The following is a 136965-nucleotide window of genomic DNA, read 5'->3' as shown; positions in this document are numbered from 1 at the left end:
AGGAGGAAGCTAGAAAAAAATGTGTCTGTGATGACGATGATCTTCAAGGAGTCATCCCCCAGCCACCCAACTCGTTGTCATGAGGACAACGTGGTAGTGGCCGTGGATAGTGCCACAAATCAGGTGCTCCATTTCCAGAAGACCCAAGGCCTCCGACGTTTTTCTTTCCCTCTGGTATGTGTTTATCTGGGGTCTTTGAAGTGGGAAGGTGGCAGGCTTCAGCAGGAGATGAGTTAAGTCCTTGTAACTTCTCCACAGAGCTTGTTCCAGGGCAGTGGAGATGGAGTGGAGATTCGCTATGACTTACTTGATTGTCACATAAGCATCTGCTCTCCTCAGGTGAGCTCCTCAGGTCAAAGGCTGCATATCCACTGAGGAAAACTCTGAGGGTGTATTACCACCCCCTTAAGTGACAAGGTATATTTCTTCTCCCCCTCTCTCCTATCTGTTCTATAGCAAGGAGGTGTTGTCGTCTTGACCCCAATAGTTCATTGGCTGACTTTTTTGGGATTCTTGCCCATGTCCTGCTGTCACAGTGTCTGATACGTCTCTAGGAGGCTATGTTTGCTTCCAGAGAACAGTACTTAACATCATCCCCCTCTGACTTCTCCACACAGGTGGCTCAACTATTTACAGACAACTTCGACTACCAAACACGAGATGACTTTGTGCGAGGCCTGTTAGTGAATGAGGAGGTAATAAAAGGCTCCCAGTGCCTCTTTAGAAGAGGGCTGTAATATTATCTCACGCTGATAACTTTTGGTTTCCCACCCCCACCCCTCCAACCCCGCCTTTTTTCCTCTCTTTCTTCATTTGCTTTTTTATTTTAACCAACTTCAGGGACAGTAGACCCTGCTGACACACAGAAGATTCATTTTTCGTTTTTGTCAGATCCCCAATACCATCTGACCACCAGTGACATGTTAAAAAATCTCAAAATCAACAAATTGATTGCTAAAAACGTGACTACCCACCATTACACGTAATGTGAAATTTTGTTTTCCCTTGGGTAGGTGGGGAGACTTTTGGTCCCGTCTTATATTTTATTGAGCTGTAGGAGGAAGGAAAATAGCTGGAGGTGAGGGGGAAGCAGTACAGAAGAAAGTCTCAGGCCACTTGGCTGTGACGTTGAGAAGCAGTAGGGGATTTAAGGAAGTTAGAAGAGAATTATACTGGGGGATGTTCTTTCTCTCTTGCTTGCTTGGGTGACCTTTTTTTCTTCTCATTTAGATCTTAGGAAACCAGATCCACATGCATGTGACAACTAAGGAATATGGTGCCCGGGTCTCCAACCTACACATGTATGCTGCTGTCTGCGCAGATGTCATCCGCCGATGGGTCTACCCTCTCACCCCAGAGGCTAACTTCACTGACAGCACAACCCAGAGCTGCACTCACTCCCGACATAACATCTACCGAGGGCCTGAGGTCAGCCTGGGCCATGGCAGCATCCTGGAGGAAAACGTGCTCTTAGGTTCTGGCACTGTCATTGGCAGCAATTGCTCCATCACTAACAGTGTCATTGGCCCTGGCTGTCTAATTGGTGAGTATAGGTAGGGAGGTCAAGCTGGCCATCCTAGGAGCAGGAACTTGGGGGAACCCCATGAGTCCAGAAAAGGATACAGAGGTATAGTCCCTGAGAATAAGGAACTAGAGTGGCTGCCTTAATAAAGGAAGAAACAGGGATGTAAAAACAGTGATACTTTTAATTTGTGGTCTGTGAGCCTATTATTGGGTGACTCTTCTCATTCCAGGGTACCCTGTATTCACATTCAGGACCAACTGGATAATTAACATGCAATAACACCTGTTCAGTACATTGCAGTTTACAGAGGGGTTCTGTGTACTTTATTTCATTTAATCCTCATAAAAACCTTGTGAGGTATTATTTATAGATAAGTTTTATAGATAATTAAAAAGGCTAAAAGTGGTGGTCCCTCCAAGGGCTCATAAGAGGCAGTGCAGGTACTTGATTCTGATTATAAGTCTAGGGTTCTTTATACTCTTTAATAACTCACTTTGGTAATAAGAAAGTGATGCTTCTCATGGAACTGCCCCATTAAGAGAACAATAAGATTCTGACTTTAAAATGTACCAAAACAAAAGCAGTAGAATAATTTGGTTCTACTTTTAGACAGGAGTGTGATTCTAATAAGTTTCTTGAAAGGGATCTCCAGAAATCTTAAAGGTTCTCAGGTTCTTAAGTTCAGTATATAGTCAAATTGTTGTAAAACTGGTGGAGGGTAGTCAGGCTGAGCAATGTTCTGGTCTCTGGCCTGAGCTTAGAGAGGAAGAGGGGATTTATGGTAATTTGGGGATGGAGTGGTAGAGCTGGATGGGAGCTCTGCTGGTGTCAGTCAGCCCCATTCTCCACAAATGGTCTGAAAAGTGGTCTGGTCTGGAATTGGAGCTGTGGGTGACCAGGAGTCTTTCCTGTCCTGAGCCAGGTGATAATGTGGTGCTGGACCAGGCCTTCCTGTGGCAGGGGGTCCGAGTTGCTGCTGGAGCACAGATCCATCAGTCTCTGCTCTGTGACAATGCTGAGGTCAAGGAAAATGTTACACTGAAGCCTCACTGTGTCCTTACTTCCCAGGTAAGACCTGCTCCACATGGCACAGCTGAGTGGTGGTTATGCTGAGCCAGAAAGTGCCTTATGTCCACCAAATCCAGCCTGAATTGAAATTCCCAATCCAGTGTTTTCATTTGCTTTCTACTTGACTTAGGTAAAGTCACTTTCCTTTGCAGGGAGTACTTTTCCCACACATTAATGGATTTGTGCCACCCACTCCTTTTTTCTCCTCCAGGTGATAGTAGGCCCAGATATCATGCTGCCTGAGGGCTCGGTGATCTCTTTGCACCCTCCAGATGCAGAGGATGATGAGGATGATGGTCAGTTCAGTGATGATTCTGGGGCTGACCAAGAAAAGGAGAAAGTGAAGCTGAAAGGTGTGAGACTCAGCAGGTGTGGGGCATCTGTGTGTCTCTCTGCCCCATAGAAATACCAGTGTTTCCTCCTAAGGGGTTGGTGCTTCTCATGGGCCCTTGCTAAAGATCAGTGTCTTTTCCAGGTTACAATCCAGCAGAAGTCGGAGTTGCAGGCCAGGGCTACCTCTGGAAAGCTGCAGACATGAACATGGAGGAAGAGGAGGAACTACGGCAGAATCTATGGGGTAAGCTAGGCCTCATTCCTGCCACCCACCATCTAAATCAGGTTATTTTGAGGGAGTTTGAACACTTCAGAATCATACTGGCAGTGGTTTAGTCCCTAAGTTATGTCTAACTGTTACGGCCCAGTGGACTGTAGCCTGCCAGGCTTCTCTATCCATAGGATTCTGCAGGCAAAAATACTGGAGTGAGTTGCCATTTTCTTCTGCAGGGGATCAGAATCAGACTGCTTGTTCATTAATTTATTCATGCAGACAGAGCAGATATATTGCTCTCTGTCAGTGGCTCTTCCGTTTTCTTTTTTCTCACCCCTTCTGGATTCTCAGGACTCAGAATCAACATGGAAGAAGAGAGTGAAACTGAAAGTGAGCAAAGTATGGATTCTGAAGAGCTAGGCAGCCGGGCAGGCTCTCCACAGATGGATGACATCAAAGGTATGTGGCCAAGGGAGCAGTGTCTGGGACAGAAGAGAACATCCAGTTTGGTTGGGCATAAAGTGAGGACTGGATGACTTAACGCGTCCTGGAGCAATATTGGCCCATGAACTTATTCTTGCTTTGATTTTAGTGTTTCAGAATGAAGTCCTGGGAACCCTACAGCGGGGCAAGGAGGAGAACATTTCTTGTGACAATCTAGTCCTGGAGATAAATTCTCTCAAGTAAGAGCAGCCTCTCCCTATTCTCATCTTCTCGGGGTAATCCTAGGTGGTGGAGGTTCTCTCCTAATTCTTCCCCAGATAGGAACATGTTCCCTTGACATCGCGACTGGACAAGGCTGGTAGCATTTGAAACAGGGAGAACATTGTTCTAGCCTCAGCATAGACTTCTTCCTTCCAAAATCCTCCCTTTCCATGTTGCATCTGACTTCCTCTTCCCCAATGTCCTGCCAGAGTCATAGTCCTACAGTATGCTGAAAGGGCCAGTGAAGGCCCTGGTGTCACCCCAGTGTCCCCACAGGTATGCCTACAACATAAGCCTGAAGGAAGTGATGCAAGTATTGAGCCGTGTGGTCCTGGAGTTCCCACTGCAACAAATGGATTCCCCGCTAGACCCAAACCGCTACTGTGCCCTCTTGATTCCCGTAAGCAAAGATTGAGGCTGGGTACAAGGGGTTGAGTGGAGACAGGTATACATTTTGGGGGCTTGACTTTAAAGGAAATCAGGAGTAGAAGGTCTTATGGGGTATATGTTACTTGTAGTTCCTTTCTCCTTGCCCCTGGACACAGATTGGGTTCTAGAGCAGGTTTGGTTGTCCAGGGGAGTCAAATTAGTTTCAGTAACGAGTGGCCTTTGAGATTCCAGTATTCAGATGGTACTAGACCCCAAAGGCATACCCAGAATGGACTGGATTGTCATACTCCGACTGAAAATGATCTGACCCAGAATAAGGTGAACATTTAGACTGGGAACAGATATTTTGAAGCAGCCTGCAGCATCTGACCCTCTTCACCTTCCCTAGGAAATTTCTTTTTTCTCCAGTCCTTCCAGCAGCTCCCAGGTGCCTATGACATAGTTCCACAGAGCCTGTATAATCTCTTTTGTCTTTTTTAATTTTTAATTTTGTGACTTGCGGGATCTCAGTTCCCTCATCAGGGATTGAGCCCAGGTCATAGCAGCAAAAATACCAAATCCTACCACTAGACCACCAGGCAACCACCTCTTGTCTTGAAAGACCTATGTTATCATTATTGATTCTCTTTACTGTCCAGGTCTAGGTACATGCTCAGGAATATATTGCAGCTTCTCCTCTTTCCCACAGTTGCTCAAGGCCTGGAGCCCTGTCTTTAGGAACTACATAAAGCGCGCCGCTGATCATTTGGAATCTTTGGCAGCCATTGAGGACTTCTTTTTGGAGCATGAAGCTCTTAGCACTTCCATGGCCAAGGTGAATACCACCCCAAGCCATATAGTCTTGCATTTACTTTGAAACAGGCTTTGGTGACCTGCATGGAGACACAGTATAGACTGACATGAATCCATATGGAGTTTGGTTAATAGTGTCATCTACCTGTAGTGTTGTGCTCATTGCTGAGATAGTACAGCTTGGAGCCAAGCTAGTAAGGCAGCCATTTGGAGGTTGTCCTGGGAATGTGTGGAGCACTACAGTTACAGAAGTCAGACCTGTCCCAGTATCAGAGTGAACAGCTCACTCGTCTGTTTTGGAGGAGACTGCACAGTGTATAGGAGGCAGCTGAGGGCCTGGTAGGAAGGCACTAGATCGTGCTGCCTCTTCCTCTGTTATCCATTGTATCTTGAACCCTGCAAGGCCCCTGAGACCTCCTCTGCTGGCCTTCTGTAGGTACTGATGGCTTTCTACCAACTGGAGATCCTGGCTGAGGAAACAATTCTGAGCTGGTTCAGCCAAAGGGAGGTAACTGACAAAGGCCAGCAGTTGCGCAAGAATCAGCAGGTGAGTCAGGTTGCCTTCCTCTGACTGCAGTGGGTGTCTGGTTCCCTGGCTCCCGGCCCTAGACTCCAGGTGGCTGGTCCCTGAGCCTCTGGTTGTTTATCCACTAAGGAGAACAGGAAGGTTATGTGCGTCCCCCTCAGTAGCTCTCCACTCTGTTTCCTTACAGCTGCAAAGGTTCATCCAGTGGCTAAAAGAGGCAGAAGAGGAGTCATCTGAAGATGACTGAAGTCACACTGCCTGCTCCTGTGGGTGTTGTTGATTAACCTCAAGATTTCTGGGCCAGGACAAGTGAGACACTAGTTCAAAAGGATGAGTGACCACCATCTGAACTGAGACTGGAGCAGAGGCTGGAACTATAGTATTCTTCCCACCATCAGCAACCATGTGCCTCCCATCCTGACTGGGGAGTGGGGGTGAAGGAAGTTGGGCTAGATAACAGCTCTGCCTAAGGAGGAGCTAAGCAGGCCCTGCGGTTAGAGGAAGACCAGAGGAACAGCTTTGTGCTCTGGTTCCCCTCAGGGAATAGCAGAGAGCAGTTGGCCCTCTCTGCTGCTTGTATTTGTTAATATTAAAAAAACAGAGAGAGGGGTATATTTGGTTTCTCTCCAACTCTGATTGATCAGCCATTGATGTAGGTGACCAAAGAGTTCTGAACCTCTGATGTAGTAGTAGCTTTTTCTTAACCACCTGGTGGAGAGGGAGAAGAGGGGTGTTGTGTCCACTAGATGGTACTGTGGTGCCTCACTAGTTGACCATTGCCATGGTCATGATAGTGGAGGGGCTAGATTCTTTTCCAGCCTTTGTGGACCAATTTGTGGTCCTGGAGTGGTGTGCCCAAACCAAGTTCCATAGAGAGTCCTAGTCCAAACACTTTTCTTCAGAGGGCGATGATACCAAGCATATGTAAAGTCCATTAACCACCTGCCAGTCCATCACATGCTTTGTCCAGTTGATCCAGGTCCACTGTCAGGGAAACAGGGCTACTCTTCATCTTCAAAATAAGGGAATTTGTTCAAGGTCTCATGACTTTTGGGGGGTAAAGTTAAGGACTTGATCCTCGTCCAGAATTCTTTTTCCTTCACCATTTTCAGTGTCTCAGTGAAGGGAAATTCCCCCCAGATGCAAATACAACCTCAGGCCAGCAATGAATATTATTAAGAACAGAGGAAGAATCTGAGATGGGCTGTCCCCTCATATGTGTTATTTTAGTTAATCTTCACATCAGCCCTATGAAGTAGGTCTTATCCCCGTTTTCCGATGAGAGGAGTCTAAAGTTCATAGAGGTCCCATAAGTAGTAAGTGATAGAGCAAGGATTTGTTATTAGACTCTAGAACTGGAGTTTGTCAGGTTCCAATATTGTCTGCTTTAACTTGGACTGTGAGACATGCCCTTCTGTCTTATCTTGTTGAGTTCTTTGTTGCTTTCCTATAATCCTCACTCTGTTAACACTTAACTCTGGCAGATGTCTCTGGTAACAAGTGGCCCTCTTGGACATCGGATAAAATGGTTGCCTCTCTTCATTTCAATTGGGTAGAAGGAGTAAGCTGAGGAAGGGCATACTGAACTGTGTTCAGGAGTGTGAAGGGGCATTACTCAGTATTTCTGAAGAGGGAGAAACAGGGTGGCTGGGATTTGGCTTAATTTGCTTTTCTTATTCAGTAAATCTCAGTTTTTGGGTTCGATCCCTGGGTCGGGAAGATCCCCTGGAGAAGGAAATGGCAATCCACTCCAGTGTTCTTGCCTGGAGAATCCCACGGACAGAGGATCCTGGTGGGTTACAGTCCACAGGGTCGCAAAGAGTCGGACATGACTGAGCGACTTCACTTCACTTCTTTGTCAAATACAGGACCTAGTGACTAGAAAGCATGTGAAGGTTATAGATGGACCTCATAGGGGCAGTTAAGTACAATTAACTGTAGAGTACCTCTAATTTATACCTAGTGGGTGGCAGAGATCAGAAGTGGCCTGTAGAACTTTTTAGAAGGAAGATATTCCTTCTAGTTTGGGTGCTTAGGGAGAAGGCTTACAGGATTGTGACACCTGAGTGGCTTTAAAAAAAAAAAGTAGAAGAGAACATTATAAGCAAAGCAGTGGGTTTCCACTTGAGTATGGCAGATTGAACACATGAGGTTTTTACTCCCTCGAAAACCCCTTTCAGTGTCAACAGAGGAATTTTTCAAAAAAGGCACATGACTCTATGACAAGGAAAACAAGGTGACAGCAATGAATGAAAGACATCAACATTTTGGAAAAAAAGTAAATGGGAAGGTGAAGGTTGAGCTAGCAGAGCAGAATGAGATGGGCTCTACCTGCTGAGGTGATTGTTAACAAGAAGCAAATCAGTGTGCCCTTCTGAACCCAGAAGAGGCTCGGGAGGGGGTACGGATTGGGGCTGAGAACTGAGGTTGGGGGAGAGGGGAATCAGAGATGTGTATGAGAAAAAGCCCCCCAGGTCCTTTATCTGATCCAGCCGAGTGACTACCCCTACTTCTCTGCAAGAGATAGGAGCTTTAGTCTCTGGAGAAATGGTGGGGAGGCAATTTTCAAAGAACTACTTATAAAGGTTTCCTAAACCCAAAGGTCATGAATTTCTAGAACTGACAAGAGTCAGTGAGTGCCCAGCACAATGAACAAAAATAGCACCGTGAAATCTCAGAACCTCAGGGAAGGTATAAACCTTAAGAACCACTGGATTTAATAGGAGACATGGTGGGGATGAGAGTGAGGGGCTAGATTGAAAATGAGGGATAAAGTGAAAGTATATGAGTGTCAGGGCTCTGAATGTCACCACAACTGACATAGCCCCTAGGCCAAAACAATTGCAGACAAAAGACCTACAAATATATTTTTGTTTCAAAAAAAAATCCATCTTCCCCCCACTCATCACCCTACAGTGAAGCTGGTTATTTAATAAGCCCTGTACATGGACAGAATTTACAATTAGCCTTTTAGTATTTCACTCTTAAATGTGAATAGACCATTAAGGGCCACCAGACGCGACTGAAGCGACAGCAGCAGCAGACATTTGAGGAAACTTGCAATATGAAAGGTAGAGATCACAACAAACAGAAAATTGAAACTAAGGAATTCACAAAGTAGCTTTCTGAAAACTTTAGGGAGGAAAATGCTATAATTCTCAAAGCTCAGAGAAGATAATGTGTCTTTGAATAAATGCTATGAAAAGGAAAAGTTGGGAGAAGGAAATGGCAACCCACTCCAGTACTCTTGCCTGGAAAATCCCATGGACGGAGGAGCCTGGTAGGCTACAGTCCATGGGGTCACAAAGAGTCGGGCACGACTGAGTGACGACACCTTACACCTTAGAGCTAGGAAGGATTTTGGGATGATCTTGTTTATCCCCTGGGTTGCTGAAGGAAATATCTTCTGTTTTTCTATGCTGGAATCTCTGAAGAACGATATGAAACTTCGCATGTGAAATGTACTTTGTTATATAGCCCCTTCTAGTTAAGAAACTTTGTTTATACCTTATTGAAATCTCTGTTGAGAAGGTTCCAGCAGAAACTCATTTGTAGTTTCTTTATAGGAAGAAAACTAGTTTTGTCAAATGCCTGTTCTGTATTATTCTGGTTATAACACAGGGTAGGCTCAGTAATATGAAAGAGAAATAGGTTATTATTTGTAATTGTAATATTAGGTTGGTGCAAAAATATTTGTACTTTTGCATTGTTGAACTTTGCCTTTTATATTGGCATACATTGTTTAATAAATGTGATTATGTTATACATCAAAAAAAAAAAAAGAAAAGGAAAAGTTGGAGAACAAAAGAATTCTTAGAAATTAAAAAAATAGGTAAATGATTTTTTTCCTACTGGAAAACTGGAAGAGTACAAAACCAAGTAGGAGGGAGATTATACTACGTCCATCCTTATATACTTACTGAGTTTTTAATTGTGAATATTTTACCTGTACGATTAGATAGGGGAAAGTTTGGAAATACTTTTAAGAAATCTTGCAGAAAGGTGAAATCATTTAAAAATAAAGTGGATGATGAAGAAAAAGGGATCAATCCAGAAGGTCCAACATGTAGCAGGAGTTGCAGAAACAACAGGAAAAAATGGTAGTAATGTTACTAAATAATTCAAGAAAGTGTTGTTGAACTAGATGGGAAGTGCTCACCCAATGCCTCGCACAGTGAATAGCACCAAGGCATATCACCAAGAAATTTGAGAACCCCCAGGGATAAAGAGTACTTCCTAAAGACTTGCAAAGAGAGTTAAAACAAGTCCTGTACAAATGCTTAAGAAAAATTAAGAGATCAAACTGATCACTTAATAGCAACACTGGAAGCTAGAAGACAATGGAGTGACTCAGAATTCTGAAGGAAAATTATTAATACTTGCTCTCATCTTTTCAAGTTTCTCCCCAGTTAAAAATCTTTTTTCAAAACTTTATTGAAATATAGATGGTTTACAATGTGTTAATTTCAGGTGTACAGCAAAGTCATTCAGTTTTATACATATTAGTGTATATATACTTTTTCAGATTCTTTTCCATAATAGTTCACCCCAAATTTTTATTTCTCATGCTTTCAAGGGAAACTACCAAAGGATGTGTTTTAATACTGTTGAGGAGCAAATTATTGAGGAAACTGGAATCCAATACAGAGGAGAGGTAAAGAGAATTCAGAGAATGATGCAAAGAAGTCCAAGGATGAGAGCTGTTCACAGACTGAGACAGCCAGCAGTGCAGACCAGAGCAATGGAATTGAAGGGTCCAGAAAAGAAAGCCAATGGGTTATCTAGTACATTTAACTGAATGAGTAAAATATGAATTGAGAAGCTATTAGATTATGTGGAAAGACTTAATGATAAGTACACTATATAAAAAAGCAAACGCAAGAGCAAGGCAATGATTAATGCCAGAAAGAAAAGTTGGAACAGTCAAAATGTCAATACTAAGTACTATATTTTCTTAACCAAAATCCTAAGAAGTTAGGGGAGGTAGAGAAAAGGTAAATCCATCAAAATTGGAAATCAATAAACAATGTCTAGAATGCATAAATCAGGGCTTCCCTGGTGGTCCAGGGGTTAAGAATCCACCTGCCAATGCAGGGAACATGGATTCAGTCTCGGGCCCAGGAAGATCCCATATGCCTTGGAGCAACTAAGCCCAAGCGTCACAACTACTGAGCCCATGGGCCTCAACTATAGAAAGCCTGTGCACAGCCATGAAGACAGCACAGCCATAAATAAATAAAATTTTTGAAAGACACAGAATGTATAAATCAAGAAGTAATGTGAGCTTAAAAAATGTACACGGGTCAGGGTGAGGAGGGAAATGAAACAGGACTACTGTTAAACATTTTCTTGATGTTTGTCTATGCATGCATATTAGTTTGATAAAAATTTAAAGGGAAGGTGTGAAATGAAAATATATTCAGTGCATGAGCAGGGGCTGACAAGTAGGTTGAACAGATTTAAGTCAAAACTTTATAGACAGGATACAATGAAAAAAAGGCTGTAGAGGTAGGTAGAGGTTAGATTATGGAGAGCTTTGAATATCATGCTATGGATATTTGGAAAGTACTGCAAAATGTGGAGAGGTTTCTAAGCTGAAGAGGTATCTGAAAGGTCCTTAATCTTGAAATGCTTATTTGGCAACAATATACAAAATGGAGTGGGAGGAGCCCACACTTGTTACTGTGGCCTAAAAGGACCTATGTGGTCTGGTCCCAGCCTACCTGATACTCATCTACCACCATCATTGTAGTCACAATGACCTTCTTTTTGTTCTTCAAAATTGGCAAGTTTATTCTTGCCTTAGCCCTTATACTTGTCTGTACCTCTGCCTAGAATGCTCTTCCTTCAAGACCAGACTTTATAGATGCTTCCTCACTAGTTCTAGGTCTTCAGGCAAATGGAAGAGGCCTTCTCTGACTTCCCATATTACTCTTTCCCCTGTTACTATCACATCACTCTGTTTTACTCTTTTTCATAGCATTTGTCACTCTGAACTTATTTATTTACAAGCCTGTATGTTGCTACAGTCCATGGGGTTACAAAAAGTTAGACACCACTGAGCAACTGAACACTGTGCCTCCTTCCAAATGAGTGAAGAGCCTAAGAACAGCCTTATCGGCCTTGTTTTGCTCTTTCATGCAGTATGCCTTGCACATAGTAGGCACTCAGTATTTATTAAACAAGTTACCTAAAGCTTAGGCATGAGGAGATCTGTTAGAAACGATTATACTTAGCCCTGGCTTGAGACTTCATGTCCCAGTCAGGCAGGCATCTTCATACTTAACGCTCATTCTGCATTCAGTCCATTTATTAAATCACTACTTCACACTTAGGTACTGAGGTTACAAGAAGGAATCAGAACTCGATCTTGTTCTGTCCTTAAGCAGTTGTCAGGTAGACTCAATGACAGCAGCTATGCTTCTCAGCAGACCCTAAAAGGCCAGGTCGATGAGGCTCTATCCTCCAGAGATACTTGGTCAGAACCCCTTTTCTGGGAAGCAAAGCAACCCCTACATTAATGCCTCCCCAGCTGCAGAGGAGCAGCCGATCCCCTTGGGTCCAGAGCCCGGGCCTTGAAAAGTCCGGGAACCCGGCCATCCTGGAAAGATCTATCCATCCAAGCCCCTGGGGGCGTAGGCGACCGCCGCCACGCTCCCCCCGGTCCTGGGACCAGAGCGCAGGAGCCGAGCACCGCCTGGTGGGTGGGCGGGGTGTCCTTGGGTCCGGCGGAGAGCCTGGCCATCTGCCGCAAGGCCAGAGCGGCTCGGCGGCGGCCGGGGGCGGGGCCGCGCCGGGGCGGGGCGCGCCGGGGTCGGGGGCGGGGAGTGGACCGGGCCGCGGCCCAGCGCCGGGAGGGCCGCGGCCACCGGAAGAGTCGCCGAAGTCAGCCGAGCCGGGAGAGTGGGGAGCGGAAGCGGCGGCCGCGACCGCGGCAGGCGGCGCTGGGACCCGGGAGCGGCTGGAGAACAAGGGAGCTGGCGCCGCGGCCGGCCGCGGAGCTGGGCTGAGCCGCTGGGCCGCGCCGAGCGCCGCTGCCGCTGCCGCCGCCCGAGAGGCCCGGCCCGGCCTCCCGAGCAGGCAGCGCGGGGGCCGCCGGGCCCGAGGCCGGAGCCATGGGCGAGACCAAGATCATCTACCACCTGGACGGGCAGGAGACGCCGTACCTGGTGAAGCTGCCCCTGCCCGCCGAGCGCGTCACCTTGGCGGACTTTAAGGGCGTTCTGCAACGACCCAGCTATAAGTTCTTCTTCAAGTCTATGGACGACGATTTCGGGTGAGGATGGCTCCGCCTCGCCTCCAGGGGACCCCGGCCACTCCGCTTCTAGGGGCCCACTCGACCAGTTCCGACGCCACCCCACCCCCACCCCCCACGCCTTGCAACGCTGGCTTCTAGCCCTACTCTGGATTCTAGGGGCCACGCAGCCATTCGGCCCCCGTTGGCTTTTTCAGAGGCTGGACTTTCAGCCCCTCTAGGGGCTCCCCTTTCCCCTCTTGTTTGGGACCCTGGCCCCCTGGTTTAAAGGGGACGTTCAACTCCCTAAGAGCAGTCAGTTCCAGCTCAGTCAAGCTCCCTCACCTCCTCAGAAACCAGCGGCCCACACAGACAGACACACCCCCCATACCCATTCCAGAGTGCAGTCCCCAGCCCTCCTGCCAACGGAGCCACCTTTCTAGCAGAGACTCAGGGTGTTTGGCACTCGCCCTTCGCCTTCTCCATCTTTTCAGCTCCACAACTCCGAGCCATATTTGGAATATGGAGCATCTAGGGGCTATGCTGTGGGACCTTGAATTGGCTGAGGGTTGCTCAGGCTGTAAACTAAGGGCTGCAGCTCTGATGTTTACTTAGCTGTCTCCTCTGTCCCCTGTGGGCCGTTCGGGATGTTGTCAGGGAGCAGGGCGCCTCACCCCCGTGGAGGAGTCCCCGCGAGCCCAGGTGCAGATTCCCTCGCAGAACAGAGGCCTCTTTCCTCCAGATGGTGGCCAAGGAGGAGACCTTGGAAAAGGCCTCAGAGCCTGAATGAGAGGGCTAGAAAGGGTCTCTTGGTGTTCATCCCTCCCCCCTCCCGGGCAGTCTTCTTCCCCCAGCTGCTGGGCTTTGGACAGGCGGAGTTTGGAAGCAGTGACTTCCCCTTTAAGAGGGGATGGAATGTTGGAGAAGGAAGGTTCTGTAGCAGCTGGCCTGGGAGGGGGAGCCTGGCTGATCCCCTCATCCTCCCCTCCAACTCCCAGGGGACTGGGGAGGGGGAGGCCCTCACACTAGCCTGCCCCGCAGTAACTGGGCACTGGGCCTGAAGGCCTGCGGGGAAGGCCTTCCTGGGCCCTACAGGCCTAAAGGCTGCCTCTCCAGCTGTAGCCTGAGGCCTACAGTGCTCTTCAGAGCCGAGGCCCAGATCTGAGTAAGGGGAGACATTCTTCTCCCTGGTGTTCATCACTCTGGCTTCTCTCCAAGGCCCCTAGCCCTCCTGGCTCTGGGATGCTAGCACCTTCTCTGTCTTCTGCCTGGCATGTTTTCGTGTCACCTTTCCCCCTGGAACTCAGGGTTTGATGATCCCATGAGGTCATATGTGTGAAAGTGCTTTATAAGGTGGGAAGTACTATGCAGCTTCTAACTGTCCTTGATTCTGTTGCTGTTCCTGCCTTGGGGTGGAGTACTCCTAGTGTAGTAATGATTGCCTGGCTTCAGTCCAGAGACAAACACCCCCGATTGGAAGATGGTGAAGAAGGATCCATCTGCAAGGGGTGGGAGGCTGGGGGGACTTGGGGAGATGCCTTGGTCTGGTAAGGGAAGAGTGGAGTTAGAAGAGACCAAGATACTGCCTCAGGGTATGGGATAGGGGAAAATCATCTGGAGTCCAGTGGGGCCAGCCTGGGGCCAAGTGCCTTAAGGGACTAGGTTAGGCCTGTGTCTCTACCCTCTATTCATCCCAGAATCCACTAGTCCGAGCGCCCCCACCTCCTAAACCTAGACCTCTGTGGGCCACCTCCCACTGTCCTCAGGCTGCTGTCAAGCCAGGCCTAACTGAAGTCATAGAGGGCCCCCATTACAGCTACTCACTGTTGACTTAATATCTTTGAGTCCACTGTCAGTCCACTCACTCTTAGTTTGACCCAATCAATAATATGGAACCACAGGTCTGATTTTCTATTTATATTTCTTTCTAAACTATGTTTAAAAATATTTAACTCTTGAGTTAAACATTCATTCAGATACTCCTGAAACCATCTTGCATTAATCAGTGGTACTTGAACTTGAACCATCTTTTGTAAAATATTAGAGTAGGCCATTTTAGCAGTGTTGAGAACAATGGTAAAAATGAAGTAGAGGAGATTGATCTTGTTTATCCCCAGAAGGATTAATGATAAGGAGACCTGGTAGGGCTATCTTGTCACAGATAACTAATAGCTGATGAATGTATATATCTATATTTCATTTATTAAACTCTTTATGGTGCTTATAGTGTGTAGACACTGATCTAAATGACTTTCAAATCTTTACTCATTCAGATCCTCTTAACAGTCCTGTGGAACAGGTAGTAATATCTTCAGTTTATAGATGAGGAAACTAGAGCACAGAAAACTTCAGTAACTTCCTTATCCAAGGTCACGCAGCTAATAAGTGGCAGAGCTTATTAGGAACCTGGCTCCAAAGTCAAGGCATTAATCACACAACTGTAGGTATTATTATCACCATCACTTAACAAATGCATCCTCTCTGAGGGAGATGCTGAGCCTTGGCAAGCTGCGGAGGTGACAGGGCTGCCCCCTATCCTAGCCCCATGGTAAGGGGTCAGGCAGGGCCCTGTGACCCCTGCTGACAGATGGGGAAGTGGGTCAGGGAAGGAAGGCTGCTGTCTCCTCCAGCTCTCCAGGCTCATTCACCAGGTTCTGGTGTGCAAGGTCTGAGGACTCCCAACCCCCATCTGGTCTCCAGAAATATTTGTCAAGCTCAGGGTAGGCCCGGTCCTCTTAAATTATTTGAGATATAGAAATAAACATTAAACATTTTCAGCACTGAGGAGATGGTGGATGGGAGAACAAGCTACTAGAGGGGCCGTGAGCTGTGGGAGGAACAGCACGGGCCACTAAGCGTGTTGCTCCCGATGCCACATCCCACATTGGCCTGGCTCTGGGCCTTCTACCTGGGGTACTTCTCTTCCCTGATCTTCTCCAGGTCCAAATTCTTCCTTCTGGGTTGTGCTTTTGAAAGTTATGGCACTTACTCCTGTTTATCCTTACACCTACCCTGGTCGTAGCCAGGAGCCTACACTCAGTAATACTCAGCAGATGTCTGTCCGGGAAACACATCTGCTGCCCTTACAGCTCCGATCGCTTCCACTTGCAGCATATGCACATGAACTGTGTGCATTGGTCAGTTCCTCCAAGAACAGGGCAGGCTCCAGGTCTGATGCTTCTTGAGCACCATGCAATGGTGAGCACAAAACTTAAAGCCCACTGGGCTCTCAGCAAAGGCTTTTTACTTGATTGAACAATGAGTGATAGCAGATTTGTTTGGTCCCTGCCCTTAGAAACTTACACCTAGTTAGAAAGAGAGTATGGATCCTGCAAAAAATTGACAAAGTTAGTAACTAGTTTTTAGTGTATGTCTGGCCTATGTCAGGCATTTACAAATCTCACTTACCAGGATGAGAAAAGGCTTGGAAAAGTTAAGAAAATTCTCTGAGAGGAGGGCTAATAAGTGGCAGAATTGGAATTTGAACCCAGATTTGTCTGATTCCACTTGGTATGTATGTGTATGTGAGTGTATAAGTGCTGTGGAACCCTGAGCCATTCAGCTCCATGGTGGGAGGGGGAGGCCTGTCTGAAGTCCCTCAAGGCTGCTGAAGATCAGCTGATCATTGTGAGTCAGCAGAGCCTTGGTGACCTGTCGGTGACCCCCACAAAGAGAGGAAACATCTGTAGTGTGGAGCTGTGTGGTGGGGCCTCCAGGGGGAGGGGGTGGTGGGGACCCAACAGCAGTTTCCCACCACAGGGGTGCTGAGACCCTCTCCAGAGAAGGTCACAGTCCTTGCCCCATGGCCAACATACCTCCTTTCAATTTGAGCCCCAATTCCCATGGAGGCTACAAGCTTGGGGTCCCCTGCGATCAGACTGGCTAATGGGTCTGAGCTATGTCTGTGTCTCTGTTTTCTAGTCTGTTCTGTCTCCAGGCTTTCTGTGGTGCGCCTACGCAGGATGATTTGAGCTGCTTTCTTGGGGTCGCTGTGGGGTTGAGGAGTCAGAGGTGAATGGGAGGGAGGAGGGTATGCTCAGCCTTTGAACTTGGCTGTGAGTCCAGGAATGTGAGCATCACTAGGAGCCAAGCACGTCCCTAGCTCTGGGCAGGAGCTGCTTTAAGAACACGGGAGGACTGGGCTTCCCAGCCTCCTTCCTGTCTTCCCTCTGCTTGGAGCTCCAGGCACATGTCCTCCTCTTGCCCTGGATCACAGCTTTCTAGTTCTGAGCTCCTGAGATGTCTGATGCAGTCTGGCAGGGGGTGGAGGGGAGGGGGGTGTCAAGCTTTTCTGTTCCCTTTCCTGGCCCCAAACTATAGTTATAATCTGACTTCTTGCCTCACTGATGCACCAGGCCAAACTGCACACCTGAGACTGTATGCTACCTGCCTCGCCTATACCCCGCATCATTGTCTCCCACAACCCCACCCTCCACACAGACCCACATCACCTCCATCACTGTATGGGAAATAATGTGAAATACCCTGGGAAGAATATAGGCTTTGGAGTCAGATGAGCTTAGAGTGGAATTCCAGCCCTGACATCTAGCTCTGTAACCTTGAACAAGTTTCTGATTCTATTTCCTTATTAATAAAATCAAGATCATATTGTCTATACAGTGAGGCTGATGTGAAGATTATACATTCTAACTGTAGGGGGATAAGATGGTATAATAGGTAAGAATAAAGGCTTTGGAATCAGGCTGACCAGGATTCAAATTCTAGCTCTTCATTTATTAATTGTGTGACTGTAGGTGAATTTCTGAACCTGCTGAGCCTTGGCTTCCCCATCTGTATCTATTTTACAGCATTGCTGAGAATATTAAATGAAGTAATACTAGTAAACTGCTTAGCTCAGTGCTTGACCCATAGTACCTGCTCAGTAAATGAAGGGAGTTGTTACCAGTGTCATAGTGGCAGTGGGGGATGTTTGATAAATGCCTTCTCCCCTTCTCATTTCTAATTTCCTTCAATTCCTCATCCACACCTCCCAGAAGAATGTCAGGATTCCCAGCTGAGAAGAGGACAGTGATAAGGGTGTGTTTTTTCCTAGTTTAGGTTCAGAGGGAAAGATAAAATCTAGCACAGGAGAGCCATGTTGGGGGATGAGTACTGCTCTTGAGATTCTAGGGGTGACTGCGCTCAATGGGGACAGTGATTTATCAGGTGTAATTTGCAGTCACTCGGCCAGGAGAATGCCCCAGGAAGGCAGCTGGCCCGGGCATGGCTGGTGTCCTTCTGGTGGTGATAAAGATCTGTTCCTGGGTTACCGCCCCCGCTCCCATTTGAACAGGCTTATGCTGGTGGTTTGATTCCCAGTTCAGGGTAGAGGAGCCCCTAAGAGTTGGGGTTGTATTTCCCACCCCGGGAAGCTCAGTCTGACGCCCTCCTTTCCCTGCAGAGTGGTGAAGGAGGAGATCTCGGATGACAATGCCAAGCTGCCCTGCTTCAATGGCCGGGTCGTGTCCTGGGTAAGGAGCTCGCCTCAACCCTCTCTCCACCTGCATTCCTGCAGTGAGCTGGATGGAGGAAAGGCATTGCTGAGACCATGGTTTGATTCTTCAGTATCTGAATCTTCCTTGAGTTTTCTAACTGAACTCTCTCACTCCAGATCATGTTATAGCCTTGGTGAAAAGTGAGAGTGGTGGGAAGTGGGGAAAGGGACAGAAGTACACACTGGAGACAAAAAACGTCTCCTCTGTCCTTTGTGGCACTGGTCAGGTTTCCTTCTGTCACGTGCCGACCTCTACCTTGGACCTCTGACCCTTGTTCTCCGCTCCCATTCCATTTCGCCAGCCCATGCCTTTCAGCCTCCTCGTCGTCTCAGCTGACCTTGCACAGTCCCGTCTCTTCTCCCCCCATGGCCCCTGCTTCATTCTCCCCAAGTCTTCATGCCCTGCCAGAAGCCAGCTAGCCCCTTTTCCCTGGGGCCTCTGTGCCCCAGTACCCAAGCATCTTCTCCCCATCAGCTGGTGTCGGCTGAAGGCTCACACCCAGAACCAGCGCCCTTCTGTGCTGACAGCCCGGCAGAACTGCCACCGCCCATGGAGCGCACAGGAGGCATTGGCGACTCCCGGCCCCCATCCTTCCAGTGAGTGTGACCGGAGGGTGGGGAGAGCCCCTGGGGGGAGGGCTGCCTCAGCTCAGCTTGGCTAGGGGAGGGGGCCCCCAGCCTGCGCCCTCCCCCACCGAGTCCTCTCTTCCCTACAGCCCTCACGCTGGTGGGGGCAGCCAGGAGAACCTGGACAACGACACAGAGACAGACTCCTTAGTGTCTGCCCAGCGAGAGCGGCCACGCCGGAGGGATGGCCCAGAGCACAGTGCGTCCTCCCTGAACCCACACCTTCCCCACCCCCAGCATCTCTCCCTGCCCCTTCCACCCAGCTACCCAACTCTCTGCCTTCCTTCCTGAGCTCTGGATAGGCCTGGCCCCAGTACAGCCCCTGGCTCGTCCTTCTTGCCTCCTTCTCTCCTTCATCAAGCACTGTGAGCCCAGCTGCCTCCATCCCCTGCAGCAACCCGGCTGAATGGAACTGCCAAGGGGGAGCGGCGACGAGAGCCAGGGGGTTATGACAGCTCCTCCACCCTGATGAGCAGCGAGTTGGAAACCACCAGCTTCTTTGATTCAGATGAGGATGATTCCACCAGCAGGTGGGGCTTTGGTTTCCTGGGTACTGTGGGACAGGTGACCCGTAGGAGCCCTGACCCCTGAGGATGCTGGGCCTCTGGGCAGGATGTGGGCTTTGTGGTGGGGACCCGGGCCCTGCGATGCCTCTTTGGGATAGGGCTGGGCCAGCCTGGTGGGGAACGACTGTGGGCCCCACAGGTTCAGCAGCTCCACAGAGCAGAGCAGCGCCTCACGCCTGATGAGAAGACACAAGCGGCGGCGGCGGAAGCAGAAGGTTTCCCGGATTGAGCGGGTATGGGGCCAAGACGCTGGGGGGGGTGGAGCAGACGGAGCCCCCCTGCCCCCAGCAAGATGAGAGTTTGTGCTTCCTTCGATCCCTCCCCTTGGGTCAGGGTATAGCATCCTAGAGGGGAGGTGGTGCTGAGGGCTAGCCTTGAGGAAGAGCTCGGTGGGAGCAGTGAGTTCCTGCCACCCCTGCCTGCTGCTCAGGGCCTCTGTCTATTCCAGTCTTCATCCTTCAGCAGCATCACGGACTCCACCATGTCACTCAACATCATCACCGTCACTCTCAACATGGGTGAGTCTCGTGAAATGACACTTTCCAGCACCTGCTACGTGCCACACTGGGAGTGCAGAGAGATACATGATATGTTCCTTTCCCTCAAGGAGCTCTCTTTCATAAGCATAAACTGCTACATACACTGATCCATTCAGTATCTCATGATCAGAGCTATGACAAAGATAAGCACTATGGAAGCAGAGAATGGCACCCAGGAAGGCTTCCTAAACTGATTCTGATGCTTCCCCACTTTCCGATTTCCATCCCTTACATTCCTGGTCTCTGATTTCTGCCCTAGGTGTTCTTCTTTAGGAGGTAGCAGGATGTAGTGAAAAGAGCCCCAACTTTGGAATTTAAATCTGAGTTTGAACCCTAACTCTGCCACTTCATGGCTCAAATTCTCTGCACCTCATTTGTCTTCTCTGTAAAACAGGATTGAGTTCCTACCTCGTAGCCAACAAGGATTAAGTGAAAGTATATTTGAGTATGCAGAATACAGTGCCTGATTCAAGTTCAATAAATGTTAGTTCTTGTCCCTTTCTACCCTTTTCTAATGAAGGGCTTAGAATCTGGGTAGGAACGTTGTTCCTGTCTCAAGTTCTTATTACTCCCTGTAGAAAAGTATAACTTCTTGGGCATCTCCATTGTGGGCCAAAGCAACGAGCGTGGTGATGGAGGCATCTACATCGGCTCCATCATGAAGGGTGGGGCCGTGGCTGCTGATGGACGCATTGAGCCAGGAGACATGCTGTTACAGGTACCATTGCCCACCCTGGGTGGTGGTATGGATGGAGACGGGGAAATGTCCACACCCTCTGTATCCTGCTTCTTGGTATGGGGAAGACCCCCTAGCCCACCAAACTTAGCTTCCCTACCATCTCCCCAACACAGCTGCGTATTCCACTCCTGGTCCTTTTTCCCAGGTAAACGAGATCAACTTTGAGAACATGAGTAACGATGACGCGGTCCGAGTACTTCGGGAAATTGTACACAAACCAGGGTATGGATGGCATTGGGAAGGAGAGGGCAGGTATTTCTGGCTAACAGGGAAGGGGCTTGGTTTGGCCTCCACACATCCTGCCCTCACTAGGGACACCCTTGCTTTCAGGCCCATCACCTTGACTGTAGCCAAGTGCTGGGACCCAAGTCCACGTGGGTGCTTCACACTGCCCAGGAGTAAGTGGATGGGAGACTGGGCCCTAAAGCTGGTGCTTAGCATATGTGAGCCCGGTCTCTCCTTCCTTCTGTGTTACCCTGAACCTCACACCTACCCTACTGGGCCAGGCAGTGGGCAGGGCAGGTAGTCCCTGACTCCTCATCCTCCCCGCAGGTGAGCCCATCCGACCCATTGACCCCGCGGCCTGGGTCTCCCACACTGCAGCCATGACCGGCACCTTCCCTGCCTACGGCATGAGCCCCTCCCTGAGCACCATCACCTCCACCAGCTCCTCCATCACCAGCTCCATCCCTGACACAGAGCGTGAGTGTCCAACCCTGACCCCTGGGTCCAGCACATAGGACCAGCTAGAAGGGACTGCTGAAGGCCCACCTGGAGACTCTTGCTTGAGCATCCGAGGGAGCTGGAGAGGAGAGTCGGTCTGTTCCAGCCACCTCACTCTGCAGTTTCCCTCAGTGGACACTGACCCTCACCAAACCGTTTGCTTCTGAACCTGTACTGAGCACCCAGTAAGCCTCAGTTTCCTCTTGTAAAATGGGACTGATGATATGCACTTTACCAGGCTTCTAGGGTTTAATGAGAGGATACAAGTAAAACATCAAGCACAGTGTGTGGCATAAACTAAGCGCTCAGTAAATGACTGCCTTTCTATTATCACAGCATACATTGTACACTGGGCTAAGCACCTTCATTTATATTATTTAATTCTCTCTTTAAATATCCTTGTAAAATAGATACTAAAGTCCCTATTTTTACAGAAGGGGAAACTGAGTGTCCCAAATGTTGGTAATTTGCCTGACATTGGTCCGTGTTATTAGGCAGTAGAGCTGGAATGCAAACTCCTGTGTACTTGACTCCATAGCCCCTTTCTGCCTCACCATTCTACCTCCCACCCCCAGGCCTAGACGACTTCCACCTGTCCATCCACAGTGACATGGCTGCCATAGTAAAAGCCATGGCCTCCCCTGAATCCGGGCTAGAGGTCCGTGACCGAATGTGGCTCAAGATTACCATCCCCAACGCTTTCATCGGTGAGAGGGCCCCATGGTGGGATGAAGGATGGGGTGGAAAGTGGTGGGGCGGGGCAGGCCAGGACCCAAGAACTCCCTGGGGCCACCCCTTGGAGTTGGAATCAGCACCAGCCTCATGGCTCCTGTGAGGTCAGAAGAGCCCAGGTCTGGTGGGCCTCCCAATCAAGTGGCAGCCTTGCCCTCAGGCTCGGATGTGGTGGACTGGCTGTACCACAACGTGGAAGGCTTCACTGACCGGCGAGAGGCCCGCAAGTATGCCAGCAACCTGCTGAAAGCCGGCTTCATCCGCCACACTGTCAACAAGATCACCTTCTCCGAGCAGTGTTACTACATCTTCGGCGACCTCTGTGGCAGTACGTGCCTCCCCAGCCTCCTTGCCCCGTCTCCTGGTTGAAAGTGGGAGTGGCCTGGGTGGATGTGGCAGCAGACTCTAGGGAACCCAGATTAGGGGGCAGCAGAGCTGGGGGAGCCTCAAGACCTGACAGTTCTGTGTGGTAGAGGCAGAGCCCAGACCAGCTCTGAGGCAGAGCCCACACCAGTTCTTCTTCACTTCCCTGCCCAGCCCCCTTGGGGCTGGCGTTTTCTGAGTGCCTGCTCTGTGCCTGGCACCATGCTGGTTGTTTCTAAAGCATCATCTCACTCTCACTCAATCCTCACAACCTCCCTAAAGCCCTTGAGGATAATGATTCTGTTTTCAGATGAAGAAACTGAGATATAAGTTAAGTAGTCTACTCCAGGTTTCACAGCTGGAAGCAGAGAAGCGAGACCTTGAGTCTAGGTCTTTCTGGCTCCAGAGCCTTTGTTCTTCCCACCACATCAGGGCTGTCCTAGGTATACAGTGCTGCAGAAACATTGCCCCAACAAGGCCAGTCAGAGTTCCTAGCCTTGATTCCTGCTCACCCTCACAGCAGATTCCACTAAGACAGAAACGAGCTGGCCAGAGGCCTCAAGTCCCCAGCCTCCTCAGAAGCTATGCCTCACACTGAAGCTGGAAAATCTGTGACAGGGCCAGCCTGTAGAGGACTCTGCAAGCTGTATCAAGGGATCTGGACTTGATCGTGAGACAGTACAAAGCCAGTGAGGGTTCTTAAGCAGAAGTCTGCAGGGAAGCCCCATTCTCCAGAGCCAGTAGACAGCCCTTGGAGAAGGGAGTCCTCAAAACAGGACAGCAAGGCTCAGGATTGGGAGCTGAAGCCCAGCCTCAGAAGCCAGTTCTGCCTCTGCTTCAGCTTAGGTTCAAGGCACTAGAAAGGCTGTTCTTGTGGAGTACAAGTCCCTGCATGGAGGGGAGTGTCCCTGGGCCTCAGCAGCTCCAGCATGGCCCCATGGAGGAGGAGTAATAGATGCATAAGGCTTTGGAATTAGACAGTTCTGAGTTCAGATTTTAGCTCCACCCTTATTATGTGAACATGAGTAAGTGACATACCCACTCAGTGCCTCAATTTCTTGATCTGTAAGATGGAGTTAATAGTAAAACCTATCTCATAGGTTTGTTTTGAGAATGATATAAGCTTAATGTATATAATGCTTTTAGCGCCATGTTTGGCCCACAGTAATTGCTCTAAAAGAAAAAGCTTACCCATTTATCATATATTTAATTGATTCTAAGAAGAACATTTTTTCACACTTCAATATCGGAAATTGGAGTGCATCTTATAATCAGTGACTCCTTAGACTCAATCAAATATAATTATTATTATCATTATTTAGGAGAAGGCAGCCCTGGCCCCAAACCTTCAGAGGCACATAAAGCTTCTCAGGATAGGTGTGGCTTTTGCTCAGAGATACTGTGAGATACTGTCCATCCCAAGGGCATTCTGGTCTTCTACCCATGGACCAAGTCACCAGAAGCCGAGCTCAGGGAGATGCTGGCAGAACAGGCCTTTTCCTTTGTACTGGCCGAGGTCTACTCAGCTGGGAATATTGCAAGCTCAAAGGGAAGAGCTGGGGACTTGGGTAGCCCTGGAGCACACAGTCACTGCCCATGGGATGACAGCCTAGTGGCTGAAGTAGTCACCAAGTCAGCTGCCTGCTTCCTACCACCACCACCACTCATGCTAGCTTCTGGCCTTGACCATGGATGGTTTGGCTGGTAGACTTCATCGGCTGCCTCAGCACCCTCTCCTGACTCCTCCTCCCATAGAAGTTTGGGTCAGCTCCCTTAAGGGCTGGGATCAAAGGGCTCAGCCTGGATCCAACAACTGGCCCCTAGGGCAACTGCAGCTCTCAGAGCTCTGGAACCTGGTACAGATGGGGTGTGATCTTAGTCCTAAGTGAGTGAGGAGGGCAAAATTTCACCTAAATTTCCCCAAACTACTCCTTTCTTCTTACTAATGCCCTCATCTGGAAAGGTAAAGTTAGCAACTCTGAGCTTCTACAGTTCGGGTTGACCTCTTCTGGCTGGTCATTTAACCTCTCTGGACTTCACTGTCCTCTGGAAAAAAAAAAATGTGACTAAACATACCTTCCTCATAGGGTTGTGATAACACTTGCATGAGATGAAGTGCTTCGTATTGTGCCTGATGAAGGGCAGGTGTGCAACACCTGGTGGCTATCTGGTATTTCAGCCTCCCATACTCCGCTCCCTACCGTTTACCCTCTAAGCGAACTGAGGAGAAAATTGCCAAATAAGAATTTTGCCCCTTCTTCCAGCCCACTGAGGAAGCAGGAGAAACTGGGCATCTGACCATCTGAAGTGGTGACTCGGGACCTTCCAAGGGACGGTTTTCTCTGGGCCTGTCTCTGCAGGGTCTCCCTTCCTACCACCTCTGGAGGGTGGCAGAGGGGGTCTGAAGGAGTGAGCGATCTCTGGCCTATCCCTCTTCCCATTCTGGCAGCCACTGCTGTCGCTGTCTTCCCAAGCACATCCACCTGACCTAGGCTGGGGATCTCTCTGCTGACTAAGGGTGCGGAGGCATGGGACAGACCCGGCTCATGCGTCCTCGGCTTCCCTCCACAGACATGGCCAACCTCTCCCTCCACGATCACGACGGTTCCAGCGGCGCCTCCGATCAGGACACGCTGGCCCCTCTGCCGCACCCAGGGGCCGCCCCTTGGCCCATGGCTTTCCCTTACCAGTACCCGCCACCTCCACACCCCTACAATCCGCACCCAGGCTTCCCAGAGCTGGGGTACAGCTATGGCGGGGGCAGCGCCAGCAGTCAGCACAGTGAAGGTAATGAGGAGAGGGCCACGGGCGAGCCCCAGGCTTCCTCCACAAGCTCTGAGTGTCTCCCACCCCGTCCCTGCCTGTCCCCTGCAGGCAGCCGGAGCAGTGGCTCTAATCGTAGTGGCAGCGACCGACGGAAGGAGAAGGACCCTAAGGCCGGGGACTCGAAGTCGGGCGGCAGTGGCAGCGAATCGGACCACACGACCCGCAGCAGCCTGCGGGGGCCGCGGGAGCGGGCGCCCAGTGAGCGCTCGGGTCCTGCCGCCAGCGAGCATAGCCACCGCAGCCACCACTCGCTGGCCAGCAGCCTGCGCAGCCATCACACGCACCCAAGCTACGGCCCCCCTGGGGTGCCCCCTCTCTACGGGCCCCCCATGTTGATGATGCCCCCACCGCCCGCGGCCATGGGGCCCCCGGGAGCCCCTCCGGGCCGCGACCTGGCCTCCGTGCCCCCCGAACTGACCGCCAGCAGACAGTCCTTCCGCATGGCCATGGGAAACCCCAGTGAGTTCTTTGTGGATGTGATGTGAGCAGGGCCCCTCCCCCACTACCATCCTACCCCGCCCCAGGCTGGCTGCGTTCCTCTCTCCGTCCGTCTTTTTTATTTTGTCTGGTACCTGAAAGGGAAATAAATGGAACTAAATCCAGGCGCGCTAACTGCTCGCTGGGTGCAGCGAGGGTGGGGTGCACCCACTGATCGGCAATGCAGCCCTTAACCTGCCACCGGCCCCAGCTTGTCCCTCTGCCCACTAACTGCTGCGCAGGACTTCCCAGGATCGTTCATGTCCCTGGGACCCAAATGGCTAGTGCTGCTCCTTACCCTCCCCCAACCCCGTACACACATATTTCAAGAATTGACCCCAGAAGTGCCCTTGAAGACCTGCATACCCGTCATCCCTGCCTCCCCTCTCCCAGTTCCTTTTCACCATTCATTTAGCGGCATCATCCCTCTATTAATCTTACATGCATGATTCTTGACTTTTTCCCTTAATACTGACACCAAAAAAGACTTGCTTCATCTGCCCCTCCTCCTAACTGTCCCCACCTACTGCCTCAGCCCTGCACCCTAGAGCTGCAGTCCCCTCCAGTAACCATGCATACTAACCCTGCCTGCACGCAACCTTAGCAGACGCCCAGAGGGCCCCCTCAGTTGCTTGAGCTGCTAGCAGATCCCAGGGAACATCTCTGCTCTGCACCCAAACCTACACCCACCCCATGCCTGCCCCATGTGCTGGTTCCTTCAGACCCCTAACCCTGCTAATCAGCAGGCTCATCTCACCTCTGGGCTGAAACATTTCTTTTCTTTTCTTTTTTCCTCTCCCAATTTTTCCTGGGCCTGGAGCAGCCAAGAATTTCGGGCTGTTTGACTTTCTGTGAGTCCCCAACGAGAGGAGGCCCAGCCTCTGAGGAGACCAGGAACCTTGCTTCAGCAGCCCCTCAGGGCTTTCCAAGGATATTCAGCCCCCATACCCACACTTCAACAAACATGTCAAGTCACTAGACTTCTGAGAATCACCCCAGCCTCTCACCCACCTACGAGAGCCTCTGTTCCCCTTTCCCCAGAGAGTTCTCTGCTCTCTCATTCCCTCTCTCCCTTTTTCTCCCTCTCTGTCTGTCTGTCTCTCTTTCTTTCTCTCTCACACACACGTGCCTATGCAAGTTCACTTAAGCCTCAGGGCTGGTCCCTGACCAGAGGGCTGGACCCTCTCTCCCAGTCCTCTCCCAGGTTGTGGGGCTGGTCCCCTGACTTTTCTCTCTTCATAGCCCTCACACCTCCCACACATGTGCCCATCATCTTCCTATCCGAATAAAGCCCATAAGCTGGACTCAGCACAAGATACCCCAGGCAACTAACAGTGTTTTCACAGTCATCATGATAACTCAGAGCAAGGTTGGGCAGGAGGACTTCTGGGATTTCAGATAGAGTACCAGGTTTTGTGGGGTGATTTTTTTTCCTTAACCGTATTCTCCCATTTATACAAATCACAGCTTTCTCTATGAGCCTCTTCTATAAATTCTGGCTCACCTAGGCTTCCATATTTTTAGACCTGGGGTGTCAAGAGTAAGATGAAGTCCTAAGCTCCCAAGTTTTGGTGTAAACCAGGGTAGGGGTATTTTGGCATTCATTCATTTAACACATATTCCTGGGGAGGGGTGGGGTGGTGCCTAAGGGCTGTGTTAGAAGTGTAACTCAGTCTTGTCTTCCTTCTGGGAGCTCTAGGTTTGCTCCCAGCCCAGACCATGGTTGCCTCTAGCCACTACTATGGGGCTGCCTCCTGTACTTCTCTTCCTCCTCTGGTTTCGCCATCTCTGACTCTCTTGAGGATTCTTCCACTATTGCTCATGCCTTAAGGGTCCCTGTATTCCATCATTGGTCCACTTCTCTTTCCCCTCTATTTACTTCCAAAATAGAATCATCCATCCTGATGTCAACTGCCATTGATATGCTGGTGATTCCCCAATATATATCTCCATCCCTGACTGCCCTTTATCTTTAGATCGGTATTTTTATCACCTGCAGGATATCTCCTTGGACATGTCCAGATAGACTCAACTCTTTCCCTCCGTACCGTCAAGTATGTTCCTCCTGAATTCCAATCCTGGTTACATTCATCACTCTTAATAGGCTCACCAGCTAGAAACATTTATGGGCTTAAATTCCTTCCCATATTTTACTAGTCAGTATATCATATCCATTCCACTCCAAGTTTTCTTGAATTTGGTCCTTCCTCTCCCCTCTGCCTCTACTCTAGTTCACAGGAGCTTGGGATTTGGAGTCAGGTTATTCTGGGTTTGAATCCCAACTCTACTACTTTTTGGTTGTGTGATAAGAGAGTTATTTAATCTCTCTGAGCCTCAGTTTTCTCATATGTAAAATGATAATAATACCTACCTCACAGGGTTGTTGTGAGGATTTAAATTAGATATTGTACGAAAAGTGCCTAGCACAGTGCCTGGCACACAGTAGAATAGGTGCTCAATAAATGGTAGCTATTATTATTACTACTACTACTATTATTATTATCATTATTATTTACTCTAAATTGGTAGGGGGGTAGGGTAAATACTGAGACTTCCCTGGTGGTTCAGACAGTAAAGTGTCTGTCTACAATGCGGGAGACCCAGGTTCAATCCCTGGGTTGGGAAGATCTCCTGGAGAAGGAAATGGCAACCCACTCCAGTATTCTTGCCTGAAAAATCCCATGGACGGAGGAGACTATTAGGCTACAGTCTACGAGGTCGCAAAGAGTCGGACACGACTGAGTTCACTTTCACTTTCTTTAGGGTAGGTGTTGAGGACAAAGCTCCTAGAAAGGTAGGGGTAAGCCTTGAGTGCTGGTTCAAGAATTAGACGAGCCTGTATTCAGTCACTTCATGGCTTAAGACTGTGACCCTGATCTGTAGGAGGTCAGATTTTCATCCTGCCATATTCTGGTTTCTATCAGGAGAATTCTAGGAATAGTAGGATTTGCAACTAGATTTGCCCTTTCTTGCCCTTGCTTCCTCTCATGATGGGCTCAGCCGTGCCTAGGGAAGGCAACATGGTATGTCTCCCTACAGAAAGAGAAGAGCCAACAGATGTTCTTCAGGTCCTGCAAGAGCCAGGCAGACCTTTCATGTGCTAGTATTGGCTCTTTCTCTTAGCTTGAATGTGAAGATCATTTATCAAAGGAGGGATTTCAAATCCCATGTCCAGTTAAACTTAACTTGCCAACGGTTTTCTAAGCCACATATATGCCTGTCAGTAGAAGACACACAGGTCCTGACCTTGAGGACCTCACAGGCCCATAGGTATATAGTTGAGGTAGAACACAAACATATTTTGAAAAATTTTAGCTTTTCTTCTAAATATTTGATTCCTTACTCCCTGCCCCGTACCTTAAGTCTTGATTCCTGGGAAAAGGCTCATGTCTAGAACAAATATACAATGCAAAAAAGCTTGGGGAAATCAGAGGTCATGTTATAAAGCAGTTAACTCAGCACAAACACTTCTACTGCCAAGTCCTGTGCGTGTGTGTGTGTGTGTGTGTGTGTATAAAATGACAATCAGTCCTCGGACTCTGGAGACTGAAAGGCCTACAGCAATTCAAGGCTTAACAGATGGGCTTCAACAAATGGCAGTAATCCTCTGCTGCTGCTGCTAAGTCGCTTCAGTCATGTCCGACTCTATGCGACCCCATAGACTGGACTATGCAGCCCACCAGGCTCCGCCGTCCCTGAGATTCTCCAGGCAAGAACACTGGAGTGGGTTGCCATTTCCTTCTCCAATACATGAAAGTGAAAAGTGAAAGTGAAGTCGCTCAGTCGTGTCCAACTCTTAGCGACCCCAGGCTGAGGCTCTCTCAAACTCTGAAAGAGGAACAAGAAGGATTGCAGAAACTACAATTCCCAGAATGCTCAATGAGGAAAAGGAAGTGAGCATAGCAGCGTATTCTGGATTGTGTATTTCGGGTGGGGCCGAATAAAGCCCCTCCTACTTCTCCCCCAAGGCACGCCTAGCCCCTCCTTCGAGTCTTGAAGGCTGTCGGTAGTTGTAGTTCTACGAAATCTAGGGGTGCTTAAAACTGTAAGAGATAAGGCCGAGAGGCCTGTTGGGATTTGTAGTCTGCGCCGGCGGCGGGTGCGCACGCGCAGTTGAGGCCGGGGCGGGGCCGCAACACTGCAGTGAAAGCCGAGGCAGCGGGCAGGCGAGCAGGGGGCGGGCGGACATCTTGGGATCCGGAGAGTGGCCGGGCCGGCCGAGCAGAGGGCCGCGGACACCAGGTGAGCTCGGGATCTCGCCATACGGGGTGAGGGAGGACGCCCTTTGCCGTTCACTGCACTGCGCTACGCGGAAAGCAGCCCACACCCGGGAGTGGCCTCAGCCTTCAGATCAGAAAGGGAGCTGACGGCGGGGCGGGGGCGCCCGGGGCGCGGTTGCAGGACGGGCGCGGAGCGATGCCCTCCACCTGACCCGCCCGGAGCTTCGCTTGAGAGGGAGACCCTCTTGGAATCCTTCCAGACAGGGACTCCGCGCGGCGGTCCCCTCCCTGAGATCGTGACAATCTCCTAGCCCTCGGCGCCTCCTCCTCCCGGGGCAAGGACAATTCCCCCATCCCCTAGGACAGTGACATCTCCTTGTGCCGCCTCCTTGGACTGTGACAAGGTCCCCACTCTGCGGCACCCTCTCCTTGCAGTTGAGTGACAGCCCCCGCATGCCGTGGAACCATCTTTACCCGTGATGTCCTCCCCGGGGCGAAAAGCCCACCACCCGCTCATGCTTGTACACCTGCATACCACAGCAAGCTACGTCTCCCCAGCTTTCCCTTATTCACCACTGCTAGTCTCACCCTGCCTTGTTTTCCTCTTCAAAGCCTTGACCTTTGCCATACTGGAAACTCTTTTCTCCAGGTGCCCCCACCAGCTCTGTTGCTGCTGTGGGCTCACTTGAGTACACTGCCTGGCTGTTGCTGCCAGTCTATCCCTTAACTAAATATTCCTTTCCTGACCTGGGCACCATCTCTGCTTCTCTGATGCCCTGAGTTCCCTACCACCTGATCCCTGTGAACTTGCTTCTTTGCCCAGGGCTCTACCTCCATTTTGCGCTTTCTCTTCTGGTCTCTGGGACTGAGGAATGGGAAGTGTCCACCACTTTGAGAGACTTATTCTCTCATCCTGGGACACCTTGACTGCTATAATAATACACTTTATTTTCCAGTTTAGAAACTGAAAGTCTCCTAAACTGCCCCTCTTGTGAAATTAACACCAAGGCTAATCCAGGAAATATAGAACTAAACCCTTTTTCTCCTTGCAAACAATCTGAATTAGTTGGACCCAAATAATTTAGATAGTTCCAGGATTCTGCCCCTTGTTTTTAGGCATTCAGGTCAGAAATGAATTATGTTGCAGGTCTGGAATCAGAATTTCTACTGGACGGATCTCTTGATCTTATGAACCTGCTCTCCCCTTCCTCACAACACCCCTGTATTCTTATTTACTTGGGAGCTGAGGGGGAGCTTCTCTATTTCAAAGAGAGGTGGTCAGAAATAACTAATAAGCTGCTTGGGTCACTGAAGTGTAGTCTGTCAGGGCTGGGGCCTTTCTTCTCTGCTCTTTTGCTTGTTTATTTGACTGCCTGGGAGAGGTTGGAGCAGCACTCCTGGGTTTATGTCAGGGTCTTAGGGCTCTCTTCTCTCCTCCTTAATCCCTGCACACCCTTTCCTAGAATGTTTAGACTTTTGTGAATTAGAGAGTCAAAGTTTCAGGCCATGCTGCCTTCTCTGAAGGGTAGTGGAGGCTGAGAGTAGCGCTCCTAAAGTTTTGCCTGGGGGCCCCAGGCCTGAACCAGCTGGAGTAATTCCTACCGCCATTCCTGCAGCCGCAGGCAGGCCTTTGCAGTGACTCACCAGCTAGAGCCTGATTGAGAGTCTGCACAGGAAGGGGCCTTGCTGAGCTCAGCGCTGTGAAAGGGGGAGGGGGCTACTCTGGGCTCAGTCCCAGGAAAGGGAGGGTCAGAACGGGCTTAGAATCCTGGGCCTAAGTCCCTCTCCTTTTCTCCCAGTATGGGATAAACAGGAACTGGGGCCTGGTGAAAGGGAGGGGCTTGGCTGAGAGGACTGTAGGGTCACTTGCTGGAGGGTTGAATCAGGAAAAAGGCCCAGCCAGTGACCTGGACAGCCCCTTAGGGGACAGGGCTCAGATTCTGCCGCCTTCCCTTACACTGCCGCCATCTATCCTAGGTCTCTTCTCAGAGCGATGGGCTGCGAAGACTGAGCTGCCGCCATGATTGGAGGCTTATTCATCTATAATCACAAGGGGGAGGTGCTCATCTCCCGGGTCTACCGAGATGACATCGGGTGAGTGCCCTGGCTGAGCCAGCTGTGCCCCCACTCCCATCCCTCCTCTCCAGCATGCAGGGCCAGGTCTCTTTCTCCCAGAGGCTTGATCTGGACTGTTCCCCACCCCTTGCTGCATCCTGGATGCTCAGCTATTACAGCCTGGTTCCCATTAGGTCTGGTGGTATTGGCCAAGCAGCCAGTTGCTGGCCACTCAGTGGGACCTGTGAAATGGCAGGACCCTCACAGTTCTAGGAACTCCTAGCCTTGCTGCTTCCTGTTCCCTGTAGTGACAGACCTAGTTGCTGGAGATGAGTGCTTTTGCTTGAAGGGTTGATCCCTCCTCTGAGAAGGGAGATCTGTCTCTAGTGGGTGGAATTAGTGGTCATGCTGGCAGTACTAATCTAAGTCTTGCTCTCAAAAGCCCTTCTTGTGGTGAGAGCCTTCACTGGACTCTTCAGGCTGCCAAATCCTCTCCCACTCCCTTTCTCAGGAGTCAGGCTGCTGACTCAGCTGTTTTCAGTTCCTCTTGGCCACTCCAGGAAGAGAGGTGGTGAGCAAGCCTGAGGCATTCTCTGGGTCACCAAGGGATGGGCAGGGAGGCTGTGCTGCTTTTCTGGTCTATCAGAGTAGACCAGGAACAGCTCCTTGTCTGTGTCCTCAGACCTCTACCAGGAGACACAGCCTCAGTTATTCTGCCCCACCCTGCACACCACTGACCTTCCCTGACAGAGGGGACTTGTCCTAGCCTCAGGAGCTCTGATGAGATTAGGTTCCTCTGGTTCATGCTGCCCTGTTTTTCTTCCTGGAATTGCTTAGACTAGACAGTCAGAGATGGGCCTGCTACAGTGGCTCCCAGCTTCATGGCGAATGGGGATAGCCTGGCCTTTGTGCCTGTTTGTTGGCTGGTGGTGGGGCATGAGCTAGAGACATGGCAACGCCTGGCATGCCTGTACCCATCCACACCCCTCCTCCGGCCCTGGAGGGCCTGGCTGAGCCGACCAGGGCACACACTGTCTTGCATGCCTTGCTGTGCTCTCCACCCCTTGCCTGTGGCCCATCTGCTTCCGCCGCATGGTGTGTGCTGCCCACCCCAGTGTGTTGTGTCTCTAACCCTCTCTCTCGTTACTGTCACTCTCCTCTTCCCGGTGGCGTCATTTCTCTCATCCCATCTCATTGGCTGCTGTAGCAATAGGTAAGCGGCCTGTCAAGCTGCTGCCCAGGCACAGGTGGGTGGGGGCCCCTGCCCCCCCATCACTGTTCTCTTCATTCTTTTTTTCATCCCTGAACTTGCCCTGGAATTAGATCCTGGACAAGCATGGGTGACCCAGCTCTGTGACCCCTTGGCTTTTCCCTCAGTATATTAGAGCCTTCTCTGAAGGCATGCTGGCTTTGCTACCTTCTGGAGGACTCAGCCATCCCCGCTGGTGGAAAGACTGGAGAAGAAGCAGGGTCTCTCTCTTTTCTGGGCCTGGAGCTTACTGAGAAGCTATAGAGGTGGCAGCAGGGAAACTGCAGCCAGGCATGGGAGTCAGGAACGTATTTCTCTAAATCCGATAGACGTCACTTTATTATCTGCCCTACTGTCATTGCCACTTGACTTCCCTGTCTCTCGTGCCCAGATGTCAGCCTGGCTCTGGCCCTTCTCTCGGGCCCCTGCTGGGAGGAGTCTTAGAAAACTGGCCCGACAGTTAAGGCATCGGCTTTTGAGTATGTGTCAGGCTTTAGCAGAGAGGAGGGTGGCTATTTGTTAGCAGCTGTGGTTGATCCCCACGGAGTGAGGTGTGCCTGTACTGAGCAGCCTCTGTGTACTCTTTTCTCTCAGGAGGAATGCAGTGGACGCCTTTCGGGTCAATGTTATCCACGCCCGGCAGCAGGTGCGCAGCCCCGTCACTAACATTGCTCGCACCAGTTTCTTCCATGTTAAACGGTCCAACATCTGGCTGGCAGCTGTCACCAAGCAGAATGTCAATGCTGCCATGGTCTTCGAATTCCTCTATAAGATGTGTGACGTAATGGCTGCCTACTTTGGCAAGATCAGCGAAGAGAACATCAAGAACAATTTTGTGCTCATATATGAGCTGCTGGACGGTGAGGCTGGTGGGGCAGTGGGTCCCGGGTGGGAATAAGCTTGGTGGGGCCTGGCCTGGAGGTGGGAGTAGGTCTGAGGCTCGCTCCTGTGCTCTCTAAACTTTGTTTCCTGTATGGTCTTTTGAGCCAGGAGGAGGACAGTCCAAATCCAGACCTAAAGACTGATCTGAAGTGAATACAGAAATAGGCTAGCGAGTAGAGGTGGGGGAAGACCGAAAGGTCTTTTGGTGGCTGGTCCTCCTGCTGTTCAGTTAAGCACATTTCATTCTCTTAACCTTGTGGTTTGGGCCTTACTACACTGACTGTCCTACCAGCTTTTCATATCAAGAGCTGCCTCAGAACCTGGATGAGGATGTGATATTACAGGTTCCTCTGGATGCAGTTACCTCTGTAGGGTATGATTTAAGTGAACTGAGTCCTTCCACCTTCCCACATCAACTCTCTGTATTTTAAGGGCTTAGGGCTTCTGGACTTCTTACCCACTGGCCATGTGACTCTTCTGATTTTTTTTCTATTTGAAAAAAATGTGATGTTTTAACTGTTTTCCTATAAAGCATAAATTCTAGAGTAAATGCTACAAAGCTAGAAAAATCTTGCTGTAGATGATGCTACAGTGCCTTTTAGAGCTATGCTGGACAGATGTATCCAGGCCAGGAGGGATGGGAAGTAGGAGCCTTCAGCTTTTTCTAGGAGCTGATGAATCCCTTCCTTTTGCAGAAATCCTAGATTTTGGCTACCCACAGAACTCGGAGACAGGTGCATTGAAAACCTTCATCACCCAGCAGGGCATCAAGAGCCAGGTACTCAAACTGTCCAGGCTATAGACAGGGTGGAGCCCAGCTTCCCTTCATCCCAGCTGGCCCCCAAGCCTTTTCTGAGCTGACTCATGAGCCCATCCCTGATAGGAAGTGCTGGCCTGAGCCTTCTGCCATGACTGCAGGCCTGTTTTGCTCTGTGTGGCCTTCTCCCACCCCTGGAGCTTGCCAACTCAGCATCTCTGTTACTGGGAATACAGCTCAAGCAGTTTCTTTTTATGTTGCAGGGAGGGGGGTGTGGGCTGCTCTGGAGGCTTGATATTCCTCAGGAGGAGAGAGCCTGGGTCCCCTTCTGGGATCCAGGCTTCATAGCCTTCTTCTTCTTTTCTGCCTGCCTCTTCACATCTGCGCTCATCTGCTGCTTCCTGTGGGCACCGTGTTGGCTCTGTGTTCTCCAGCATCAGGTAAGCTGTTCCCTCAGCTTCCACCCTTGCAGCTTTGCTCAGTTTTCTCCAGGCCCTGCCCCATGGGGGAAGATGGGTCACATGGTGTGGACTAGAAGGGTGAGGGGATGAGGGTGGAGTAGGGATGGAGATAAGAGAATTAAGGGGACGAGGAGTGAGGCCTTGTTGTTTGTCTCTGCGCCCCACATAGACAAAAGAAGAGCAGTCTCAGATCACCAGCCAGGTGACCGGGCAGATTGGCTGGCGGCGGGAGGGCATCAAGTATCGCCGGAATGAGCTCTTCCTGGATGTGCTGGAGAGTGTGAACCTCCTCATGTCCCCGCAAGGTGAGGGCCCTCGCGTGATGAAGCTGGAGGGGAGCCAGGGCAGGATATTGGTCCTGACTCAGCTGCTTCTGGTTATCTGTCCATCACCAGGGCAGGTCCTGAGCGCCCATGTGTCAGGCCGGGTGGTGATGAAGAGCTATCTGAGTGGCATGCCTGAGTGCAAGTTTGGAATGAATGACAAGATCGTCATTGAGAAGCAAGGCAAAGGCACAGCTGATGAAACAAGCAAGAGGTGCCCAAAGCAGGGTAGCTGGTGGGAGAGGGTGGACCTTGGATGGCTGAGCAGAGCCTGGTGAATCACAGGTTCCTTCTAGATTACATGTCTGCAGTAATGCAAACTCTCACTTCCCAAGGGTGTGCTTGGCTGGTTGCTCTTAGTATCTGTGTTGAAGAGATGAGGGGGTTGTCCTCACCCTACTCAGAGTAAGCCCATTTTTTTTGGTCCCAAGGACCAAGATTCTTCTGTACATACTGATGGCCTCTGCCCAGTATGCCTGAAACTTTTGTGTTCCATACAGCAGAACTCTCAAAAGATAATGAGTTTGCAAAGCTTCCACTCATCCGTAACTCTAGGAAAGGGACCCCCAAAGTGAGAAAGCTGTATTCTGGCAGCTTTCCATATATTACAGTGCAAGCCTTGTCCAGGCTGTTGCAGCCTTTGTGGGTGGGTGGGACTCCCAGCCCGACTCACTGCTGCCATCCTCGTGTACCAACAATACCTTCTATCCCTGCTTGCAGCGGGAAGCAATCAATTGCCATTGATGACTGCACCTTCCACCAGTGTGTGCGACTCAGCAAGTTTGATTCTGAACGCAGCATCAGCTTTATCCCACCAGATGGAGAATTTGAACTCATGAGGTGCCAATGGGGTGTGAGGAGCAGGGGTTACTATTGGCAGAGAACAGGGAGAGGGGGGAGGACAGGCTCTGCTGTGCCAACCTAAAGCTGTCACACCCCTGAAGGTATCGCACCACCAAGGACATCATCCTTCCTTTTCGCGTGATCCCACTAGTTCGGGAAGTGGGACGCACCAAGCTGGAGGTCAAGGTGGTCATTAAGTCCAACTTCAAACCCTCACTACTGGCTCAGAAGATTGAGGTGAGGATAAGGGGTTTAGGGAGGAGGCAGCACTTGTCTCTAAGTATAAAGGCAGGTGACGTCAGGATTCAGTAGAGCTCCCTGACACGTGTGTCACTTCTAGGTGCGGATCCCAACCCCACTGAACACTAGTGGGGTGCAGGTAATCTGCATGAAGGGGAAGGCCAAGTATAAGGCCAGTGAGAACGCCATCGTGTGGAAGTGAGTCTTTCCTTCGTGAGAGCACAACAGGGCTCAAGAAGCCTTCGTGTACCCTCTTGTTAAGTGTCACCTTTTGTTCGAGCACGTGTGTGTATTGGGGGAGTGGGGGTGACTGCTTCTCCTGGAGCCCCTGGTTGTGTCCTCATCCCTTGTACCTCTGTGCAGTTGTGCACATGCCTGCACTGAGGTACATGCATGCATGCTTTTATCACGATTCTTTAACGTTTCCCCATTTGCCCTTGTACCTCTGTGAAGTAGAGAGCAAGGGATAGCTTGGCCATGTGTCTAAGCAGAAACTGCATGCAGCCCGCAGTGCTAAAGGAATAACAGACCCAAGGTTTCATAGCAAGAGGTTATCAGAGTCCTCACCACCTTGCCTTGCCCTGGCACCTCCCCTGAGCTTCTGGGTTCTTTTCCCCCCACAACCTCCTTAAAGGGGCAGTAACCCCCCTTGAAGTTTTCTTAGCTACCAGGGGCCCGTGCTGCCTGTTGACCCTGTGTTTCCAGGATCAAGCGCATGGCAGGCATGAAGGAATCGCAAATCAGCGCTGAGATTGAGCTGCTGCCCACCAACGACAAGAAGAAATGGGCTCGACCCCCCATTTCAATGAACTTTGAGGTACGGCAGAGAAGGGGCCTAGAGCAATGTGTGCTAGGAAAGACCTTAGAAATCCTTCCAGTCAACCTCTGCACCTACCACCTTGCTGATGATGAAACTGAGACCCCTGAGAGGTGATTTTAATTCACAGACCCATTTCTTCCCCTGCAGGCTTCCTCCTAGAAATTGATATTCACACTGACAGAAATCTTTGACTTCCTTTGGCTTGTCATAAAACAATTCTTAGGAAAAACTGAGATTGCTTGCATGCTCAGTAAGACACAAGACAGGAAAATGGGCTGACTTTGCTTTATGCACATTAGACGTGTAATTTTTTCCACGGTACTGTTTAAGTCCATAAAACTGAGCAGGATAAGTGTATTTTAAGGTAGGTCTTTGGTTGCTGTCACCTGCTGATTAAAGGAACTGATTCAGGTCATCACAGGCAGGGCCTGACTTCAAACCCAAACCACAGATTGCTAGTATTCTTTCTTCTTTAGTAACCTCTTAGGGGGCCCCTCACCATCCCAGCTTCCCAGAGCTTCTTTCAGGGTCCCAGTCATTCAAACCCTTCTAGTAGAGAGATGAGGTAGGGCAGGGCTGTGGAACCTCCCCAGGGAGACCGGCTATGAAAGGAAGGCCACATCCCTAACTGGAGCTATCCCTTGCCCAGGTGCCATTCGCACCTTCTGGCCTCAAGGTGCGCTACTTGAAGGTGTTTGAACCGAAGCTGAACTACAGCGACCACGATGTCATCAAATGGGTGCGCTACATTGGCCGCAGCGGCATTTATGAGACCCGCTGCTAGCTGCCTGGTGGCCGCTAGCCCACCTCCCCACCCACCCTCTTCCACAGGTCTGGGTGCCCTCGGCCACCACACATCAGTGTCTCCTCCCTCCTGCTTTGCTGCCTGCCCTTTGCACTAGCCCCCGAGTCTAGGTCTGGACCAAGCACATTGCGAGTGGGACTGGTGGAGCAGTCCCTGGGCTCCCTGAACGGGGTGGTTTCAGAGGCTCCTACTCCACCATCCATCTGCCTGCCCTAGCCCACTGCCAGGCTCTTGAGTTCTGTGACCAAAGCCAAGTGGGCTCCTTCTCCTCCCCTCTCCTGTGGCCACATCTCTGGAGTGGGAGGGTTGGCTGCCCCTCACCTCGGAGCTCCCCCAAAGGCCAGTAACGGATCCCCAGCCCTCAATTCCTACTCTGCTTTGGGATAGTGTGAGCTTCATTTTGTACACGTGTGACTTCGTCCAGTTATAAACCTAATAAACTCTGTAGAACGGAGCTGCTGGCTAAGTGTTGAAGTGGGAGCTACAGGGGAGAGGGTTCGGTGGGACTGCCCCTCCCCTGTCTTAACTCAGCCTTAAGTGGAATTCTCTTTTGTCATAACTTAATTGTTATGTCCCTCAGGGCCAACCAAGCCCTTACCCTGACAGGTATTTCCCCCAGAATGCCCCGCTGATAGCCTCAAGGGCAAGCAGCCCCACCTGGCCTCAGTTCCCTGATGGTAGAAATTCTTACCAAAAATCATCCTCAGTTTTAGGCAGGTATTTTTCTGATTAGCAGAGATTAAGCAAGGTGTACATTTGGTCTTCCCAGCCATCCTTAGAAACTGACTGAGCTCTTAATTTTATCCTCCTCTTAGTTATTCAAGCTTCCCAGACCTTGGTGGGTATGTTGTAAAAAGGAAAAATTTCACTCTTCCCTGGCCTCTTATGGGCTCCCCCCGCCCCCCGTGGCTGAGTGGTAAAGAATTCACCTGCAATGCAGGAGACCAGGCTTCGATCCTGTATCAGCAAGATTCCCTGATGGGGGAAATGGCAATCCGCTCCAGTGTTCTTGCTTGGAAAATCCCATGGACAGAGGAGCCTGGCGGGCTACATCCATGGGGTCACTGAACAGGCAGGCAGGCCTCTTAGATAATTCCTCCCTCCATGCCTCCCCCTTGCCAAAGAATTGTGTGAACAGGACCCTGAGGGGAATGCTCCATATTCTGCTAATGTGTTGGAGCAAAGATCTGCCATCACCAGTTTTTCCTTGCTTAGTCTCTGCCTTTTTAAACCTAAGAAATCTATTAAGAGAAAATTTCAAACAAGTAGAAAATATGTAATGAACTCCCATCATAGTGGTTCAACTTGTGATCAGCTCTTTAATGTCACATCCAAACTGTTCATGCTTAATCCAAGTGTCCTACAAAAAAACTGTCACAACTTACATCTGGATCCAAACAAGGTCTGTTGATTGGTGGATGCTTGTAAAATCTTTGAAAAGCCACAGGTTCTCCCTCAGCTTTTGCAATGTTGTTGAAGAAACCAGATAGTTTTGTAGTTTCCCTGTGAGAATTCCACTTTCCCTGTGTTTCAAATAAAATGGAAATCTTTATTCCTCAATGACAAAACGATGAATGGGTGTGACTTTAACTGACAATTTTGGAGCCAGTTTGGAAGAATATTCACATTAAATGTGAAGCGGTAGCATTTTGAGGAAATGCCTTTTACCCGAGGGAAACACTGAAAGGCAATAGCCTTTTACGGTCACTTACTGAGACTCAGGTTGCGGAGACGTCTGCTTTGGGTGTAGGTTGGGAATACTAATGAAATTACACAGACCTTGTCGATCTGGTTTTCTTGCCCAGTGGCTGTCAGTGAGGAAGGGCCCAGGGGTGATGGAAGGCCCAAAGGGCGTTATTCGCGAAGGTCTGCTGAGCCGTCAAGTGAGAGGTCGCGGGCGGGCTGGCTACCTGATAAGACAAACAGCCCGTAGGGCCTGAAAACCGAACAAAATCTGCGACTGCACAGAAAGGCACCAGGGGCTTATGAGAGCTCAGGCACCAGCGTGAGTCAGCAATGCTCTCAGCGGGCTCCAAAGTGGACAAGCACGCAGCGGCTGACGCGCCTCTGGGGAGCACGTAGAATCTAGCAAGGCCAATGTGCTTTATCGACCGCCCTTCTCGGGAGGTTCCCTTCATGGCCTGATAAACCGCGAGCTTCCCTGCACCCCGCCCTCGCCCCCTGCAGGATCTCCACCTCCCAGAAGTCTGTGAGAATCGTACATGTGGCTAATTCTTTAGTGAAAAAGTCGCGCAAGCGCAGAAAGTGCGTCTCGGCGGAGACTCTGAGCGGTGCTTGCGTACGGTACCGCCAGCGCCGTTCGCCCCTCCCACCGGGTTCTGCGCACTCCGCGCCTTTCTTACGTCACCGTTTCGCATGCGCTTTGGAAGGAAGGGCGAGCTTTCGGGGGACCGGTAGGGGGCGGGCCTTGACCGGGGTCTCACAGCGACTGCGCGGACGGGAGCCCGACTGGAACATGGCGACTTGCGCTGAAATCCTGCGGAGCGAGTTCCCCGAAATTGACGGACAGGTCTTCGACTACGTGACTGGTGAGCCGAACCGAATCAACGCGCTGGGGATGCCGAAGTGGAAGTCAGGGCGGGGGGAAGTACTAAGGCAGATCAGTGGCGGGGACCGCCGCTAGGCCTCTCCTCTGTGTGACCTCTTGTCCCGAGGACCAGTTGGGTCTGGAGCCCGGACTGGGGCCGCAATACGGGGACCAAAACTACTTGTATGTCCACCTTACCTGGTATCTTCCTCGTGTCTTGACACGCCCTCTCTAGGCGTCTTGCACAGCGGCAGTGCGGACTTCGAGTCTGTGGATGACCTGGTGGAAGCTGTGGGGGAACTGTTGCAGGAGGTGTCCGGGGACAGCAAGGATGACGCGGGCATCAGGGCCGTGTGCCAGCGCATGTACAACACTCTGCGCCTGTACGTGCCAGGGCAGGGGGATTCGTGGGGGAGACGGGAGAGCGGACGGTCAGGTGACAAGACGTGAGAGAAGAAGGTCTGATGGCCATAGAGCTTTTTCCTGCTCTTCTAACCCATTGCTTTCTATCCTTACCCTCAAGGGCGGAACCACAGACCCAGGGAAACAGCCAGGTGCTACTAGACGCCCCCATCCAGTTGTCAAAGATCACAGAGAACTACGGTGAGAGAGAGGGAAGACTGAACTAGCTGCCCTACGTCCTCCACCCCTTAGCCATCTGCCCTCTGGGGCTCAGGACTCTTGGTACCTCTTTTCCACAGGACAAGGTTGTAGGAGTTAGTTGATGTCTTTACTGAGGGCAAATGAGCCATTAATAAAGGGATTAAGATTGGGGAGGTCTCCAAGCTCTTGGGTGTGGTAGGACCCATGGGTCTTGGAGCTGGACAGATTTAGGTTCACTTCCCAATTTTGCAGCTTACTAACCTACTGCATGATCTTGTAAGAGTTGCTAAACTGCTCTTAGCCGCTGTATCCTTAATCTGTGAGTTGAGTTTTTGTTCTAAGTGTTGAGAGAATTGATATCTGTCTCCAGGATTTGTAAAGCTTTCCTTTAAACATATGGGTCTGTGTTTGATTCATGTTAGTCACTGAAAATGTTAGTTTCGTTCCCTTAGGGAGAAGGTGACTGCTTTTCTTATCGCTTACAGACTGTGGCACCAAACTTCCAGGCCTGCTAAAGAGGGAACAGTCCTCGGTGAGGAGGGAGAGGAAGAAGAAAGGGAGGGGTCTGTGTCTATGGTGGGGGTGAGAGTTGACTGTTTCTAAGTATTGGAGTGTCTTCCTGGGGCATTTCTGATTGACTTTGCCTGAGTCCTTGAGCCCACACCATAGGATGAAATGCATTATGTTTGGACCCTTAGACGGTGAATGCAAAGAAGCTAGAGAAAGCTGAGGCTCGATTGAAGGCAAAGCAGGAGAAGCGCTCAGAGAAGGACACACTCAAGACCAGCAACCCTCTGTGAGTTAGTGAAAAGGGCTGAGAAGAGAGCAGAGCAGTCCCTATTGAGATGGAAGGCTCCTTGGGAGTGCTAAAAGCCATCCATTTCTCCCTTTAAGAGTCTTGGAAGAGGCATCAGCCAGCCAGGCAGGCAGCCGAAAGGAAAGTCGGTTGGAATCATCTGGAAAGAATAAATCCTATGATGTGCGAATTGAGAACTTTGATGTGTCTTTTGGCGACAGGTGAGGGAGTGGTGGTGGGGGGGTGGGGCTGACAGGTTTTTTTTTTTTTTTTTACAGTTAAAGGAGAATTTGGAGCGGTCAAATGGGGCTAAAAATAGTTAGGTTTCTTTTGTTAAACTTGTTGTGCAGCTATCTCTAGAGCCCCCTTTGTCATCTTCCTGCTACCCGTGCAGGGTACTGCTGGCTGGAGCAGATGTGAACCTAGCATGGGGCCGCCGCTATGGCCTGGTGGGTCGGAATGGGCTGGGGAAGACGACACTGCTGAAGATGCTGGCCACCAGGAGCCTGCGAGTTCCAGCCCACATTTCCCTACTGCATGTGGAGCAAGAGGTTGCTGGAGACGACACCCCTGCCCTGCAGAGTGTGCTGGAGAGTGACACGGTGCGAGAAGACCTGCTGCGTCGGGAGCGGGAGCTCAACGCCCAGATTGCCGCTGGCAGGTGAGGGCTCCCTGGGACAGACTGAGCAGCAGCAGCCGTGCTTTGCAGAGTGCCTGCCATGCTGGCACAATCCGCCATTCAAATACCCATGCTAGTAAGCAGCAGGGCTTAGAGTTTGGCTCAGTGGAGCTGTGCATTCCTTGTTCCTGGCATGGTGCGCATTGCCCTCTCTGCTGTGAGCAAGTCCTTCCTGTGTTCTGTTCCTGTCCCAGCAACAGTGCAGCCAGTAGCCTGCTTTGGAACTGTCCTGAGGTGCAGGATAAAGTAGTAAACTTCTCCCGCTCAGCCTGATAGCTCTTCCCCCGCATCCCTAGGGCTGAGGGCTCACAAGCTGCACAGCTGGCAGAAATCTATGCCAAGTTGGAGGAGATCGAGGCTGACAAAGCACCTGCCAGGTATTTAAAATTCCTTTCCTTCCTTCAGATTTTATCTTTCCTTTCTGTTACCTGTTCCAATCAGGTTCTTTCATTTCTTCACTCCTAGAGCATCAGTTATTCTTGCTGGGCTTGGCTTTACCCCCAAAATGCAGCAGCAGCCCACCCGGTGAGTGGCCCCTACCATTCTTGGCTCTGAACACTGTTCGCCGTGCCTCTGCCTCTTCTCGTGAACACTCGCCCCTGATGCAGCTCTGTCTCTTTAGGGAGTTCTCAGGTGGCTGGAGGATGAGACTGGCCCTGGCCCGGGCTCTGTTTGCTAGGTGAGTCCCCTGGACCTGTATGTGGATACTGTGGAGGATGAACTTGGCTCTTGGGAGGTGGCAACAAGTCCCTGACCTGAAACCTCAAACCATGCATTCTTCTTTTCCATAGGCCAGATCTGCTGCTGTTAGATGGTGAGTTTGAAATGCGGCACCCTGACTTTGGGGTGCAGAAGGGTGCTGTTGTCCAAGTTTCCAGTTCTCCAGCCTTTCAATCCCAAACATGTCCTCCCCTGCTTTTTCAGAACCCACTAACATGCTGGATGTAAGGGCCATCCTATGGCTGGAGAATTATCTGCAGGTGAGTGCTTCCAGGTGTGGAGCAGGTCTGGGGAGCGTCTGCCTCCAAGGCCTCTGGGGTTTGGGAGCTGATTGCCCTCCCAAACCGGGCCTGCCATCCTGTGACCCCCTCAGACGTGGCCCTCCACAATCCTGGTCGTCTCCCATGACCGCAACTTCCTGAATGCCATAGCCACAGACATCATCCACCTGCACAGCCAGCGGCTGGATGGTTACCGGGGAGACTTTGAGACCTTCATCAAGAGCAAGCAGGAGCGACTGCTCAATCAGCAGCGTGAATATGAGGCCCAGCAACAGTATCGCCAGCATATCCAGGTGGGAGAGCAGGCAGGACTGGGGACCCGCCCCATCCCATGTGTACTAGAGTCGTAGGGGGTGAGGGAGCTGAACATGCCTGAACTTGTCCACCTGCAGGTTTTTATTGACCGTTTTCGCTACAATGCCAACAGAGCCTCCCAAGTGCAGAGCAAACTCAAGATGCTGGAGAAACTGTGAGTACAGTGTCCCTGACCGGGCCCTGACTCCTCTCGTTTTGTAGGGAATGCCTACAATTCTCATCTTACCCTCCCCTTTTAGATCTCTCCTTTCCTACAAATCAACTTTAACTTCCTTCCTGCAGAAAGGCCTGCAGGGAAGGCCTTCTATTCTATTCTGTTACTACTCTTGGAGAGCTCATCTTGCCCCCAGACCTTGGCAACCATCAGTCTACTTTCAGTCTGTATATATTTGGTAATTGTGGACATTTCATATAGACAGATTTGTCCCTGTGATCTTTTTTTTATGTCTGGCTTCTTTCGCATAATGTCATGTGTTTGAAGTGCATCATGTAGCCTGGATTAGTACTTTACTCCTTTTCCTGGCCAGATAATATTTCATTGTACAGTTACTCCACATTTTGTTTAATGATTCATCAGGTGGTGGACATTTCGGATTGTTTCCTGTTTTGGGCTGTTAGGAATAATGATGCTGCTATGAACAAGTTTTTGTGTGGACATGTGTTTTCTATTCTCTTGGTTATATAGCTGGGAGTGGAATTGCTAGGTTATGTAATAATTCTATGTTTAAGATTTTGAGGGATTGCCAAACTGTTTTTAACAGCAGCTGCACCATTTTACATTCCTACCAGCAGTATATGAGGATTCCAATTTCTTCACCTCTTTGTCAACATTTATTATCTGTCTTTTGAAGTTTAGCCCTTCTAGTGGATGTGAAGTGATAGCTCTTTGAAATCGTGATTTGTATTTCCCTTGTTACTAATGATGTTGAGCTTTGGAGGCATTTTTTATTGAAGTACAGTTGATGTGCAATATTATATGTTTCAAGTGTTCAACGTAGTGATTCACAGTTTTTAAGATCATGTTCCATTTATACTTATTATAAAATATTGACTATATTCTCTGTGTTGTTTAATAAATATATCGTTGTAGCTCATTTTATACCTAGGAGTTTGTATCTCTTAATCCTTTACCCTAGTCTTACCCCTCCCTCCCTCTCCTCCACCCACTGGTAACCACTGGTTTATTCTCTATATCTGTGAATCTGTTCTTTTAGATTTTATTTTTTAGATTCCACATATAAGCGATATACAGTATTTCTCTTTTTCTGACTGACTTCACTTAGCATAGTCTTCAAGTCCATTTATCTTGTTACAAATGGCAAAATTTCATTCTGTTTTTATGGCTGAGTTGTTGTTCAGTCACTAAGTCGTGTCCGACTCTTTGCAACCCCAGGGATTGCAGCACCCCAGGCTTCTCTGTCCTTCACTGTCTCCCAGAGTTTGCTCAAATTAATGTTCGTGAGTTGTTGATGCTATCTAACCATCCCATCCTCTACTGCCCCCTTCTCCTGTTGGCCTTCAGTCTTTCCCAGCATCAGAATCTTTTCCGATGGATCAGCTTTTTGCATCAGGTGGCCAAAGTATTGCAGCTTCAGCCTCAGCATCAGTCCTTCCAGTGAATATTCAGGCTTGATTTCCCTTAGGATTGACTGGTTTGATCTCAAAAGACTCTCAAAAGTCTTCTCTAACACCACAGTTCAAAAGTATCAGTTCTTTGATGCTCAGCCTGTTTTATGATCCAACTCTCACATTCATACATGACTACTGGAAAAACCATAGCTTTGACTATACAGACCTTTGTCAACACATTGTATATGTGTGTGTATATGTATATCCATTCATCTGTGGATGGATGGACACTTAGGTTGTTTCTTTGTCTTGGCTATTGTAAATAATATAGCTGTAAACACAAGGATTCATGTATCTTTTCCAATCAGTATTTTTTTTTTTCGGTTATATACCCAAAAGAGTATTGGAAGTTTAATCTTGAAGCAACATTTCTAGACATACAGGTGGTAGGGGAGCTTAAAATCGTAAGGCTTAGGATCTTGTGACATTGAAACATATATTAACTGGGAGAACAAAAAGCTACCCCCCAAAAAAACCTCTGTTCTTTTCAGCATATGTATTACTTGTATGATAAGAACAAATCCATTTTTTAAAGAACAAATCTAGTCTGTCTCCTCTCTCCTCAGACCAGAGCTGAAACCTGTGGATAAGGAGCTGGAGGTAGTGATGAAGTGAGTGCTGGATCAGAGGGGCAGGTGGGGAAGCTCTTGTTTCTGGGGCTGCCCTCAGGCTCATCACCCCACCTCCTGCAGATTCCCCGATGGATTTGAGAAGTTCTCACCACCAATCCTGCAACTGGATGAGGTGGACTTCTACTACGACCCAAAGCACGTCATCTTCAGCTGTCTCTCTGTCTCTGCCGATCTTGAATCCCGCATCTGTGTGGTATGGCTGCCATCTCTGTTCTGTGAGCTGGGACTGAACTTTGTCTTATTGGTCTCAGCTCTGAGTGTCCTCCTAACTGTGGAACATAGAGGAGAGAGCATGGCTCAGGGTCAGACTTGGGATGCTAACTCTGCCATTTCTTAGCTTGGTTACTAAACAGACTCCGCATTCTTAAAAGAGAGATAACATCCAGCTTGCTCTGCTGTTGGGAGAATTAATTCCCTTGCACTTAGTGGGTACTTGGGTATTGGTCCCCTTCACAGCTTTAGTGTTTACTTCATTTTTCTCTACAGTTCTTTAAAAATATTTTTTTTTAGTTGTTGGAGTCACTGGGACTACCTGGGATCTATTCTCATCTCCTCTGCTTCTGTATCCCATTCAGGGATGCTCTTTATATACTCATGTGTCTTCTTACAGGTTGGGGAGAATGGGGCTGGGAAGTCTACCATGCTGAAGTTGCTTATGGGGGACCTGACACCTGTTCGGGGCATCAGACATGCTCACAGGTGGGGCCCACACCTCCGCTTTCCAACCCCTCCTGCGCTGTAGCTACACTCCTTTATGGTCATTGCTTTCCATCCCCTTTCCACCTTCCCATCTGTCTGCAGGAATCTGAAGATTGGCTATTTCAGCCAGCACCACGTGGAGCAGCTGGACCTGAATGTCAGTGCTGTGGAACTGCTAGCACGCAAGTTCCCTGGTGCGTTAGGGATTTGAGCTGAGGAAAGAGGGCTGGGCCAGACACCTCCCCCTAGGCTTACCTTGGGTTGCTGAGTCTGGGTGTAAGAATGTGGGCAATGCGGGTGGGGCTGGGTGGATGGTGAAGGGAGGGAGTTGGGCCTGAAGCCCACACGGTGGGGTGGGGCCTATTGCAGGACGACCTGAGGAGGAGTACCGTCACCAGCTGGGCCGGTATGGCATCTCTGGAGAACTGGCCGTGCGCCCTGTTGCCAGTTTGTCTGGGGGCCAGAAGAGCAGGGTGGCCTTTGCTCAGATGACCATGCCCTGGTGAGCCGGCTTGACTAGAGCTTTGCCCTCCACTTTCCCCTCTTGCCCAGTGGAAAATGATTGTCTTGCCTTGGTATCAGAGCTCATTTTCTCCCAGCCCCCTAACTTCCCACCTTTCTGGGTTCTGCCTTCAGTCCCAACTTCTACATTCTGGATGAACCCACAAACCACCTGGATATGGAGACCATTGAGGCTCTGGGCCGTGCTCTCAACAACTTCAGGGTGAGTGTACCTTCACGCTGCCCACTCCTGCCTGGGCCTCAGCATGCCTTTGGGCCCCTCTGAGAGCCCCACGGTCTCTTGTCTTGCAGGGTGGTGTGATTCTGGTGTCCCATGACGAGCGCTTCATCCGGTTGGTGTGCCGGGAGCTGTGGGTGTGCGAAGGAGGCGGCGTCACCCGGGTTGAGGGGGGATTTGATCAGTACCGAGCTCTTCTCCAGGAACAGTTCCGCCGTGAGGGCTTCCTCTAGGGCCATGAGGCTGAGGACTGTGCCCAGGACATGGACTGTGTTTCAGACCCCTGGGCCACCATGTAGGCAGCCATCTCCTGCCACGGACTTCTTGGGGACAGCCTTATTCATAAATCTCTCTTTTTGACTGGAGCATCCTCTGCACAACCCGGGAGCCCCACCTAAGGGTCTTTGAGGATGGGTCCTCCAAGGGGAAGGGAGTGGGGGGGCTGCCCTCTGGGACTCTAGACCCCTCCCACTGCCCCAGCTGCGACTGGGCTCTGATGGCCGCTGTGTAAATTAAACATCCCTGCATCTCCATTGCTCACTCTGCTGCTCCTGGTGTAGGGCTGCAGTGTTTGCCCATGGTTAAAGGGTGCAGTCTCTCTGATTTGGCATTTTCCTGTGACATTTGCGTCTGTCATGTGGCGGAGGCCATGGAAGCATCAGTGTTGCCCCTGGGGGAAGATGTCATTAAAGCTGCTGGGGGTCGACCTTGCAGTGGACCAAGCTTATAATGAAGGGCAGTGTATTCCATCACTGCAGTGCTGTGCTCTCCAGCCAAGGCTTAGCTGAAGGGGTCTGGGTTCTGCTGTCTCAGCCCCACTGCTTGAATGAGTAAGCTGATTCTGCAACCTGGCCTCAGACATGGTTTGCCAACTGCTTTCTCCAGTGATCTCTGGCCTATGCTCACTCTGCTTCTCTGAATTTGACCCTTTGGGGCCAAAGAGAAAAGTGAGAAACTGTCCCCATTTTGCTTGAGTGGTTTTTTGTTCCTTTTTCTCTTAACCATGTAGGAGAGGCCTGGGAAGTAGGAAATTGAGAATGGGGTCTAAGGCAAAGAAAAAGAACATCTTGGTTTCAAATTAACCAGTTTTTAAATGGGGAGAGGGAGTTGTTTAACAGAGGTAGTATGATTTGTAAGTAGTATTTCCTGGATACTCAGCCACTGTATGTAATCGTCGTGCAGAAGACACTATAATTGCTTTCCTCTTAATGACTGGAGAAACCAGCATCAACAGAAGGAACTTGTCGGCTTTGTGGAGAATTGTCATCACAAAGTTCAACCAAGGAATCTTAACCCAGCCACTGTGGGTCTTGTGATACAGGTCGCAGGATACACCTGTCTGGGGGTAAAGAAGAATAAAGCTAGAAGGCTCTGCACCAGTGGACTGCTGCGCAGCCAGCAGGGAGGGTCACTAAATCTTCCCGCTTCCTCAGCCCCTGTCTCAGGAGTCCTCAAGAGGTGGTGTTCTAGGCTTGTCTGTGACCACATGCATCCTCACAGTTCCAAGGACCACAGGCCCTATCACTCTCTTCCAACCTCGGACCTGCATGTGGGCCAGTTGGGGCCATCTGGGGTAGGGTCTGTGCCTCCCTATTCGTCAGCCCCTTCACCCCTCACCAGCTTGTCCATGTCTGAGTTTTCCCAATTCTTTAGAGAAATGCCGCCGAAGCTTCAGTGGCAGAGTGCTTCTTTGGAGGTGGCTGTGTGTGTGGAGAGCAGTGGAATTGGATCTGTGATCAGATCCCAGCGCTATTACTGGTAATAGAAGGGCTCACCTATATTAATTAGCTGGGTAGCCATGACAAGTCGACCTTTGTACACCTCCTCGGGGTCTACATAAGCACTCAGAGTGATTCCTCTGTGTCCAGTCTATGGCTTGGAGGGCCATCATAAGAAAAAGCAGTTCATTTTTTCTGAGTGACTCTAGAGTAGACAGGTTTGGGTTCAAAGGAAGGAAAAACTTTAACAACTCAAACTGCCTTCTTACAGTTCCTGAACTCTGGAACTGTTCAGCCCCATGGCTATATAAAGAAGGACTCTTTCAAATAGGAGGCAGCATTAGATGGCCTCTAGGCTGGCTCCCAGTTTTATGATTCCATTAAATAAGAGCCTGTATGTGTGACAATACAGACCTACACTGCAGGCCTTCAGAAAATTAAGATGAGTGAATTGCAGCAGTTGAGAAAGACCCTACAATAAGTGTGTAAGGTGATTTTGCGGGGATTGGGGGCATTTGGGAGATGGGTAGAAAATTCAGGTAGTGTCAGCCTGCTCTCCCAAAGAGAAGGGAGGATTCTGACATAAGGAAGCGCCCCCTTCCACTCTAGAGAGCCTTTCCAACTTGTACCCCTGGGAGGCTGGTTCTTCCACCAGAGCCTTAACAGGAGCTGGCCAGGTTGAAAGGCCTCTGCAGTCCTAGCCTCCCTGCTTCTGCTGGCCTCACCACACTCACCAGTGCCTCAGGCAGCCTTGCTGGTCCCCTGTGGGAGGGGGAATACAGAGGGATCATAGATCCTTCCAAACAAGTCTACACAGCAATTGAAGGTACCAGTCAGTTGTTTATTTCAACATTGGAATTGCTGTCAAGATTTGTGGGATGCAGACAACTTTAGGTACATTCTCACTGGTTTCCGGGCAAATGTAAGCCAAAAAGGGACCATTTACCCTCGCTGGCCATTCTCCAGCCTAGTTTGTCATTTAGAACCTAACATCCTACTAAAAGGGCTTCCCTGGTAGCTCGGCTGGTAAAGAATCTGCCTGCAATGCAGGAGACCCTATTTCGATTCCTGGGCCAGAACAATCCCCTGGAGAAAGGGATAGGCTACCCACTCCAGTATTCTTGGGCTTCCTTGTTAGTTCAGATGGTAAAGAATTTGCAGTGCGGGAGACCTGGGTTCAATCCCTGGGTTGGGAAGATCCCCTAGAGGAGGGCATGGCAACCCACTCCAGTATTCTTGCTTGGAGAATCCCCATGCACAGAGGAGCCTGGCAGGCTACAGTCCATGGGGTCACAAAGAGTCGGACAACTGAGCAACTAAGCACAGCACAGCAGCAGCATCCTACCAAGAGCCACCTTCCAGGCCTCGGTCAGGCTCACCCTCAGATGGCAAACCAAACAACACCAACATCAGAGCACTATGGCCTGTCACCAGCCTGAGTGTGTAGACTGGATGTCGGAGTCTCAGAAATCCCACAGGCTAGCAGGGTGGGCCCAAAACCTGGCTGAACCTGGAATGATGGATTCCCTTCAACCCTGGCCCCCTCCAGGCAGGCTTCAGTGCACTTTATGTGTCCTTCACTTGTAAGCTCCTTGCCATTAGCCTTGCGGTTCCCACTTGCCTGGATATCTTTGAAGGCCAAACCCTGGCTTGCTCATCTTTGCATCTTCTGTCCCTGTCACAGTTTGGGTTCCCTGGGAAGCAGCTTGAAGAGATTGGAATGTTTATTAGTGCAGCGCTCCAGATTGAGCAGAGGGAGAAGTTGAGCTACATGCAGGCCCAGTGAAGGCCTCAGTCAACCTCACATTCTGGAGCTGGCAAGGTGTTCTGAGTTGAGGCAATGGGTCCAGCCTTATTCCACCGAATTGAACAGTCTGAGTGCTGGCTGCCACTGGAAGGAGCGATGACATTGGAAGAGGACATTTCATCAGCTGAGGCAGTTACCTTTAAGAAGTGACAGCTGAGGACTCGCTGCCATTGGTGTTTAGCAGCCAGTGTGCCAAGTCTTTCATTCCTGAAAGCTCATCACAGCAACCACTCCCATCCCCAGCACGTAAAGAAGTGCTCAGTAAAAATGCTTGAGCGAACTTCCTCGGCAGTCCAGCAGTTAAGACTGCTTCTACTGCAGGGGGTGTGGGTTTGATCCCTTGTTGAGGAACTAAGACCCCACATGCAGAAGCTTGAGAGGTGAATATTTGGGGGAAATTGAGAAAAAGTAGGGCATGACATTGGAGAAGGAGAGCTTCCAGCCCTAAAGCCACAGGGTCAGAGCGGCCGAGGTAGAGGTGCACAGGCAAGGCTTGTGGGCTCTGCCAGAGTGAGGAAAGGCTCCTTTTTCTGGGCCAGAGCCTTGATATGAAAGCTTTGGGACATGATATTATGGAGGTGAATTTTTGTTTTCAAACGTCTCCTTGTCTTCTTTAAAAAGAATTATTAAGAAAATGACAGTTAATCGTTGTTGAGCTCTTGTTATGTAACTGGCACTGTAGTTGCTTTACCTACACTAAATCCTCACAACCCCCTGCACTGGCACAGTTGTTGTCCCTTTTTTTATAGATGAGGAAATGGAGTTGACATAGTGGGAGGATACAGGATCATCTGGCTCCAGAGCACAGCTCTGAGTGGCCACACTGCTCTACTGCTCAGCTCCTAGTGTGACATGCTGAATAGTGAGAATTTATTAATTCTGTCACTTAAAACTCATCATTAATTGCATGGGATGGGAAGTGAGGGCTTTGAAGATGCTTCTCTCAGGAGAGCAAGCTGATGCATAAGGAATAGCTCGCACAATGGCTGACACAACCTAAGTGCTCCGTGATTCGTTCATTAAGTGATTCAAAACGTGTGGTACAGTGGAAAAGTCATGCACTGGGATTAGCCCAGCTCTCCCACCGACTGCATGTGTGCTAAGTCACTTCAGTCACGTCCAACTCTGCAACCCTATGGGCTGTAGCCCGCCAAGTGCTTCAGTCCTTGGGATTCTCCAGGCAAGAATACTGGAGTGGGTTGTCATTTCCTCGTGCAAGGGATCTTCCTGAGCCAGGGATCAAACCTGCTGCTCTTGTATCTCCTGCACTGGCAGGCGGGCTCTTTACCACTTGCACTACCTGGGAAGTGATGCACCACTGACTGCATCTTAGGCAAATCAACATCTCCGGAGTAAATTATCCTTATCCATAAAATGGGCATAATGCAGTTTATCTTGCCTGTTTCATGTGTAGGAGAAAGAGTTAAATTAGATAAGTTCCTGTGTAAATGGAATAATTTTTTTTAATAAACTGTAAAATGTCATGGATCCAGAGGGTGTCATTTCATGGGAGGAGTGAGAAGACAGCAGCCTGGAGCCGCCTCTGGAGACAGGCAGACTCTCACGAGCACAGACAAGCACTGCAGGCCATCATCAAGATGATGGCCCCAGGAGGGCCACTCCACAGTCCTCATCTGCTAAACCAAGAATCAGAAAGCCTGAATGCAGGAGCACAGTGTGAAACTCTGCCTGGAACCCACTGAGTTGCATGGGGAGAGGCAGAAACCATGCAATTTCAGCCCATACTAATAATATGTGTAAGGCATACCCTGTTGGTAATTCTAGGTTTCTCTTTTCTTTATGTTAAATAAATGGGTGGTTTGGAAGTGACTTCTGCTGCACTTTATAAAGGGAGACCTTTGAAACCCTAAATTAAAATAAATATTTGTCAACCCATGCTACAGCATTTTTAACACCAAGGAATGCTTTCACAAATGTTCGCTTTCAGTCTTGTCTCCTCAATAGTCTTGTTATATGTGACTCTTGCTGAGTCACTCCCATTTTATAGAACAGAAGCTTGCAGCAGAGAGATGTCACATGCTTAGGTTCAGATACCTCTGTGCTTGCAGAGATGGGGTGGTAACCGAGGTATCCAGGTCTTCAGCCTTCTCACATCTTTCGGATTGGCTGTTCTCAGCTTTGCTCTACAGCTATGCATACAGTGGGCGATGTCTTATCATGCATGCCAGTGAGTATGCCCAGGGTCATGTGCCCTCCTGTTCCTTTAGGAAAATATTTTGAACCCGAAATGAGGAGGACCAGCTGTGACCTTATTTTAATTTGCTTTAAAGTTGTAAATTAGGAAGCAAGCTCTGGAGTCAGAACTACATTCAAGTCTGGATCCTATTATCTAATAGCTCTGTGACCTTGTCAAATTAAGCTTCTCTGTGCCTCAGTTTCCTCATCTATCAAATGAGAATAATAGTTCTTACAGGACTTCCTGGTGGTCCGGTGGTTGAGAATCTGTCTGCCAATGCAGGGCACAAGGGTTTGGTCCCTGGTCTGGGAAGATCCCACATGTCATGGAGGAACTAAACCTGTGCACCACATCTTCTGAGCCTGTGCTACACTGAGCACACACCCTGTGTGCTGCGGCTACAGAAGCCCCTGTGCCTAGAGCCTACGCCCTGCAACCAGGAAAGCCGCCTCAGTGAGAAGCCCACGCACCACAATAAAGAGCACTTGCCACAACCAGAGAGAGCCCGTGGGCAACGCCAAAGACCCAGCACAGCCAAAAATACTTAAAATTTTTAAAAATGGTCCTTACATTGTAGGGTTATGGTGACTATTAGATAATATAAGCAAACTCTCATCTGTTGCAGGCAGATTCTTTATTCCTTGAGCCAACAGGGAAGCCCTCCATAATGGTTAGCCATTATGATGATTATTAGTTGTGACCTTCACCACTTTACTGAGTTTTAGTGAAATGTTGCTTACAGTGCCCTACAGCTAAAATCCACTGTGTTTGGTCATGGTGCTTCAGTCAAAAAGACAGGTACCCACGCCTGTATTTTGTGTCCTTGAACCTAGAAGAACCTTTTCTTGGATTCTTCTTCCACTGAATAAATATTTTCTTTGGATTATTCTGCACACACTCACATGCCCCTCTCGTTCTGAATGTTCTGTATTCAGTTTGTTCCCTTACTCAATACTCCCCATCAGTGTAGGAGTCTAGGGTTGTTTTTTTTTTTTTTTTGACTGATTGAGACCTTTGAGCATAGTCATCATTCTGAACCTCTCACCACCACCAAGGATTTCTCCGTCTTTCTTCTGCATGAACTCTACCGTGCGGTACACTCAACTTGGGAGTAGAGTTGTCTTTGTGTAAAACTAGTCAGAGTCAACAAACAATGCTTGAGATGTAGAAGCCATTCAAGAGTTGGCACATTGTGGTTTGCTGGTATATGTGTTTCAGGGTTGGGGGCACATTTAAGAACCATCGGGTTGATGAGTGTACATTTAGCCAAGGAAGAACGCAAGTGATTTGAAGAACACATTAAATATTCAAATCAGGAATGCCAGAACCCTGCAATGGACAGACCAAAAATTGCTCAGTGGGGCTCCCCAGACCTGTCTGAGAAGAAGCAGACTCTATCTTGTGGCTCGTCCCTCTGGCAGGTCTTGTCCTTCACAGACATTGAATGTCTTAGTCTGTCAGAGCTTGACACCACAGGCCTCTGAGCTCCATTCACTAACTCCCCCACTCCATTCCAACTTTATCTGGTTTCTTTGGCTTGTGACTTAGTTTGCGTGACCCTTCTCACCCAGAGAAGGATGTACTAACCAGAAAAAATGGATTTTCAGGGCCCCTATTGACTGCGTTTCTAGTGATAAGTTAATTAACTGACACCTGGTTCATACATCAGTCTCATCTAAAGTTTCAGTAGTGTGAGGCAGAAACGCTTGGCTTGATCCAACAATAATAATAGTTTATTGGGCACTATGTTCCAAGCTTTATTCTAATTACTTTACATGAATTAACTTGTTTTATCCTCACAACAAACTAATAAAGGCATGGATTATCTGCATTTTATAAGCGAGTAAATGGAAATCCAGAAATGCTTTAAAAAACAAAACTAAATTAAACTTGCCTAGGTCTACCCAGCTCCTGAGTCTCTGAGCTGGGGTTTGCCCCGAGGTCAGAATGGGCCCAATGCTTCAGCTTGCCCACTCTAGCACAGCAAGACACCTGACCATGTTGGCGTTCAGGATCTGAGTGATAAGGAGCAGCTCTGTGCTATGATGACCTCAGCAGGTACTGAGGCCCTAGGGCAGCCACACCTGCCAAACCCACCTGGAGCTTAACATTGAATTTGGAAAAAATTTTATTTGTGAAACAAAACTAGTTTGTTAAATAATTATTTTCCCTTTAAAATTTAATCAAAGACCAGACTTCCCTGGTGGTCCAGCAGCTAGGACCATTCACTCGCAATGCAAGGGGCCCAGGTTCAGTCCCTGGTCAGGGAACTAGATTCCACATGCTGCAACTAAGACACTGTTCAGCTAAATAAATATTTTTTAAAATTTAATCAAAGACATAATATGGTACTAATAACAGTTTCTGATAAGCCTTTAGTAATCATACTTGCTGACCCGATTTATTTAATTCCAGCCCCAAGAAAGAAACACTCTGTTTAATTTAGCTTGGACACCCTTCAGTGACAAATCAAGGTAGACAGTGCCAGGAAAATAAACAGAAATTAGAACAGTTCCTGATAAATGGAGAAGGAGCAACATAGTCTGTCTCAAAGGAACTTTCTTTTTTTACTTACTTTTTTTTTCTTCTTTCTGTATGAAAACCCTTTCCTCCTGAAATAATCTCTCATAATGTACTCTGCGTATAAGTTTAATAAGCAGGCTGACAATATACAGCCTTGAAGTACTCCTTTCCCAATTTGGAACCAGTCTGTTATTCCATGTCCAGTTCTGTTGCCTGTTGACCTGATACAGATTTCTCAGGAGGCAGGTCAGGTGGTCTGGTATTCCCATCTCTTAAAGAATTTTCCAGTTTATTGTGATCCACACAGTCAAAGTGCTCCACACTTCGCTGTAGTCAATAAAGCAGAAGTAGATTTTTTCTGGAACTCTGTTGCTTTTTCGATGCTCTGACGGATGTTGGCAGTATGATCTCTGATTCCTCTGCCCTTTCCAAATCCAGTTTGAAGTTCATGTACTGTTGAAGCCTGACTTGGAGAATTTTGAGCATTACTTTGCTAGCGTGTGAGATGAGTACAATTGTGCGGTAGTTTGAACATTCTTTGGCATTGCATTTCTTTGGGATTGGAATGAAAACTGACCTTTTCCAGTCCTGTGGCCACTGCTGAGTTTTCCAAATTTGCTGGCATATTGAGTGCAATACTTTCACAGCATCATCTTTTAGGATTTGAAATAGCTCAGTTGGAATTCCATCACCTCCACCAGCTTTGTTCATAGTGATGCTTCCTAAGGCCCACTTGACTTCACATTCCAGGATGTCTGGCTCTAGATAGGTGATCACACCATTGTGGTTATCTGGGTCATGAAGATCTTTTCTGTACTGTTCTTCTGTGTATTCTTGCCACCTCTTCTTAATAGCTAATGCTTCTGTTAGGTCCTAACGATTTCTGTCCTTTATTGTGCCCATCTTTAAGAGATCTGTAGTCTTTCCCATTCTATTGTTTTCCTCTATTTCTTTGCATTGATCACTGAGGAAGGCTTTCTTATCTCTCCTTGCTATTCTTTGGAACTCTGCATTCAAATGGGTATATCTTTCCTTTTCTCCTTTGCCTTTAGCTTCTCTTCTTTTCTCAGCAATTTGTAAGGCCTCCTCAAACAACCATTTTACCTTTTTGCATTTGTTTTTCTTGGGGATGATCTTGATCGCTGCCTCCTGTACAATGTCACAAACCTCCGGCCATAGTTCTTCAGGCACTGTGGCAGCCCTTAACTCTCTCCTTAGTGTCTTTCACTAAACAGAAATCCTTAATTTTGTAACATTTTATTTTATAGTAATTTCAGACTTAGAGAAAAGTTGCAAAATGCAACAAAGAATTCTGCTCTTTCCTTCAGCTGGATTCCTAAATTATAACACTTTGCCACATTCTCTGTGTTGGGTGTATGTATGTATTTTTTCCTAAACTGTTTATGAGTAAGTTGTAGACATAATGTTCCTTTATTTCTAACTACCCAATATGTTGTTTTCTAAAAACAAGGACTTTACTTACATAACCACAGTATAATTATCAAAATTGGGAAATAAACTTTGATATAGTAATATTATCTAGAGATTAGATACTAATTTATCCAAATGTTACCATATATATCAACAATTTCCTTTATATAAAAAGAAGAAAATATATGTTTGATTCAGGATCACACATTGCATTCAGCTGACCTATCTCTTTAGCCTCCTTCAGTCTGAAGCAGTTCTGTAACCTTTCTATATCTTTCATGACCTTAACATTTTAGAAGAGTACAGAATATTCATTTTGAGAATGTCCCTTAGTTTGGGCTAGTCTGGTGTTTCCTTGTGATTAGATTCAGGCTGTGCATTTTTGGTAGGAATATCACAGAAGTGAGGCTGTACCTTCTCAGTACATCTTATCAGGAGGCATGTGATGTCAATTTGTCCCATTACTGGTGATGTTAACTTTGATTACTTGGTTAAGGTGGTGTCTGCCAGGTTTCTGTGCTTTAAATTGCTATTTTCCCCTCTGTAATTAAAAAGTATCTTGAGAAGAAATACTTAATTTTTGTATAATCAAAATCATCAATGTTTTGCAGCAGCGATTTGTTCTTTTGAAATGTTTTAGTCCTTCCCTACCACCCCTAGGTAACAGATTTTCTGCAACATTGTTTTTCTATTAATTGTATAGTTTTATTTTTCTTATTTATGTTGTGAATGGTCTAGAATTCACTATGTATGTATTGTATATGAGCATGGTTTCACCTTCTCTATATAATGAACCGGTTTTTCCAACATTATCTACCAAAGAACCTATCCTTTCTTCAATGATGATGATGCCACATTTGTTGCATTTTAACTGAAGCAACTTAACATGCACACATATTCTCATTTAGATCATGTCACACACATGGGTCAGGTTCTCTATGCTAACACTAGCATATTGGTTTGATTACTGCAATCTTATAGTATGTCTTGGTATCTGGTAGGGTAAGTTAACCTCTCTCTTCTTTTTATATGTTGATTGCTAATTTTGAAACTTTTTTCTCTGTACATACATATATGTATAGGAGTAAATTTGTCACACTTAAGAAAATTCTCACAGATTTTAATTGGGATTGCACTGAATGTATAGATTAACTGGAGAAAAACGAACATTGTTATACATTTCTGGTTATTTGGGTCACCTTCTGTGTCCTTTGAGCATTATAGTTTTCTTTATAGAAGTCTCATATGATCTTGTTAAATAAATTCCAGGATGCTTTATAATTGTTGTCATTGTGAAAGCATCTTTTTGATTGCATGTTCTACTTGGTTACAGCTGATGTAGAGATAAGCTTTGATTTTTGAAGATTGATCTTATATCTAGCTACCTTACTGAATTCTCTCCCTAGCTGTAATGGTAAATTTTATGTATACATGTTTTACCAAATAAAATATGGTAAATTTTGTTGTATGTAAATTATACTTCAATTAACCTGACATAAAATATTAATTGGGACATTAATGGAGGCTAAAACTTGTAGGCAAGATCTTAATGAAGATCAGGAGAGTTACATAGAATCAAGCAATCACTACAAAAGTACTTATTTAATCAAAAAGAAAAAAAAAGAAAAATAGTAGCATTACAGTGAACAAATCTGCCAACATTATCTGTGATAATTCAGACAAAATCTGAAGGCAATCTGCTAGAGAATGCCCTCTTGCTGGAGAGGTCAGCCTTTTTGTTCTATTCAGGCCTTCAACTGATTGGGTCAGGCCCACCTACACTATGGGCTTCCCTGGTAGCTCAGCTGGAAGAGAATCTGCCTGCAATGCAGGAGACCCTGGTTCAATTCCTAGATCAGGAAGATCCCCTGGAGAAAGGATAGGCTACCCATTCCACTATTCTTGGGCTTCCCTGATGGCTCAGATGGTAGAGTCTGCCTGCAATGAGGGAGGCCTGGGTTCAATCCCTGGGTTGGACAGATTCCCTGGAGAAGGGAATGACTACCCACCCCAGTACCGATTCCAGTATTCTGGCCTGGAGGATTCCATGGACAGAGGAACCTGGCAAGCTATAGTCCATGGGATCACAAAGAGTCAGACATGACTGAATGACTAACACACACTACTTACTTATAGTTCACTAACTAAATTTTTCTTCATTTTTTATTTTATGTTGGATTCAGTTAGATACATACATTTGTCTATTCCTTTTCAAATTCTTTCCCCATTTAGGTTGTTACATAATATTGACCAGAGTTCCCTGTGATATACAATGGGTCCTCGTTTCTTATCCATTTTAAATATAGCGGTGTGTACATGTCCATTCCATACTCCCTAACTATCCCTTCCCTCTTGTAAGTTCATCACTAATTTAAATGTTAATCTCATCCAAACCCATTCTCCAAGTTGACGTACAAACTGCCAGCTAAACACAATGTGTGATCTGGATTCAATAGGAGAAGGGAATATTTTGAAGACCATTTTTACAACAATTAGTGAAATTAGAATATTAACTAGTTTAGACAATAGAACTGTTTCCAATGATAAATTTCCAGAATTTGACAACTATGCTATGTTTATGTAAGAGGGTGTCCTTGTTCTTAAGAAAGACATATTGAACTATTTAGGGTTAAGAAGCACAATGTGAAGAACCTATAGTTCAGAAAAATGCTAATCTTGAAATTTTGTACACTTAAAAAAAATTATTTCCAAATCAGAAGTTAACAAATTAGTGGTATGTCAATGTATGTTTGGTATCTTTCATAAGGAAAAGCATCTGCCACCGTCTTGTTTCCTGGTGTGGCTTCCACCTAACCATACAACAAGAAATATTTTTTGAGGGAATACTAATGAACTAAGCCAAGAGTCACACATGACTGAGCATGCACCACACAGGCAGAAAAAACACTTTTTTTCTACACATAAGTCTCCTGGAACTCAATATGAGTGTGTAGACGCTTCTGAGGTTTGAGAAAACACATCTACTGGCCCCAAACACAGGGAGGCAGCCCACAAGCATAAGATAACTGAGTTGAGCTTTGCAACAGTGACCGGGATGCAGAGCATTTTCTGAGATGCTTTCCCTTCAAATTTACCCTCTCCCCACCCCATACCACCACCCTCAATAAAGGTTGTTGGCACTTTTGGCCCTAAACTGGGCAGTGTTGTCTTGACTTGGGGTGGAGGGAGGGGAAAAGTTCAGTCCTCCGTCCTGGGCCAGCTCAGAGGAAAAGCAAAAGCCTACAGGCTAGGTTGGTGGTGGCCAAGGTGAGCAGGTATTCTGGACAGGGACAGTCTGCTGGCAGCCAGCGGACTGCTTCACACAGAGATTAGAAGAAAGGGTCAATTTCAGTAACACAGTAAGTTTTCTCACGTTATCCCTCTAACTGAGTCAGCCAACATTTATTGGGCATCCACTGTATGCCAGGGCCCGTGGTGGAAAGAGTGAGTCACTCCCAGAGGCTCTCATTGGCTCAAGAGGTGAATGTGAGCTATAGGTTCAACCACTTGACCTGTCCCATTCCCTGCCTGGGTCCCGCTGGCTCCCACCTCTGCCCAGTGGCTGGGCACAAGGTCTCCTGTTCTCTACCTGTCCTTTTATTTCTTGAGGTCAGTCAAGACTGATGGGGATTTTCAAAAGGAAGCATATTAAGAGATTTAGGGAATGTAAGTGAATATTAACTAAACTTGCTGTGATAATTGTTTTGCAGTATGTAAATATATCAAATCATTGTGCTGGAGGACTTCCCTCTCCTGGTGGCTCAGTGGTAAAGAATCTGACTGCCAGTGCAGGAGACAATGGTCCAATCCCTGGTCGGGGAGAATCCCATATGCTGTGGAGTAACTAAGCCCCTGCACGATAACTACTGAGGTCTGTGTGCCCTAGAGCCCCTGGTCCGCAACAAGAGAAGCCACCCCAACAAGAAGCCCATGTACTGTGACAAAGAGTAGCCCCCCACTTGCCACAACCAAAGGAAAGCCCCTGCAGCAATGAAGATGAAGCACAGCCAAAGATACATAAATATCAATTATACATAAATTATTACATAAATTATACATAAAAATACATAAATTATTTTTAAAAAATCATTGTTGTGCACCTAAAACTAATTCATTGGTATATGTCACTATATCTCTATTTACTTACTTATTTTATTTGTGTGTGTGACTGTGCCTCGAGGCATGCAAGATCTTAGTTCCCTGACCAGGGATCAAACCCATGCCCCCTGCAGCGGAAGCGCAGAGTCAACCACTGGACCTCTAGAGAAATCCCTCAACTTTTAAAAAAATTCAGAATAAAAAGGGATTTAGGGAAAATCAAAGAGAAATAAACCACAAAATAAACATTAATAAATTTGTATTGTCTGTGGTAGCAACTGTATTGTCTATCACAGTAGTCTGTGGTCTGAGGGCAGCCCACCTGAGTTCAACATTCTGGCTCTACTGCTTTATTAGCTTATCATGAACAAGTTACTTGTCTGCATTTCATTTTCCTCACATGTAAGATAGTAATAGTACTTGTCTCGAGCTATTTTCATCATTAAAGGAGGTGACTGACTCATGCGTAGTGCAGTGCTCGGCCAGTAGTAAGTGCTTGACAAATATTAGCCTAGAGAAAACAATGACAGTGACAAAGCACTCCTACTTACCCTTTCCTTAGTTCTGACCTCGTTTTTTGGTGAGCTGACCCCCTGCTTCCTCTTCACTGCATAACTCCCGCTTAGGATTCCACTTACATGGCTTCCCCATTCAACCATCAGATTAGCTGCTGCTTCTAAAAGCTCCCAGCTAAAAGCGCTTATGATATCCCTGTAATGCAGCCCTCATCCTAGCCTATGGTAACTGTGTGTTTGCCTTCTTCACCAGAGTGTGAGCCTTCTAAGACAGAGGCTATGCCTTTGTAGCTCTCTCTCCCCCATGTCCCCTACACCTGGCACATGGCAGAGCACTCAGGCTCCAAGCCATTCCCTGCCTAGAATCTCCTCTACCTCCTGAAACCAGGTTCTGGGACCCTCTGGGTCTGCGCTCCCCCTGCTGGTCCTCAGCCACCTGCCAGGCTGCAGCCCCTCTATCAGCATGCCTCCCAGCTGGGCCTCAGAGCCCCTCCACAGAACCCCCTCCTCTCCAGGGCCTGGCTGCCTGCACCCTCACCCCATCCTGCAAGACACTTTACACCTCTGGTTGAGCTGCAGACCCACTTCTCACTCCATTTGCCTCAGCTCAGACAGCCTCCCCAGCAGGAGGATCTTAGGGCCAGCCCAGCTTCCCAGCACAGCTTGGCTTCTTTGAGTGTTTTCTAGTCTCTGACAGAGATACCATCTTCCTTGGACACTGTTTTATAGTCAAGCTTTCCTCGGGAACCGAGGCAAGGACGTCTTTTTCTATTTTTGTGTGTTTGAGGACCCTTAATGACTGTTCTGGAAGAAACACAAGCTGGAATCAAGATTGCTGGGAGAAATATCAATAACCTCAGATATGCAGATGACACCATCCTTATGGCAGAAAGTGAAGAGGAACTAAAAAGCCTCTTGATGAAAGTGAAAGAGGAGAGTGAAAAAGTTGGCTTAAACCTCAATATTCAGAAAACGAAGATCATGGCATCTGGTCCCATCACTTCATGGGAAATAGATGGGGAAACAGTGGAAACAGTGTCAGACTTTCTTTTTCTGGGCTCCAAAATCACTGCAGATGGTGATTGCAGCCATGAAATTAAAAGACGCTTACTCCTTGGAAGAAAAGTTATGACCAACCTAGATAGCATATTCAAAAGCAGAGACATTACTTTGCCGACTAAGGTCCGTCTAGTCAAGGCTATGGCTTTTCCAGTAGTCATGTATGGATGTGAGAGTTGGACTATGAAGAAGGCTAAGTGCCGAAGAATTGATGCTTTTGAACTGTGGTGTTGGAGAAGACTCTTGAGAGTCCCTTGGACTGCAAGGAGATCCAACCAGTCCATTCTGAAGGAGATCAGCCCTGGGATTTCTTTGGAAGGAATGATGCTAAAGCTGAAGCTCCAGTACTTTGGCCACCTGATGCGAAGAGTTGACTCATTGGAAAAGACTCTGATGCTGGGAGGGATTGGGGGCAGGAGGAGAAGGGGGCGACAGAGGATGAGATGGCTGGATGGCACCACTGACTCAATGGCCATGAATCTGAGTGAACTCCGGGAGTTGGTGATGGATAGGGAGGCCTGGCGTGCTGCGATTCATGGGGTTGCAAAGAGTCGGACACGACTGAGCGACCAAACTGAACTGAACTGAATGACTGTTCCCTGCAGCTTTGTGTTTGTACATGTAGCTCTTGGCTTGTTCAGAAGGGGCAAAGCACAAAACACCCATGAGGAGGTGGTCACTTGCCTGGACTTCCATGGAGCCCTCAAGGTCAGGGCTGGCACTGCCTAGGGACCTGGAGTCCCTGGAGGGCCCGTCCACCCCACCCCCACCCCCACCATCTACCATTTCTCCCCAAGCCTGGTAGAGGAACATTCAACTCTGAGGCTGGAAGAGGGTTCAATAGAGAAGGGAGAAGAAAGGACATGCAGTCAGGGCTTAGACAGTGTGGAAAGAATAGGGCTGCAACTCTGCTGGAGCTCCCAGTGAACTAGATCATTGTGATGTTGGCTATGCCTCCTGTATCATCCTTGTGCATTTCTACTCATGAAGTTCCCTGGGAAAAGGCTAAGCTGTTTCCACTATGCTAAGTGGTTTGAGCCAGTGAAAGGCTTGAAGTGCTCAAGAAGGCAGAGGGTCCCCCCTGGGACCAGTGTGGAATAAGTGACTAGAATCAGGATAGAGTAAATAGACAGGAGTGAGAATGCCAAGCTTAACTTGAAAGCCCACTCCCCACTGACTGCCCCCCACTCCCAGGTCTCCTCAAGCTCTCTTTGCAGAAGGTGAGTGTGGCCACTGCAAGAAAGTTTGCATGGGTGACACCAGACATGGTCACTTTCCCAGGGGTTTTGGGGGAAGATTTTATGGACTTTCCTAATCTTTTGCAGCATAACGCTGTCAGTCCAGCCGATAACAAAAGAACCTGATTACAGGCCGTGGGGATGTTTTCTCCTGCAGGTGCTGCAGTGATGTGGTTGGGGTGGAGATCATTTCTATGATGGGACAGTCTACAGCCACCAGAAGGCTCTGCAGGTTGAAAGGCCTCACTTCCAAGGTGGTGGGCAACTGAAGGTTCCTGGAAGTTATAGCCTGAGAGGGCAATCCGCCAACCCTCCCCATCCCCAGAAAAAAGTGGGGAGATGGCACTACAGTGGTGGGAAGGTTGGCAACTGGAGGGGGAAGAATCGCTGCAGTGATGGGAATCCCTGCATGGAGTGGACTGAAGTGGTCACACTAGCTGAAGACACCTGCAGGATGGGGAAGGTTTCTGCAGTGATGAAGGAGCACTCTGCAAAGGAAAGGGTCAGGCTTTTGGGATGGGGGTCCTATGGTGATGCAGCCCTGGGGTTTGCTGCGGTGATTAGGGTCTCTGCAGTGATGAAAAGTTGAACCATTGTGGGGGTGAGGGGTGAAGAGGGTAGAGGTGGGATAATCGGGGTAGCTGGAGTTGCTGCAGTGCTGGTTTGGGGGGCCTGCAGATTGAGCCCTTCTGCTGCACCTGCAGAACGCCTCGTTTCCGGAAGGACGGAAAGGGCGGGGCCTCAAAGGCCCGGGTCTCGCACTGATGCTGGGCTGTGCGGCGGCCGGGATGCGGCTCCTGCACTGCGGTGCCGGGTCTGGCTGGAGCTCCAGGGGCTGGAGCGGCCGGGGCTGGCGCGGAGGCGGTACCGCTCCCGAAGGGGGCGGGGAGCAGCAGCCCCGCCGCAGCGGCGGGAGGGGCCGAGACCGGCTGGAGGGGCGGCCTTCCGAGCGGGGGCGGGACCGGCAACCTTAGGGCCGACGCCCCTGTGCGGACCCAGAGCGGTCGCAGCGGGAGTCAAGAGCGGGCGCCTCGCAGGCGTCCAGACTGAAGGCAGCCCGGGGCGCAGAGGCAGCACCACCCAGCCCAGTCCTGTCGTGCCGCCCAGAACTCCGCAGAGGACGCGACGGTGAGGCTGAGGCTGCCCGCGGGGAGGGGGATGATCCCTAGACCCAGCCTGCAGCATCCCCTGACAGTTCGGCTGTGGGGGCAGCGGCGACTGCAGCGTCCCCCCCTCAACCCCCATCCCAGATCAGTTCTAACAGGATGGGGAGAGGTGTCCTGGACAGATCCTACGGAATCCCCCGGCCACCTCTCCCGCTCTTGCCTTCGTAAGACCCCTTCCTTTCCCTTCCCACTTTGTTCTTCCCAACCGAACCCCCTCCACTCCGGCCTGCAGCCCGTCTCAGCGCCCCTCTCAGTTGAGGCGCCAGAGAAAGACTGCAGCCCTTTGGTTCCCCATCCCACTCTGCCCCTGCTAACCTTTGCTGGGCTAGATGCACCCAGAAGGATGCTGGCCCTTTAAACCCTTGCTCCCCACCCAGAGCATCTTCCGTCTCTCCACCCGCGCCACTTCCAACAGCTGGCAGCCGCGGGGAGCCCCGGGGGGCCGGCAGGTACTGGGGTGGCGGTGAGGCCCGGGAGGGGGTAATGGAACAACTGTGACACCCCACTCCCTCCACCCGCGCCGCCCCTCCAGGAGCCAGTGAAGGGACTGCTGGGCGCCCGGAGCTCCAGTTAAACATTAACCCTCCGCTCCCCGGTCCCCGTGCTGCCTGCAGCTGCGCTCCTCCCGGGCTGCCCAGGTAACCGGCGAGGATGCCCATCTCGCCTCCGCCCCCACCCCCCACCCCCGGTCTCCCTCCCTTCGCCACCTGTCCGCCAGGTCGATTCCCAGGGCTCAGCCTCGGGCCCCCAGCAGGTCCTTGTCCCCGTGCCGGAGTTAAAAATCTCCCCGCCGGTTTTCAGGAGGGTGGGGCCGGGCGCCCCGAACTCACCCTGCGCACCCCTCATAGAGCGCCCCCTCCCCCAAGGGCACCATGCCCGGCCTGTACTGCCCCTCCAGCTGGACGCCGCTGCCCCTCACGGACTCCTGGGTCCGGGCCTGCGCCAACGGACCCTGCCTCAGCCTGCGGGCCCGGCTCACCTACCACAACCCGCAGCCGCAGCCGGTGGAGGGTGAGGCCCGGGCCGGGGGCGTGGGGTGGTGGACAAGCGCCGGCCTGGCAAGGTCCAACATCGCCTGTGCCCTCATCCCGCCCCAGGCGTGTTCGTGTATCCGCTGGCGGAGGCTGAAGTGGTTTCGGGCTTCGAGGCGGAGGCCGCGGGACGGCGCGTCTCCTTCCAGCTGCAGAGCCGGCGCCGCTCGCAGGCCGCCTGCTGCAGTGCTCTAGGCCCGGCGCTGGGGGCCTCAACGCCCCGCCGCTGCGCGCAGGGTGAGTCCCGGGCGCTCCCCGCCCCATCTTCTGGTAGCAGACGCACTGTGCATCCCACCCCTCTGCAAGCACCCGCTCTGCATCCCACCCCTCCCTGTCCCGTCCCCCCGCCCCGCTCCCCGTCAATGTTTTTTCATTCATTGATTCACCCTTTCATTTGACGTTAGAGGACTGGGCCCCTGACGCTGACCAGGTGCTGGTGGGATGTGAACCAGGCCTGATCCGAGGCTTGCAGCCAGGTGGACAGACACAGCAAGCAGTCCACAAGGCTCTCCCCTCTGGAGCTTTCGCTCAGGGGCCTGGGACGGTGTTTTGGTCATCTCTGAGTCCCAGCATCTCTCAAAAAAAAAGTGACCCAAAGGGGCTCAGAGAGTGCTGGGTGAGGAGATAGAAGCCCTCCTCTCTGCTAGGATTCCTGGCTCACACTCCATTCTTTTATTTATTTGTGCGTTCACTTGATTCCTACACATGGGGTTTACTATCTGGGTAAGAAGAGAGATAGAATGCAGTGGTGTTGAGAGCTGGCACAAGCCGAGCAGGTAGTTGGAGGATTAAGGGAGCTCTGGGCTGAGGCCTCGGGAATATTTCAGAGAAGGTGAAGCCAGCATTTGACTGAAAGGAAGGGTGGGTTGTAGTAGGAAGGTTAAGAGGAGAGAAAAGGCACTCTACTCAGGGGCAACGGTGTAAGCAAAGGTTCAGAAGCAAGTTATACAGGGTAACGGTGATAAAATGCCTCATGTTTATAGTGATTCACGGTTTCAGTCACTGGTGTCACCTCCTTTGAATCCAGAGAGGTAGGTAATGCAAGTGTGGTTCTCCTTCCCCCTCTAACAGATGACAAGAGTAACAGCAACAGCCTTTTACATATTGGGTGCTTCCCAATTATTGTCTCATTCATTCCTCACCACAGTCATATAATTATGACTCCCATTTTATAAATGAGGAAATCAAGGCTCCCCTAAACAAGAGAGTTACTAAACAAAAGACAGAATCAGAAGTCACAGAGCAGAGACTCAAAACCTGACACTGTGTTCTCTTCACTGTATCAGGCTGTCCCAAGCCTCAGATGCTGGAGATAGAAGCCCCTTTCGTCCTTCTTACCTTCATTTCTTCCTTCCATTTTTTTCTCCCCTTCATTTATTCAGCAAGTATTTTTCAGAAGAATGGGTAAATGATCATCCTGGGGAAATGAGGCTCAGGAGGGCTATAAAGGTAGGCTGGGGCCCAACCATGTAGGGTTTTGACTGCCACCTTAGACACCTGGCCATCTTCCCTTTAGCAGCAGCGGTGCTGCCCATGATATCACCAGTCCCCAAACAAACCCCTTGGTCTAAGTAAAATGGAATACTTGGTATGCAAATATCCTCTAGCCAGCTTCCAAATAGATTACTGTTCCTGAATTCCACTTGGGCAGAAAATTCTGGAACTACAAAAAAAAAGAAAAAAGAGAAGAAAATTCTGGAGCCACAGCTAGTGGGCAGTGGGGAGTCCTCAACCCTCAACCATTCATGTGCAGGGTATTTGTGAGCAAGGAGGGTCCCAGGCAATGGGAGATGTCAATAAGCATTCTTTAGGGAAATGAGGCCTACGGGTTGAATAGGCTGGAGCAGGTAAAGAAAGAGAGGCAGAGGGTATGCGTCCCACAGGACCTTGGGGGTGGTGTGGACATCCCCCTTCTCCTCCTCAGCTTTCCATTAGCAGTGATGTCACTTCTGCCTTTCCTGATGACAGCCAGATCCTTCTGCCATCAACTTGCCTCTCCTTCTACCACCATTCATCTCACGCCTCCATCTTACATCACCAATACATTAGCCCAGCATCCTTCCAACCTCACAGAGTTCTCCTTGCCCAAGCTCCCTGACTGTGCCTGCTCCCACCCTGTATTCCCCCATCTCCTCTGCTTCCAGCCCCCTCTGATCCCTTTCCTCACTCATAGGTCATCTTGTCTTGGATCTGGCCCAGGCCCGGTCCACGCTGGTGCTGCCCACAGGCCTCATCGCCGCGGCCGGCACCATGACAGTGACCCTGCGGAGCAGCCGGGAGCTGCCCTCCAGGCCTGACGGGGTGCTTCACGTGGCTTTGCCCTCTGTGCTCACCCCTCTGGCCCCGCCAGGCCCACCGGGGCCCCCCAGGCCTCCGGGGCTCTGTGACGACAGGTTGGGCCTATGGTGATTCCCTTCGTCCCTCCCTCGGCTTCTCTGGGTCTAGTGCGGGTGAGGGGGCCTTGGCAGGGTGTCCCGGGGGGTTGGCAGGGTGGGAAAGGGCTGGAGCCAGTCAGCCAGAGGGGCTAGGGACCCTGGTAGTGGCCGAGTGACCCTCCTCATGTTCCTTTCCAGCCCCACCAGCTGCTTTGGAGTGAGCAGCCCTCAGGGTGAAGGGCCAGCCTGGGAGGAGCCAGCTGCTCCTCGGGATGTGTTCCTGGGCCCGGCCCGTTGCCCTGCCCCGTACACCTTCTCTTTTGAGATGCTGGTGACTGGGCCGTGCCTGCTGGCAGGTGGGTATCCCTCCCCATGTAGCTGACTGGGAAACAACTCAAGGCTCAGGGATGGGAGGAGCAGAGTACAAAGAAGATGGGACCTAAGACCTAGGAACCTCTAGTCTCCCAGTGGGATCATCCGCTGGCTACTTCCACGCAACACTCACACCTGTAGGTTTAACGATGTCATTTCTTTACATTCCACCCCACTCACCAGTGAGAAGAGCAATGCTTACAATGAGACCAGTCCAAGTGATGAAGTTGAGTTTCCTTGTGCAAAAGGTGGAGGAGAATGTTAAATCAGCAGTTGTTGATACAGAACTGTTTGACCAGCCAGGAACACACCTGGGATGTCCCCTCCCAGACCGTGAAAGCAGGCAGACCCCCCCTTGTCTACCCTATAGATTGGACTCTGAGAGCTGAGCTGAATCAGTCACGATCCTGCCCCCTGCCCCCCATTATTGTCTGGGAAGGTGATATTAGTGCTCTTGGGACTAGCTTAGGATGGCGTGATCATCACCTCTTCCTGCCTCTAACACCCTCAGGACTGGAGAGCCCCTCTCATGCTCTTCGGGCTGATGCCCCACCTCATGCCAGCTCTGCAGCCACCATCTGTGTCACACTGGCAGAGGGCCACCGCTGTGACCGGGCCTTGGAGATCCTGCTGCACCCCAGTGGTGAGAGACTGCGGCACATGGTGGGCTAGTGCTGCCTGCTTCAGCACCACCTGGGGAGCATTTTTCAATGATTTCTGGGCCCAGAGCCAAACAATTGAGTCATTGGTGAGGGTGGGCCTGGCAGTGCAGGGAGGCTGAACCTGCAGAGTTCTCCCAGGTTGGTGGGGCTGAGTGCTTGGGGATCTAAAGACGGGAGCTTCCCTGACAGAGCTGTGTCCCCTCCTCCCCAGAGCCCCACCAGCCCCACCTGATGCTGGAGGCCGGCAGTCTGAGCTCAGCAGAGTACGAGGCCCGAGTGAGAGCCCGTCGGGATTTCCAGAGGCTGCTGCGAAGGGACAGTGATGGGGACCGGCAGGTATAATGGCCTAGGGTCCTGGCCTCACCTCTGGCTGCATTAATGCAGGAGGAACAGGGGAGCAGGCTTAGGTTGGGATGGGCAGGAGGCCTCTACTCTCAGTGGGAGCTCTCAGTAGCTGCTACCACTGAGACAGGCTGATGAGTTCTATCACAGCAGGCCCACGCAAGTCTCCCTGGAACGTGTCTCAGAGGATGGGGCATAGGACTGACACAGGCAGAGGACAGCCACCTGCCTCTGCCGTTGCCTTTATTCAGATGACACAAAAGGGTGCCCTGTCTGGGTGGATTGCATGGACAAAGGTCCCAGAGCTAAGTCCTGCTGCCAGCCCAGGTGGGAATTTCAGGAAGCCTGGCCCAGGATGACTCGGGGCTCCCGTGCTCAGGTGTGCTTCCTGCAGCGACGCTTCCACAAGGACATCCTGCTGAACCCTGTGCTGGTGCTGAGCTTCTGCCCGGACCTGAGTTCCAAGCCCGGACACCTGGGCACAGCTACACGGGAGCTCCTCTTCCTGCTGGATGGCAGTAGTGTGGCACACAAGGCCTGTGGGGCAGGGTGTGGGTGGGCTGGGGGATGGGCGAGGCAGTGGGTCTAGGTGGGCTGGGGGCTGCCTCTCAAAGACACACACACACACACACACACCTACCTCTCTCCTTCTCATACTCACACACATGTTTCTCCCAGATTACAAGACCCACCTCTCATACATAAATTTACACTAAGTGAAAGTGAAAGTGAAGTCACTCAATCATGTCCTACTCTTTGTGACCCCATGGACTGTAGCCTATCAGGTTGCTCCATCCATGGGATTTCCCAGGCAAGAGTGCTAGAGTGGATTGCCATTCCCTTCTCCAGGGGATCTTCCAGACCCAGGAATTGAACCCGGGTCTCCCGCATTGCAGGCAGATGCTTTACCATCTGAGCCACCAGGGAATCCCAAATTTATACTAGGTCACACCTAATCCCAAACCCCAGGGTTCACATGCACCTCCACGGTCAAATGTCTCTCACAGGAACTCAGAGTTGTCCGTGCACGCTGGGGTCTCTCTCACAGTCACACACTTGTGACTGGGCCTTGATCTGGGCCTTGCCCAGATTCCCTCATCTGGCCCCTCATCCCTTGTTGATCTTGGCGCCAGTGGGGCCTGCCTCACCCTGCCTTCCCTGGCCCTCCCCAGGATGCCATTGTTTTGGCTGTGAAGTCACTCCCGCCCCAGACGCTCATCAACCTTGCCATGTTTGGCATCTCGGTGCAGCCCCTCTTCCCAGAGAGCCGGCCTTGCAGTGATGTGAGTGTGACCTAGGGATTTGGGGGTCAGTAGAGACATCTCAGGGGCTTCTCAGGTGGCACAGTGGTCAAGAATCCACTTGCGAATGAGGAGATGCAAGGGACACAAATTGGATCTCTGGGTTGAAGAGATCCCCTGGAGGAGGAAATGGCAACCCACTCTAATATTCTTGCCTGGGAAATCTCATGGACAGAGGAGCCTGGTGGTCGACAGTCCACAGGGTTTGCAAAGAGTCGGAAACACCTGAGTAACTGGGTGTGCACACAGAGTCCTCCCAGCCCGGTGTGCCCAGCCCAAGCCTTCTTCCCCCAGGAAGCTGTGCAGCTGATCTGTGAGAGCGTTGAGACGCTACAGGCTGTGGACGGCACCCCAGATGTGTGGGCTGCTCTGGACTGGGCCCTGGGGCAGCCCCAGCAAAGGGCCCACCCTAGGCAGCTTTTCCTGCTCACCGCTGCCTCACCCGTGGCCGCTGTGACCCACCAGACCCTGGAGCTCATGAGGTGGCATAGAGGGGCAGCCAGGTAGGATAGAGTGTGCAGAGCCAGGCTCCTGAGATTGGGCCCCCAAAGAGGGCTGCTGAGGCCACAGCTGCTCCCCTTCTCTTGTCAGGTGCTTCTCCTTTGGCTTGGGGCACGCCTGCCGCCAGCTGCTCCAGGGTCTGTCTGCTCTCAGCAGGGGCCAGGCCTACTTCCTGAGACCTGGGGAAAGGCTGCAGCCCATGGTGAGCTTGAGCCTGGGCCCTGCTCCCTTCTCCTCAGGGTCCTTCTCCCAAGTGGCACTGAATCTGAAACAGATCCTGGTCAGGTTGTGAGGTCTCCAGGCACCCTGCTGTGGGGTGCTGCAGAAGGCCAAAGGTGTGGGGGACATGGCCTCTGACTACTCCCCAAACCTTGTCCTAAGTTGTGTCCTGGTACTGAGCCATGTCTTTGAAAAGCCTTGCCCCATCCACATGGCACAGGCCAGGAGGACAGTTCACACTAAGCTTTGAGGACTGAACACTCCGTCTCCTTGCTTGTTCCTACCCGTGTTCCTCCTCTTGACCCAGGCCTGCCCCTGCCCTGCTTGCCTCAGCAAGGTGCTGGGCAGATAGCGGCAGCAGAAGGGTGGCCTCCCCTCTCCACTGGCTGTGTGGCACCTTTTTCTCTCCCGCGGGCTCCCTCTGGTCATTCCTCACAGCTGGTGCAGGCCCTGAGGAAGGCACTGGAGCCCGCGCTGAGTGACATCTCTGTGGACTGGTTTGTTCCGGATGCAGTAGAGGCCCTGCTGACACCCCGGGAGATCCCCGCGCTCTATCCTGGGGACCAGCTTCTTGGTTACTGCTCACTCTTCAGGGTGGACGGCTTCCGGTCCCAACCACCGGGGGTAGGCCCGGGTTGGGGGGTGGTGGGAGGTGGGCCTGGGATGGCTGAAGCCCCTGTGTCTCTTCAAAACCCATTTCCTAAAAAAAAAAAAAAAACACAACAAACCCATTTCCTCTTCCCGGTGCTTCTCTCTGCCAAACTCATCTACTGCTACCCTCTAGACTTCCCCAGGGACCAAACTGGGTCCCTCAGGTGACTGCAGCCTGCCTCCCTCATAAGATCTCCCACTGAGCTGTCCTACAGAGTGATGCCTTTGGTCACCAAAGCACACAGAGAGCAGCACCAGCAATAGCTTTGAGGTTTTTGTTGAAACCTGCTCATTGTTTCACACGGTGCCCTACAAAAAGCAACATTTAGCTTATTTCCTGTAACACTCAGGGCCACACAGGGCATCGTCTTGATGAAATCTCAGATCCCAGTTCTGCTGTGTACTGACCATCTGATTTGGGGCAAGTCAGTCAACCTCTCTGAGCCCCTTACACTTTTTCATAGGGGTGTTTTAATTAGAAATTCATGACTTGCACACTGTTGGTAGGATACTTGACACAGAGGTGGAGTTGGATACATGAGTTATTTTTACTAGGAAAAGCTTTATCTCTCTAGAAGAACCAAGCATGCTAGCTCCTTTTTGATTGGGAGAGCTGTAAAATGGACTGTTTGCCTTTTTCCCTGGCTGCCAGGAAGCTCAGGCCCAAACCTGAAGCCCAGTCATAGCAGCTCTAGTAACGCTGTGGTCGGCATATATGTTTCCTCCTTTCTTAGTACTGGGTTTTCATTTCTGCTTTATAATCTTTATCGCCTCTTGCAGTGAGCCATCTTAAATCCTGTTTGGAAAAAGATAGAGTGTACAACTATAATCAGGTTTTTTTTTTTTCTCCTCAATGTCTATCCCTCTCCAGGGCCAAGAGCCTGGCTGGCAGAGCTTGGGCGGCTCAGTGTTCCCATCCCCAGAGGAAGCACCATCTGCCACCAGCCCTGGCACTGAGCCCACTGGCACCTCAGAGCCACTGGGAACAGGCACTGTGTCAGCAGAGCTGTCCAGCCGGTGGGCTGCTGGGGACTCAGAGCGGAGTGAGTGCCTGTGTGTGTGTGTGTGTGTTAGAGGGGAAGTGGGCGGGGTGTGTGTGTGTGTGTGTGTGTGTGTTTGTGCTGGGGACTCAGAGCGGAGTGAGTGCCTGTGTGTGTGTGTGTGTGTTAGAGGGGAAGTGGGCGGGGGGTGTGTGTGTGTGTGTGTGTGTTTGTGCTGGGGACTCAGAGCGGAGTGAGTGCCTGTGTGTGTGTGTGTGTGTGTTAGAGGGGAAGTGGGCGGGGGGGGTGTGTGTGTGTGTGTGTGCGTGTGTGTGTGTGTGTGTTTGTGCTGGGGACTCAGAGCGGAGTGAGTGCCTCTGTGTGTGTGTGTGTGTGTTAGAGGGGAAGTGGGCGGGGTGTGTGTGTGTGTGTGTGCGTGTGCGTGTGCGTGTGCGTGTGTGTGTCTGTCTGTGTAGCAGCCAGGGCTGGGATCTGCTCTACTTCTCCATAGGTGCTGATGCTCTGACAGACCCAGTCACGGACCCCGGACCTAATCCCTCTTCTGACACAGCCATATGGCACCGCATCTTCCAGTCCTCGTACATCCGGGAGCAGTATGTGCTCACCCACTGCTCTGCCAGCCCAGAGCCAGGCCCAGGCTCCACAGGCAGCAGTGCATCCCCCGTCTCCCAGGGCCCGGGCTCCCCTGAGGGCAGCACTCCCCTGGATCCCCCTTCTCAGCAGGGCTGCCGAAGCCTAGCCTGGGGAGAATCTGCCAGCTCCCGCTCCTGTCCCCTGCCTCCATCCCCACTGGCTCCAGTCAAGGTGAGATTCCATCCACATCCCACCATATCCAGCAAACGTTTATTGACCATTGGCTGTATGCCATAGATTGTGCAGTGGTTATTATTAAGTCTACTTGAAAAAACAGAGAGGTGATGATATATAATGATGATACCATGCGACACATGTTGACAAGCACAGAAGCATGACAGTATGGGGGTTCAGAGTCAAGGTGACTAACCCTGTCTGAGGAAGTCGGGAAAGCAAGAGCCTCCTCTGAAGAATAAGAAGTCAATCAGGCAGAAAGGGGAAAGACCTGAGTAAAAACAGACAAGCCCATGAGTAAAATGGGCTTGTGAGATGACATAGGGAAGGGGGCCAGGGGCCAGAGGAGCCTGGCCTCACCTCTAAGGGTGGTGATCAGCCATCTAGGGTTTCAGACAAAAGGGCACATGGCTAGTCGTGTGTGTATGTCTGATCAGGCTAGGAGCTCTGCACTCTTTGACCAGTGGACTCCACTTCTCAGGTGCAGACTGGGGCTTTGAGTGCTGAGGTGCTGGGCCGTCGACGCAGAGTGGCTCTGGCTGGCCGAAGCCTCTCATCCCCTCAAGGCCGAGTGAACCCAGTCCCTGGACGCCCCCGGCACCCCTCTCTAGGTGTAGCACCCGATGGGCCAGGCCCTGAGCCAGGGCAGCAGCTGGGACAGGGCCTGGATGACTCAGGTAAAGGTTATGGGGAAGCTGCGTTCTGTCACCCAGGAGGCTATGGGGAGGTGGAGCCCAGGGCACCACGTGGCCCCTGCTCCTACCATTGTTTCTCCCCAGGAAATCTGCTCTCCCCAGCCCCCATGGACTGGGACATGTTGATGGAACCACCCTTCTTGTTCACCGCTGTTCCCCTCAATGGGGAGTTGGCTCCTTCAGCAGTAGCACAGCCTCCCCAGGCTCCACGCTGCCATGTGGTGATCCGGGCCTTGTGTGGGGAGCAGCCCGTGTGCTGGGAGGTGGGTGTTGGGTTGGAGACGCTGTGGGGGCCTCAGGATGATGGCTCACTGCCTCCGTCACCCCCCGAAAGAGATAATGCTTGGGACCAAGCACTCCATCGACTGACAGCAGCTTCTGTGGTTCGGGACAATGAGCAGCTGGCTCTTCGAAGAGGGGGTGAGACCAGGGCTGACTGGGGTGAGTTCCTGGTGGGCGCAGTCAGGGCTCAAGGAAACCATACGGGGCAGAGACTGGCAGAGGCATAGGCCTGTGTGATCCCTCACTGTACCTCACCTCGCTCGCAAATGATTTGAGGCAGCTCACCCACATTATCAAGGAAAAAAAGTTAAGCAGGGTAATGTGAGGGGAAGGGATAATAAAAGGAAACAGAAAATGAGGTTATATTAAAGATATACACTATGAGGTTATGTACCTTTGCAAGCAGGGGACCCAGAACTGGCCAAGTTTCCTAGCAGCCAACAGAGAGGGAATTTCATCTTGTAATGATTCACAGTGCCCATAATGTAAAAACAAATCTCTCATTTAGGAAGATTATTAAAGTTAAAATGTCAGTTCTTCAGTTGCACTAGCCATGCTTCATATGCTTAGTGGAGACTCTAAGGAATAATACACACTGGATCCCGTGGCTACCACACTGGATCACGCAGATGCAGAATATTTCCATCATTACAGAAAATTCTACAGGGCAGTGCTGAAATGAGTGGATGGAAAAGGCACCACTCAATGCTTCCTCCGGTTTGTGTCCAGAATGTTGCATTTGTGGGTAGCCAGGGAGCCTAGCCTTGCTAATAACAAGGTGGTTGAGCATTTAGCCTAATCACTTCTTGTCAAAGTTGAGGAGTCTGAGCTGGCCCCAAGAAGGAACTCCATTCTGTTCAAAAGTGGACAGAGGGCTGGGAATTCCCTGGCAGACCAGTGGTTAGGACTCCACGCTTTCACTGCCAGGGCAAGGTTTGATCTCTGGTTAGGGAACTAAGATTCCACAAGCCTCAAGGTGCTGGCAAAAAAAAAAAAGGACAAAGGAAGAAACCATGGCATTATGGGAGAAGTTTTTCTGTGAACCTCTTTGTAGAGTGGGTGGTGGGCATGCACACCCTCCCAGCCCACATGCTGCTGCTTGGTTTTGTAGGTCACGCCCGGAGGTCCTGGCTCCGAGCCCTTCAGACAAGTAAGGTCAGCTCTGCCCCTTCTCGCTTCACCTGTCCTGTAGCTGTGGACGCTACCACCAGGGAGGTCCTACCCTCAGCCCTGCAGGTGCAGAGCTCAGGTAAGCAAGGTCTGTCCCAGGTGGCCTCCCAGGAGCCAGTTCTCACCTCACTGGCCACCTCCCCAAACTTCTCCCTATCTTCTGTGCCCGTACAGAGCCAGCTGAACCTGCCCGTACCCCTCCGATCTCTCAAAGCCACGTAGATGCAGCTCCTTTCCCCACAGCTGTCCACTCTAAAGGTAACACTCACATTTGAGGAAACGGAGTAGGGAGCAGCAGGCTTAGGGACCACCACTGAACGGCTCCAGTCAGGACTGAAGGGAGACTCTCTGGCAGGTGGCTGGGACCCGCAACAAACTGGCAACTCCAGTTCTGCTTTGCGGGACCATGCAGCCCCCATAGGAGGGTCTTATCGCCCGCTTCCCCGGCCTCCCTCTCGGATCAGCCTGGGCCGTTGGAAGTCCAGGGGCCCAGACAGCCACAGACTCTGCAGCCCCAACACGGGCCAAGTCAATGACAGCAACAGTGAAGGCAGCGGCCATGACTACCTGCCCTTGGTGAGGACTCGGGAGGTGGAGGGTGGCGCTGCCAGGGCCAGGGCGCCGCCTCAGCTCGCTTCTCCCCCCACCTCCTCTCTCCTCAGGTGCGCTTGCAGGAGGCGCCCGGCTCCTTCCGCCTGGACGCCCTGTTCTGCGCGGCGGTGCGCATCTCGCAGGAGCGCCTGTGCCGTGCCTCGCCCTTTGCCGTGCACCGGGCCAGCCTCAGCCCCACCTCGGCCTCCTCTCCCTGGGCACTCCTAGCCCCCAGTGCTGGCCAGGGTGGCAGCGCCACAGCGGCTTGCAGCCCGTCCCCCAGCTCGGGTTCCGAGGGTCCGGGCCAGGTGGACAGTGGGCGGGGATCAGACACTGAGGCCTCAGAGGGGTCGGAAGGGCCTGGTGGTGCTGACCTGCGGGGCCGGACTTGGGCCACGGCTGTGGCGCTTGCGTGGCTGGAGCACCGCTGTGCGGGGGCCTTCGGCGAGTGGGAACTGGCAGCTGCGAAGGCTGACTGTTGGCTGCGGGCGCAGCACCTGCCCGACGGCCTGGACCTGGCCAACCTCAAGGCTGCAGCCCGTGGTCTCTTCCTGCTGCTGCGTCACTGGGACCAGAACCTGCAGCTCCACCTGCTGTGCTACAGCCCCGCAAACATGTGAGGGTCACCCACTGCTCCGGCTGGCACCCCCTCCAACCAACTCAAAGTCACTGCCACCCAGAGCCGGCCTCTCGGTGCTGGGAAGGGGTGGGCTGGCGACAGCCTGTCCCCACTGCTTCTCATTCCCTCCACAGAATCCTCCTGCCCCCACAAAAAGTGCCTGCCTGTGCTCTCTCTTGCCCCTCCCACCCCCTGCCCCTGCCCCTTCCCCTCTGAGCTCTGTGCAGTTGCAGCAGGAGGGGAGAGAGCCACAGCCCCCAGATCCTATGCAATAAAGTGCCTCTTGGGACTGTCTTAATGAGTTCTTTATCTGCCACGTGCCTGTCTCTCACAGCTCGGTCCAGGCACCTCCACGGAGGCTGCAGAGGAGACTTGGTTTATTGGGAAGGGCAGAGTCCATCCCCATCCGGGGTCCCGAGAATGGACTGGAAGAGAACAGCTGGGTCTCAATGGGCTTTCTTGCTGTGCGGGATGGTCTTGGGGAAGGGCTGGGGGCCCAGCCAGAGCTGCAGCAGGATGACTGCATGGCATGCATGCAGGGTGGCAGAGCTGCAAGACGTGGATGGGTATGTGTTCCAGGAGAGCTCGATGAGCCCCAGCACCAGCAACCTAGAATGAAGAGAGAAGTTTTGGGTCTCATCCTGTCTCTAGGCCTGCAGCTCTTCAGCTCACCCACTGCCCCTCCGCGGTCATGGCCTTGGGATGAGGAGCTTCCCACCCCTGTCCCCAGGGCTGTCCCAGCCAGTACCTGAGCAGGTGAGTGAGCCAGCGGGCAGGCGTGGCCCACAGGAGGTAGGGCAGTGTGTGGAAATACCAAACGTAGAACTGGTAGTGAAGGGAGCGGCTGAAGCAGATGCCAATGAAGTTGGAGGTGAAGAGGGTAGAAACAATCTGTAGGCGGTGGTCAAGGCCAAGGGCAGGAGCAGAGGGGTAGGGAGATTTCAAAGCAGGGAGGACAAAAGTTTGGGGGTGTCTAACAGCACCTGGCTCTGTAGTTCCTAGATACATACTTTTGGGCACATTTCTGAACCTCTTTGGACCTGTTCCTCAGTCTGTGTGGAGGCAATAAAATCTAGAGCTGTAAGGCCTAGGGAGCCATCACTCACTAGCTGTGTGACTTTGGCAAATTGCTTAACCTTTTAAAGCCCTAATTTTGTCATCTGTAAAATGAGGATAAAACAGTTTCTTGTGAACTTTAAACATATGTAAAGCTCTTAAGATAGCACTAAGCAGAGGGTGCCCCCTCATAATGGTAACTCAGTGATATTTAGAATTAAGAATAAAACATGCTTAAATATGTAAAGTACTCAGCACAGGGTTTGGTACAGAGTAGGAGCTCTACAAATGGACCCTGTAGCTATTACTGGAGCCTCCTTTCCCTCTCCCAGATCAGCAGCTGTCCAGGGTTAGTTGAGCAGGACCCTATCTGCACCTGGAGAGGGCAAGACTTACCTTCCCATGACTTAAAGGATATGGTTGGGTGTGAGGGGCTGGGGTGGAACCTTCCTTTTGGAGGGATCCTTTAGCAGCGACAGGATACCTTCCCCTGTCCTGGGGAGGAACCATTGAAGACAACTTATCAAACCACCATAGTGGGCCACACAGAGCTCAACATGTCCCAAGCAGCCCCTAAGGCCTAGGCCCTTCACTCCTTCCCCTACGTCTGCCCAAGGAACTGCCCCGGTTTCTCACCTGTGCCACCTGCAGAGCGCAAAGAGCAAGAGCACGGTGAGGTGGGCAGTCAACAGTGCCAGGTGGAAGGCACGATGCAGGAAGAGGGCCTCGGGGAGAAAGCGCCAGTTCACTGTCCAGCGGAAGAGAAACTGGCGGCCAAGGTCAAAGGAACGGGATAGGTAGCCGACGGAGTTCTTCAGCAGGAAGGGCAGCCCTAGCACCACCTGAGGATGAGTGTGACATCAGCACAGCTGCCCAGGCTCACCCTCAGCCTCATGCTAATCACTGAGGGGAGGGGGGATAGGGTATAGATCCCAGAGATTCCCTAATTGCCACTAGGAATAGCAAGAAAGCCAGCCCACCCACCCAGACCAAAATCTTGGGCCAAAAAGGCCAAGGAAGGACGTAATAACAGTGCTTTATATTTAAATTCATCTAGTCATAAATGTGTTCTTGCCTGGAGAATCCCAGGGATGGGGGAGCGTGGTGGGCTGCCATCTGTGGGGTCGCACAGAGTCGGATACGACTGAAGCGACTTGGCAGCAGCAGCAGCAGTCATAAATGTGCACAGCTAGAACGGTTCTCTGAGACCATCTAGTTCAACACCCTTGTTTTACAGCTAAAGAAACCAAAGTCTAGAGGTGGCGGCTGTCCAGATCAGAATCAACTCCAAAACTCTGTCCCCTGGCTTTGAGGATGTCTCAAAAACAAAAGGAGTCCAGACAGAGTGGCCGCCACTTCATCAGAAAGGGGACAGGGTAAGGAGGGAATACCTGAAGGGCAGCACAGATGCCCAACTTGGGGAGGGCCCCACGGAGGCCAAATTTCTTGAGGAGAAGGAATAGTAATCCAGGGGCGAAGAGCAGCACATTCATCTTCACAGAGACTGCCAGGCTGGAGTGGATAGTGGGGAGGAAGAGTGAAGATCAGCTTCATCAGGGCCATGTACCCCCGACCATCACCACAGCAGCTCCCCATTCCCTGCCAGCAAGCTCCAGACAGAGGGTGAGCACTCATACTCAGAACCTCTGGAGAGGTTAAGGCAGCCTGGGAAGAGGCTGGGATAGGGAGCTGATACATTGTCTCTACACTCAGACTGAGCTACAAATAATATATTGAGTACTTAGAAAGTGCAACTGACCAACTCCAACCACAGAAGCAGCCTGGAGGAAACAGGATAGGAAGAGGGTGGTGTGTGTGCAGGTGCCTGGGGATGGAGACTTTCTACACATCCTGGACTCGCGCAGGCGCCTGGGGATGGAGACTTTCTACACATCCTGGACTCGCAGGATGCGAGTGCAGCCCTTAACTGACCTGCACTGTCTGGCCACTCCCTTACTCCCTCTGCTGCAGAAAACTGGGGAGAAAATGATGGAAATACAGAAAATGAAAGAAGGGTCCACAAGGGAGGGGTGTTGACCTGAAACAGCAGCAGCCCCAGCTCCAATGCTGGGCGAGCAGGAGGTTGACACTGAGGAAGAGCAGCACCATGGCCACTGGATCATTGAAGAGCCGCAGCACGAAGATGGAGTGGACACGATAAGAGGCACAGCACATGAAGAAAAAGACGAAGGGAGGTACCTGAGAGGTGGGCACAGTGGGGGACAAGGTCAGTTCACCAACCCTGAACCATCCCCACTCCCCAGCCCTCCCAGTCTGGGGGGCCCTGTTCCTGGTGGCGAGAACTCACCTTGCAGGTCTGGTGGTAAATCAAGAAGACAAGCAGCAAAGTGGCCAGGTAGAGCACAGCAAAGATGTGCTGGGCCATGCGGATGTCAGTGCCTCGGTCAGTGGCATAGTAAAGCCCCATAAAGATGTACACAAAGCCAGCTGGGTACCTGGAAGAGAAGGAACATGAGCCCAGGTCAAGCTATTCAGCCTGTCATCCAGCCAGTCCCTCCCATCCTCACTGAACCTCTGACCCCACTCACACAAGAGGTCCAGTGTCACCTTGCAGTTGAGTGTAGTCATAGGTGCCATTGATGACGCCCTCTACCTCAGCCATGTAGGCTTTCCAATCAATCTCTGTATCTGCAAAAGGACAGGATGACGTGATTACTTCACGGTCCAGAATTGCTCTGCCTCACTCCATCGAAGCACAGAGTTCCAGCTCATTCTTGGGATTTCTATCGTAATCCCATCTCTAACTGATCTATTCTCTGCATGAACCCAGGTATCTCAAAATCAAACATGTCTGTAATGGAACTCAGAACTTCCCACTCCAAATGTGGTCCCCTTCCTGGATTCCATGAATGGCACCATTAACCTCTCACTTGCCCAAGTCACAAACCTGGGAAACATTCTTGATACTTCTCTTTCATTTCCAACCCTCAGTCACCAAGTCCTGCCTATTCTTCATCCTAAATATCTGTCTCATCCTTCTCCGATCAATTGGGTGTAACAATCTCTAGCCTCAATGGTGCAATAGCTCGCTAATTAGGCTCCCAGTTTCCACTTTCACTGCACTACATTTTATTGTTCACCCTGCAACCAGAGAGCTCATCCTATAATAGAAACATCACATTTCTCTGCTTAAAACCCTTCAGTGATTCCCCACGGCTCTTAGATAATAAAGATCAAGTTTTTTTTTTATTATTCCCATTTTTAGAAGAGAAAACTATGAATTAATGAGATTAAGTAACTAGCTCAAGATCAGTAAGCTAGGAAGGGAAGAGTTGAGATTGGCACACATGGAGCTCTAAATTCTTTTATTTTTTTTCTTGAGCTCTAAATTCTTAATCATCATACTATCTCCTTAACACAGCTTAGAGATACCTTCATGATGTGAAATCTCATCTCTTAGTACTACCCTCACTTGATTTCTGTGTTCCAACTCTAATTATTTCATTTCTTCAAAGGAAGTAGACTTTCTCTTTTTCAATGGGAGCTCTTTGGAACAGGATTCTCTCCTAGAGTATAATCTGCCCCCCACCCCTTTCTCTCTTTCCTTGGGGAACTAGCTCTTATTGTTGGAAAAGGACTCTAGGAAGCCTTCTCTGACTCCTCAAGTCTGGCTGAAGTGCCCACCTTTGTCCATTATAGAACTTTGTCTAGTACCATTATGATGAATATAATGTAATGTAATTTTCTGTTAACTTATCTTTGTCCAGGTCTGCATACACAAGTAGGAAATCTGTCTATCTTTTTCACCACTATACCCTTGGCACCTAGTATGGTGTTAGCCATATAATAAGCACTTAGTAAATATGTAGTGAACTAACTGTCTTTAGCAAATAAGCTTTAAATCCAGTGCTTTCTGCCTGGAGAGGAGTGACCAATAATGCCGAACTGACTGTAACAAAATGCTATCACAGAGAAAATACTTCGAGACCTCAAAATTCAACAGATGAGGAGACTGAGACCCAGCAAGGCATGTGACGTGTCCAAAGCCATAGAGTCAAGCAGCTGCTGCTGCTGCTGCTGCTAAGTCGCTTCAGTCGTGTCAGACTCTGTGCGATCCCAGAGACGCCTCCTACCAGGCTCCCCCGTCCCTGGGATTCTCCAGGCAAGAACACTGGAGTGGGTTGCCATTTCCTTCTCCAATGCATGAAACTGAAAAGTTAAAGTGAAGTCGCTCAGTCGTGTCCGACTCTTAGCGACCGCATGGACTGCAGCCTACCAGGCTCCTCCGTCCATGGGATTTTCCAGGCAAGAGTACTGGAGTGGGGTGTCATTGCCTTCTCCGCAGAAAAGCAGCAGCAGCCATTAATTTGGACCCAGGTTTTCTGGGGAAGATTAAGATCGAGTTTGGTTTTCTGTGGAGCAGACTTTGGATTTGGGTAAAAGATATTGGTCTGCAATTGATGGCTGAGTGGATCAGGGTTTAAGTTTGAGTTCCGAATGTGGGTCCCAGTTTTTATTGGGGGTTCGGTCTCCCTCCCCCTCTTCCCCTCCCCCTCGGCGCACTCACATGCCACCCTGTGAATGACCCAGAAGGTGATGCCCACCTCCGCCAGGCAGAGGCAGGCGGCCAGCAGCAGCGTGTAGCGCGGTTCCAGCAGCAGTATGCGCCTCTCTTGCCAGGCGCGCCGCAGCCACTGCGCGCACAGTCCAGCTGCCCGGGTTGCGGGACCCTCCCGGCCGCGTTTCCGCAGGCCTGCCGCCATCTTGCCGGTGCGCCGCTCTTGTGGGCCCGCTACCCCGGAAGCCCGACTCTTTGGTACTTAGGTTCCGCTCCCAGCGCCACATGTCGCAACGGACTGAGCGCAGACAGTTGTCTGAGTCCTTGTTTACGCCTCGAAAATTTCCTGCTTTCACATCTGTCTTCCCTGATGGGAGTACACACTCCATACGAGCAGGAATAGTCTTACTCCTCAGTACGTACTTAGCCCTGGGCGCAAAGGCGCTAATGTGAATCGAACGTTTGTCCAGAAAAGTAACGTTTCTTTCTGCCCGCGTCTTGTCTCTTCCGCAACTCCCCTCCCCACCCCTGCCCAGCATAACACTTCGCCCGTGTTGATATCTGCGTTCATGCCCGTCTTCCTTGGAGAGCAAGACCCGTGGCCGCACTACTCCCGCCAGCCCTCAGAGCCTTCCAGGTGCTCAAAACTGGGAAGAAATGAATCTCTTATTAACATTCAGGCTTCTTAATGGAGAGAGCTTGTCAAACTGAAAATGAGGTGGGTAGTGACGACCCAGTTGGATAAGGAAATGGCGACCCACTCCAGTGTTCTTGCCTGGAGAATCCCAGGGACTGGGGAGCCTGGTGGGCTGCCGTCTATGGGGTCGCACAAAGTCGGACACGAGTGAAGCGACTTAGCAGCAGCAGCAGTGACGACCCAGAATGTGTGACACCATGAATGTGGCTCTCAGAAGTGAGTGAGCAGTGCATCCAGAGAATTCAGCGTATGGATAATACGACTTTCCCACCCGGAAGATTCTTTCCGGAGCGCTTAGCAGAGGACGGAAGTTCCACGTGTTTATGTTGAGCAACTGCAGATGCCCGGCGGAGACACAAAGGCCACGCCTCCCATATGCCACCATTCTCATTGGCTACATTGGAGCACCACGCCCCGCCTAGAGGTGGGGGCCAGTTGCCCTCACTGCCCGGCAGCCGCAAGCAATGGCTTGTCTGGGGCCTTCCGCACCGGTGCCGGAGTTACCGGAGAAGAACTGCGGGTACCGCGAGGTCCAGTACTGGGACCACCGATACCAGGGCGCTGCCGACTCTGCCCCCTACGAGTGGTTCGGAGACTTCTCTTCCTTCCGTGACCTCCTAGAGCCGGAGTTGCGGCCATTGGACCGTATCCTCGTGCTAGGTGGGTAGTTCCGGGGCTGCCCAGTCCAGGTGGAGCTGGTTGAATTGGCCCCGCCCTCGCTCTGCCTGCCGCTCTCCGAGGACACTCCAGTCAGAAGTCAGGATCCAGTACCTTTAGAATCTCGGCAGTATTTCGCCGGGGCAAACAGGAGCGAAGAGATTCTTAGTCCCGGGACCTTCAGGGGAAAGACAGTCTCTCTGAGTCTGAAGGTGGTAGGTGACCCATGACCCCGTTACGAACTTTGGGGAGGCCGCCTCGAGCACTGGCGAGTTCAGAGGACCTAGTTCAAGTCCCAGCGCTAGTTGACTGTATGATTTAGGACAAATCATAAACTCTGAGCCCCGAATTCACTTTTAGGGACTGCGAATTCAAGTTGGATAAGGCACGTGCGTTCACCTTGAGCGGAATGCCTAGCGCTTTTCTGTTTGCGCCACTGGGTCATTGTCTCCTAGAGAGTTCTCTCTTGACTCTCCAAACTAACTGAAACTTGGTCCTCTGTCATCCCGCTCCCCGCCTTCCTCCCCCGCGCCTTGTGCAGTGAGGATGAGGATAGCGCCCTCTGACGGGAGAGTGCAATCAAGATTGGTGTGATTCCCCAGAAGGAAAAAGTTCTTGTGGATAGGTCTTCCCTGGTGACTCAAACAGTAAAGAATCCGCCTGCAATGTGGGAGACCTGGGTTCGATCCCTGGGTTGGGTAGATCCCCTGGAGGAGGGCCTGGCAACCCGCGTCAGTATTCTTGACTGGAGAATCCCCATGGACAGGGGATCCTGGTGGCCTATAGTCCACGGGATCTCAAAGAGTCGGACACGACTGAGAACAGGATGGGTCTCTAAGAGATCCACCTAACCCCGACCTTGGAATTCTCTTCCACTGCCCGCCTTGAGGGCTCCAGTGAAGTCTGATTAAGTAACGGATTTCCTCCCAAAATCTTGATATTTTTAAAAGCATGTGTATGATTAAGTGAAATATTTCACATATGTGAGACATTTATATGTAAATATATGTAAAGCATAAATAATAACTCGAATGTGTGTATATACCCTACTCAGTTTGAGAAACAGAGCATTCTTCCAACCAGAAAGTGCTTAAGAACTTGGACCCTGGAGGCAACCAATTATGTAGGGATCTTGGCACATGTAATCTTAGCTGTGGAATCATGGACAAAATCATAGAATCGTAGCTGTGAGTCCTGGACAAAATACTTAAATTTATGTGCCTCCATTTTCTCAGCCTTTAAAAAAAGAGTACATACTTACAGCTTTTAAGATGGTTGAGTGAGGATGAAAGATACCTAGAAAAATGCCCAGCAAAATTAAAAGCCTTGTATATTCAACGTTTTCTGTGTGGGCCCCTAAAGCTCTTCCCGCCAGAGGTTAAAAACTCTCTTGAATTTTGTGGCTTTAAACCACTACATTTATTTATAGATTTAACATAGATCTATCTTTTTCAAGCTTTCGTGTAATAACCTGGAAAACTGGACTCACCTTGATTTTCTAATTCTAGGGATGGTCTAAGGCTGGTCCCAGGGATTTGTATTTTCAACAAGCCTGCAGGCTGATTCTGGTGATTGGCAGAGAAAAACTGCCTTAAATTCTGCCTGACTAGGAGGTATCCTTTTCTGGATAGAGGAGGGAAATGTCTAAAGATCAAAAAGAAAAACTTTCCAGACAGAATTCCCAAGATCTAAGAACAGGACCCACAGCTTGGGGAGTACCCTGTGTCACGTTTCACCTAAACAACATTGAACACCTGATGCTAGGGAATGTGGTGGGCCCTTTCTAATTTATTTAATCCTCATGACAACCCTTAGAAGTTAATGAAAAATATTATGAGACATATTCTAGCTTAGGGTTCAGTAAATTTTTCCTGAAAACTGCCAAATAGTAGATATGTTAGGCTTTCCAGGCTATACAGTTGCTGTCACAACTAGAAAATGGTGATGGCTGCTGATAGTATCTTCTCTATGGAGCTACTGGGAAAATAAACTGAGATAATCCTTATAAAAGTACTTAGCATGGGACCCAGTGTTCAAAAACTGTTAGCTATCATTATTATTTTTGAAAACAGGAGTGAGAGAGGCACTTTCTCTGGGAATGCTCAGAGAAAGAGGACCTTGCCTAAAGACTTGTGTGTCTAGTCCCTATGGCTAGGTTCCTCATTGCAGATGAGTGTATGTGGCTGCCCAGTTTTGCTGTCATTATACTTCCCTGGTTCTCTCTTCTTGCTTGACTCCAAGTTCTGTAGAATCTTCTGATTATATTTTTGTCTTAAGTGTGTATTTCCTAGAGACACAAGGGACTGACCAGAGGATTGACTGTCCAGACCCCATTATGGCTATTTTTTCCTGTTATAAATTAGTGAATACATATTCTGGTTTATACTTCAGTCGCTTGGTGTTTGGGATAGCATTCACATAGCTCTGGGCTCCCATATGATGCATTCTTGGATGCTGGATCCAGAGCTCTGCTTCCCTAAGGCCCCACCTAGGGAAACAGTAGCTGTTCCAAGTCTCATCTTAGTTGTTAGTCCCAAGTCACTGCTTTGTGGGCGTAAAGTGGCCCTGTGGTCAAGTTTTATTTTCCCTGCATCTTTAATAAAGTTGTCTTAGAAGACACCACTCCTGTACCAAAGGGGACAATGGGTCTGTCCACAGTTTGACAGAGCACTGCAGGCATATGAGGTCAGGTGCTGGGTGATGAAGGCATTGTGGGTCAGAGAACTTAGTGGGATTTCAGCCTGAACTGAGTTAGGGTCTCCTGCTCAGTCACCCTCACCTCCTGTCCCAGAGCCTGTTGTGGTTCCAGTGTTGGGAGGCACACATTGGGTTTTCCCAGGCAACACAGTACTCTTCCTGAGTCCCAGAGTCTGAGTAACACAAGAAGGGCAGCTGAGGACCAGTCAGCAGTATCTGGCATCTGTCCAGGTGCCAGGCTCTGCCTGCTAGATTAGGGCTATCCCAGCAGCTTATTTTGTGATCCTCTTAGGGAGGCAAATGGGGATTAAAGGCAATCTAATCCCAAGATCTGGGGATCCCCATGTGAGGCCACCAAGAACTGTCATCCAGGTCTGTTCTTGGTGATTCGGACCACAAGAGGGCCTGGAAGAGGCCAACAGATCCTTGAGGAAGGCCACGCCCATTGGGCAGTAGGTCCACATCCATTCCTCTAACCTCCACCCTCCCTCCATCCCTTTGGGACTGGTTCCCAGAAACTTCCCACCAGAGTGTAATGATTCTTCAAGACTCTTGATTGGTTGTCAGTTCACCTGAACCTGTTAGCCCACCCACCTAAGGTGGGGACAGGGACTCTCCCATGTGCTCCTGCAGCCTGTCCCTGTTGAAACACTCATCACATTATGAGGCAGTTGCCTGATTACACATCTGCTGCCCTCACCAGAGCATCAGCTCCTTGATGACAGGGGCTCTGTTCATCAAGAGAACGACAATATGTGGTGCTCAAGCGTACATGAAGGAATTATTGGGTTGGCCGAAAAGTTCGTTTGGGTTTTCCTATAAGATGTTGTGGAAAAACCCAAACAAACTTTCTGGCCAATCTAATATAGGCAGTCATCTCCACTGTGTGTCCCCACTTAAGTTTCCCTTCTACTTGTTAATTCTGCCTTGGAAACCCAAGTAAGATTAAAAACCGGTAACATGAAGTCTTCCCACAGTTGATGTCATCAGAGGAGAGATTAGGAATTAGGATAATACTAGGATTATCCTATTAATAATACTACATGCCAGTATTATCCCCAGGGCTTCCCTGGTAGCTCAGTTGGTAAAGAATCCGCCTGTAATGCACGAGACCTGGGTTTGATACCTGGGTTGGGAAGATCCCCTGGAGAAGGGAAAGGCTACCCACTCCAGTATTCTGGCCTGGAGAATTCCATGGACTGTATAGGCCATGGGGTCGCTAAGAGTCAGACACGACTGAGGAACTTTTATATTATAATATTGTCCCCATTCTGAGTCTGAGAAAACTGAAGTTGAGAGGTGAATGACTTACCAGGGATATATGACTAAGGATATCAGAACCCAAATCCTTGAACTTTTAAGTTCAGAGATCCTGCTCTTTGGGTGTTTTAGTTGTTAAATTTAGCGCATCACATCCTGTATGTAGGGTAGGTATTGTCTTCATTTTTCTGGCGAGGAAATCCAAGTTCCTAGTATGTAAACAACTTGCCTTAGTCCACACAGCCAGGAATGATAGAGCCAGGACAGGTGCCCAAATCTGTATGACTCCTGGGCTCATGCTCTTGTGCCATGCTGCTTCTCCCTCAGTACAGGAGGCTTTGGGCTTCAAGAAAACAGGCCAAGAGTGGATGGATAATTGCGGAGGTGAGAACCAAAGCTAACCTAGACCTTTTGTCATCCACCCCTTCTCACCCCAGGCTGTGGAAACAGTGCCCTGAGCTACGAGCTATTCCTTCGGGGCTTCCCTGACGTGACCAGTGTGGACTACTCATCAGTAGTGGTGGCTGCCATGAGGGCTCGGTATGCCCACGTGCCCACGCTGCGATGGGAGACCATGGACGTGCGGGCACTGGGCTTCCCTAGTGGCTCCTTTGACGTGGTGCTTGAGAAGGGCACACTGGATGCCCTGTTGACTGGTGAACAGGATCCCTGGACTGTGTCCTCTGAAGGTGTCCACACTGTGGACCAGGTGCTAAATGAGGTGAGGGAGCAACAAGGGAAAGAGGGCTGCTCAAGAGCTGGGGAGGGTTTCCCTGGTAGTCCAGTGGTTAAGATTCCTTGCTTCCACTGAAGGGGGCACAGGTTTGATCCCTGGTTGGGGAGCTAAGACTCCACAGGCCACAAGGCCAAGAATAAATAAACTTTTTTTTTTTAAAGAGCTGGGGGATAAATAAATAAATAAATAAAGAGCTGGGGATGAAGGCTTAAGGTTTTAGGAGACTTGAAGAACTTAGAAGCCAGGGGAGGCATGGTTTGGAGCAAGTAGTGGGTTACCTTCAGGACTCTGGTTACCTAAAGGAAGAGGATGTTAAGCTGGGTCAAGATTATAGGGGGCTGGAGTGGCCAGGCTCCCAGAGGTTGAGGACTGGATACTGAGTTGCCACAGAGATGAGGCTGTGGCCAGATCCCAGATAGGGAAGGTCAGCAGTTGAGAGGAAAGCAGTGCCCCCTGCATCTGACATCATTCCCATGCTCCTACCTATCTAAGATGTAGCCTGACCCCCATGGAACAGCCAGAGGCAGAGAGGGAGCCTCACCCTTTTGCCCTGCAAAGCCCTGAGCTACTGAATGCAGGGTAGAACCTGAGGTCCCACTGGGAGGGCATCTGGCGCAGTACTGACCTTTGAGAACCTGGAGGTGGGCTTCTCACCAGTGGCTTCTCTATCTGCCTTGCAGGTGAGCCGAGTGCTGGTCCCTACAGGCCGGTTCATCTCATTGACCTCTGCTGCGCCCCACTTTCGGACAAGACACTATGCTCAAGCTCATTATGGCTGGTCCTTGAGGCATGCAACCTATGGCAATGGTTTCCACTTTCATTTCTACCTCATGCAGAAGGGCAAAGAGCTCAGTGTGGCCCAGCTGGCCCTTGGGGCACAGATCCTCTCACCCCCTAGACCTCCCACCCCACCCTGCTTCCTCCAGGACTCAGATCATGAGGAATTCCTCAGTGCCATTCATCTGTGAGGCCAGAAACATGGTCCTTCAGCCTCCCTTTCTGCTCCAGGCTCAAGTATTTGGTATTCCTGACTCAGGGCGGTCAAGTCCAAGGTGCTCACACCCCAGGGGCATCATGCCTAAGATAGAGCTGATGGAAGCAACCCCACATGAAAAAAATACAGGTTCAGACTTCTCTTGGATTCCCCAGTGGCCTCCCCCAACATATTGAATCACCAGTAATTCATCTCCAGCACAGCCCTTCTGCATGCCAGCCAGCCTTGGACACTTACATCCCAGGGGCCTGTTACTGACCCCCATCCAACGTAGATTAATTGACAGAAGGCTGCAGACTTTAAATCTAGATTGCTTCTGACCCCAGCTCCAGCCCCAACTCTGGTGACCTATCCTGCTTAGGTTGTATTATTTACCCAAGGAGACCACACTATTATGGTGTTTCCAGGCCAGACTGACATGCCTATGTTTACTTGGCAACCCTTCTCTGCCAGTAACATGCACCTGAGATTCCCAAGTACCTTATCCCCTCCCTAAAAAGAACTGGAGCCATTTGGGGCTGACTTTTTAGCAAACCAAAGCAGCAGCTACACACACACACACAGGGAGGTCTGTGTTTATTCACTCCTGGTACAGTGAGGATGGAGGAACATTTACAAAGGACACCCCCAGGGGTTGAGAACATCTCCAGGGCCACAGGTGTCATCCAAAGATGCAGTGCAGCCCCCGTTTGGAATCCCAGGGGCAGGACGCAAAGGTCCAAGGTAAAATCAGACCTGGGCCCTTGGAAGGTGATACCTTGAGGGGAGGAGGTCTGCCAGAGAGCCGCCTGGAATCAGGCATGGGCAGACTGGTCATGTGGTTGGTTACCATGTTGGGGGCTTGTCCCATCCCAGCCTCAACACCCATCCTTTCTGCCAGGCGCAGAAGAGCGTGGCCGAGACCGTGGGGGGGCAGGGCATGAACCATGAGGGGAATTAGTAAACAAAGAGTCGGATATAAAAATACAAATGTGCTGAGGAAGTCCCTTAGAAAGAGGCTGAGGCTGGGGTCACGCCAGACAGGGGTAGGGGTGAGGAGCGGCTGGGCTCAGAGGGGTGGGAAGCTCATGCAAATACGCGGCCAAACATCCCTGGCTGCGCGCGAGGTCCAACACCAGCAGGCAGTCGATTTGCAGACCAGACCTGCCGGAGAGGGGCGGGGCAGGGGAGCCGTGCGGGAGGGGACGGGCCGGGGGTTGAGGGCCGCGGGTCTCTGTCCGTTCCGGTGTGCGGGGTGGGGCTGCGGCCCGAGGTTCTAAAGTGCAAGAGCGCGGCGGCGGGCTCCGGGCCGGTCCGTGCCGCCGCTACCGCCGCCGCCGTGGTGCTGAAGCGGACAGCTCCGGAGTGCCTGGCGGCGGCGGCGGCAGCGACTGCAACCCGAAGGCGGCGCGGCCCTGCAGTCCCCGCCCGCGGGCGCCTGGGCCGGGGCGGGGGGCGACGGCAGCCGCATCGCCGGCCCGCGCTCCTGGCCGCCGCGGGGCTGGGCCCGGAGCCCGCCGCCTGAGCCGGCGCGTTTACACTCCGGACGGCGGCTTCTCCCCCATCCCCTTCAGCACGTCGTCTATCCGGTCATCCTCGATCACCACTGCGCAGGGAGAAAGCGCGTCAGCCGCGCGGCCTCGGGGGGCAGCGGCGAGAATTGGGCCCCGCGTCCTCGCGCCCCACTCAGCTACTGCCCATGGCCCAGAGACGCCCCTGGGACCCCCCCTGCTACAGTGCCCTGCCCATTTGCTCTTTGCTGCCGATTCAACCCAAAGCCGACCCCCAGCTCCCATAGACCCGCTCCTCTCCTTGCGGAGGAACGCCCCTCTTCCTAAGACTCCAAGCCGTTCAACCTTCCAGTCCAAACCCTCCCGCCGCCTGAGCTCTCCTACTTCCGAGCTGATCGGAGAGCTTTTGCTCATGGGATCCCCCACTTCCACCCTCCCTTCAACAGAATCCCCTCCTCAACCGGAATCTCCGTCTATTCCAGCCCTCTCCCCAACCTAACCTTGTGGTTTCAACACCTCTTCCGATCCTGGTACCAACAGAGCCCCTTCCCCTTGCAAACAACCAGGACAACCGAACCCCCGCTCCCTGCCCACTCTCCAATCGGCATCCCTCCCCTCGCGAAGATTCTTCCGTAGCATACACCGACTCAGCGTTTGATCCTGTAGAAGCGGCCAGTCGCCCAACGTCCCCACTTCAGGCAGCCCCGAATGCCCTGGTCGGCCCCTCCCCCTCGCCCGTGTGCCAAGGCTCTACTTCCAGAGGTGGCGAGCATCGAATCCGGGGCACTGCGTTCCCAGGAGAGGGGAAGAGGGGGACACAACACTGCAGCAGGGACCACCCTCTACCCGCCCCCCACCCCCAAACCGCGGCTGGCTGCGCTGGTCTGCGGCAAGAGCTGAGGGCGCTTGGCGGGGAACTGCAGCCGGGGGGCGCCCGGGGGAGGATTTCTGGGTCAAGCGGCGACTTCGGGTCCCGGCCGTGTACCTCTCTTGGCTCGGCCGATCTGGCCCAGCTTGGGGGGTCGCTTGGCTTGGTTGCCCGCGAAGAAAGAGTTGGTGTCCTGCAGGCGACAGCTGAAGGAGAGGTCAGAGCCCTCGGGGTCGGCGCCGAAGCGGCCCATCTTGTCCTCGCTGTAGGGCAGGATCTCGGACATGGCGGGCGCGGGACTGCGGCGGGGCGCGGGCGGCGGGCTAGCTGCCGGACCGGCCCTAGCTCAGCAGGGGAGCCGGCGGAAGGATGAAGTCATGCAGCATCCGGGGCTGCGGAGCCAAGCGGGGCCTCCTCCCCCGCGCCTCCGCCTCCCCGGCCGCTGGGCAGGCGGCGGCGGCGGCGGTGGCGGCGGCGGGGACCGGGCGGGGGCGGTGCGCGGGGGGCGGGGGCGGCGGTGAGAGCGGAATGACGATGAGCGCCCGACTGCCGCAGAGCGGGGCGGGCGGGGCGCGGGGGAGGAGGGGCGGACACCGGCCAGGGTTGGGAGGCAGGGAGGCGGGCCGGGGGTGGGGTGGGTGTGTATGTGTGTGCCGGGACCCGAGCGCCTCCGGCTTTCTGCGGAGATACGGGAGCGAAAGTGGGAGAGTCCTGCCATTGGCTGGAGTGGCGCCTGGGCGAACCGTACCCGGCCACAACGGGTGCAGGATCTGGCGGGGAGAGGCGGGACAGGGGGGAAGGCAGGAGCGACCCCGGCATACCAGGGGCGGGAGGAGAGTCTTGCACACAAACTCTTGAGATGCTTGCTAGAGGCACTGGGAATTGGGGAGCGGGTCGGGGCCGGAAGCAGGGCCAGCATTCGAAGCTGGGCGGACACCGGAAGCGTGGCGGGGGGAGAGTCGGATACGCGGGAAGGTGTGCGGGAACCCGCAGGACGCAGGAATAGCTCAGGCCAACGGGTGGTGTCCCCATCTTTGGCGCGCTCTCGTGTGGGATTGCTCTTCGGGTCTGAAACTGTCACCTGGAGTCTGTGTTTCTGTGACCGCCCTCTGTTTCTGTCTGTGCCTATTTATTTGTCAGTCTAGACGTCTCTGTGTCTCTGCCTCGGTGCCCCATTTCTTTTTGTGTCCTAGTCTCTGTCTACGTCTCTCTTTTTTAAAATTTAACCTATAATATTTTGAGAAAGACCTTTGTTTTACACAGCAGTAAAAAATTATGTATTGTACATTGCATGAGTACATGACCAACTCTGCGACACCAATGACTACTGTAGCCCACCACGCTCCGTCCTTGTAATTTTTCAGGCAAGAATACTGGAGTGGGTTGCCGTTTCCTACCCCAGGTGTCTACGTCTCTTAAGTGTCTCTGTTCTTCTATATCCATGCTTGGGTTCTTGTGTGCCCGGGTGGTACTTGGGGACCTCGGGAGCTGGGAGAACCGCAGGGCTCGGCGGGGGCTTTGAGCCCGAGTTTCGGCTCCAGCAACAGGGCTGGGGGTGCAGGTCTGCCTTGGTGAGCGCATGTCGGCCCAGTTACCGAGACTCCTCCAAGGAGAGAGTCGAGATTAGTGCCGAAACTCGGGCTCAAAGCGCGCGCTGCGCGCTGCGGTTCTCCCAGCCCGCGAGGCCCGCGCTGCGCTAGCAGTGTAGGAAGAATGAATGACGGCGTCGCGGGGGGCGCGCTGGCTGCAGGTGACGCGGGGAAGCCCGGAGCGCCTGAGGACGCGACGCCCGCCGGTGAGTCCGGAGGTAGAAGGGGAGGGATAGAGGGTGTCTCCGCCCTGGGTGCTGGGGATCACGTGACACTTCTCGCCGCACCGGAGACCACGCACCCTCTTCTCTCCTCCCTCCTCCTCTGGCTGTCAACGGCGGCGTCACCTGCTTGCTAGCGGGCTGGGGCTCTGGCGCAATCTCTGGCCTTGGGGGAGGGAGGTGTCGCACATTCGGTGATAGTGACGACAGTGCTGATAAGGATAATAATCATCCGAATAATAATCATTAAGCCCATACTCAAGGCGGAGGGTTCTCTACGGTTCCCAAAGCCCATTTCCTCCTTCCCTCTAAATCACATAGCTGGTGAGGAGCCTAGTGCTGGGTCTTCTTCCTTCAACAATTGTTAGTTCCAGGGACACAAAGGCGAATGCCATCATGGCTGCCCTAGGACAAGGCTCGGGAGTGCCAGAATTGCCTCTGTACAGCCTCACTCAAGACCAAAGACCTGAGTGAAATGAAAGTTGTTCAGTCGTGTCCTACTATTTTCGACCCCTATAGTCCATGGGATTCTCCAGACCAGAATACTGGAGGGGGTAGACTCGCTTCTCCAGGGATCTTCCCAACCTAGGGATTGAACCCAGGCCTCCCGCATTGCAGGCGGATTCTTTACCAGCTGAGCCTCCAGGGAAGCCACCTGTACAGCCTCACTCAAGACCAAAGACCAAAGGCCCAGCCCTATCAAACCCTCCTCTGCTGTGTCCTGGTCTCTGGGATGAGGTCTGGAGCTGGAGGTGGAAGCTCTGCTGGGTGAGCAGAGTCTCCAGACCTGGAAGGACAGGAAAAGCTGGAGCTCAGGGTTACTAGGGGAGAGTCCAAAGAATTCCACCCCTGCTAGAGGTTGTTCAGCCCTGGGTTCCAATCCAAGCTCTACCACTTCCTGTGTGAGCAAATAGTTTTCTAATTGACCCCACAATTATTTTTTTTTAATTAGTTCACTGGTACTCGTAACATTTTAGGGAGATATGGAAAATCACACAAATCCTTCCAATCTTTTTCTCATGTATTTGCATAACATGCATACATACTTCTCTGAGCCTCCATATTCTAGTGTGAAGCCTAGAGATGACAGAGCCTACACTAATAGTTTTGTAGAACTTGTCTTAAGGTGAAGTGACTTGTCTCAGGAGGTAATGCTCTGACCCTACCAAAAGTGATCAAGGGCCCATCTGGGTTCTTTCCAAGAATAAGATGAGAGCACTGGGTGGGGAATTGAAACATTTCTGGTTTCTCCTCTCAGAATGAGAGAGAATGGAGGAATAGCAATTTAACTTGGAGTTTATTTGGTTAGTTCCTTCTTAAATAATCTTACTCCTATAAGACACATGCTGGATTGTGATTAAGGCAAAAGACATAAGTGCGAAATTGTAAAGATATAGTAATACATGATTCAGCTATGTTGTGAAAATTTGGAGCGAGTTCTTTATTTTTTTTAATAATTTTATTTATTTATGGCTGCACTGGATCTTCACTGCTGTGCGTGGGCTTTCTCTAATGGTTACTCTCTAATTCTGTTGCATTGACTTTTCATCGTGGTGGCTTCTCTTGTTGCCGAGCACTAACTCTAGGCAGAGGGGCTTCTTCAGTAGATGTGGCATTTCTCAGCATGTGGAATCTTCCCAGAGTAGGAATTGAACCCGTGTCCCTTGCATTGGCAGGCGGATTTGTTAACTAATGGACCACTTGGGAAGTCCAGAGTGAGTTCTTTAAATTATGATCCTCTACTTAAATTCTGATGTTCTGCATCCCTGTCCATGAGATGAAGATTCATTTTCACAGGTAAAGTGAGGTAAAGTTTGTTTGGATTGTTGTGACAATGCATTGAATTTCTTTTGAAAGCCCCTCAAAACCTACTAGTGGGATTGAATCCATATGTTCTCAGCAGAATAATATGCCTTTTGACAATTGAGTATTAATGACACTTTTATTCAAGCAGAAACCGTAGGCCTGTGTAGTGAGCTGGACAGGGTCTCCCCTAAAACTTATGTCTACCTGGAACCTCAGAATAGACTTTATTTGAAAATAGGGTCTTTGCAGATGTTAATTAGTTAAATTAAGCTAAGGTCATACTAGATTAGGGTGCACCCTTACTGGTGTCTTTGTAAGAAGAGGACAAATGCACAAGACATATACACACTTGGGAAGGCCTTGGGAGGAAGCAGAGATAGGACCGGTGTGGCTGCAAGCCAGGGAACACCTAGCACTGCTAGGAGCCACAAGAAGATGGAAGAGGCGAGGAGGGATTCTTCCTTAGGGCTTACTGAGGGAGCATGGCCCTGCCTAGATTTTGGACTTCTCACCTCCGAAACTGTGAGAAAATAAGTTCCTGTTTTTCTTTTTAGTTTTTTTCTTTGTTCTTTGTTTGTTTTCTGGCTGCACCCCAATGCATTAGTTCCCTGCCCAGGGAGCAAACTCTCACCTCCTAAAGTGGAAGCACAGTGTCCTAACCATTGGACTGCCAGATAATTATAAGTTAAGTTTGTAAGTTACAAGTTTCTGTTTTAAGCCACCCAGTTTGTGGTACTTAGTTACAGCAGTCCTATGAAACAAATACAATGTTCAAGTATTTTGGGGTCATCCTTTTACATCTCTCATGATCATGTCTTGCCCTGTCCCTCAAAGAAAGCCTATACCATGAAGGTATTTCTGGGATTCTTCTTTTTAGCAGAGGCTGATAAATTACAAAAAAGAATGAAGCAGATCTTTGTGGATTGACATGGTAAGATCTCTAAGACCTGTCAAAATATCATCAAATAACAAGTGTAGAGTGTGATTTCACATGTGTGAAAAAGTATACACACATACATATGCACACTTACACACACACACGCACAGTGTATTTAGGTAAGTAAATACATAAGTAAAAGAAATACATACCAAACTGCTGCTGCTGCTACTGCTAAGTCACTTCAGTTGTGTCTGACTCTGTGCGACCCCATAGACGGCAGCACACCAGACTCCCCTGTCCCTGGGACTCTCCAGGCAAGAACATTGAATGGGTTGCCATTTCCTTCTCCAATTCGTGAAATTGAAGTCGCTCAGTCATGTCCAACTCATAGCGACCCCATGGACTGCAGCCTACCAGGCTCCTCCATCCATGGGATTTTCCAGGCAAGAGTACTGGAGTGGGGTGCCATTGCCTTCTCCACCAAAGTGCTAATAATGGTTATCTCTGAGAATGGTACAGGGATCCTGGCAGAATGAAGTTCATCTTTTATTCTGTATACTTCTGGAATATAAATTACATTTGCAATAAAAGAGTTTTAGTGATTTTTTAAAAAAACTTTTGAAACCAATGATATAGTCCATTTATCAAACATCACACTCTGACCTGAGACAAATCAGTTGACTTAAAAAGTGATTCGTGGTTAAGAGCATGGAGTTTAGATTCAAAGCAAGAATCTTCCTTCTCCTTGATGTGTGACTTCTTAGGTATGTTATTAAGTTTCTCCCATCTGGACAATGATATTGGTAAACTCTATCTTACTGAGTCATCATGAGGATTGAATAAGTTAACATTCATAAAGTGCTTTGGTAGTGCTAGATAATAGAATTGTTAGCTCTTATGCAGGAAAGCATAAAGAAGTTAAAAGTAACCTCATCATTAGATACATTGATTAACATTTTATTGCATGTCCTTTCAATCTTTTTTTTTAACCTATGCTTTTATACTTTTTTGCCTCACAAAAATGAGATTTTAGAATTATTTTTCTCTCCCACTTAACTATATGGAGACCATTTCCTGATAGTATTAACTCTTTTCCATCATTTGTAAATGATGGAATGTTTGGATGTGTGTATGGATATTTGAGTTATTTAACAAGACCTCTACCTTTGGGCATTGAAATCCCCTCCCATTTTGTTATTATAGATGGTGCTGAGATGAACTTATGGTATAGGAGAAAAATGGCCCAAATATTTTGTAGCTCTTCCAATCAAGAAGTAGACTCTTTTTCTCCATTCCTAAATCTGGGCTCGATCATTTGACTTGCTTTTCTCAGTAGGGACCTTAGCAAATTTGATGCCGGTAGAGGGTTGAAAAGTGTTTATGTACTGGGGCTTGCCGGTTTTTGGTTGCTAGGAATTCTGATACCACCATATGAAGAGGCCTGGGCTAGCCTCCTGGTGAAGGAGAGACCACACAGAGACTGGGCCCAGTCATCTCAGCTGAGGCCCAAACATGTAAATGATGTCATTCAGCTAGGCCATTCAGCTCCTGGTGAGCTGACCCAGACCTGAAGAACCACGCAATCAACCTGCTGAACCTGAAAAGTAAATGTTTGCTATTTTCATCCATTAAGTTTGGGCAGTCTGTTATTCATTCAAAGCTAACTGATACAAACATGCTGTAGATAATCATGCTGTAGATAACAGGCTTGTTTCCTAGAACAATTTCCTAGAATTCAACTCTCTAAGTAAAAAATTATGTACACATAACTGTTGATACATATTGCCAAAAAGACTGTATCAGTTTATAAGCCACCAGCAATATATGAAGATGCTCACTTGCCCCATCTTTGTCAACATTGGATACTAATGCGTGTGTTATCTTCATGACTATACGGTTCTTATAGGTTAACACATAAAACATTTTCCATTCCCTTTCAATTCACAACCAATTTAGAGAAAAACTGACCTCATAAAATTAAATTTATAGGAAAATAAGAGCAGAAAATAGAAAAATAATAGAATGAGAGAATAAAACAGAGTCAAATATTATAAACACAGAGGAAGTAAAATAGAGTTGTATAAAATAGAAGAATCTCCAAGCCATAAGGTACTTAACATGTAGTCAGGAATAGTTGTGAACCTGATAAACTATCTGGGTTATGAAAGAGGCATGGAAAGGAAATATCCATTTAGGCCAAACCTAGTGAAACTGGAAATACTGTATATAGAGGTACCAGCCTCTTTCTTATGTGGTTGCATTTAATTCTCACAGCAATACACTGAGTAGAAATGATCCCACCTTGATGAAGAAGAATGAAAGGTCAGAGCGTTCAAATAAAGATTATATACCTAAGAAAGAATGGAGCCCGGATTTGAATCCAGGTCTGTTTGGCTTGAAAACTATGTGCTTCCCCTTATTCTTCCAGAGAAGATGTAGCAGAAGACTAGCAACTAATGTTGGGAGGAAGTGTGTACTCCTTTTGATTCATATTGCCAAAGTGCTCTCCAAGAAAGGAGTCAGATTGCCTGGGTTTGAATTTGAATTCCAGCTCTACTACTCACTGGCTGTGTATCACAGCCTCTCTATGCCTTGGTTTCCACACCTACAAAATGGCTTCATTGTGCCATGAGGATAAATGAGTGTGTTGATGTAAAAATACCTGGAACAGTGGCTGGCCATGGTACAGTGCTATATAAGCTTGCTACTTACAGCATGGTATTACAACAGCCATGGGACTATTTCTATGAGTCTGTTGCTGGAAAGTCCTTATAAAGAAGTTTTCTTGTACTCACATGGCCATGTCATGGTGGGATTTTCCATATGACAGGACTGACCCTGTGGCCATGTTTCCCTTCATCCAGGCTTGGGGGAAGTGGGAAAGAGGTCAGCAATGTGATGCCGCATTGTCATCTCATTGAACATGAACTCCAGAGACGTGCCCCATGTGGACAGGAGAAGGTTGTGCTGCTGCAGACCACAGTGTGGCTGGATGAGCAAGTTCCTTACTCAGGGAACACCTGATTAACCTAGAACCCATGTTCCCATCTGGGAAGCAGAACAGGCTTCCTCCAGCCATACAATTCTCATTTCCACCTATAGGATTTTAATAATAACTACACCAACAATAACAGTAGCAGCGAGAGTACCCTTTATGTGCCAGAAATTGTCCTAAGAACTTTATAAGTATTGTTTCATTTAATTCTCACCACCATCCTTTGAAATAGATACTATTCTTATTTCCATTTTACCAGAGAGGAAATTGAGCCTGAATCCAGAATCCTTCATCCTAACTATGACACTGTACTGCCTCTTATTTGAGAACATGCAGTTTTGGGGTGAAAAATGCCAAAAGAAAGAAATCCAGCAGTTTCTCAGTCATACATCATCTACCCTTTCTCAGCCACAAGAGCATTCCATGTTGGAGATGCTCACAGCAAGATGTTTGAGAACTGAGGTTAGAGTCAAGAATCCAGGGTGTGGATTTGCTGCCATTCCAAGCCTTCTCAGGTCAAATTGAGAGAGGTGGGATGAGAATGAGGCACTTTAAAAAAAAATTTTTTTTTTAAACGACCAGATACTCTTCAGTGAAGCAGACTGCAACACCACCAGGCCTGATTAAGGAATGACAATATGGAAGGCAGATGGCAGATGCATAGATGCCACACTATTGCCTTTCAGTTAAATATTGCTTGGTGGTTTTTTTTTTTCTTGTAAACCTCCCAAATAAAGTGGTTTGCTTTTCTCAAGTTAGAAGTGTTAACTCGTCTTTTCTTTAAATATCTGTGCATGGCTGTTTTTTTCCCTGCCGATTTGTCACCATCTGTAACCCTCCCTTTGTGAGATGATCTGATGACACAATTATCTTGGAGAGTAAAGTGCAGTCTTGAAGCAGCGTGTAAGGGTGGACTCAGAGTGTGCGCAGTGTCTGTATGCTGCCCAAGCACTTGTGTGTGTGTGTGTGTGTGTGTGTGTGTGTGTGTGTGTTGAATGTGTGTCCGGAACCTCAGGGCAGAACACATGTTGTCTCTGGGTGCCTGGTAAGTGTATACCTTTTGTGTGAATGTGCAGTCTGTGCGTGGTGGTGTGTGTGTGTGTTTGTGGGCCATGTGTTGGGCTGAGTGCCTGCCTGTGTACTTCGGGTCTATGTGCTCCCTGTATAAATATGGTGCTGACACCCTGAATGTGGGTCACCTCGGGCGTGCTGCTGTGTGTGTTGGCTGAAGAGGGGCAGTGCGGACAGCTGGGGGAAGACGTTCCCCTGAGAGCGTAATTTCTCAAAGGTGTTTGAAGGGAATGGGGAGGGCCTGCAATTTCGGGGATTGAGCAGGGTTTTCGGTCTGGGTCAAAGAAATGTAAATTAAGGGAGGCTTGCAAGAGGGTGTTGCTGGGATGGGGTGCTGACCACAAAGCGGGGAAGGAGACTCGGAGCTTCTGGAGGGCGGGTGACTCTGGCTGGGTGCAGCTCTGGGGGGCGGGCCGCGGGCACCGGGAGCCAGGACCGGGCGCCGGACGGATGGCGGGGCGCGGCCGGCGCGCTCCTCCCCTCCCCCACCCCTGCCCGGAGCGCCGCGCCGCGGGGGGAGGGGGGCGCCGGCAGGCGGGGGCGGTGGCGATGGCGGGCGGCGGCGGCGGGGCCCGGCCCGGGGCCGAGGCCACGGCCTGGGCGAGAGCCAGCCGCCGGGAGCCCTAAGGTGCCGCCGGCCCCGACTCCACCATGAGCGTCGCGCTGCAGGAGCTGGGCGGCGGCGGCAACGTGAGTGCGGGCCCCGGGCTCCGGGGGAGAGGACCAGGGTTGGGAGGAGCGGGGGGGCCCGCGGCGTTGGGAAGCGGCTCCGGCTCGCGGACTAACTTGACGGGCAGGGGTCGGAGGGACCCAGGCTGGCTGGAGGGAAGGGGCCCCGCACTTGAAGCAGGAGGGGCCCGGCCGGGCGAGGGGCGCGGGGGCAGGGCCGTGGGCGCGCAGCCCTCTCTGCCTGACCTGGGTCGGCGCCCCGACTGTCTGGCAGATGGTGGAGTACAAACGCGCCACACTGCGGGATGAAGACGCTCCCGAGACCCCCGTAGAGGGCGGGGCCTCCCCGGACGCCGTGGAGGTGGGCAAGGGGGTCCTCCCTGTCTCACCAGGCCCCCCAGCCCTGGCACGACACCAGGCACACCCAGGAGCTCTCTGGGTTGCCCTGGAGCGTCACCTGCCCCCACCTCAGCTCCATCTCTGGCCCTCGCTAGGACTATGGTGAGGCGACTCTAAGCCATGACGTTGCACAAAACAGGCTCAGGGCTCAACTCAGCCTGCCTCGTTGCCCCTGTGCCCCAAGTTAACCCTGTTAGCAGTCTCTGCTCCATGGCTCTGGAAACTACCTGGGCCTTCACCCTCTGGGAGGACTTCTGTGGTCCCGTCGCCCACCTGAAGCTTGCTACTCCAGGTCCTCCTCTGTTCCCCAGGCGGGATTCCGGAAGAGGACCAGTCCCCTCTTGCGGTTGCACACCCAGCTGGAGCTGGTCTTGGCTGGTGTCTCTCTACTGCTGGCTGCCCTGCTTCTGGGTTGCTTGGTGGCCCTGGGGGTCCAGTACCACAGAGGTAGGTACTTCTACTCCTGTCACTAGCCCTCCTAGCTGTGGGGACTCTGGAGGCTGATGGGGGGAGACTTCGGCCAGCTGTCCTCTGGCCTCCCAACCTCCCTGTTGGAAGGGAGGGCCTCAAGGCCCCTCGCAAAGCATTTGCCTCTCCCAGACTGACTGTCCCCTACCCTCCCCACACCCCATCCCTCATGTCCCCTGCCACAGACCCATCCCGTAGCACTTGCCTCACAGAGGCCTGCATTCGAGTGGCTGGAAAAATCCTGGAGTCCCTGGACCGTGGAGTGAGCCCCTGTGAGGACTTCTACCAGTTCTCCTGCGGAGGCTGGATTCGGAGAAACCCTCTACCTGATGGGCGTTCTCGCTGGAACACCTTCAACAGTCTCTGGGACCAGAATCAAGCCATCCTGAAGCACCTGCTTGGTGAGTGGGCCTACCAGGGGAGCGTTGTATCAGGTATGTGCCTCATGCCAGCACAGGGCTCGGCACTTAGTAGGTACTCAATAAATGTCCAGGAATGAATAAGGGGATGACTGCCAGCCCTCCTGGGATAGGGGATGCAGACACTGGGAGCTCCTGAATGGTGGAGATGGGTTGAGAGAGCAGATCTCTGAGGACAGTGAAGGAACTCTCTGAGCACTGGAGCATCGCTGAGGGGTGGTAGACACCAGGGAATCTGTTGGGCTTCGAGATCTTTCAGAGTCTCCCTGGACAGGGGAGAGGAAGCTCTGCTCTGCTGTGGTTGACAGTCTTCCCATGTCTACATTAGGAGCAGTGCCCCCTTGAGAAGGCAAGGAGAGGGATCAAGCAAGGGTCCGGACCCCTCCCAGCAGCTGGCATGGTTGCCACCTGGACCTATGTTTTTTCTGACAGAAAACACCACCTTCAACTCCAGCAGTGAAGCTGAACGGAAGACGCAGCGCTTCTACCTCTCCTGCTTACAGGTGGAGCGCATCGAGGAGCTGGGTGCCCAGCCACTGCGAGACCTCATTGACAAGGTAGGCTCCTGGGGTCGGCTGTGGGTGGGGGAGCGAGACAGGCCTTGGGAGAGGATGTGGCCCCAGAGAGCTTCGGGGGCCTTGTGCCAGAGGTGCCACCATGGTCTCCACTCAGATTGGTGGCTGGAACGTTACGGGACCCTGGGACCAGGACAACTTCATGGAGGTGTTGAAGGCAGTTGCAGGGACGTATAGGGCCACCCCCTTCTTTACTGTCTACGTCAGTGCCGACTCTAAGAGTTCCAACAGCAATATTATCCAGGTACTGGGCTGGGGAAGGGTGGGGAGGGAATTATGGACTATTTGCTGAGGCCACACTCCCTTCCCCTGTGACGGGCTGGCTGGGGTGGTCTTCCTGCACATGAGTCCAGATTTCAGGGGGAGGGCTCACTGCTCATCTTGCTATTGCAGGTGGACCAGTCTGGGCTCTTTCTACCCTCTCGAGATTACTACCTAAACAAGACCGCCAATGAGAAAGTAAGGAGGATTCTCAGAATATCCACCCGACACCCCTATTGGGGTGTCGTTCTCCTCTCCCTGCATTCTTCCCCCGCTCCTTTCTACCCTTTCCTTCCTCCTTTCTTCTTCTCTTCTTTCCTTCTTTCCTTCTCTTACTTTTCCAGGAAAACACTTATAGGCACCCACTGTGAGATGTACATTTCAGAGCCTCTGTCACAGGATGCTTTTGGTGCAGATGGGTTCATGGGCCTAGATAGCTGAGAGCAAGGCTCACAAGAGGGGCCTCTAGGGCTCAGGTGAGATATTACAGCTGGAGCAGTCTTCCTCAGGAGGTTGCTTTTGAGCTAGGCCCTGCAGAATGTCTGGGGCTGGGTGAGGGCATGCTGAGTTTAAACAAAAGTGTTGAAGAAGGAAAAGCTAAGGTGTGTTTGGACAACAGGAAGGAATCCAGTTTGGCAAAGTGTAGAGCTCAAAGCAGATGAGAGAGTGGAAAGGTGGGTAGGGACTAGTTATTGAGGGGACCTGCAGTGCTACACAGTGGCACCCCACTCCAGTACTCTTGCCTGGAAAATCCCATGGACGGAGGAGCCTGGTAGGCTGCAGTCCATGGGGTCGCTAAGAATCAGACACGACTGAGCAACTTCACTTTGACTTTTCACTTTCATGCATTGGAGAAGGAATGGCAACCCACTCCAGTATTCTTGCCTAGAGAATCCCAGGGATGGGGGAGCCTGGTGGGCTGCTGTCTATGGGGTCGCACAGAGCCGGACACGACTGAAGCGACTTAGCAGCAGCAGCACTGCTACACTGAGTTTACTGTATAGCCCCCAGAGAGCCACTGCATGCTCTGGGGCAGACCAGGACTGCCCCAGTGAGCAGTGCTTTGGGAAGGCAGTTTGGCTGGGTGTGAAAAGTAGATGCAAGAGAGGGAGCCTGGAGATCAGTTACTCAAAAGTGTCTGCAGTACTCCAGGCTCTGAGTCTCTGGGGACCCAAATGGAGGAAGTGGCAGAGGGAAAATCAGAAAGGGGAGGATGCAAGAGACATGCGTATGTGCTAAGTGGCTTCAGTCATGTCTGACTCTTTGTGACTCCATGGACTGTAGCCCACCAGGCTCCTCTGTTCATGGGATTCTCCAGGCAAGAATACTGGAGTGGGGTGCCATTTCCTTCTCCAGGGGATCTTCCCAACCAAGGGATCGAACCCTTAGTCTTCTGCATTTGCAGGCAGGTTCTGTACTAGTGCCACCTGGGAAGCCCCACAAGAGACATAATTAAGTCCAAATCATGAATTGTTGATGCCTGGATGTTAGAAGAGAGGAGATGAAGGAGGAAGAGATAAAGATAGTTGAGGCTGTGTGCCAGAATGATAGTGGGATGGAGTGGTCCTTAGAGAATCTGGGGTATTTACAGGGACAACCAGTTTCAAGCACATTGTGGGTTGGGTGTTGCTATCACAGGAAAAGACAGACTTTGAAGTCAGACCTTGATTTTAATCCCAGCTTGGCAGCTTGGTGCAAGTTGATGAAGGCCTCTGAGGCTGTTTCTTCATCTGAAAAATGGGGATCATGGCATCTACTTCATTGCATGCTTGGGGGCAGCAGGAGGATGCAGGTATATAATTCTGTATGTGGCAGATACTCGAAGTGGGAGCTGCCTGTTTCAGCGATGTGAGTGTGAGGGAGCTGGGCACCATCTCTCTGGAGAGGTCAGCAGGCAAGTATGAGGGTTGAGTGGGGTCTTGAAGAGAGTACCGGCCTGGAGGGACCCAAAGGCTTGAGGGGCCTCTCCTTAAAAGCCTAGACAAAGGCTTAGAAGAAGTGAGAGGGGGGCCAAGACTAGAGACTAAAAAGAAGGAGATCCTTGTATTTCAAGAGGCAGAGGGAGGAAGAGAGACTTCTATGGAGCAAGGAAACCAGGAAGGGCTTTGTGCTTCTTCCATTCACCCCCAAACATTACCGAGTATCTCTCAGACAGACCCTCCGCTAGCATGTGGTGAGCAAGACACTACCATTCAGTGGAAGAGAAGGCAGGAAACAGGACTCACACAGTTGTCCTATGAACAGTTGCTGTTAGAGGAGAAGTGTGGCAATCCGAGAGTCCTTTAACAGAGAGCCAGCCTGGTCCTAGGGTGAGGGTAGGCTATGGAGAAGAGGGAGAGAGTCCTAACCAAAGGAAACGTCTGATGCAAAAGCTCTGAGAGGGGACAGGGTATGTCTTGTTGACATGTTAGAGAGGGAAGTGGGAGGGGAGAGTGGTCCAAGTTCTGGACAGGTTGGTAGAGTCCTGTTATACATAAACACTATGGGTCAAGTTTAGCATTGATCCCAAAAGAAATGGAAAGAGAATCTCAAAAGTGGGGAGTGGTGTGAACAGATTTGTGGTTTTCATGTCACCTGAGTCAGGGGAGGAAGGAATTTTGAGAATTCAGGAGAGAACTGCATGGTTGACTCAGCTTTTAGTGCGTTACCGGTTGTCTTGAGTAGGAAGTCTGTGCCTGCATCTTGGGGAAGCTGCAGCGCCAGAGGTTTCTTATCCTATCTGCAGAGTTCAGGAAAGTCTCAAAAGTAAGTCTTGGGACTTATCTGGTGATCCAGTGGTTAGGACTTCATGCTTCCAATGCCAGCGGCCCAGATAAGATCTTGAAAGCTGCATGGTATAGCCAATAAATAAATAAATAAAAGTAAGTCTTAAGCAGAAAGTAAGGAGGTAGGGAAAGAGGGGTGAGTTGGGGAGGGGTTGGCCAGATCACTGGTTGAACCAAACATCCCCCTTAGTAGCTGGGATGACTGGAATTGGTACTCAGACTTACGACATCAGCAGCAAGGAAAAAGGGAGGTGGGAAAAAGGAGATACTTCGAAGTGCAGAGAATGGAAGAAGAGATGGCCTTTGGCAGTTAAGGGAGCCCAGAGTAGGGCAAGAGTGAAAGTGGTCCCTGGGAGGTCCATAGGAAGTCAGTGCTGAGCAGGGCTGAGGGTCTGTGCACAGGATTTCATCCATCAGTCAACAATATTTATTGGCCACCTACGATGTGCCAGATGCTGTACTAGAGCCTGAGAACACAGTGGAGAGCAGAGCATACAGCCCCTGCTCCTATGCAGCTCAAGTGCCAGCAGGGGCTGAGGCGACATGAGTTTGTTCTGAGCCCAGGCAGTGCTGGGGCTGTGGCCCTGGAGTCATGGAGCCTGGGCCGCATTTGGACTCTGCCATCTGCTCGTTTATGGTATGAGTCAAGAAGTCATGTTGTCTGTAAAACAGAACCTAGTACTCACTTTATGGGGTTGCCTGGGCTCTGGTGGTGGAGGAGACAGGAGATACATGTAAAGCCCCAGCAGAGAATTTGATACATGTACATACATGGAGTCACTACATATTTTTCCTCTGTGTTTCCTTCCTCCTTGGAGGCCAGAGGGGAAGGCAGCAAGTCTGAAGCCTGGCAGGATGGGAGGTAGAAGGGAATGAAAGCCAAATGTAGACCAATTCCTCCATGGGGTCCACCCAGCTGTTAAGTGAAAGCACGAGGTCACTGATGGGCTGGGAAAAGCAGAAGGGCTTCAGGAAATGAGAAGGGCTGAGGGATATGGGAAGCAGGGCCACCCACTGCACAGAACCTATTCTGTATCTAGGCCCTTTTCCAGGCCTTTGGGATACAGTGGTAAATACGCCTCTGTAACCTGGAATGATGTGCTCCAGGAATTTACCTTTTCCTTGGGTAAACAGATGATGAGCAAGGGCACAAATAAACAAAAAAAGATCCTAGCAGATGATGATAAGCAGTATGGCAGAAATGATGAGAGTCATCTCAGAGAGCTTCTTTGAGGAAGGTCCACAGAAGAGATGGTGGGCAGGGGCAGCAGCCGGAACAGTCCTCTCGGCCTTGGGCAGGACTTGTTGCTGGGCTCTGAGGATGACTCGGGGACCCGACAGGTTCTGCCTGCCTACCTGGACTACATGGAGGAGCTGGGGATGCTGCTGGGCGGACAGCCAACCTCCACACGGGAGCAGATGCGGCAGGTGCTGGAGCTGGAGATACAACTGGCCAACATCACAGTGCCCCAGGACCAGCGGCGGGATGAGGAGAAGATCTACCATAAGATGAGCATTGCAGAGCTGCAGGTGGGGCAGGCAAGGAACTGACACCACTGGAAGGGGTCAGCCCCCAGCCCAGGCCACCCAGCTCCCCTTTGTGCTGTCTACCTGAGACAGACAGTCCTCTCCTTGTTTCCCTACTGTTTCTGAGCTGCTCGGTTTCACCATTGCTATCCTGGAAGGAAAAATAGTGTCCATTTTAGGGCACCCCTACTGGGCCATCCTTTGGCCCCTTTCATGTTGCCTGGGGCTACATAGAGGGATTATGTTAAAAATCTGTGACAACTTGTACAAGATGCCCACAAAACAGTCAGAAGAGAAATGGAAGCATCTCCTGGAAGGCCATTACTGTGCCAGGTATCAACCTCTTAGTCTTTGAATTATGGAGAAGTTGGGTAAGGGGGGTTCTGGAGGAGAGGCCAGGTATGTAGGGACCCTGCGTGGTGTCTGGGGAGTTGATCCAACTGTTTGAAAAATATTTGAAAATCTGTAGCCCAACTAAATATCACAGATGGTTGTTTTCTGTATATAAGTGACTGGGTTCCCAGATTGAAGTACACTTAGGCCTAAAAATGGGTTTATTTCAGGAAGGGGCCACCAAGCAGCTAGTAGCTGTTGCTGTCGCGATGGAAAGGGCTCCCAGCTCCAGTGTACCAGTGGGGGAGGGGTCTGCTGAAAGCCAAGGGGACAGGGAGGCTTGAGACTTTTTGCTCACAGGCCCTGGCGCCCTCCATGGACTGGCTGGAGTTTCTGTCCTTCTTGCTGTCACCGCTGGAGCTGGGTGATTCTGAGCCTGTGGTAGTGTATGGGACGGATTATTTGCAGCAGGTGTCGGAACTCATCAACCGCACAGAGCCAAGGTTGGGGGGAGCCCACAGTGTCAGGGGTGCGGTTCAGGGCTCTGTGCAGGCTATTCTCCTAGGCTGGGGCTTCAGGGGGCCCACTGTGGTCTCTGTTCCCATACCTTGCCCCACCCCGACTTTTACAGGCAGGTGTGTGGTCCCAGGATCAGAGAGAGGGATTCTGGGAGAATGCCCATGAATGACTCTAAGGGATTCCTGTTATCTGCATGTTGGTAGAGCTGGTTTGGGGGGCCAGAAATGGTTCCTGCCTTTATCTTACGTTCTGGTCACTTGCATACCAGTGTCCTGAACAATTATCTGATCTGGAACCTGGTACAGAAGACAACTTCAAGCCTGGACCACCGCTTTGAGTCTGCACAAGAGAAGCTGCTGGAGACCCTCTATGGCACCAAGAAGGTGGGTTTTCTAACTCTGCTCCCACCTTCAAATCCAGTCAGGCTGATGCTTCACACCCCCTGTGTGTCAGACACCATTTAATTTACATGTGGAGCACATGGCTGAGAATCAAGCTAACTTAGGTTCCAGTCCAAACTCCTCCATTTTTTGGCCTATGGGACCTTGAGCATATCTCCACCACCATTTTGTCTCTTCATTTCTGGGTTGGAGAAACAGAAATTTCTTGTGGGGTTGTTATGAGGACTGAATTCACATAAGTGAAGTACTTACCAGTATACGGTGTGAACCGGTACACTCAACTTTGATAACGAGAGTGAAGAAGAAAATGAATAAGTGCCGTTCTCAGTTTCAAGAAGCCCTGTTAAGTGGGGGAAGGAGATATGTAAACAGACATTATATTCTGGGGTGCTCACGCTGAATGAAAGACCTTCTTTGTGATGTAGGACAGAGGTGGGGTAGCACGTTTTACCTGGAGGGTGGAGTAATGGAAGGGAGAAGGGCATTCCAGGCTGAAGGAGTAGGATGTGCAGATCCCAGAGGCCAGGAGGAGTGTCGTGGTGTTGCCTGTGTTCTGGCATGACTTTGAGGAGTGGGCACCCGAGAGGCTGAGGGTGGTGAGGCTGGTCTGGAGTGATCCATAGAGGGACCTGAATGCTGTGCCTAGGAAGCCTGGCCTGGCTTCTTTCAGGGATGGAGAACCTGGGACAGTTTTAAGCAGGGGTGTAACTGGTTGGATTTATATATTAGGTCATCTTTCTGCAGCTAAATGGAAGACAGATGGTGGGGAGTGACAGGGGAGAGGGATGAGAATGGAGTTGGACTGTCTAGTTAGGAGGCCACTGAAATCTTCAGATAAGAGATGATAGTGTTATAGGGCAGGGGAGTGGCAAAGGGTGGATGGAGGAGATGATTAAGGAGCAGAGTTAGAATCTGGTGATAGGCTGAATGTGGAGATGGGGAGATGGAGGAAGCTGGTGACTCCCAGGTTTCTGGCATGTGGGACTGACTGGATGTAAGACTGAGATGTACAGCTGAGTAAGAAACGTCTGGGCCCCAGTGGGCCTCTGAGAAACTACAAGGAGGAGAGTGCTGAGAATAGAGTGGGCAGCGTACATGTGCCTCCTGAGGTTTCACTGCTGGGGTTGACATGCTTTGCAGTATTGCTCTTCATTTTCCCTGGAGTCTGAGGGAGAGATGGCACCCCAAGCCCAGGGCTCTGATGTGCGGAGCTGAGAGGGGCTGGCCCCAGAGACAGAGAAAGACCCTCAGACTGGAGGACAGAGCCATCTCTAGGGACCTGCTTTTTCCCCTTCCAGTCCTGCACACCGAGGTGGCAGACCTGCATCTCCAACACCGATGATGCTCTTGGCTTTGCTCTGGGCTCCCTCTTTGTGAAGGCCACATTTGACCGGCAGAGCAAGGAAATTGTGAGTCTTCAAGGTCCTTCCAACACTACGCTTCATTTTAGTTAAAATTCACTGCCTCTATCTGTATGTACATAAAGAGAAAAAAGGCTTCCCAGGTGGCTCAGTGATAAAGAATCTAAAATAAAAAAAAGAATCTACCTGCCAATACAGGAGATGCAGGTTTGATCCCTGGGTCAGAAAAATCCCCTGGAGAAGGAAGTAGCAATCCACTCCCATTATTCTTGCCTGAGAAATCCCATGGACAGAGGAGTCTGGTGGGTGTCCATGAGATCACAAAGGAAAAACAAATTGTGACTAGGATGGATTATAAGGCAGCATTAAACTGATGATTGTTAAGTGAAAAAAAAAAGGTTATTTATATATATATATATATATATATATGTTGCACAACATAATTCTGTAGTATATATGAATATCCCATCAGGGAAAGACACTAGAAATATGTAATTAAAATGTTAGAAAGAGTTATCTCTGAGTGATAGGATTTTTTTTTTTTTTGGCCGTGCTGTGTCACACAGGACGACCAGGGATCAAAACCATGCCCTCTGCATTGAGAGTGTAGAGTCTTAACCACTTAGGCTACCAGGGAAGTCCCTGAGGGATAGGGTTTTTAAATGATCTATTTTCTTAGACTCCTCTCAGTTTTCCAGTTTTCTGCTATTGATGCCTGCCTTTCATAATCAGATAAAAATCAAAGCACTATATCAAATTATAATGTTAAGTCAGTTAACTTATCAGTGTTTTTGATTCATTAGGAAAAAAACCACGACAGTCCCAGTGCTTTCACAAATCATGTTTCTTTCTCATTCTCTCCGGAGGCTCAGCCTTATTTCAAGTGTTTGGAAGGACAGGGATGGGGCACCATGGTGGACAGGGACAAAGGATGCTTTAATGTGTGTGGGAGGCCGACTTGTGCACCCTCCCTCCCAGGCAGAGGGGATGATCAGCGAGATCCGGACCGCCTTTGAGGAGGCTCTGGGACAGTTGGTTTGGATGGATGAGAAGACCCGCCAGGCAGCCAAGGAGAAAGTGAGCAGTGGCCAGGGTTGGGGCGCCATCTTGAGGTGAGGATGGAGAATACAGTTTTGGGGGGCGCCTGGGGAGGGAAATCCTTAACCTGGTCTCTTCAGGCAGATGCCATCTATGATATGATTGGTTTCCCGGACTTCATCCTGGAGCCCAAAGAGCTGGATGATGTTTATGATGGGGTGAGTACCTGCCTATGAGTACTGAACCTTAGCTCTGTGGAGGTGGGGTGGGGCATAGGGCTCAAGCACTGCGAGGGCAAGAGGTGCTTGTTGGTTCCTTTCAGAGGCAAATGCTGGCTCTATGCCAGGCTGCAGGCTGGACAGCAGCAGAATGCAGTGTTTACAAATAGAGTTTTGCAGTCAAACCTGTTTCTACCCAACTGTAACCTTGGACAAGTTATATAACCTCTCTGGGCCTCAGTTTCTTCATCTGTAAAAGGGGGTCCTGTTAGCACCTACCTGATAAGATTGTTGTGATAATCAAAGGAGACAGTATATAAAAAAGTAAAGTACCTGCAAAATAATATCGACAAGTTATTATTTGTTAGCTATTTTACACCCATTTACAGCTATTACCTTCTCTGATGTGTTCTCTTGCTTGTTTTCTACTTCTTACCATTCCCATAGTATGAAGTGTCCGAAGATTCCTTCTTCCAGAACATGTTGAATTTATACAACTTCTCTGCTAAGGTGATGGCTGACCAGCTCCGCAAGCCTCCTGGCCGAGACCAGTAAGAATGGGGGCTGCCGACACTTGGGACAGCAGGAGAGGTGGGGGAAGTTTTCAGAGCAGACAGAAGGGGATAGCAAGATGGATCCCAAATGAGGCACCAGGTTCTGCCTCAGGATGTAGGTCAGGCTGCTGGACATCAGGAAAGTCAGGCTCCGTCTCAGCTTCTCCTTCCCCCAGGTGGAGCATGACCCCGCAGACAGTGAACGCCTACTACCTTCCAACCAAGAATGAAATCGTCTTCCCTGCTGGCATCCTGCAGGCCCCCTTCTACGCTTGCAACCACCCCAAGTGTGTCTGAGGCAGGAGGGACTGGGTGCTGGGGCCTGGGCCTGCGGGTGAGCTGGGAGCAGGGCTGGAGGTGAGATCGAGGTGTCCCTCCACCATGCCCTCACTCAACATTCCTCACCTCCCAGGGCCCTGAACTTTGGTGGCATCGGCGTGGTGATGGGCCACGAGTTGACACATGCCTTTGATGACCAAGGTAGAGGTCCAAGCAGTTGTGTCCTTCAGCCTAGAATTGCTCATGGCTCCTGTAAAACCTTGGGATGTTGGGAGCAGACCCCCATGGACCCTAGACGGGAGGCGGGTGCGCAGAGGGAGGGGTCTGTGGATGAGAGGCGATGGGGGCGCTGGTGCCCCCAAGGGTTGAGTTCTGGTCTCAGTAGGATGTAAAGGTTCGTTTTCCTCAGGGCGGGAGTATGACAAGGAAGGGAACCTTCGGCCATGGTGGCAGAATGAGTCGTTGGCAGCCTTCCGGAACCACACGGCCTGCATAGAGGAGCAGTACAGCCAGTACAAGGTCAACGGGGAGAAGCTCAACGGGCGCCAGACGCTGGGGGAGAACATTGCTGACAATGGGGGGCTTAAGGCTGCCTACAACGTGAGTGGCCCTCTGAGGGCTAAGGCTCACCTGTTCTGGGGGCGGGGGCAGGGCAGGCCCCAGCACGCTTGCCACCTGTGTTCCCAACCCCAGGCTTACAAAGCATGGCTAAGAAAGCACGGGGAGGAGCAGCAGCTGCCAGCTGTGGGACTCACCAACCACCAGCTCTTCTTTGTGGGATTTGCCCAGGTACTGTCCTTCTGGGAGGCCAGGGGTCTGCCCTTCGCCTGCTACCTCCCAGGCATGTCATTAGAAGTCGGGGGCATGCAGGAAAAGGGACTGTGAAATGGGGCTGAAGTGGGAGTGTGGAAAGTGGTCTGGGAGGGCCTCACGGTCAGCCTCCTGTGGGGCCCACAAAAGCACATGAGGAGACTGGAGGAGGGAGAAGGTTTCAGGAGGCTTTTGCAGATCTCAAAGGGCAGAGGGTAGGGAGCAGGATTGATCTTCATGATGCCTCTGTGAGGTGGCTGTGGAGGAGGCAGCTCGGGGACAGACTGGCTCGTCCAGGGGTACCCAGGAAGACAGTAAGTGGCAGACTCAGCAAGGTCTCCAGGTACTTTGCACTACGGCAGGCAGTCTCCGGGGCTGGACTTCTTCCCCTCAGACACGTCCATCCTGGGCAGCCCTGTGTCCAGGCAGCTTTGAAAGGCCTTCGAGGAATTTCAGAGGGCAGGCGCCTTCTCCTCCCTTGGTGCTGATAGCAAGGCCTTGGGGCTACGATGCTGGCTAAGCCCTCTTCTGCGTCCCGAGGCCTCCTGAGCTAAGGGGCTAGGGTGGTGGTGCCTTGTGTCCCTGGGATGGCTCTGCGGCAGCTGGGGCAGGGGCCTCACCCACACTAGACACTCTGTGTCCTCGTGTCTGTCCTGGCCTGCAGGTGTGGTGCTCGGTCCGCACACCCGAGAGCTCTCACGAGGGGCTGGTGACCGACCCCCACAGCCCTGCCCGCTTCCGCGTGCTGGGCACTCTCTCCAACTCCCGAGACTTCCTGCGGCACTTCGGCTGCCCTGTCGGCTCCCCCATGAACTCAGGGCAGCTTTGTGAGGTGTGGTAGACCTGGGTTGGGGGAGAAATGGCCAGCTCGGGTGCCGGAGCCTTGGGTAGCTTGCCCAGCCAGGATGTCTGCTCTCGGGTTGAGGGAAGGCACATGCCAGCTGGGCTGTGTCTTGTCCCTCCACACCATAGGTGTGACATGAGTCCTAGTCCCTCCTCAGCCACCACATCGTGCCTCTGCTTTGGAGGTGCCCCTGCCTCCAGCAGAGTCCCTACCATTCACTGTGATGTTCTGTGTCACCCTGCCTGGAGGAGGCCTGGGCAGGGGCCACCAGCTCCCACAAGAAGGGGTCTACCTCTTTAGGCCCCCAGCTCAGTGGGTTTGGTGGCTACAGAGCCTGTTGTGCCTGCTGGTCACACAGGGGTCAGCAGATGTGCCTCCCACACATCTCCCCAAGGCTCACTCACCGCTCCCTCGGGCACAGACGGAACTCCTTTCAGCCCTGCCCCCAGGGGCGACCCTTATTCCATGTTCCTCGTGCTACTGCTCCTAATACTGCTGCCAGCCCTCTCTGACGGACCCCCTGTGCTCAGCTCTTAGTGGAAGTCCAACAGCCTTCACAAACCTTCCTGTTGCCTCCCAGGGTCCCTGGGCTCAGCGGGGATGCGTGTACATGTCAGGGATGCTAGGCCCTGCATCTTGGGGTTACAAGTCTTAGGGGATGACTGATTCTTCCCGGACCAAGCAGGAAAGCAGATAGAGTAGGAAGAGTGAAGGACAGAGTCTATTTTTACAGGAAAGGGGATGGGGAGGGAGTGGTCTTGGCCCTGGAGGACCCTGTGCCAATAAATAGACACGCATCAGTCATTCTGTCTCTTCCTTCAGTTCTGTTTTCATTTACTCATTCCACCAGTATTTATTGACACCTGCTGTATGCCATGTACTCTTTAGGCACTCATTTATTCACTCACCAGACACAGGGGACTGAAAATTGAAACCACCAAAAGACAAAAAGGTAGGATGAGGAATGGCACAAAGTTGAGCCTGGCAAGTGGAGCATGTTCTCTGCTCACTGGTGGGTATGTCCCACCCCTGGCTGGTCTATAGCTGGAAGGGTCTGCTGTGGCCCCCATGGACGCATGTAGCTGGGCCTGACACTGAGTCTGGGTAACAACTTGGCCAGGGTCGGCTTGGAAGATGGGTGGCCCTTACCCTGCCCTGGAAGGCAGCCCTAGCCAAGGTAGCACTTCACTCCCTGCAACTTGAAGCACTAGCCTCTGCTTGTGATGAGAAGACATGCATTTCTCCATGTCCTCAAAGGCTTAGCATTCCTGAGAGTCACTCATCCCACCTACACATACTCATCAAGCCCTACCAGGTGCCAGGCACAGAGCCCACAGGTTTGGTGGCCACAGAGCCTGCCACCCTCCAGAACAAGTGAGGGAAATGGAGCGTGCATGGAATACCTCTGTATTCCAGGCACTTCTGCTAGGAGACTCATTACTTTCTTCATTCATTCATTTATAAATTTATAGATTTATAAGTATTGGGTTGGCCAAAAAGTTTGTTTGGATTTTTTGTGACATCTTACAGAAAAACCCAAATGAACTTTTTGGTTAGCCTAATATATTGATTACCAATAATGTGCCAGGCGCTGGTGATGCCAAGATGAAGATGATTCCTTCCCTCAGGTGACTCTTCTGTTGGCACTTTTACCTTCATGAACTCATCTGATCCTCACAGCAACATATGCTATACGTGCTCCAGTTTCCCTTTTACAGATCTAGCCATAATCACTTCACTGCAGTCAGAGACCTGGATTGAAATTGAAACTCTGACTGTTATATAAGCTTCAGCCTGTCCCCTAACCTCTAAGAGCCTGTTTCTTTATCTGTAAAACGAGAACCAGAGTAAAATAGTGGAAAGGGTCCAATCTCAATTCTCTTTATAATATAGTGTCCCCTAAGGTTTAAGTATAGGTGGGTTTATTAAATTAGGAAGGGTAAGAGTGAAGCTTTGTTAATGATTGATGGGTTCCTGGTCACGTGTCCTGCATGCTGTATCCTTTCCCAACATCAGACTGTCCCCATAAAGAGCTGTCTCTATCAAGTGATTTGGATATGTGGCTGCCCGCCAAGGGAAGGAAATTGCTGGCTCCTTTGGGAAAGTGGGCTTGGGAACTCTTAATATCAAGGGAAAGCATGGCTTGAGTCTCTGCTCTGAGAACACAACTCTAGGAGGGGCGGCAGAGTGTACTGGAAAGAGGAGAGCTGTCACATCTGGAAGCCTGGTTCTGGTTCCAGCTCTGCCACCTGCAACTGTGACGCCAGGCACGATTTATCCCCTCTTCAGATCTCAGTAACCTTGGAAGTCTGTAAAATAAGTGGGTTGGATGAGATGATCTCAGAGGCCTAGATCAGCTTTAATGTTTCAATAAGTGGCTTCATGGGCTTAGCAAGTTCTAGAACCCAAAGAAATATTAAGAACTGGCTTATGAAGTTTGGATGTTGCACAGAGAATGGGATTTATGATGTCAGTGTCATGATGGAGGAGAGAGGCTTGGTATCATAAAGCCTTGCCCTTCCCTTGACACTTGATTTAAAAAACCACCTTGGAATACTGACCAGCTGGCCACTGTGGCATTAAAACTCCATATTTGCAAAAGGTCAACATGTCAAATAATGATAATAAGCAGAAGCCCTGATTTACCAAGTCTCTTTTTTGCTTAAGTCTGTACTAAACACTTTAAAAATATCACCTCATTAAATTCCCACAGCTTACAAGGAGGTTCTATCATTGTCTCTATCTTACAAGTAGAAAAACTAAAGAAAAAAATTATATAACTTCCAATGTCAGCTAAGACACACTGCATTAAAGTCAAATTTAGAATTCAGATGCTCTTAATCACCACCATTTAGTCCTCTTAAGTCATGACAGAGTTGAGACTCGAGCATATATATCTCTTCTGGGCAATTTCATCATGCTTCCAAGTGAGGCTGTTAGCAGCAGGTACATTTCCATGGCACCCAGCTCACTCAGGCCTGGTACATATGACGACCAGGTAGCTACAGGAAACCTAAGCACATGTTGAAAATAAGTGAGGCAACACTGTTTGTTGAGCACTCTGCAGGTGCTTGGTTCCAGAGGCAAGGCAAGGTGAACATCAAGTGACAGATGTAACCTTCACCCTTAGCCTGCCAAGTTGACAAATGCCCATCTGTTATATGCTCTAGTGTGTGAAAGCAGGAGGAATAAAGGATGCTGCTCCTCAGTGGGTACATGACAGCAGTTATTAGTTAAGGTGCTGGGCCATCATACCCTACACTGTCCCATGAAAGTTGGACTAATTCCAATGCACAGTACAGACATGCCAAACAACATAATTTCATACCTGGAGGTACTCCGGAAATGTCACATTGGAAGAGAGTCGCCCATTAAATAAGCACAGTGTCAGTAGACCTATCCTGACTCACAAGTGGAGACTCCTCTGAGTTTCCCAGTGCTGAGCTCTGGGCTCCAAAGAGACTCCTAGTGGGCCATTATCATATACAAGGATGACCTGAAGATGAATGCAAAGCCATTCAGTCATTCACTTCTCTAACAAATACTTGTCAAGGCCTACCACAAGCCAGGTATTAGACTGGGTGCCAGGGGTACAAAGATGAATAAGACACAGTTCCTGTTCTAAGAGCTCAGAGTGGAGTGAGGGAGAGGTAGGTACCAAGCAACACAGGAACACAGGGAAGAAACTGATAACCTGAAAGAACAGGAAAGGCTTCCTACACAGGTGATACTGAGCTGGAGTACAGAGGATGGGAAAACTTGCCAGCTAAAAACAGTAATGAGCAGGGGACTTCACTGGTGGTCCAGTGGCTAAGAATCTTCATTCCAATGCAGGGGACACGGGTTCAACCTCTGGTCGGGGAATTAAGATCCCACACGCCGCACAGCAACTAAGCCTGCGTGCCACAACGAAGACCCAGTACAGTTGAAAGTAAATAACTGAATAAATTTTTAAAATAAAAAATGGTGAAGGGTATTCCATACAGAAGGAACAGCAAAGTGAAAAGGCTGATCCAGCTCAAAGGGGCAGAGCATGTTCCAAAATAGTAAAATGTTTAGGCTGATCAGAAGGAGGTAGGGGAAAGGGGCATAATAAAGAGGTTGTAACAGAAGAAGGGAAGTTGTAACAGTCATTATGAAAAAGAGGGGATTGTAACATCTCCTGTCAGTCCTGGGAATTAATGGTGGGAAGGGCCACAATGCAATCTGACTTTGAAAAAAATCAGGCAAAGTAGCAGCCCAGTGGAAACAGTGCAATGGTTTGTCCTGTCTGGAGCATTTCTAGTGTTACAGAAATGATGCTTTGGGTTGAATGATTTTCAGAGCCTCCAGAAGAGGTGGAGTTCTACAGCTCAGGCCATAAGTTTGGGGGAAGCATGGCTGGTCAGTGGGTGCAATTTGAAGGAAGGTGGTGCAAAGGGAAAGGTGATGGGCCTTGACTGGAGAGCAATTTGGTCACAAGGCTGAGAATCTGGCCAAATGGTAGGAAGGAGTGCTTCTGAGAGAGCAATTTGACTGAGATGAAGCTTGAGGAAGGTCATCAATGTATCATCAAGCCTTGAGAATAATAGTGGGATATTTGCATTTGGCCAGAGAGGTTTGGGGCTTGAGTGCTTGGAGGTAGGGAGCAAGGGGCAGCCCTGCAAATCCGAGGAAGCTGGAAAATAATAACTGCTTTTTCTCCAGTTGCCCAGCAACTAGCCAGACACTTTATATACTCTTATTTTCTTCTCATTAAAACTTATGAGGGAGATACTTAATTACTCAAATTTCATAGAAGCAGCCAAACAGAGAGATTAGGAAGCTTGCCCAAATATCACAGCTGGTGAAGGGCAGAATTTGGTGTGTGTTCTTTTTTTTAAACTCACAATATACTTTATTCAGTAACCTAAGTCATCAGCTTATTTCCATGTTAGTACATGTTTTTGTGAAAGGCTGTATGCTGTTCCATTATATAGATGCACCATAATTAATGCACTAGTTCCCTATTTTCCATTTTTTGCTTCTGACTGGGTATTTTTTCTTAAATTTTTTGTTTTATATTGGAATATAGCCGATCAACAATGTTGAGATAGTTTCAGGTGGATAGCAAAGGGACTCAGCCATATATGGTTTTATTATTTTTAAAAAAATATTTACTTATTTTTTAGGCCATGCCACATGGCATGTCGGAGTCTACTTTCCCATCCAGGGATCAAACCCACACCCCCTGCATTTGAAGCATGGAGTCTTAACCACTGAACCACCAAAGAAGTCCAGAATTTGGTTTTAAATACCATGTCTATCCTCTCTAAAGCTTATGTTCTCTTACTCATCCTCAAATTTTAAATTTTGAAACATTTTAAACAGAAAAAACAGTTGAAATAAAGTACAACAAACATTCCTATACTCTTCATCTGGAGTCACCAGCTGTTAACAGCTGGTGCTTTATGCCACAATATCACCCCATCTCCTCTAAAGTAATGGTGGGGATATGATTGGTATAAAAGACAAAATTTGAGATCTGACAGAAGAAGTCATGGAAATAGGATTTAGGAGAAATATCTCTATAGTGACTGAAGAAAGCATGACAAAACATGGACATCTTGAAGCCACAAAATAGAATAGCTGTGTGTGTGTGTGTGTGTGTGTGTATGTGTGTGTGTGTGTCCACATGTCTCAGTCGCTCAGTCGTGTCTGACTTTTTGCGGGCCCCATAGATTGTAGCCTGTCAACTTCTCTGCCCATGGGATTTTCCAGGCAAGAATACTGGAGTAGGTTGACATTTCCTATTCCAGGAGATTTTCCCAAATCCAGGGGTGAAACCCATGTCTCTTGCATATCCTGTACTGGGAGTCAGATTCTTTACCACTATGCACCACCCAATTTCTGTCAGCACACTAGGGCTGGGGCAGTCACTGGTGATGGAAGTGGAAGGTCATCCCCAGAATTCAAACACTGAGTGGAAAAGAACAACAGCTTTTAAAGTGGGCATCAGACCTTTACGTCAACATCTATACAAATATTTAGCCAGCATTCATTCAATGCTAACTGTGCTGTTTTTTTTTTTTTTAAACAAACACTTTCTGCATTTTTTTTAATGACTCAGAATCCATAAAATAAGACTCCAGGCCAAATGGTGAGTGTTCCCACAAGATGAAGGGGAGCAGAATTACTTCTTTTCTCACCTTCCAGATACATACACGGAGGCCTAAGAGAAGAACTTTTGAGATTTGCCTGAAACACTCAAGAATTTGGGAGATTGAAAGAGCGAGTTTCATTCCTGATTCTATTACTATGATTTTTCTCTGTAAAATGGGCACAATCCTACCAAACTCAAAAAGTTGTGATAACAATATATATCATTTAAAATAAGACCTGACATAAACTGCGTTGGTCACATCCCTCCTAAGTCATAACGGAGAGGAAGACCAAAAGACACATGGAGGACAAAGACCTTATCTTCTTCCGTTTTTTAGCTCCAGAACTTCGCCTTAGGGCGTAGGACTGGATGTATTTTTTTCTACTCCATCTGGCTCCGCAGGTGGATTTAAGATGGTATCCACATCCTCACGGTAATATCACAGCACTCTTCTTCAACGGGTGGTGATGGTGGTGATGATTTAGTCGCTAAGTCGTGTCCGACTCTTGCGACCCCATGGGTAGCCCGCCAGCCTCCTCTGTCCATGGGATTTTCCAGACAGTAATACTGGAGTGAGTTGTCATTTCCTTCTTCAACGGGAGAGGAATGTTAGTAGATGAATATGCCACGGGGCTAGATACATTATACAAACTTCACAAAGACTGCAATCAACAGTCTAGTACTTCAAGAATGTCGTCCATTTGTCCCACCACGCAGCTAACTGGGGTGTCACTGGGTACTACTCACACTACGGCCTCGGCTCACAGCCAGTTCAACTCCTACTGCACCGACAGCCCCCGAATCCCAAACAGCGTTCGGGAAACTCCAGGTCCGAGCCGCTGGGGCTCCTATGGCGCGTGGGAAGCTGGGAATTGTAGTTTTCTCGTGGCTCTGGAGAGCGAGGTCTGCGGACGGAGACTTCCAGGCTGCGAGGGTGGGTGGGTCGCCGCGGAGTTTCCGGTCGCAGGCGGGCTTTGTGGGAGGAGGTGCCGTGGACGACGCACGCAAGGACACCTGGGAAACGGGGGGGGGGGGCGGTGCGCGCGCAGCGGGCCCGCATTGGCGGTGGAGATGGAGGAGGGTGGCAGAGACAAGGCACCACTGCAGCCCCAGCAACCCCCAGCGACGTCTCCCGGCGGCGGGGACGAGAAGCCGAGCGGCAAGGAGCGGCGGGATGCCGGGGACAAGGACAAAGAGCAGGAGCTGGTGAGGCGCGGCCCCGGGAGCTGGCGGAGGAGGCGGCCGTGGGCTGAGTCACGGCGGCCCCGCAGGCCTCGGACTAGACTCCCAGCGGCCCCGCCGACCCCGGGAGAGGGCAGATAGGGCGACCCTCGGGGCTCCCGGCACCCCGCCTCTCTGCCCCCTCTCCCATCCTCCGTTCTGCGCTATCACCTCCGCCGCCCCTGCCAGTCCTCACCACCTTCCTCACCGCCTTCTCGTGAGGTGGGCTCGGGCTGGTAATTGTCACCCCCTTTTTTCAGAACGGCTTTCAAGCAGAGCCTGGCCCAGAAGCCAGGCTGCCTTCCCACCAGGTCTTCTCACTCCCACTCTCCTTGTCCACCTGGTCCCCCCTAAGGAGGCAGGCTCACTCTCCACCTGCCCCAGGGTGATTGGGAGGAGGATGTGTTTGAGATTGCTTCTCTTGATGGGCTTCTTCCTCCAACTCTCCAGTCTGAGGAGGACAAACAGCTTCAGGATGAACTGGAGATGCTCGTGGAACGATTGGGGGTGAGTCACAGTGTTAACAAGAGCCGGTGCATATAGGAATCTTTCTTGCTTGCTTTATTCCACTTTGGGCAGCAGCTCTTATATGAGGTATAGGGAAGGATGGAGTGTATTTTAGAGTCGTGTTGCCATCATGTTGTGAGGGAGGGGAGTAAAAAGAGATGAAACATTTTTGTGGCTTCGTTTAATGGGAGAAACAGTTCTTGAACTCTCAACTGGGGACATTTGTTTTTGTGCCAGGCAGTGTGTGTGTGTGTGTGTGTGTGTGTGTGTGTGTGTGTGTGTGTGTGTGTGCAGGGAGCTGGACAATCCAGATGGATGAGACACAGTTACTTTCCTAGGGGAATTGTTAAACACCTCTGTATTATGACTTAAGGGATGAGATTTCTTTTATCTGAGCCTTAATATCCCCTGGTCAGGAGAAGGACACTTCCCTGTACCGACCAGCCCTGGAGGAACTGCGGAGGCAGATTCGTTCTTCTACAACTTCCATGACTTCAGTACCCAAACCTCTCAAATTTCTGCGTCCACACTATGGCAAACTGAAGGAGATCTATGAGAACATGGCCCCTGGGGAGAATAAGGTAAAACTGTTCCAGAAGCTGGTGGAGGCCTAGTTTGGGAATTCCTCTTCATCTAGACCATGGGGCTTATCATGAATCTCAGAAAGCCTAGTAGACCTGAGATCCTGAGCAAGTTCAACAGAACTCATCATAATCAAAACACTCAATGTAAGAGTGAGTTGATAGGAAGATTGTTTTCAGAAGGGATAATGTTTTTGTCATTTATGTTGGACCTTGGGATTTTATTATCATGATTTTTATCAATATACCTTTAACCTTAATTTTTTTCTATTCTTTACATCCCATGCACCTATTCCATGTGTTTTATCTCTAGAATATTATCCCAACTCAGTAACTTCTCTGCCTGTTGGTACAACCCTAATCCAAGAAATGTTCAGTTTTCACCTGAACTACTGCAGCAGCCTCCCAACTGACTGACTCTCTTCCTTTTGTCTATGACCTCCTACAGTTTGTCTTTCATAGAGCAGCTATAGTGATCTTTAGAGTGTGAATCTTTTCTGCTTAAAACTTATAAATAGTTTACTATTGCAGTTGGAATAAAATTTAGTCTCCATCTTTCTCTACTCTCCCCTGGCTAGCACCCTCCAATCATGTTGGTTCAAAAGGGAGATTGCAGCAGGCTTAGGTAATATAAAATGTTTTAAGTTTTTAACATGATTGGTGATATAATTAACATTTACTTTGGGGAATAGTGACAGTGATCTTGATTCCATAATGTAACGTTCCCCTTACCCTGAATTTGACTTCAAAGGACTGGTTTCTTTGTAGCGTTTTGCTGCTGACATCATCTCTGTTTTGGCCATGACCATGAGCGGGGAGCGTGAGTGCCTCAAATATCGTCTTGTGGGGTCCCAGGAGGAATTGGCATCATGGGGTCATGAATACGTCAGGTAAGACCTTTTCTTCTTGGGAAGCTGAAGAGGTTCTGAGTTATAGTCCTGAGTTCTGTCTTAGAGTACCAGTGTATCGAGTTTTCCAGATAGTGAATTCTCTGATGACCCACAGGGAAGTGCTTCCCGTGAAGGTCTGTTACTCTAATGGTCTGGGCCTGTCCATAGGCATCTCGCAGGAGAAGTGGCTAAGGAGTGGCAGGAGCTGGATGATGCGGAGAAGACACAGCGGGAGCCACTGCTGACCCTGGTAAAGGAGATTGTCCCCTACAACATGGCCCACAATGCAGAGCATGAGGCCTGCGACTTGCTCATGGAAATTGAACAGGTGGATATGCTGGAGAAAGACATTGATGAGAATGCCTATGCAAAGGTCTGCCTCTATCTCACCAGGTAAGTGAGCAAGGTAGGGAAGGGTGGCAGGCCTACCCTCTCCAGTACTTCTTTGTCAGTTGTGACTCCTTTATTTTCCAAGAGTGTCTGCTTCAAAGATACATCAAGCTGAAGTTAATTTGTTAACATCTGTGAACTTCTTGAAGACAGAGACATCATGTCTCCTTAGTAGTCCCAATAACTAGTGTAATATTTGGTGTATAGTAGGCATCCAGTACTTTGGCCACCTGATGTGAAGAGCTGACTCATTTGAAAAGACCCTGATGCTGGGAAAGATTGAAGGTGGGAGGAGAAGGGGACAACCGAGGATGAGATGGTTGGCTGGTATCACCACTCAGTGGACACAAGTTTGAGTAAACTCTGGGAGTTGGTGATGGACAGGGAGGCTTGGCTTGCTGCAGTCCATAGGGTCTCAAAGAGTCAGACACGACTGAGTGACTTAACTGAACTGATAGTAGGCATCCAGTATCAGGTAAGTGAATTAAACAAGGTAAATGAATATCTGATTCCTTTATTATTTTTACTTTGGTAGTTGTGTGAATTACGTGCCTGAACCTGAAAACTCTGCCCTACTGCGTTGTGCCCTGGGTGTGTTCCGGAAGTTCAGTCGCTTCCCTGAAGCTCTGAGATTGGCACTGATGCTCAATGACATGGAGCTGGTAGAAGATATTTTCACCTCCTGCAAAGATGTGTATGTAAAGGAAAAAGTGGGTGAAGTGATAAGTTGGTGGATGGGACATTTGCATGAGGTGCTGGGACATGTAGTTTCTGGTTAGGGCTTGAAAGGTTATTCTAGTGGATGGGGGCTGAGCAGATGTGGTGGCTGTCTCCCACAGGGTTGTACAGAAACAAATGGCATTCATGCTGGGCCGGCATGGGGTGTTTTTGGAGCTGAGCGAAGATGTGGAGGAGTATGAAGACCTGACAGAGATCATGTCCAATGTGCAGCTCAACAGCAACTTCTTGGCTTTAGCTCGAGAGGTGAGATTCTTTGTCCTTACCCATCAAGGTTTTTTGGTTTTGATTCCACCTGGCATTTTACCTCCCTGATGCTTCTGACTAGACTCTCCTTGGTTAGAATTGCCATTCAGTGGGATAACAGAAGGGATGGCTAAGGGAGGACTAGGGGAGCAGCTGTGACCCTCTGACTTCTCTTCAGCTGGACATCATGGAGCCCAAGGTGCCTGATGACATCTATAAAACCCACCTAGAGAACAACAGTGAGTGGACATCTCCATGTGTGTGGGGATTGGAGGATTGTTAACTGTGTTTCTTGTATTGAGTGTTGGCTTGGCCCAATATGCTTGTCCTATAGAGCTCAGAATTCCCACATGGTTCTCCCTACGTCACTGCTGGGGGCCACAGATGGAGGATTCTAAGGGGCAAGCTCAGGATCACTTGTCATGCTATGTTCCTTTCTTGTTCTACTCTAAACCTTCATTGTTTTCCCCTCCTTTGCAGGGTTTGGGGGCAGTGGCTCTCAGGTGGACTCTGCCCGTATGAACCTGGCCTCCTCTTTTGTGAACGGCTTTGTGAATGCGGCCTTTGGTCAAGACAAGCTGCTGACAGATGATGGCAACAAATGGCTTTATAAGAACAAGGACCATGGTATAATTCTGTTCCTATTCTGTGTAATTTTGTTCAGTCTTTTTGTCCTTGTAGGTGCATGTGTTGTTATAAGGGATTCCCAAGGCAATTCTTTGGAGAGTTCTTTATAACAGTTTTCAAGGGTAGAGCCTGGAAGACTGACTGATTTTCCCTGGTATAGGAATGCTGAGTGCAGCTGCGTCCCTTGGCATGATTCTGCTGTGGGATGTGGATGGTGGCCTCACCCAGATTGACAAATACCTGTACTCTTCCGAGGACTATATCAAGGTTGGTCTAGGCACAACCCACTAATGCAGACATCCCCCTTCCATGTGCTAGGGCTCTCTTGGGGCCTCCTTTTCACTGGTAGGTCTGCCCGGTTTTTGACTCCAGTTAAGGCAGATGCTATAATGAGGCCCATGTGGCATCCTTTGTGGTGAGGAAGGTAGAGTAGCCCAGGTGAAGAATCTGTTTGTGTTTTGTAGTCAGGAGCCCTCCTGGCCTGTGGCATTGTGAACTCCGGTGTCCGGAATGAGTGTGACCCTGCCCTGGCACTGCTCTCAGACTATGTCCTTCACAACAGCAACACCATGAGACTTGGTTCCATCTTTGGGTAAGGCTTCTTGCGTCTCCTTTTGATAGTACTTAGCCTGTAAGCTCTGTGAAAACAGAATTGGGCTCTTCCACCTTTGTATAGCCAAAGACTACCACTGTGCCTGTTTGGCTCTTGGTGACTATTTGTTGAAATGACCAGTCCTGTTTTTGTTTCTTCCTTGTCTTATCCTCGGATGTGTGTTGGGGACTGTCTCTCTTTGGCTTTTGCAGGCTTGGCTTGGCCTATGCTGGCTCCAATCGTGAAGATGTTCTCACCCTGCTGCTACCTGTGATGGGAGATTCCAAGTCCAGTATGGAGGTGAATAGTGGTGGTTGATCATTTAGGGGAGATAAGGTATTCTGAGTCCTTCCAGTCTCATAAATAGTGGGGAAAAGAGTGTGTGTGTTGTGGGGGAGGGGAGAGAGTGGGGATTTGTATCATTTCAGTGAAATTGCTTGGAATTGGGTTTCTAAGCCTCAGGGGACATTGAGGCTAAAGAGTTAATGGTTTAGTATTGAGTTCCAGCCCTTGGGATCCATGAGGAAGTATCAGACTAGAGAGGGGAGGAACTTTACCCAGCTTGGGGTGGGTATGCTGTTTTAGTCATTAGCCAACCTTAAATTTTCTTACTTGTGTAGAATCAATTTTAGTGATGGATAAATAAAGTTTGGTGACTAAAAGCATAGGTTTTAGTCAGATAGACCTCAGTTCAAATCCTGCCACCTTGGCTTACAAGTAGTGTGATCTTGGACTTGTGACTCAATCTCCTTAGGCATCCTTTTTCTTGTCAATATAAGGAATAACAGTAGAACCTGTTTCATGGGGTTTTTTGAAGATTAAATGTTAATAGTATGCAAAGGAGTTGGTGTAGTGGCTGCTTGATGCTCTTGTCATTTTGGCCTGTCATCAGAAGGGGGTTATTACCTAATGTGGTTTCAGTGGACTCTAAGAGTTGGCTATCTTGAATCAAGATAGGTGAACAACTATTTTAACAACTTACTTAATATTTGATAATACTTAATGTTTGATAACTTGATATTTAGTAATGCTAAGTATTGATTTTCCCATTTCTAGGTGGCAGGTGTGACAGCTCTGGCCTGTGGAATGATTGCAGTGGGCTCCTGCAATGGCGATGTCACTTCCACCATCCTTCAGACCATCATGGAGAAGTCAGAGACTGAGCTCAAGGATACTTACGCCCGTTGGCTTCCTCTTGGACTGGGCCTCAACCATCTGGGTGAGAGAATGTCTCTGGGCAAAAGACTGGTATTAACTGGATACAATAGGGAGAGTTTATGAGTCAGCCTGTGCTGGAAGAGAGTACCTGTCCTCTGACCCCTTGGACCTCTCCTTTAGGGAAGGGAGAGGCCATCGAGGCCATCCTGGCCGCTCTGGAGGTTGTGTCTGAGCCGTTCCGCAGTTTCGCCAACACACTTGTGGATGTGTGTGCCTATGCAGGTCTGTGTGTTTGTTCCTCCTCAGGGACGTGTCACTTCTTTCTTGGGCCTCCTTTCTTAGTCATCCTGAATCGCCTTAGATTCTTTGGCTTGTGTTCCTAGAGGAAGCTTTTTCTTGGTGCCTTCTCATCTCTTCCCTTTCTTTGCCTGACCACCCTGCCCCAGGCTCTGGGAATGTACTGAAGGTGCAGCAGCTACTCCACATTTGCAGTGAGCACTTTGACTCCAAGGAAAAAGAGGAAGACAAGGACAAGAAGGAAAAGAAGGACAAGGACAAGAAGGAAGCCCCTGCTGACATGGGAGCACATCAGGTTCTGTGGGCAGCTGAGCACACTCCAGGGAGGCTCTGGGAAAAGATAATATGGATTTCAGTTTGTTTTAGAGCCTCTCTGGGCATTGCTGAGTGTTGAAATAGCACGAGACAGGGTTCCTGCATGAGGGGTCAGGATGTGCCCCATAGGACAGCTTTTTCTTCTTAGATGGCTTGAGTCAGGGGTGAGTTTTCTGTTCCATGAGCTTACTGGGCTTTGCTGGCTCTTCTTTGGCAGGGAGTGGCTGTATTGGGGATCGCCCTTATTGCCATGGGGGAGGAGATTGGTGCAGAGATGGCACTACGAACCTTTGGCCACCTGGTGAGTATCACATGAAGATTGAAATGTATTGGTTTTGATGCCTAGAATTCCCCCAGGAGATTTCCCTAATGGGTTTTCTCAGTTGGGAAATGGTCTTTCTGCTGCACCCTTGCTACAAAAGGTAAGGCCCCATCTACCCATCTGTCTGTTCTTGTAACTGAGCTTGTTCTTTCTGCTTTCTGTGACACTCTTGTTATTTTATCACCAGCTGAGATATGGGGAGCCTACACTCCGAAGGGCTGTGCCTTTAGCACTGGCCTTAATCTCTGTTTCAAATCCACGACTCAACATCCTGGATACCCTAAGCAAATTCTCTCATGATGCTGACCCAGAAGTGTCCTATAACTCCATCTTTGCCATGGGCATGGTGGGCAGTGGTAAGTATTGGTCAGAAAGAAATCTTAGGCATCTTGGGGGAAGGGTTGAAGCCCTTTTTTCAAGCTTTGTAACACTTAATATTTCCAGGTACCAATAATGCCCGTCTGGCTGCGATGCTTCGCCAGTTAGCCCAGTATCATGCCAAGGACCCCAACAACCTCTTCATGGTGCGCTTGGCGCAGGTAAAGAGTAGAACTGTTCTCTTTAGAGTGAGTGTGCCAGGGGAAGTGTCTGTGTGATGGAAGGGAGACATGACGCTGTGTGAAGGGAACCTTAAATTTGGCCTGGAAAGGAGGATGTGAATGCATTGTGAGATTTGTGTGGCTGAGTTAGGTGATTTCTCCTTAGACGTGACTTCCCCACCTCCACTTCTCTCTGTGTATTTTTTCCCCCAGGGCCTGACACATTTAGGGAAAGGCACACTCACCCTCTGCCCCTACCACAGCGACCGGCAGCTTATGAGTCAAGTGGCTGTGGCTGGGCTGCTCACCGTGCTTGTCTCTTTCCTGGATGTCCGCAACAGTGAGTTCCTGTCGGGAATCTTACCTGGTGGCACCGAGTGCCCTCTTTCCACCCCTAACCAGGGCCTCCTTGGTAATTTAGGAACAAGACCCAAGTTAACTGTGTACTCCTCTGGGTTTCTGAGGTTCTTTGGGCCTCATGAGACTGCCATCTCTCACATTTTTGATCTTAACCAAAGAGATTTCTTTTGAAGATGAACCGAGCCCATTTTCTGCCCTGAGGGGAAAAGTGATTATCGAGTCTGTGGGCTTTAGGCAGAGTCAGGTGGTGGCATCTCCAGTTTGTAGTAGGGTGTCTGTGGGGAGGGCTGTGAGTTCAGCTGTACAGCTGAGGGGTTAAAGAATCAGGGCTGGAGTGAGGTCCCAAGATTTAGGCCAGACCTGCTCTTATGCCTTTAACTGTATTTGTCCTGTGTGCTTCCCTCAGTCATCCTAGGCAAGTCGCACTATGTATTATATGGACTGGTGGCTGCCATGCAGCCCCGAATGCTGGTCACATTCGATGAGGAGCTGCGGCCACTGCCGGTGTCCGTCCGTGTGGGCCAGGTGAGGGGCTGAGCAGAGGGGAGGGCCCAGGCTGTACTCCAGAACTTGTAGAATGCATATATGCCATTTCTCTGAAACTGGGATGGGCACTGGGTTGCTGTTGCACTCCTATCAAGAGTCCTTCATCTCAGTTTTCTCACCCTACAGGCAGTGGATGTGGTGGGCCAGGCCGGCAAGCCTAAGACCATCACAGGGTTCCAGACGCACACAACCCCAGTGTTGTTGGCTCACGGGGAGCGGGCAGAATTGGCCACTGAGGAGTTTCTTCCCGTCACCCCTATTCTAGAAGGTTTTGTTATCCTTCGGAAGAACCCCAACTATGACCTCTAAGTGGCCACCAGAGGCTCTGAGCTGCAGCTGATATGTCAGCAGGTCATGCTTCCTGCTGCCAGGGGTGGACACTGCTCCAGACCTTTAGGGGAATCCAGACCTTCTTTTGTTACTGAGTGAGATAACTTTGTTGAATAAAGACCTTTATCCCCGAGGTCCCTCTGTGTCTATTTTCTGGGATATTGTGGCTGGAGGCCACACTGGGGTGGAGAGTGGATGTGAGAGGGTATTGTTTGTAGCAGCTCTGAGCCTGGGCTAGCAGGAAGACTGCTGTGAATGGAAAAAGCCAAGCCCCTTTCCCTTCTCCCCTCTTTCCTAATCATCTTAAAAAGTGGTTAATCTTTAAGGGGCATGAACTTTGAAAAGCTTATAAATGTCATGATTCTCCTTTTAGGAGAGAGATGTATACAAATTTTTATGCAAACTCTTACAAATAACTTGGCAAGGGGCTTGTATATCCCAAGCATCCCCCCCTGTTCCCACCTGCCAATGCGCACCCACCTCAAGCCCATCATTCCCTGGCTTTGGACTAAGGATCTCTCTTCTTACGAGGCACCGAAGTTAGCTCCGCTCTTCCTTACTTGACTTCTGTGCTGCTGAATGAAATGGACATCTTTACCTCCTATAACCCTCTTGTCCTTTTGGGGAGGCTGCTAGTTGAGGGATTTGATCATGTTAACATTTACCTCTAGGCTGTTCTTGCAAAAATGGTGCAAGAAAGCTTGACCCTGACCTTCCTGTTTAGTAGAGCAATGGGAAAGAAATGGCCTCCTTCCTGGAATATAATCACTCATGATCTGCAGTGCTCCTCCCTGGTGGGGCTGGTATGAGTATAGCTACAGCGCTGGTAGGAGCCTGGACCCCTATGGATGCAGTGGAGGAGAACAGATGGCCCTGTCAGATAATTGCTAGCATTTATCCAACACTTGAACTGTGGTTTTACGCTCTGAATCGTAATCGGCACTTAGTAGGTCATCAACAAATGGCCTAGTAAAACAACAACAAAAAGTACCTACTTTTTATATTTCTAGTGACAGCAGATCAATGGTTATCTATAGATGGGAGTGGAGAGAAAGATGATTCTGAAGGAAGAAAACTTTTGAGAGGGATGAAATTGGTCAGTATCTTGATTGTAGTAGTGGTGGTGATCATATATCTGTCAAAATTAATCAAATTGTACTTACTTATTTTTTTGGCCACCCAGCTTGTGGGATTTTAGTTCCCTGACCAGGGATTGAACCCAGTCCCTCAGCAGTGACAGCGCAGAGTCCTAACCACTATACCACCAGGGAATTAATTCCTTGTATATTTTAAATATGTGCAGTTTGTAACATACTTAAAGTTTTCAAACATGAAAAAAAATTAGAAAGTGATCATAAAATGAAAACATGAAAGGTAATTCTCTTTCCAAGTTAGTGATTGTGCTTTAAGAAATTTTCATAATGGCTCTTAAGCTTTCACATTTAATATCATTCAGCAAAAAATAAATGGAGACATTCTGCTTTAGACTTTCTAGTTTGTAAGTATATATAGAGAAAAACAAATCTATCCTCACAAAGGTTACAAGAAGAAGAAAACAATTGTGTTATGTTGCGATCAACTCTATACTGGAGTCTGAGCAAATACTCTGGGATCACTGAAATAGGGCCTAAGTGCCTGAATAGGTGAGGGAAGAGTTTTCTTTTTTTGATGTGGACCATTTTTTAAGTTTTTCATTATTTTGCTAGGGGGCTGCTTTGTTGTGTATGGGCTTTCTCTGGGGTTACTCTTCCTTGTGGTGCTTGGACTTCTCATTGCTGTGGCTTCTCTTGTTGCTTAGTGGGGCTCTGGAGTGTTTGGACTTCCATAGTTGTGGCTCTCAGGCTTTAGAGCACAGGCTCAGTCAATGTGGTGCACATGCTTAGTTGCCCCGAGGCATGTGGAATCTTCCCAGACCACGGATTGAACCCTGCATGGGCAGGCAGATTCTTAACCACTGGGACACCAGGCGAGTACTTTTAAGTCTTTACTGAGTTTGCTACAATATTGTTTCTGTTTTTGTGTTTTGGTTTTTTGGCCTCAAGTCATGTGGGATCTTAGTTCCCTGACCAGGGACTGAACCCCCTGCACCCTGCAATGGAAGGCAAAGCCTTAACTACTGGACTGCCAGGGAAGTCCCTAGGGGAGATTTTTGAGAAAACATTCTTGAAGAAAGATAAGTTTATCCAGAGGAAAAGAGGGCAGGATACAGCCAAAGGAGTAGCAAAAGCAAGAAGGCAGACAAGCTACTTGCTTTCAGAAACCATGGATAGTTTGATTTGGCTAAGTGTTACATAGAGTTAGGCGAAACTGTGCTAGGAGCTAGGGACACAGGCTTAGATCAAGTTTAGAAGAGCTTTGTTAAGAAATTGACAGTGTCTCTATGGACACCAATGAAAGAGCAGGAAAGGGACATTCTCAGCTAGCTATCTCGGTGAGAAAGCTCACGATGGAGGCCTGGAGACCAAGTAAGTGAAATGAACTGAATTAGGGCAGTAGAAATGGGGAGGGCAGAAGAATTTTTAAATACAAAATCAACAGGACTGGATTCTAATTCAAACACCAATAGCACCTGATGTCTGATGAGATGTAACATGGACAGGAAGGAATGTAAGATGAAATCCAAATTTCCTGCCTGGGCACTAATCACTGAGAAAGAATACATGAACAAGACACATTTAGGGGCAAAAGGCGGACACTATTCAAGTCGGGAGAAATGACACATTTCTATCTAGGCATGCATAATTTAAGATGCCTAGGGTGATTAGGCAGGCTACAGTCCATGGGGGTCTCAGAGAGTCAGACACAACTGACCAAGCACACAGCAGTGTTTTAGGTAGTACCTTATTCTGATGGGAGTTTAAGATTTAAAAGAAAAATCTTAAAAGTATTGAACTTGTTAAAATATTGCTTCTATTTTATGTTTAGGCTTTTTTAAAAAATATTTACTGTGTTTTTGGATGTTTGTATGGAGAATATTGAGAAGGGATCTATCATTGTTGACTTTTTAAATACTCTTTAAATTAAATTTATTTTTAATTTAAGGATAATTGCTTTACAGCATTGTGTTGATTTCTACCAAAAATCATGTTTCGTTTTGTTGGCTGTGAGGTACAGGGGAATCTTAGCTCCCCAACCAGGAAAGAACCCACACCCCTTGCATGGGAAGGTGAAGTCTTAACTACGGGACCACCGGGGAAGTCCCCTGCCTGAAGTTTCAGAGTGATTTCTGAGCTAAGAAGGAATCGTCATGTAAGCAGTAATTGATTTTTATTTATTAGTTTTCGTAGAAAGAGAAATGAGAACAGAGAAGGGAGGCAGCCATATACCATAATGTACAGAACTCCAAGAATGTAACAGAGAACAGCTACATGTACATTTTCATTCTCCTTATGGTTCTTCCTGTGTGTCTATTTTTGCTCTTCTCTCTTTGGAGCTTAAGTTACTCTGATACAGTTCAGTTCAGTTCACTTCAGTTGCTCAGCAGTGTCCGACTCTTTGTGACGCCATGAACTGCAGCACGCCAGGCCTCCCTGTCCATCACCAACTCCCGGAGTTCACTCAGACTCATGTCCATCAAGTCGGTGATGCCATCCAGCCACCTCATCCTCTGTCGTCCCCTTCTCCTCCTGCCCCGAATCCCTCCCAGCATCAGAGTCTTTTCCAATGAGTCAACTCTTCACATCAGGTGACCAAAGTACTGGAGTTTCAGCTTTAGCATCATTCCTTCCAAAGAAATCCCAGGGCTGATCTGCTTCAGAATGGACTGGTTAGATCTCCTTGCAGTCCAAGGGAGTCTCAAGAGTCTTCTTCAACACCACAGTTCAAAAGCATCAATTCTTTGGTGCTCAGCTTTTTTCACAGTCCAACTCTCACATCCATACATGACTACTGGAAAAACCATAGCCTTGACTAGACACCTTTGTTGGCAAAGTAATGTCTCTGCTTTTGAATATGCTATCTAGGTTGGTCATAACTTTCCTTCCAAGGAGTAAGCGTCTTTTAATTTCATGGCTGCAATCACCATCTGCAGTGATTTTGGTGCCCCCAAAAATAAAGTCTGACACTGTTTCCACTGTTTCCCCATCTATTTCCCTTGAAGTGATGGGACCAGATGCCATGATCTTCGTTCTCTGAATGTTGAGCTTTAAGCCAACTTTTTCACTCTCCTCTTTCACTTTCATCAAGAGGCTCTTTAGTTCCTCTTCACTTTCTGCCATAAGGGTGGTGTCATCTGCATATCTGAGGTGATTGATATTTCTCCCTGCAATCTTGATTCCAGCTTGTGTTTCTTCCAGCCCAGCGTTTCTCATGATGTACTCTGCATAGAAGTTAAATAAGCAGGGTGACAATATACAGCCTTGACGTACTCCTTTTCCTATTTGGAACCAGTCTGTTGTTCCATGTCCAGTTCTAACTGTTGCTTCCTGACCTGCATACAGGTTTCTCAAGAGGCAGGTCACATGGTCTGGTATTCCCATCTCTCTCAGAATTTTCCACAGTTTATTGTGATCCACACAGTCAAAGGCTTTGGCATAGTCAATAAAGCAGAAATAGATATTTTTCTGGAATTCTCTTGCTTTCTCAATGATCCAGCAGATGTTGGCAATTTGATCTCTGGTTCCTCTGCCTTTTCTAAAACCAGCTTGAACATCTGGAATTTCATGGTTCATGTATTGCTGAAGCCTGGCTTGGATAATTTTGAGCATTACTTTACTAGCGTGTGAGATGAGTGCAATTGTGCAGTAGTTTGAGCATTCTTTGGCATTGCCTTTCTTTGGGATTGGAATGAAAACTGACCTTTTCCAGTCTTGTGGCCATTGCTGAGTTTTCCAAATTTGCTCGCATATTGAGTGCAGCACTTTCACAGCATCATTCAGGATTTGAAATAGCTCAACTGGAATTCCATCACCTCCACTAGCTTTGTTTGTAGTGATGCTTTCTAAGGCCCACTTGACTTCACATTCCAGGATGTCTGGCTCTAGGTGAGTGATCACACCATTGTCATCTGGGTCGTGAAAATCTTTTTTGTACAGTTCTTCTGTGTATTCTTGCCACCTCTTCTTAATATCTTCTGCTTCTGTTAGGTCCATACCATTTCTGTCCTTTATTGAGCCCATCTTTGCATGAAATGTTCTCTTGGTATCTCTAATTTTCTTGAAGAGATCTCTAGTCTTTTCCATTCTATTGTTTTCCTCAATGCAATTTCTCTGCATTGATCACTGAGGAAGGCTTTCTTATCTCTCCTTGCTATTCTTTGGAACTCTGCATTCAAATGCTTATATCCTTTCTTTTCTCTTTTGCTTTTCACTTCTCTTCTTTTCACAGCTATTTGTAAGGCCTCCTCAGACAGTCACTTTGCTTTTTTGCATTTATTTTCCAATGGGGATAATAATACAATGCATAGTAATACAATACATTTTGTAGGCTATTGTGAAGATTAACTGAAATCACAAAGGTCATCATTGGTGCAACATGTTTTCTGAGATTATATGTGTTTGAATACAAAGAGTTGGGTGGGAAGGAGAGAGAGAAAATAGCTTTTGCTAGGTACCTAGGCACAGTTTTAAGCACTTTCACAAGAACTAACTTTTTTAAACCTCACAATCCAATAGCGGGAAAGCAGGGTGGGTAAAAGCTCAGAATTGAGCCAGACTGCATAGTTTCAAATA

The 136965-nt window shown here is 49.8% G+C and overlaps 9 protein-coding genes across 17 annotated transcripts in view; 7 read left to right on the top strand and 2 right to left on the bottom strand.

Annotated features, from left to right (window-relative positions):
• Positions 1-6984, top strand: part of EIF2B5 (eukaryotic translation initiation factor 2B subunit epsilon) — a 9902-nt gene extending 2918 nt beyond the window's left edge. The window contains exons 4-16 of the mRNA XM_068966042.1: positions 1-174; positions 259-339; positions 618-695; positions 1231-1543; positions 2448-2593; positions 2805-2946; positions 3069-3170; positions 3492-3599; positions 3733-3823; positions 4122-4245; positions 4924-5049; positions 5464-5574; positions 5741-6984. The exon at positions 1-174 is cut by the window's left edge and continues 4 nt beyond it. Coding sequence (XP_068822143.1) covers positions 1-174; positions 259-339; positions 618-695; positions 1231-1543; positions 2448-2593; positions 2805-2946; positions 3069-3170; positions 3492-3599; positions 3733-3823; positions 4122-4245; positions 4924-5049; positions 5464-5574; positions 5741-5800 — 1656 coding nt within the window. The 3' untranslated portion in view covers positions 5801-6984. The remainder of the gene's footprint in view (positions 175-258; positions 340-617; positions 696-1230; positions 1544-2447; positions 2594-2804; positions 2947-3068; positions 3171-3491; positions 3600-3732; positions 3824-4121; positions 4246-4923; positions 5050-5463; positions 5575-5740) is intronic.
• A 5671-nt stretch (positions 6985-12655) lies between these two features.
• On the top strand, positions 12656-28324 carry DVL3 (dishevelled segment polarity protein 3). Of its 4 annotated transcripts, XM_068963948.1 has the most exons (16): positions 12656-12829; positions 18189-18258; positions 18757-18878; positions 18998-19107; positions 19303-19438; positions 19614-19707; positions 19923-19992; positions 20592-20731; positions 20898-20974; positions 21083-21150; positions 21305-21454; positions 22057-22182; positions 22368-22535; positions 23435-23443; positions 25142-25357; positions 25445-28324. In XM_068963948.1, exons 1-16 carry the CDS (start codon positions 12669-12671, stop codon positions 25879-25881), a joined length of 2154 nt encoding a protein of 717 aa, XP_068820049.1. In that variant the 5' UTR covers positions 12656-12668; the 3' UTR covers positions 25882-28324. The 4 variants fall into 4 exon arrangements, with proteins under 4 accessions (XP_068820049.1, XP_068819964.1, XP_068820138.1 ...); XM_068963863.1 differs by lacking the exon at positions 23435-23443 and having other exon boundaries at positions 18998-19095; positions 22368-22571; XM_068964037.1 differs by lacking the exon at positions 23435-23443 and having other exon boundaries at positions 21305-21382; positions 22051-22182.
• Positions 28325-30001: 1677 nt separating this feature from the next.
• Positions 30002-40036, top strand: AP2M1 (adaptor related protein complex 2 subunit mu 1). Its single transcript, XM_068985786.1, has 11 exons — positions 30002-30115; positions 32071-32187; positions 33992-34257; positions 34975-35057; positions 35667-35802; positions 35893-36034; positions 36541-36660; positions 36765-36900; positions 37004-37101; positions 37609-37720; positions 38373-40036. The coding sequence occupies exons 2-11, from the start codon at positions 32114-32116 to the stop codon at positions 38505-38507; spliced, it is 1302 nt and encodes a 433-aa protein (XP_068841887.1). The 5' UTR covers positions 30002-30115; positions 32071-32113; the 3' UTR covers positions 38508-40036.
• Positions 40037-40987: 951 nt separating this feature from the next.
• On the top strand, positions 40988-48686 carry ABCF3 (ATP binding cassette subfamily F member 3). 2 transcript variants are annotated; one of them, XM_068965131.1, is made up of 21 exons: positions 40988-41077; positions 41312-41441; positions 41600-41679; positions 42165-42211; positions 42378-42475; positions 42574-42696; positions 42870-43136; positions 43451-43531; positions 43620-43679; positions 43777-43833; positions 43946-43968; positions 44079-44134; positions 44248-44448; positions 44548-44624; positions 46666-46710; positions 46792-46924; positions 47342-47430; positions 47533-47624; positions 47800-47932; positions 48067-48154; positions 48244-48686. In XM_068965131.1, the coding sequence occupies exons 1-21, from the start codon at positions 41005-41007 to the stop codon at positions 48400-48402; spliced, it is 2112 nt and encodes a 703-aa protein (XP_068821232.1). In that variant the 5' UTR covers positions 40988-41004; the 3' UTR covers positions 48403-48686. The 2 variants fall into 2 exon arrangements, with proteins under 2 accessions (XP_068821232.1, XP_068821225.1); XM_068965124.1 differs by having other exon boundaries at positions 41312-41459.
• A 17087-nt stretch (positions 48687-65773) lies between these two features.
• VWA5B2 (von Willebrand factor A domain containing 5B2) lies at positions 65774-78541 on the top strand. The gene is made up of 21 exons (XM_068977936.1): positions 65774-65883; positions 66454-66559; positions 66788-66932; positions 67019-67189; positions 69126-69345; positions 69526-69683; positions 70211-70342; positions 70573-70697; positions 71083-71238; positions 71876-71986; positions 72299-72507; positions 72596-72707; positions 73163-73348; positions 74247-74418; positions 74867-75180; positions 75671-75860; positions 75963-76319; positions 77272-77409; positions 77505-77588; positions 77662-77906; positions 77993-78541. The coding sequence occupies exons 3-21, from the start codon at positions 66794-66796 to the stop codon at positions 78539-78541; spliced, it is 3768 nt and encodes a 1255-aa protein (XP_068834037.1). The 5' UTR covers positions 65774-65883; positions 66454-66559; positions 66788-66793.
• A 310-nt stretch (positions 78542-78851) lies between these two features.
• On the bottom strand, positions 78852-84320 carry ALG3 (ALG3 alpha-1,3- mannosyltransferase). The gene is made up of 9 exons (XM_068979510.1): positions 84125-84320; positions 82146-82245; positions 81905-82052; positions 81635-81795; positions 80988-81108; positions 80233-80438; positions 80015-80091; positions 79289-79433; positions 78852-79149 (listed from the first exon to the last, which is right to left on the bottom strand). The coding sequence occupies exons 1-9, from the start codon at positions 84318-84320 to the stop codon at positions 78987-78989; spliced, it is 1317 nt and encodes a 438-aa protein (XP_068835611.1). The 3' UTR covers positions 78852-78986.
• A 956-nt stretch (positions 84321-85276) lies between these two features.
• Positions 85277-115513, top strand: ECE2 (endothelin converting enzyme 2). 5 transcript variants are annotated; one of them, XM_068978943.1, is made up of 20 exons: positions 85277-85472; positions 89864-90147; positions 103020-103106; positions 103456-103591; positions 103798-104013; positions 104464-104588; positions 104704-104850; positions 105000-105065; positions 108974-109162; positions 109853-109995; positions 110280-110394; positions 111711-111821; positions 112752-112850; positions 112952-113029; positions 113477-113580; positions 113760-113870; positions 113996-114063; positions 114272-114462; positions 114556-114651; positions 115337-115513. In XM_068978943.1, the coding sequence occupies exons 1-20, from the start codon at positions 85277-85279 to the stop codon at positions 115511-115513; spliced, it is 2739 nt and encodes a 912-aa protein (XP_068835044.1). The 5 variants fall into 5 exon arrangements, with proteins under 5 accessions (XP_068835044.1, XP_068835052.1, XP_068835076.1 ...); XM_068978951.1 differs by lacking the exon at positions 103020-103106; XM_068978959.1 differs by lacking the exons at positions 85277-85472; positions 89864-90147 and adding an exon at positions 102728-102766.
• On the bottom strand, positions 92671-93800 carry CAMK2N2 (calcium/calmodulin dependent protein kinase II inhibitor 2). Its single transcript, XM_068988914.1, has 2 exons — positions 93632-93800; positions 92671-92741 (listed from the first exon to the last, which is right to left on the bottom strand). The coding sequence occupies exons 1-2, from the start codon at positions 93798-93800 to the stop codon at positions 92671-92673; spliced, it is 240 nt and encodes a 79-aa protein (XP_068845015.1).
• A 7194-nt stretch (positions 115514-122707) lies between the features above and the next one.
• Positions 122708-131413, top strand: PSMD2 (proteasome 26S subunit ubiquitin receptor, non-ATPase 2). Its single transcript, XM_068989268.1, has 21 exons — positions 122708-122843; positions 123309-123365; positions 123782-123946; positions 124715-124836; positions 125005-125229; positions 125762-125920; positions 126066-126210; positions 126389-126449; positions 126691-126837; positions 126998-127104; positions 127302-127429; positions 127642-127729; positions 128486-128648; positions 128768-128869; positions 129034-129179; positions 129417-129500; positions 129709-129877; positions 129966-130060; positions 130274-130400; positions 130827-130945; positions 131093-131413. The coding sequence occupies exons 1-21, from the start codon at positions 122709-122711 to the stop codon at positions 131273-131275; spliced, it is 2727 nt and encodes a 908-aa protein (XP_068845369.1). The 5' UTR covers position 122708; the 3' UTR covers positions 131276-131413.
• Positions 131414-136965: the final 5552 nt, after the last annotated feature.

This window comes from Capricornis sumatraensis, chromosome 1, assembly GCF_032405125.1.
Source record: "Capricornis sumatraensis isolate serow.1 chromosome 1, serow.2, whole genome shotgun sequence".
NCBI classification, from domain to species: Eukaryota; Metazoa; Chordata; class Mammalia; order Artiodactyla; family Bovidae; genus Capricornis; species Capricornis sumatraensis.
The sequence above is the reverse complement of the archived record's forward strand: the minus strand, read 5'-3'. Positions and strand labels throughout refer to the sequence as shown.

Bases quoted from the DNA above. Each gene is read 5' to 3' on its own strand.
- DVL3 (XM_068963863.1), top strand. From the start codon at position 12,669: ATGGGCGAGACCAAGATCATCTACCACCTGGACGGGCAGGAGACGCCG. The intron at 19,439-19,613 runs GTGGGGCTTTGG...TGGGCCCCACAG, and splicing joins GAGGATGATTCCACCAGCAG to GTTCAGCAGCTCCACAGAGC. The intron at 22,572-25,141 runs GTTGAAAGTGGG...TTCCCTCCACAG, and splicing joins CCTCCTTGCCCCGTCTCCTG to ACATGGCCAACCTCTCCCTC.
- AP2M1 (XM_068985786.1), top strand. From the start codon at position 32,114: ATGATTGGAGGCTTATTCATCTATAATCACAAGGGGGAGGTGCTCATC. The intron at 35,058-35,666 runs GTACTCAAACTG...CGCCCCACATAG, and splicing joins AGCAGGGCATCAAGAGCCAG to ACAAAAGAAGAGCAGTCTCA. The intron at 36,035-36,540 runs GTGCCCAAAGCA...CCCTGCTTGCAG, and splicing joins GCTGATGAAACAAGCAAGAG to CGGGAAGCAATCAATTGCCA.
- ABCF3 (XM_068965124.1), top strand. From the start codon at position 41,005: ATGGCGACTTGCGCTGAAATCCTGCGGAGCGAGTTCCCCGAAATTGAC. The intron at 41,680-42,164 runs GTGAGAGAGAGG...TATCGCTTACAG, and splicing joins AAAGATCACAGAGAACTACG to ACTGTGGCACCAAACTTCCA. The intron at 46,925-47,341 runs GTATGGCTGCCA...GTCTTCTTACAG, and splicing joins TTGAATCCCGCATCTGTGTG to GTTGGGGAGAATGGGGCTGG.
- VWA5B2 (XM_068977936.1), top strand. From the start codon at position 66,794: ATGCCCGGCCTGTACTGCCCCTCCAGCTGGACGCCGCTGCCCCTCACG. The intron at 69,684-70,210 runs GTGGGTATCCCT...TAACACCCTCAG, and splicing joins TGGGCCGTGCCTGCTGGCAG to GACTGGAGAGCCCCTCTCAT. The intron at 76,320-77,271 runs GTGAGTTCCTGG...TTGGTTTTGTAG, and splicing joins TGAGACCAGGGCTGACTGGG to GTCACGCCCGGAGGTCCTGG.
- ALG3 (XM_068979510.1), bottom strand. From the start codon at position 84,320: ATGGCGGCAGGCCTGCGGAAACGCGGCCGGGAGGGTCCCGCAACCCGG. The intron at 82,246-84,124 runs GTGAGTGCGCCG...GTCCTTTTGCAG, and splicing joins GGTCATTCACAGGGTGGCAT to ATACAGAGATTGATTGGAAA. The intron at 80,439-80,987 runs GTATTCCCTCCT...ACTCATCCTCAG, and splicing joins GCATCTGTGCTGCCCTTCAG to GTGGTGCTAGGGCTGCCCTT.
- ECE2 (XM_068978943.1), top strand. From the start codon at position 85,277: ATGGCTTGTCTGGGGCCTTCCGCACCGGTGCCGGAGTTACCGGAGAAG. The intron at 103,107-103,455 runs GTGGGCAAGGGG...TCTGTTCCCCAG, and splicing joins CCTCCCCGGACGCCGTGGAG to GCGGGATTCCGGAAGAGGAC. The intron at 103,592-103,797 runs GTAGGTACTTCT...CCCCTGCCACAG, and splicing joins GGGGGTCCAGTACCACAGAG to ACCCATCCCGTAGCACTTGC.
- CAMK2N2 (XM_068988914.1), bottom strand. From the start codon at position 93,800: ATGTCCGAGATCCTGCCCTACAGCGAGGACAAGATGGGCCGCTTCGGC. The intron at 92,742-93,631 runs GTACACGGCCGG...CTCCCTGCGCAG, and splicing joins GATCGGCCGAGCCAAGAGAG to TGGTGATCGAGGATGACCGG.
- PSMD2 (XM_068989268.1), top strand. From the start codon at position 122,709: ATGGAGGAGGGTGGCAGAGACAAGGCACCACTGCAGCCCCAGCAACCC. The intron at 128,649-128,767 runs GTGAGAGAATGT...CCTCTCCTTTAG, and splicing joins ACTGGGCCTCAACCATCTGG to GGAAGGGAGAGGCCATCGAG. The intron at 129,878-129,965 runs GTAAGTATTGGT...TAATATTTCCAG, and splicing joins CATGGGCATGGTGGGCAGTG to GTACCAATAATGCCCGTCTG.